Source organism: Pelobates fuscus, chromosome 5 (assembly GCF_036172605.1).
Source record: "Pelobates fuscus isolate aPelFus1 chromosome 5, aPelFus1.pri, whole genome shotgun sequence".
Lineage (NCBI taxonomy): Eukaryota > Metazoa > Chordata > Amphibia > Anura > Pelobatidae > Pelobates > Pelobates fuscus.
Genome location: NC_086321.1, coordinates 142,416,384 through 142,560,562, shown reverse-complemented (window position 1 = coordinate 142,560,562; position 144,179 = coordinate 142,416,384). Strand labels below are relative to the sequence as shown.

General features: G+C 40.1%; 1 protein-coding gene across 3 annotated transcripts; it reads right to left on the bottom strand.

Annotated features, from left to right (window-relative positions):
• Positions 1–45,916: 45,916 nt before the first annotated feature.
• SFSWAP (splicing factor SWAP) lies at positions 45,917–139,491 on the bottom strand. 3 transcript variants are annotated; one of them, XM_063454371.1, is made up of 18 exons: positions 139,222–139,491; positions 133,675–133,844; positions 132,979–133,119; positions 121,550–121,626; positions 118,260–118,482; positions 117,733–117,854; positions 112,504–112,636; positions 106,818–107,046; positions 104,591–104,722; positions 104,339–104,432; positions 88,601–88,760; positions 87,570–87,806; positions 83,493–83,680; positions 66,594–66,850; positions 62,650–62,772; positions 49,993–50,157; positions 49,287–49,359; positions 45,917–46,264 (listed from the first exon to the last, which is right to left on the bottom strand). In XM_063454371.1, exons 1-18 carry the CDS (start codon positions 139,398–139,400, stop codon positions 46,199–46,201), a joined length of 2,769 nt encoding a protein of 922 aa, XP_063310441.1. In that variant the 5' UTR covers positions 139,401–139,491; the 3' UTR covers positions 45,917–46,198. The 3 variants fall into 3 exon arrangements, with proteins under 3 accessions (XP_063310441.1, XP_063310442.1, XP_063310443.1); XM_063454372.1 differs by lacking the exon at positions 139,222–139,491 and adding an exon at positions 134,260–134,621; XM_063454373.1 differs by lacking the exon at positions 139,222–139,491 and having other exon boundaries at positions 133,722–134,621.
• Between the last annotated feature and the right edge of the window lie 4,688 nt (positions 139,492–144,179).

Genomic DNA, 144,179 nt, shown 5'->3' with positions numbered 1-144,179 from the left:
CTCGGGCATAGAAAATCTGACACAGAATGGAAGTATATATATATTGACAAAATCCTAAGACCATTCGTTGAAAGACTTCCTTCTTACCTTCAGGATACGAAACAGACCCTCGCCCTCTTAGCAGATCTTGAGGTACCCCCTTCAGCTAAATTATGTAGCTTAGACATCGAGGCTCTGTACTCATCCATTCCCCACTCAAATGGCATCCGGCACATACGCTACTATCTTGAACAACGAGGCGAGAGCGCCACAACACACACGACGTTCTGTTTGGAGCTTCTTGAGTACATCCTCACTCATAACTACTTTACATTTAGAAACAAATACTATCACCAAATTAGGGGGACTGCGATGGGGACGGCTTGTGCCCCATCGTACGCCAACCTCCATCTAGGGTGGTGGGAGGAGCATTTATCCCAAAATCCAACAATCTCTCGATATCTTCCCCTGATCCACCTTTGGCATCGCTATATTGACGATGTGTTCATAGTATGGCTGGGGAACCTACAAGAGTTTAACGATTTTGTCCGTATCCTGAACATTAACGACGAAAATCTAAGATTCACGGATGAATTTGGAGGCCCAAGCCTGAATTTCCTGGATTTAACAATCTCCATAACAACTGATAACAAAATACATACTACTCTCTACCGCAAGCCCTCGGCAACCAACAACCTTTTGAGATGGGACAGCTTTCACCCGACACCTCTCAAAAAAGGCATCCCTACGGGCCAATACCTTAGGGTCAGACAAAACTGCAGCACCATTGACGAATTCAAGATTAAGGCTAATGAACTAAGAGGTCACTTCAAGGCAAAAGGCTACCCTAACAGGTGCCTCAAACGTGCATACCAGAGAGCACTTGACTCAGACCGAAAAACTTTGCTGAGTGATGATACCCCCAAACCACCCGAGGACCGGAAGAACAATATACGTCTAATTGCTACCTACGATGCAGGCTGGGAAAATATTAAAAGTTCCCTTAGACGCTTCTGGCCACTGCTAACTAGCGACCTGCATCTTCAAGAAGTACTGGCCCCCAATGTTTCCATTACAGCTCGTAGAGGTAAAAATCTACGTGATCTCCTAGCCCCAAGTCATCTCAAAACTGCACCCCCCACCACAACATGGCTCCAGACTCCTCTCACTGGAACATATGGCTGTGGGAGGTGCATTTAATGTAAATTCATGAAAAAAGACTCTAAAATAGTCAAAGACAGTTTAGAGAAGGAGGCCTTTACCATAACCTCTTTCTTCAACTGCAATACATCAGGGGTTGTATATTTACTCACGTGTGAATGTAACAAAAAATATGTGGGAAAAACATTTCGCCCCTTCAAGAAATGCATACAAGAACACATTAGATCTTGTAAATATTCAGCAGAAACCCCCATCTCCAGACACCTCCGTGAAGAACACAACAGTGACCCTAAAGGACTACTCTTCTGTGGCTTAGAGTTGGTCCAAAAAAATCCCAGACGAGGCAACTATGACAAATTCCTCAGACAAAGAGAATGCTTCTGGATTTACCAACTGAAGACGCTAAGTCCTAAGGGTCTTAACGAGGGGTTCTCTTTTTCCCCTTTTTTATAACAATTCTCATATATATCATGCACAACCTCGCCTGTCACCCCGTGTATATACTTCAACCCCTACAGTTACATCAACTATTTGGTACTGTTTTCTCTAATTATTTTTTGACTCCTCTTGATAATACTTTCTGTGCATATGTACCTTCTAATATCTAAAATCTTGATAGATATCTATTGCCATTCCTTTCTGTGAATGATTCTTTACTGTGAATGATATCTGAGACATACACAAGGGTTGCCCTTTAATCTATATACATTGAGACACATAGTATTGATTGAGGGACTAATATCCCTCATATCTTACGGAAGATACATGTGCTTCCCAGCAGATAACGCTGCCGGTCCTTTAATCTACTCTGGGACGCATAGTATTGACTGAGGGACTAATATCCCTCATATCTCACGGAATATACATGTGTTTCCCAGCAGATAACGCTGCCGGCCCGAGCAGCCCTTTACTCCTCCCCCTCCCATGACGCGGCTTCACACGATTGGCCATGACGTCACGGGAGGGGCGGGCACTAATCCCTTTAAAACTTCGGCGGTGAAGGGGACCTCCTTACCGCTCTTGAAAAAGGCGCCACATAGCGCCGAAACGCGCGTCGAGTAAAGACGCTTTAGCCTAGCTAGACACTTTGATACAATCTGATCTTTACGTTTGAATTAGGCTTAGGCTGACTTTTTAATTTTAATTCATTTTCGCTTTCTATTCATTCACTGCAGTGTGGGGTTGGGAATCCGAGGGTGTATGGTCTGTCTGGCGGGGAGACGTCCTTCTCGTCTGGGAAGCAGGGGTAGCTCTCTGTACCTGGATCCACTGATTAGGGAATAGGTTCTCTGTATTTAGCAGCTAGTTTCCTCTCCTCTGTTTTGCTTCCACTACTGCAAGTGTGTATCCCCTCCTGGACTTTCATCACTGGGATACCAGCAGTTTGCAAACAAGAGTTACATTTTTAATTACTACTGCAACTTTGTCTGCCACTCTGTATTTTTTTGCAAGCACTCTACTACTCTAAACTTTGAGGCTGATTACTACTTAGATCAATTGAGTCAGCTGGGTATCCTTATACAAGAGGGTTTTTTGTCATTATGACTTTACCCTTTCACCCCTCTTGTATTATGTCGTGATCCCTATCTGTCTCACTAGCGTAACCAGCACTTTCTCATTGGAGTACTACCTATGCAATTGAATTAGTGCCTGCTACAGACTCCAGGGAAGGACACCCAAGGTATTGGGTATCCCTCCCAGATTATCAGCCCTTGAATATTCCTACAGACACCTTTGGGCCGATAGAAATTCTTTCTGAGCAATTTTGCACTACTCATGCAGACAGCCTATTAATACATGATAACCTGTGAAACTACCTTTCCAGGCGGACTTTATTATATTTACCTTGCTGCCTCCCATACACACAGCCTCCCAGGCCAGTCCCCAATCCTGTACCCCACATTTTTTATTGTCTTCTCTCCAAATACTTCTAGCTGTAGTATTTCTCTAATATTTATTGCTCGGGGTTAGGCCCCTTATGTTTTGCCCACCCAGTCCTTTTTGTTGACTCCAGGACTAGGTGTTTCTAGCTCTGTAGTCATCTATTTTTCCATCTACTGTGCCTACCACAAGGAAAATCCTAAAAAAAAAAAAAAAACAACAACAAAAAAACTGTGCACAATATGCAACGGGAGGATGTCAGGCTAATAAGACTCTACACAAATCCTGCTTGTTGTTGCACTCTGTGCCAATAGATATACGAACATATCTTCCACAAGCATTGTACTGTGAGGCTATAGTCCCCAGCCCATATGTTTTAATTGTGGCCCATGGGTTAAATGCCCAGCTGAAAGCCCATGCCAGCCTGGCTATATGTGATCCATTCCTTTACGCAGATATCTCAATGACCTAGCCTGTGTTCCTGATAATACACCTCTGCTAGAGCAGGGATAGCATGCCCCACACGGCTGTGATTCCCGAGGACATATTTTAAGAATGCTGCTGTCAATTAGAAGGTTAATTCTTAAGCTTTCTATGGCATTTCTGTATCTGTGAAAATGATGGAAGCATTAAATTATACATTTTGTAGAAAAAATTAATACATCATACAAAAAAATATATATTTGACTACAGCTCTCAATGTCTCAACCCTAAGATTTTCAATTATTTTTCCTCAATAGCGTTTGAAGTAAGTTTATCGACCAGTTCAGTCAGGCTGGCTGTGCATTTAGTGAACTCACTGTGACCCCGCAAGTATGCATCCTTTTCTTAAAATGTGATAAGCTGTGCCTATTCAATTTGTTCCATCCCAAAGACTAAATTACATACCATCAGCTCTGAAAAGGCCAGTAACTCTGTGACACAGAGCTCTAAACTGCTTCCCATCCTTTTACGCTTGGCACTGGAACTTTGGCTCAGCGAAATAAGTAATTATAAGATGTATACACAGTGTAAGGTTCAGGCACATCAGATATCTGTTATAATGAGTGTTTGCTAATTTTTAGTTTGTAGACCTGCACCCCATTTTATTCTTTCTTTAATATAAATGAAGACGTGACTGTTAATTGCTTAATGAGTTGGCAGGATATCTGCTAGGTAGCTGTTGTAGTAGCTTTGCTGCTCTATTGGTTACCTGAATACATTGCTGCAGCTTTCCTACTGTGCTGAATCAGCGCCTGCAAAAATCATTAACTAAAACACGGGACTCCAAGAAAGGCTGATTTAGCTCAGTGTGCGGCAATGGCAGATTGACAGCAGACAAGCAAGATGTGCCTCGAATTTACTGTACAATACCCAGCATTGCTGAGTTTCACAGAAGCAGAAATTACCTTTTAAAGTGGTAACTCATAAAGCAAAAATAAAAAATAAAATTCAAATTAAAAGAACTTAAAATGCAGCTGCCATAAGCATCAATCTAGCCTGTTAGTTGTGCCAGTTACAAAATTGTAGATCCTATTGTATTAGAGTTGCAGATCCTATTGTGGTTACAGCTTAACTTGTATACCTCACAGAAAAAAAAGGAAATAATTTAACTAGCAAGTTAAAGGGATTCTATAGTGTTAGGAATACAAATCTGTATTCCTAATGCTTTAACGTCCCTGTCTCTAGTTATTTAGTTCCCTCACTATGTCTCCCATAAAAGTATTAAAACATATATTTGTGCTTACTTTTTTCCAGTGCCGAGGTTACCTGCTTGCCTCTCTGCTTTCAGTGACATCATGGACTCCTCCAGCATGTTCCATTTCAATGCTCCTCAAAGAGGACATTTGGGGACTTGGTTAGCATATTTTTCCCACAGGAAAGCACTGAATCAATGCTTTCCCATGGGGACTTCCACATCTCATGACTATACTGTAATTGGTTATTGTGGCTGAGTTGCCTCCAGTGGCTGTCAGTGTAAAAATGACTTAATTAATATTGGGAATAGCAGAATATTTTAGCAGAATGTATTAATCTAATTGTTAGAGAATTCACATAAGATTTTGTTGATTGGTTTGTATTGTGAATTAAACATTGAGAAGGGTTCATATTAAACTCCTTTTTAATGCTTACAATATTTTCCCAGAATGGTATTAAAAGGGTGCATGACCACCATACGTGTATATATGTGCCCACTTCTTCTAAACATTGCCAACATTTTTCTGAAAAACTTTTTTAAATTTTATGTAAAAGGTGTGGAACCCTATACTACCTAGCCAAAATCTTATATGAGTTATCTTGTATTTTTATAGATAATGTTTTTTCTGCTATTTTATCCCATTGATAATTTGAGAGAGCTATTCCAAAGTCTGTCTCCCACTTCTTAAAATAATAAGGTGTATTAGATATCTAGTTTTCATTTAACATTCTTTATACTTTAGATATCAATTCAGAGGTTCCTGTATACAACATAGTTTTTTTTTTTTTTTTTTTTTTTTTAAAGTAAATGATTTTGATAAAGGGGCTTTTTGTTTTAAAGTTGGTATATAGTGTAAAATTTGAGATTCTATATAGTATCTCTGAAAACGGTAGCCCTTTTGTTTCTTTGGTCTATTGTGTTAATTTTAAAAATGGCCAATATTGGGGTATGATACCTCGGGTCTAAAAATTCTTTCTATGTTTCCTCTCTCTAAACCTGGTGGAAATACTTTATTAAAGATAAGATGAGTCATTAAAGAGTTTTTGGAGATAATATTTTTTTGATTATATCTTTCTTTCAGAATTTTTTAGGTGCACATGATAGTAGGATGGTGTTTATCTTTAAGAGCTGGTTGGGTGTTATATAGCCAAGTGGCCAATTTAATAGGAATATTAAATGCATTTTGTTCTAAATCAAAACTAATCACTAGTTACTTTCAACCTGACTAGAGATGTTGTTTCAGATACATCTAAAGTAAACATTGCTGTTTTCTAGAAATAGCAATGTTTTACATTGTCCTACAAATGGTACAGAGTTCATGCACCAACACGATTTCATTGAGATAGAAGTGATTTTGGTGGTTAGTGTCCATTTAAAAAGCAGCAGACATTTGTCGCTTAGCTTTTTCTCTTTTAAATGTTTTTTGTTATTTGGTAACACACCTTAATTCCTGTAGATGTTGAGAAGTTCAAAATTACAATTTAAACCAAAAAATGGGAACAGTATTCATTTTTTCAAAGCTGTTCTACTGCTTGTTATACTGATTTATTGCCTATTTTACTGTATTATTGTTGTTTAAACCTTTATATACCCTGTGCTGATGAACGTGTTTTCGCATTCCTTTCTTCTCCCTCTCTATATGAACACCCTCAAGCAAGTCACCATTAATCAAGACAGAAATCCCATGCTATTTTTACCTTCCTCAATGTCCTCATACACTTTGGCAAAACTTTGTTTTGATTGGTGATTCAGAATTCCACAAGTGGAAGAGAAGATTGATGGGGAAAAAAGTTGGTTAATGGCTAGGCATTGGCGTACGCAGGAATTTTTCCAGGGGGGTGGGGTGGCATAATTGTAATGACATCCATGCTTGATTCCTTTTTGACAGTGTCATGAAGGGGAAGAGCATAGTCATTATCACATAAAGCCAGGGTGAATAGCGTTTTCACAACTATGGTGTTAGGAATACATGTTAGTATTCCTGACACTATAGTGTTGATTTAAGAAAATTAAAGGAACATTCTGGTCACCATAACAACTTCATCTAAATGAAAATTCTATGATGCCAGGAAGCCCCTGGGTGCTCTCTTTCCTTTAAGGGGTTAAATCGCTCTCAAATGGTTTAACCCCGAAGGCTTCCTCCAGCTCCAGATTTCCAGGTCGCTCAGTGGTATTCGGCTTCTGAAACGGAGTGTCGGGAAGTGCAGATTGACGTCAGGCATGGGTGCTACAGATTGGCTAGAGTGGTCAGTTGACACTCTAAGCCAATCGCTAGTTCCTGGTTCATAAAAATGTTTTACTTTTTTATGAATGGGGAGCTACTGATTGGCTTATAGTGCCAGCTGACCACTGTAGCCAATCAGCTACACCCCTCCCCAGCGGCCCTCTGTGCTTTTTGACACTCAGTAAATAAAAGTGAACACATTAACACTGATATTTTTTTTTTTACCTGGGGAGATGAGAAGGTCCAAAGTTTCCCTGCCTGGCCCAGCTACCGAAGCCTTATGATGTGGTGTCCAGAATAAAGTAGAGGGTTCACTTCACTTGTCCTTCCTGCTCCAATCTCCTTTTCTTCTCCTTCATTTGACACAGTCTTCTTTTTCTTCGGACACTGTCTTCTCTCCTCCTTGGCTCCTTCTGCTCCTTTACCTTTCTGCTTATTGTGCTCCCCGTCTCACCCTTTCTCTATCTGATCCCTTTCTGCTCCTTGCAGACCCATTCTGCTCCTTCTCATACTTTACCTTTGTGCTCCTTCTGATTCTTTCTGCTCCTTTACCTTTGTGCTCCTACTGTCACTTTCTGCTCTTTGCAGACCTTTCCTACTCCTTGCTGCCCCTTGCAGACCCTTCCTGCTCATTTCTGTTCTTTCTCCTACTTTACCTTTCTGGTCCTTGCTGACCCTTCCTCTAGGCTATCTCTGCCCCCCCATGCCTCACTTCCCTGATCTGTAGGCTATCTCTGCCCCCCTCCCCATGCCTCACTTCCCTGATCTGTAGGCTATCTCTGCCCCCCCCCCCATGCCTCACTTCCCTGATCTGTAGGCTATCTCTGCCCCCCCCCCCATGCCTCACTTCCCTGATCTGTAGGCTATCTCTGCCCCCCCCCCCATGCCTCACTTCCCTGATCTGTAGGCTATCTCTGCCCCCCCCCCCATGCCTCACTTCCCTGATCTGTAGGCTATCTCTGCCCCCCCCCCATGCCTCACTTCCCTGATCTGTAGGCTATCTCTGCCCCCCCCCCCCCATGCCTCACTTCCCTGATCTGTAGGCTATCTCTGCCCCCCCCCCCCCCATGCCTCACTTCCCTGATCTGTAGGCTATCTCTGCCCCCCCCCCCCCATGCCTCACTTCCCTGATCTGTAGGCTATCTCTGCCCCCCCCCCCATGCCTCACTTCCCTGATCTGTAGGCTATCTCTGCCCCCCCCCATGCCTCACTTCCCTGATCTGTAGGCTATCTCTGCCCCCCCCCCATGCCTCACTTCCCTGATCTGTAGGCTATCTCTGCCCCCCCCCATGCCTCACTTCCCTGATCTGTAGGCTATCTCTGCCCCCCCCCCATCCCTCACTTCCCTGATCTGTAGGCTATCTCTGCCCCCCCCCCCCATGCCTCACTTCCCTGATCTGTAGGCTATTTCTGCCCCCCCCCCCATGCCTCACTTCCCTGATCTGTAGGCTATCTCTGCCCCCCCCCCATCCCTCACTTCCCTGATCTGTAGGCTATCTCTGCCCCCCCCCCCATCCCTCACTTCCCTGATCTGTAGGCTATCTCTGCCCCCCCCCCCATCCCTCACTTCCCTGATCTGTAGGCTATCTCTGCCCCCCCCCCCCCCCCATGCCTCACTTCCCTGATCTGTAGGCTATCTCTGCCCCCCCCCCCCATGCCTCACTTCCCTGATCTGTAGGCTATCTCTGCCCCCCCCCCCCCCATGCCTCACTTCCCTGATCTGTAGGCTATTTCTGCCCCCCCCCCCATGCCTCACTTCCCTGATCTGTAGGCTATCTCTGCCCCCCCCCCCCCATGCCTCACTTCCCTGATCTGTAGGCTATCTCTGCCCCCCCCCCCCCCATGCCTCACTTCCCTGATCTGTAGGCTATCTCTGCCCCCCCCCCCCCCCCCCATGCCTCACTTCCCTGATCTGTAGGCTATCTCTGCCCCCCCCCCCCCCATGCCTCACTTCCCTGATCTGTAGGCTATCTCTGCCCCCCCCCCCATGCCTCACTTCCCTGATCTGTAGGCTATCTCTGCCCCCCCCCCCCCCCCCCCATGCCTCACTTCCCTGATCTGTAGGCTATCTCTGCCCCCCCCCCCCCCATGCCTCACTTCCCTGATCTGTAGGCTATCTCTGCTGGCTGCATGTGTTGCTCCCCTGCGGATTCAGTCAGAGAGAAGCTAGGATAAGATGCAGCTTCTTATCCCTGTCTCTCTCCATACACAGCCACCTACTGGCCGGCGCCGGTTTTGCACTGTATTTTCAATCTCACATGAAAATGAGCAGAACAAGCTGAAAAATCCAGGAGGGGGGGGCGCGCAAGTGCCCCCCCTTGCCCCCCCCTGTGGAGGCCCATGTGGCTAGGGACAGCCACTTGATATTGACTTTATTCACAGATAAAGTCAGAAGTGACCAGCAGAGGAAAAGGAGGATATCTACAATATAATATAACATATCATATAATTACTAGTATGCTACCATTGTACAACGCTACGGAATTTGCTGGCGCTATATAAATAATAAAATAATAATAATATTTTACAATACACCTATTGAGAAATCTTTGCACCATTTTGGTTTGTCTGATTCGTTTTCCGAATCTGTTTTCTTTATCAAAATTTAGGTAAGCCAAACCATCATATGGCTGAAATTCAACTGCCCTCAAAGTTTTTAACTGAACGTGAATTATATAAATTCAGATTGGACAATTTTTACACATGCCCAGCTGCCTTCAATATGTTTAAGTGAGTCAGTCTGTGTTGTGCTGGAGGAAGGGGAAGGGGAAAGTATAATACAGCAGTACTGTATGGTATATGTTATCAAAAGGAAATAAGCCAGTAAAAATAGTCAATCTTTGTGTAGATTTGTATTAGCATCTTTAACATTTATAACTTGATTCTCATATGCATAACCCTACAGCATCCAAAATAGATAACTTCTTAAAGGGAGGTGACATTACTACTGTCACACCTACACCGAGTGAGTATTTCCGAAGTTCCAATCCGAGCTGCAATTATATCATTGCCCTATCATAAAGCTCCTGATCTGGATGGCTTTAGTTATATTTACTGTAAAAGGTCTGTTGATATTTTGACCCCTCAGTTATGCTCTTTTTAATCTATCTGGTACCATCCCTGCTAACCTTATTGCTCTTCTCAAACCAGGGAAGACTCCCACCATATGTGCAAACGTCTGAGCCATATCACTGCTAATGCAGATCTTAAGCCATATGCCAAAATACTGGTCAGGAGATTATGTCCCTTATTATTCTCTTTAGTTTCCCCTGACCAGGAAGGTTTTGTTCCAAACAGACGCATACTCATTATACTGGAAATTACCCAAAGAGAGATTGCCTAGCGTCCTATAAACCCTTGATGCCGAAAATGCTTTTGTCCGACTTCACTGGATATATATGGCTCATACCATTCATAAATTTAGCCTACCACCCACATTCCATGAGGGCAGTTCTTAAATCGTATACAACACCTCAGGTAGAGTCCTTTCCTCGGGCTTCCTACCCTTTTCCCATCATGAATGAAATGATCCAGGGATGCCCATTATTCCCTATTATAATTATTCTTTCCCTAGAACCGCTGCTTAATAAAATCAAATTATCATATCACCTCTCCTATAGGCTCCAAAATGTTTTCTGTTTGCAGGTGATGTTTTGTTAATGCTGACCTCTCCCTATCTTGATGGATATTCTCCAACAATATGGCCACGTGTGTGTCCTTTTACAGAAACAATGTCAAAGTGACAGTATAGGCACTTAGGCTACTTCATCTCATTTAAGTGGTCTGGGTGAAGTGTCCCTGTTTCTTTTACTATGCAATATAAAACATTTTATAGGAAAAGCTGCAATGTTTACACTGCAGTGTAAAGACTACCTCCAGGGCCGGACTGGCCCACTGGGATACCGGGAATTTTCCTGGTGGGCAGCGGCACCTGGGGGCCGGCAGGAAGCCCTAATGTTTTATTTAAATCATTTTTCCCTCGGAATGTGATAGCTTCTGTCATTCCGAGGGAATTCAGGAGTCAGGTGCTGGGGGCTGGTGCGGCCGCATTAAGGCTGCTGACGGTCAGAGGGAGCACTGAGTCTCCCTTCCTGATTCCCAGCAAAATCTATAGCACTTATGCCCCAGCCCAGCATGGAAGCTCTGCCCCTGTTCGGGAGCCCCACCACCGCACGTAATCTCCACCTCCCGTTTTCAAGCAGCAGATCTTGCTGCAGGGAGAGCCCTGAAAATGGCCTCCCAGAGAAAAATTCATCTCCCACAGCCTCCAGTGCCAGGTAGGGTTTAAATATTGTGTGTGTGTGTGTGTGTGTGTGTCATTGATCTTGTGTGTAGTGAGCATGTGTGTTTCAATGATCTTGTGTGTCAGTGAGCTGAGGGAGGGGTGATAATGGTGTGAAGGGGTTTTGATGGAGTGAGGGAGGGGAGTTTTTGATGGTGTGAAGGAGTGGGTGGTATTGACTGTGTGAGGGAGGGGGGTATTGATGGAGTGAGGGGGGATATTATATATATATATATATATAGATGTAAAAAACAGATAAAATTCTTATCTTGTAATACCTTTTTACGAATTTTATCTGTTTTTTACATCTACATCACTGGACTAATATGGCTACAATCTCTACTTGAACACATATATACATATACATATATATATATATATATATATATATATATATACCGTATATACTCGAGTATAAGCCGACCCGAATATAAGCCGAGGCCCCTCATTTTACCCCAAAAAACTGGGAAAACGTATTGACTCGAGTATAAGACTACGGTGAGAAATGCAGCAGCTACTGGTAAATTTCTAAATAAAATTAGATCCTAAAAAAAATATATTAATTGAATATTTATTTACAGTGTGTGTATAATGAATGCAGTGTGTGTGTATGAATGCAGTGTGTGTGTAGGAATGCAGTGTGAGTGTATGAATGCAGTGTGAGTGTATGAATGCAGTGTGTGTGTATGAGTGCAGCGTGTGTATGAATGCAGCGTGTGTATGAATGCAGTGTGAGTGTATGAATGCAGTGTGAGTGTATGAATGCAGTGTGAGTGTATGAGTGCAGCGTGAGTGTATGAGTGCAGCGTGAGTGTATGAGTGCAGCTTGTGTATGAGTGCAGCGTGTGTATGAGTGCAGCGTGTGTATGAGTGCAGCGTGTGTATGAGTGCAGCGTGTGTATATGAGTGCAGTGTGAGTGTATGAGTGCAGTGTATGAGTGCAGTGTGTGTGTATGAGGTGTGTGTGTGTGTGTGTGTGTGTGTGTTGCAGAGCCTTGGTGGGGGGTGGGCAATTTTTTATTTTAATTTTTTTTATTATTATTTTTTTATTATTATTATTATTTATTATTTAATTATTATTTTTTTATTATTACTAATTATTTTTTTTTCGTCCCCCCTCCCTGCTTGATATATGGCAGGGAGGGGGGCTCTCCTTCCCTGGTGGTCCAGTGGCATTGGCAGTTCAGTGGGGGGGAGAGGGGGCTGGGAAGTAACTTACCTTTCCTGCAGCTCCTGTCAGCTCTCTCCTCCTCTGCGCCGTCCGTTCAGCTCCCCTGTCAGCTCCCAGTGTAAGTCTCGCGAGAGCCACGGGGTCATAGCGCGGCTCTCGCGAGACTTACACTGGGAGCTGACCGAGGTGCTGAACGGACGGCGCGGAGGAGAAGGGAGCTGACAGGAGCTGCAGGAGAGGTAAGTTACAGCTCTGCCAGCCTCCCTCTCCCCCAGTCTGTATTATGGCAATGTAAATTGCCATAATACAGACAATTGACTCGAGTATAAGCCGAGTTGAGGTTTTTTAGCACAAAAAATGTGCTAAAAAACTCGGCTTATACTCGAGTATATACGGTATATATATATATATATATATATATATATATATGCACATTACGTGGCACAAGGACTTATGGGGCTGGCATACATTTTTTTCCAGGGCTGCTTTGAATTCCCAGTCCGGCCCTGACTATGTCTAGTGGCTGTCTACCAGATAGCCACTAGAGGTACTTTCTGCACTTTAAAGGAGTTTGACTCTGTGAAATGACACTGGAAGACCCCATGCTGTGCATGAGGACATCAAGTGTGCTTAACCCCTTAAGGACACATGACATGTGTGACATGTCATGATTCCCTTTTATTCCAGAAGTTTGGTCCTTATGGGGTTACAAACTCCATAGGTAAGCACTGAGTCAATGTTTTCCTATAGGGAAAACGTAATTATTATGTTATGTTATGTTATTATTTCTGTAGCGCCAACAAATTCCGCAGTGCTTTACAGTGGGTGGACGAACAGACATGTAGTTGTAACCAGACAAGTTGGACACACAGGAACAGAGGGGTTGAGGGCCCTGCTCAATGAGCTTACATGCTAGAGGGAGTGGGGTAAAGTGACACAAAAGGTAAGGATAGTATTAGACTAATGACAGTTGCAAGAGAGGAATCGGTAAGGAGCTATTGACAGTGCCGTGAAACATTGGCAGTGGAATCAGAAAAAACATTTAGTTTTAACCTTTTACATCACTGGGGGTAAATGGAGGCAGAGGGTTTCCTATAATGTCAGAAATGCAGCTTGTATAGTGTTCCTTTAACGAGACTCAAGCTCTCCTATACATAGAACCACCTCTACAACAATAGTTCTACACTCATCATACAACTTTTATTGGAAAACATCTGGTTTCTCTCACTTAGGGGTCAAACTGTCAGCTAAAAAAAACCCATCTTAAACTACTCAATATTAAATCCTTATTAAACACGTGGATGAGAATTTCACTTTTGTGGTTGGGATATATTAACACAATTAAAAGCAATACCAATAGTGAATAAGGAGTGTGTTTTGGCCCTATTAAAAAAAGATTAAAATACTCACCTTCCTACGTGTAAGTATTTTGCATTCTCTCAATCTACCTATCCACAAAATTACTATGAAAGTTCCAATCCTTAATACATTCCTATATTTGGGAAAAAATACCTCCAAGGACCTCACACACTACTGTTTAAGTACAACCACTTAAAGGTAGTATGATAATCCCACATGTGATATGTACTTTGCTTCTACTTCAGCTCAGTGTTTGACATCCCACAATCCTACATTTGGTGTTTACCTCTTTCAACATACTATGGATCAAGTTTTGTGGACAGACTCACAGTCATGCCGATGATCCCCAAATACCCTATCAAAACATGCCATGTGAATTTGGAGATTATAGAGCTAAGAACTACTACTGGTGTCTGTTGGAATGTTCTATGCCCCTACATCTTTTCAGTTGCTAACTCATTATCTCCCTATTCATCGATGCATTGGAGTAATAATTACCAGAGCACATCAGTTTTTCTTCAAGGGCTATATTATTCCATTTGTTTCATGTTCATGTTCTGCTGAAACATTTTCCTGTTTACGAATAAAGCACATCCTCCAGAAGCACAAAGTCCAACCTTTGACTTCAACCAAGTTATCTCCCTTCCATAGATGGTGTTTAGGACCACATCCATCCCTACGACCTTTTGTATGTCACTACATACTTCTGGTAGTAGGCCTGCCAGAGAAACCTGCTTATGCTACACAATGGGAAGCTGAAATGCAAAGTACATTTTCTCAATGCTCAATGACAGTTTAGCATGCTGCAAAACAATTAGCAAAGTCTTATTTCACTGGTATCTAGTATCTACTCACTTAGCTCAAATTTACCTGCACTCTTCTAATTGTTGGAGCTGTAATGCTGGACATGTGAACTTATTATACATTTTGTGAGACTGTAACATAATTCAAGCCTATTAGAAGAGTACCACAAGTTGATTTTGGATGTTACGGGACGTAATCTTTCTCAGAATTCCCAGGTTTTTCTCATAGATATGCTCTCTCCAAATATTCAGAAAACCGACTAGTACTTCATTTTACATGTTTTAGTAACACTAACAACAACTTGGCAATTTAAGAAATGGCCTACAAAGTTCTCAAGTATGGGAGGCTTGGGATAAATTTCAGTCAAAACGTATAGTTGACTAAGCCATATACCCCATGGGTCATGCCCCTTACCTGTTCCAATACCTAGCCAACCTGCTCGTCGCTGGAGACTTGTAAGCAAGATACTGCATAGAGCATGACTCTGATTGGCTTGTGGTTCATTTTCTGATGCTTTGCATTGTACCTTATTTGCTCATTTAGCGGTGCAGCCCTCTCTGAACATTTTAAATAAAAATGATATATGGAAAAGAACATTTTAAAAATAACAGAACCAATAGTTTGTAAACTCAATGAACCAGTATAATTTATTCTCAGTTGCGTTTGATATGCATACCTTCAACTATAGTTACAAACAACAACTAAGAGATTAAACCATTTAATGAGGGATTCATGCTTTGTTGAATTGTGCTTTTTTTTTTGCATTCCAGACTACAAATAATATTTGTTTTCAATTTTGAATCCTAATGTGACAATCACTGACAAAATATTTTGTTCTACTATATGATTTTGCAGTACAGTAGAACAACACAAGGAGCGCATCATTTACTCATGAACACAAATGGCAAGTTCTGTGTCTGCAACACAGACATTTTCAAAGAACCAAGTTGTTGACTGCTAGGTATAATTATTGCTGCAAAATGTCTGTACAGGTAAAAAGAAAAACAATTTAAACATAAAAATTATATTTAAAAGAAGTAGCAGCAATTTAAAAGTATTACGTAATCTCTTAACATGTAAATAACCTTGGATTAATATTTAATGTCATTTAATTTTTATACTTTGTCAGGATACTTCCTAGTTTTGTTTTCCTTGAGCATGTTACACTTTGCATTTAATTTATATGCTGTTGTGCAAAATGCCAAAAAATGTTCTAGAGAATTTCTTTAGTACATTCAACTTGGAAGCAATCTAAAGACACTTTTACAACGCATTTGTGTTGATAAATTATATTTCAAACTATTTCTACAAGGATTGGCAGGTGTACAAAATTCACAAGGACTGTGCTTGCTTGCAAACAAATTGTACCTTTATCTTCAAAGTAATGACTTGTAGACAGAGAATGCAGAAATAGGATTGTAAGAAGGTCCTGCGATGTGGAGCTATGTCAGGCACTTGCTCATAGTCCGGCCATATTATTGATAAGTGTGGAAGGAAAGAGGATGAATAACATTTTTAAACGCAATGCATTTTTAGAAGAACAATAAGGAGAGGGAGGCACATTTCTCAGAAGCTCTATTGCTTGTTCTATCAAATGCTATCCATTTATAAACTAAACTCCTTTCTCACACAAAGAGGATAAGAGGTGTATATATGTATTTGTGAATAAACCTCTGAGTTGGGCATTGTGTATGAAAACCTGAACCTAAATGAGACCTGAGGACTGCCATAACCACCAAAGACTTGGAGATTAATTTCAGGGTGAATAGCAATTTTAACAGATTTGGGCCGATTGTGTGATTAGCAGAAATCCCTATTTTCAAGCCACCACGTGCCAGAATCTCAAAGGGTCTAACTCATGCAAGCGCGAACATTTTGTGCTTTAAGTCTTGATTCAAAGTGCAGTTCCTGGTACCAGAAACAAAAAGGGGGTGGAAAGCAGGAGAGGCTGTTCCTTAAGCAGCTAAGTTTCCCATGATGGACAAGAGGTCTACCCATTCTCGTGGGCAGGATCTCCCATCCAATTAAGAGGTAGAAAAAAAAAACATTGGTGGTTGGGGGACAGTCACCATATGATGATTTTTTCCACAGATCAAGTGAAGTATAATGGGGTGTAGAGGGAAGGAGGGGCAATAAAACAACTAAGCTTCCAAGCAGGATTCTTCTGGACCCAGGATATCCAATTGGTAGATCCCCGGATGTTGTAGGACTACAACTCCCATGATGCTTTGCATGTCTGTAGATTGGCAAAGAGAAAACATCACGGAAGCTGTATTTTTTAAACATCTGGGGATCAACCTTTTGGACATCCCTGTTCTAGACACTTTGACTTCAACTTATGAGGGAGGGAGACCAGCAGTGATCCTATGTGTTTACCCTTGCTGTATCTGTGCTGGAGTAGGAGATAGCCTCCTAGTCCTAGGTCATTGATTCTAGTGAGACGAGCTTTAGCTTTCTGATGTATCTAGCTAGCAGCTGCTGATAAAGACACTTGAAACTACTTTTAGTGGGAGATAGGACATTTTTTGTTAACTGTTTGGAGAAAGAAATTACCATTTTATTTTTCTGACTCTGTTCAGGTCAGTGTGTGCTTTTTTTCTCATCAACAAAAAAGGTGCGCTATGAATTTAAACCTTAAAATAGTGAATAGTTCACTCTTATATTATGCGCTAAAAACTTATTTATAAAGTGCCACATGTGCTGTGCACAAGTGCTAATACTCTGTACAATGTGTTATAAATATAAAAGTGCAAAATTTACTTTAGTGTGATATTTGTGTAAAGTGAATCACACTTTACTCACACACACATGGCATCCAATAGTAACACGACCAGTATGAACTGACTTTGTTCAGTTCAGTGAATGGTGTGCAAGTGTGTGACCACTGTTTCTTAACATCAAAAACAATAATAGCAGTAAACCAACCAACAAAAATATTAATGAGTAAAGTTGTATTAGTTAATGCAACATGAACTCATTCATATCCCTAATTTGTGGTGTGGCGGAACCAGCCCCGCCACTTGTGTCTGGAGAGGACTGCTTGCCAGCCTCTTGCCCTGTAATTATGGTCCCTGGGAGGTTTGACCCTTGAAATAGCAGATTTGGGCATAATGGATATTTGTTGTGCTGCTGCTGGCCCTTTAACTCCCAGAGAAAGGGTTTGTACTTTAAAATTGGCACTTCGAATGCCGTCGAAGTGCCGAAGTAGTCGAAGTGGCCGCCATTCGAAAAACGAACACGTGGCGGCGGCCATCTTGGTTCAGTCCATGCGGTCAGCGGTATGTGTAGCCAAATTCATGGAACTGAAATCGGCTACACAGTTCCGCGAACACCGCTGAGCCTTACCTTCTCCCACAATGATTTTTCAGCCGCAGAGACTAAGTCCCGAACGTCATTTTTTCAGCCTGAAATAGACCGACCACACAGCCCAAATCTATGGAACTGTTTTGGGCAGGAAAATGTGCTTGCGGTCGGTCATAAAGGACTTCCATCTAATTTTTTAACCCCTGAACCGATTGCTCTGATTTTTGAGTATGTGTTTATTTCTCGCATGCTGATTATGAAAATGTATGTTTTATGTTTGTGACATGTATATTTTAGAAGTTATAAATATTGTGTAAAAACTGTATTCCTCTGCCTGTGATAATGAGATTACCCATTGTATTCAGTAATCATATCACAGGCAGAGGGGAGGATTTTGTGTGGGAGTGTCTGTGTGTATTGTACGTATTGATTGGTTGTTCTGTAAAACCCTGTGGGCTGTACTATGTGGATTGGGAATAAAAGAGACGGTATGTGCCAGTACAGTCAGATTCTGCTTAACCCTCAAAACGAAGTGTCGTCTCGTTATTGGGGGAATTGGATTGTATGCTGACTGCCAGGAGTGTAAACCTTTCGTATGGTTTTTCTTGTTCAGCTGTTTCCAGGATTCGTGTAGTTCGGGAGATTGGTGCTTATAGTAGCTGCCTGTGCATCTGGAAAGGGGAATATCGCCTAAACGTTTTTTAACCTCTGGTGAGCAAAATGGTCAGTTACATTTGGTGGCAAGCGACGGGATCATCCCCACAGCCCAGAAGGACAGCTACGAGGTAACACATTCCCTGGATTTACAAATTGAGGGCAACGTTAGTACCCGTACAGCGACCCTATCTACAAAAGAAGCAACGTCAGCAGAGCAAGCATGGCACCCAACTACACTCAGGAGGCGTTTGACAGAGAAGTTACTGCACTGCTAGCTTTACACGGACCCAACCCTTCGGAGAGTATGGTGCAGCTCGTGAGGAAAACAGTGGGAGATTACTTGCCGTGGGAATCAGAGCAGGCAAGGGGGTGGGCCGTCAGCAGAGCAAGCATGGCGCCCAACTACACTCAGGAGGTGTTTGACAGAGAAGTTACCGCGCTGCTAGCTTTACCCAACCCCTCGGAGAGTATGGTGCAGCTCGTGAGGAAAACAGTGGGAGAGTACTTGCCGTGGGAATGAGAGCGGGCAAGGGGGTGGGCCATCAGCAGAGCAAGCATGGCGCCCAACTACACTCAGGAGGCATTTGACAGAGAAGTTACCGCGCTGCTAGCTTTACACAGACCCAACCCCTCGGAGAGTATGGTGCAGCTCGTGAGGAAAACAGTGGGAGAGTACTTGCCGTGGGAATCAGAGCGGGCAAGGGGGTGGGCCGTCCGTCCTCCCCAGCGGCAGTGTGTATTACAGGGAGCTGAAGGTGTCGTCCTTCCTCCCCAGAGGTCAATTGAGTTACAGGGAGCCAAAGGTGTCGTCCTTCCTCCCCAGCGGCAGTGTGTGGTACAGGGAGCTGAAAAAGTCCTTCCTCCCCAGCGGCAGTGTGTGGTACAGGGAGCCAAAGGTGTCGTCCTTCCTACCCAGCGGCAGAGTGAGTTACAGGGAGCCAAAGGAGTCGTCCTTCCTCCCCAGCAGCAGTGTGAGTTCCAGGGAGCTGAAGGTGCCGTCCTTCCTCCCCAGCGGCAGTGTGAGTCCCAGGGAGCCAAAGGTCCCGTCCTTCCTCCCCAGCAGCAGTGTGTGTTACAGGGAGCCAAAAGTGTCGTCCTTCCTCCCCAGCGGCAGTGTGAGTCCCAGGAAGCCAAAGGTGCTGTCCTTCCTCCCCAGCGGCAGTGTGTAGTACAGGGAGCTGAAGGTGTTGTCCTTCCTCCCCAGCGGCTGTGTGTGTTACAGGGAGCTGAAGGTGCCGTCCTTCCTCCCCAGCGGCAGTGTGTATTAAATGGAGCTGAAGGTACCATCCTCCCTCCCCAGCAGCAGAGTGTCCTGCAAGGAGCAGAGATCGTCGGTCTCGCACCCCAGCAGCAGAACAAAATATTGAAAGTGAAGACAGTCGGTCCCCCCCCCCCACCAGCAGAGAGAGGATCAGGGAGAGGAACCTGCTACCCCCTCTCCCCAGCGGCTGAAAGTCGGTGACCACCTCTCCCCAGCGGCAGCTTAATTCACATCTCCCAGATGGGGGAGATGAGGCGGTTCATCTCGCCCCACAACAGCAGGACAATATATTGAAAGGGGTGACAGTCGGTCCCCCCCCTCCACCAGCAGAGAGAGAGTCAGGGAGAGGAGCTTGTCACCCCCCTCTCCCCAGCGACAGAAAGTGGGTAAGGGAGAGGAACTTGTTACCTCATCTCCCCAGCGGCAGCCTAGCCCACCAAGGGGAGATGATAAGCCCCACACCAGTGCAGATGGGACCGTGGTCTCTGCATATGCCTCCCAGGGGCAAGGGATGGTCGGCCCTGTACCCCGACAGCAGGGAGGTTCATCCAAAGGGGAGACGGCCTGTCATGCCCTCCAGCAACAGTACCGAGTTCAAAGTGGGGAGCCTACTACGCCATTCCCTCAACTGGGCTCCAACCAGGCTACTCCCATGGTAGCGCTGGCAGCAGGGCAGAGTACCGCTGGTCTCTGCCCACTCAGCAACCCACCGATCCGGAGCACTAGTACCCCCCAGAGCCGAGATGGAACTTCTGGACATGGACAAGCTACCCACTACCCCAGGGGTAGTAACTTTTTCTTGTGGGTGGGTTATACTGCGGATTCTGTTTTGTGGGTGGGTTGCTGGACTAGCCAGGGCACTGACCGGCAGGAGGTCCGATACCCTGTTAGTCTGGTGGGTAAAGGGGAGAAATGTGGCCTTAGTGTGCGGGCCCCGGTGCAGCCGCAATACTAGCACAGCGGGCCCATTAGGTAGGGAAATATTTTTTACAACATTTTTAAATGCAGGCGGTGGGGCCCACGGGGATACTCGTATACCTCTCTACTTAGTTCACTTGTATCCACGGAGTATCATCTAGGACTACTTTAGCTAGCTTTTTGATATCAAAGCCAGCCGTTTACCTGGCCTTCTAGTTTTTCTAGTATAGGCAGGTATCTACATTGCAGTATATTGATACTTGTAATACCTCTTTACTTAATATATTTTTATCCACGGAGTATCTGGCATTAAAGCTACTCTGTTGTTCCTATTTTTAATCCATACCACAATTCTTTTCATACTTTCCTTGCAGTGTAGTAATTAGAGTGACTTACATTTCTATTTTTTGTGTCCGGCCGGACTAACCAACTCACTAAGTCTCTCTCTACTAGCAAGGTTGTGTTTCAATCGTGCTTATTATTGGGGTGGTTACTGAGGATAACTATCGGGGGTATTGTCATTACCTACTCATCTAACCTTTCGACCTCGTATTACCCCCACAGCTTTGCCATCTATCTCCTAGCATGAGCGACTGTGGAGTTCCCTAATTATGTACAACGTAGATACTTGCTGGGGTTATCCTCTCTAGACTAATTTTATACGCGTATTTATATACACAATTATTTAAGCAAGTTACATTTTACCTCTTGCTTTTTCGTTTTTGTTTCATTTATACCTCATTGTCTATACTGCTGGTCCATAGATAATTTGTAATATAGAAGCTGTTGACATATAGTTATCTTTAACTACTGCATATATCACATATTAGCAGATGTACCTATGTTAGATCTTTTACACTTTTTATTTTTTCACTATAAATTATGCACCTTTCATTTTGGTTACACCTTATTGTTCCCCTAAGTGGGGTTATTAAAAATGTATTTTTTTTTTAGTTCTTTTCTCGCTCTATGATCAAGCATATTTGCTGCTTTACATTGGTAGAGCTTATCTTAGCAAGGGTATAGAGACTGTCCTTTGGGGGCACTTCGTTTAGTTAACCCTTTCCAGTCTCTTCTCTTTCTATAATTATCTTTGGGTTATGCCCAATACCCTGCAACCAATACACCCTGAGTGATTGATTGATTTCTCTGATCGATCACTCTGGCTGTATTTTTCTTATGTAACTGAGGGTAAGTAAGGAAGAGGCCCTGTTCCCCAATTCACCATCAGCAGTAAAGCCATGGCTTCTGAGAGTTGGAACAGCTCTTCCTTGGCCATAAGGACTGATGACACCATGACAGCAAGTACTGTATTTAGCGCAAGGCTGACAAGGCAATTGCCTTGGGCGGCACGTTCGGGGGGGCGGCAAATTGGGGCCTCCCGAGGCTGGCATTTGCACACATTGGAGGAGGGTGGCGAGGGAGCACTTTCCTCTGAGCTCTCCCTCCTCCGCGTGCACCGCCGTGATGCCGGAACTGGAATATGACGTCACTCTGGCCCGGCATCACTGAGAGGCATGCAAGGTAGCTGAGCGGGGAGATCACAGCTCCCTCGACACCCACATTGACTGCCTGTCTAACCGGCAGTTAAAGGATCCCCACTGGACCCCAGGGAAATAGATAATTCACTCCAGCACTCCAGCAAAGGTATGGAAGCTGGGTGGATTGAAATAAAAAAAATAACAAAATTGTTAATGTGTTAGTAAGGGTGTGTGTTTCTGTTAGTGAGTGTGTATGTATGTCTGTCAAAGAGTGTGTGTCAGTGAGAGTGTATATGTTTGTCAGTAAGAGTGTATGTCTGTTAGTATGTGTGTGTCACTGAGAGTGTGTGTCTGCCAGTGAGTGTGTATGTGTCAGTGAATGCGTATCCGTTAGTGAATGCGTGTCTGCCAGTTAGTGTGTATGTGTATCTGTCAGTGAGTGTGCATGTGTGTCTTGTCAGTGAGTGTGTATGTGTATGTCACTAAATGCGTGTCTGTCGGTGAATGTGTACTGTGAAGGGTACTGTTTTTAAGGATGGTCATTTCTTTTTCTAAAGAAAAAGTGAGTGGACACAGGCAGTTGACAACCCACTTGCCCTTTTACTCTGAGAAGACAAAGCTTTTGCATACATCCAGTCTATACCGAGATTAACCATCTTTCAGAGTGAGGAAAAAACAGTGCCCCATTATCAGCTTCTACCAACTTTGTCAGCAGAGGTAGCATGCATCGCAAGACTCAAACAAGTGGGTGAAACCACTGCACTGAAATGCATTTGTAAAAAGCAGGAACATTCATCAAGAGTTAAAGGGACACTATAGGAATCTAAACAAAAATGAAGCCGTTTTTATGTATAGGTCATTCCCTTGCAGTCTCAGTCTGTGACTCAGACTGCAGGACATTTCTTTTTAATCAATCAAATATTAACTTGCTTTACAAGTTATCTCCTGCTCTGTAAATTTAATTTTAATCACACACAGGAAGCACTTGCAGGGTCTAGAAGGCTACTATCAGAGCAGGAGGTGATACATTCTAAATTAAACAGAATTTGCAATAAATGAAGTTTAAACATTATATCTCACTTTACATGACGTGTTTAGGAAGGCGGTGCAAGTCACATGTAGGTAGGTGTGATTAGGGCTTTAAAAACAGTCATTTTTTGTTAATCTGTTTTTTTATTGAGGTATATAGGTGGAGTATAGTACAAGCATATACATAAATATATAACAATAGTTTACATGAGCTTAAAAGCTTGTCACATACGTATACGTAAAAGTAATGAATATCTTATTTGAAAGTAAATATAATAAAATAATAGAAAATACAGTACCAGAAATAAAGTTTAGACCAGGGGTTTCCGACCTGTGATACACATACCCCCAGGGGTACAATCCAGTCCCACAGGGGTACAATCCAGTCCCCCTGGGGGTATGCGAAAAACTATTGGTAATGGCATTTCTGGTGCTGGTCCAGCCGCACCGCACAGGTTGGGATCTGCACAGTAGGGGCTGTGCATTTAGGGCCCCTCAATAGACATGTGCCCACAGCCGTCCAGGAGTGGTGCTGCGAGCCTTGAAGGGAGTGGCCTGGGAGAGGAGAATGCCTCTCGCTCCCCACAGCCCCAGCCATGGAAGCCACCTTCCAAAAAGTAGGAAACTGGAGGGTGGCTAAAATTTTACTTGAATAAGTGTTTTTGTGTGTGTGTGTGTGTGTGTGTGTGTATGTATCTGGGTCAGTGTGTGTATCTGTATGTGTGTCAGTGTTAGTATCTGTGTATCTTCCTGGGTCAGTGGGTGTGTGTCAGTGCTTGCATGTATGTGCCTGAGCAACTGTACGTGTGTCAGTGTTTGTATCTATGTGTTCTATGTGTTTATATCTATGTGTCTGTGTATCGACAGATTTGTGAGTATGTCAATGTATAAGTTTGTGTATCTGTGTATCTTCATGTGTGTAAGTATTTGTGTCTGTGTCAGTTTTTGTATCTGTATCTGATTTTATGTGTGCCTGTATGTATGTCAGTGTGTGTCTGGACATCCACATTTGTGTCAGTGTGTGTATCTGTGTGTCTGTTTATCTGCATGTGTTTCAGTGTGTGTATGTGCACTGTATATAATATATATATATATATATATATATATATATATATATATATATATATATATATGTATATGCCTGGAGCAGAGAAGAAGCAGGTAGGCCTGGGGCAGAGAAAAATATATCAATTTGAAATAAAAGCACCTATATTATTTACAAACATTTTGCTTAAAGGAGGGGCACAATTTATGAAAATGGGCTGCCAAAACGTACACAAGTGAAAAAAATATTGGGAACCTCTGTTTTAGACTATCTGGTAGCAGATTAGCAACTAATCATTGTATCAGACATGTTAAAGGTAATTGTATGCAATGTAATAAACAAAAATTAGCAAGCACAATAGCATGTAGCGTTATATAAGATACTGCTTTTGTGTTGCATCCTAAAGTAAGTGTCAACATTACCAGGAGCTTACCTTACCACATTGACATGGAGGTGGGAAGGACTGACTTAAGTTACACAACTGACACAGGAAGCCTCAGGGTGTGTGTGTAATGTAGTTGTTGGGGGTTAAGTGTTAGTGTGCTCTCCTGTCTTGCTAATGCTTGCAATCAACTAGGTGGATTTGGCTTGGGAGCCTGTACAGTGACACCTGATGGTTGCAAAGATCTAGCAATAGCTATATGCACTATCTGAATAGCTTGCTAATTTGCATATTCAGGTAGATTTGCCTATTTTGCAAATTCTGCAGGCTGGAGAGATATTTTGTGTTGCTAATGTATTCCCTACCCCTTTATAATTATAAGTTCCTGTATGTTTTCAGAGATGTTTTGGTTATTTGTATTTTATTGAGTTTGTCACAGCAAGGTTGATGTAATGAACATATGGGCTTTTACCAAGTAAAAAGTATTCTATGTTAGTTCCTTTTGAAACGTGTGTCCAGTGGGAATTTGTAGGGCTCTTAGTAATAGAGTCTTCTGAACTGTTGGCTGGCTGCACAATCCCAGTAGCCCTGCGATAAATTGAGAGCAAAGTTTAATTGATATGCTTTCCTAAATAAGTAAGTTTTCATAGATTTTTTTGAAGGAGTGAGATTGGGTGAAAGTCTAACAGAGAGGGGATGGGCGTTCCATAGGAATGGTGCAGCCCTTGAGAAGTCTTTAAGGTGAGCGTCAGAGGTAGGAGTACGAACAGAGGTTAGACGTAGGTCTCCGGCAGAGCGTAGGGGCCTAGATGAGACATATTTGTGTAATAGTGAGTATAAGTAGGTCAGAGCAGCATTGTGTAGAGATTTATAGGCAAGTATCAGGATCTTAAATTGAGTCCTATATCTTAGGGGAAGCCAATGTAGTGACTGTCAAAGGGGAGAGGCGTGGGTGGACAGGAAGATGAGCCTCATCGCCGCATTCATTATACACTGTAACGGGGCAAGTTTGGAACACGTAAGAACACTGAGAAATGTATTACAATAGTCAAGGCGAGAGAGGACAGCGGCATGGACAAGCACCTTTGCTGTATCAGGCGTTAAATAGGGTTGGATGCACGCAATATTTTTTAGATGGAAGCAACAGGATTTGGCAATTGATTGGACATGAGCGGTGAAGGAGAGGTTGGAGTCAAAGAGAAAACCAAGGCAGCGAGCCTTAGAGATAGAGCGGATGGTAGCACCATTGACTTGGAGAGATACAGACACTTGAGGGAGGAAAAAACTGAATTTCTGTTTTGGACAGGTTCAGTTTAAAGAAATGAGCAGCCATCCAGTTGGAAATAGCAGAGAGGCAGTCAGAGACACGAGTTAAGAGGGGTGGTGAGAAATCAGGCAAGGACAGATACATTTGCATGTCATCCGCTTAGAAATGATACTAGAAGTCGAAAGGAGCTGATGAGTTTACCAAGGGAGGCAGTGTAGATTAAGAACAATAGGGGACCAAGAACTGACCCTTGGGGAACAGCAACAGAGAGAGATTGGGAAGTAGAGGCAGAGCCCGAGAAAGAAACATTGAATGAGCGCTGGGAGAGGTAGGAAAAGCACCAGGAGAGAGCGGTATCTCGTAGACCGAGATTACGGAGGATGAGAAGAAACTGTTGATGATCAACAGTGTGAAAAGCAGCAGAAAGGTCGAGGAGAATTAGGAGAGAGTAGTGGCCATAGGATTTTGTAGTGATAAGATCATTGGATATTTTGGTCACAGATGTTTCAACATTATAATTTCATAATGAGAAATTATACCAAATAAACTATTTATGGCTCTGATACGTATCCACCAGTGATTGAAGCTAGTACTAGGTAAAAAAATTCTAAAACTATATATCAATAGTAGATGGAGAGTTGCCAATGTAATATAGTTACAAGCATCTGACAGGAAGTTTTAGTTAACTGATGCCTAACCAGGGCAATAGAGAAGGGCAGTTCTGGCCCAAACCAACATGATATGCATATCTGCATCCTCCGTCCCACACTCCCTGTCCATGGCCTGATTTTGAAGTGTCCGATTGCCCCTCCATGCCCTGTGTGCAAGGCAAAGTATTTTTTTCCCAGATCTTCATGAGAATATGGACTATGTGTAGGAATATTCCTCCTTTTGGCCTCCAATCTAGGAGAGGAGCAGTACCACAGTGTCAGGATCGGGACAGGGATCCAACACGCAGAGTACAAACAGTAGCCAGATACGTATACCGGACCTTAGAATGGCCGGACTAACGTAAGTAGTACAGTATAGAATGGTCAAAGACAAGCCGAGGTCGAGGGTAACAGAAGACAGGTAAGCGAGAGACAAGCCGAATCAAGGGTAACAGAGATAAGCAGAGTAAGGTAAACAAGCCGGGTCAAAACCAAAAGGGATAATAGAATACACAAGCACTGAGTGACTAGAACAAGCTAGAACCACGACAGGGCAATGAGCTAATGAAAGAAGCTCTGTTAAATACCCTGTTCAGAGCAGTAACCACACCTCCAAGGCGTCCTGATTGGTCCTGCAGCCATTGACTGACAGGTTGTTCCGGAGGAGTGTCCTGATGACTACTTCCTGCCTAGATGCTGTAAAAGGCAGTCACTCCCTCGCGGCCGGCCTAGCATGACCGGATAGACCGCGGGGAAGGGAGCCATCAGACCGTCTGGATGGAGGAACAGCTAAGACTCTACCTCTTTCGGAGGTAGAGACCACAGGTACCCTGACACACAGGCAAAGAGGGTTGATGAACCTTCTCTTCCAATCTGCCCCAGAATCAACTGAACATGGCAGTAAAAGCCTCTTCCAACCACAGCTGCTTTGCCTCCGATAAGGGCTCTGTCAGAAGATTGTCAGCGGCCATATTAGGTTTGTCAATATGGTTAAAGCATGGAGTCTGCTTAAGGCTCAGTAGCCAGGTTAAATTAGCCATTCTGGTGTAGAGGGGGAGGGAAACCGGGCACCATCAAGAAGCCTCAGAGGCATCAGCTGTTCCAGACCGGAATATTGGCCATATCTTTCGCCTCCAGGGCTTGCACAGCCCACATCCAGAACTCCATGTTGTGGGTTACCGAGAAAACCTCAGACCAGTAGTGAGGGATCCCCTCTTCTTGCTAGATCAGTTCAGTAGTTGCTAGGATTTAATATTGAGGCTAATAAGCACCTCTGCTCGGACTAACAGCCAGGCCCTGCCTCTAAACAAAGTGATTTAAGTCCTAAATGGTAGAGTATTGAACAGTAAGACTGCAGGGGCATGCTCTATACACCAGAACCTGTTTCATTAAAGGGACACTATAGTCACCAGAACAACTACAGCTTATTGAATTTGTTCTGGTGAGTAGAATCATTACCTTCAGGCTTTTTGCTGTAAACACTGTCTTTTCAGAGAAAATGCAGTTAGAACGAAATAAAACACATCTATATATTTTTTTTATATTTTATTTTTAATTATTTTTTAATTTTATTTTTTTACGTATTTACATATTTATTTTTTTATATTATATATAAATATATATAACAATAATTATATGTATATTTAATCAGTATCAGTCTACGTGTAATTTGATATTAATATATATATATATATATAATTATATATATATTAATATTAAAATACACCTAGACAGTGTATGTGTGTGTGTGTGTGTGTGTGTATATATGTATATATATATATATATATATACTTAGATCATATATATATATATATAATATATATATGATCTAAGTATATATATATATTTTTTTACACTTATTTTAACTTATTTTAATTTGATTTCCAGCCAGCAGGGGGACTAACTGTCATTACAGTTAGTCCCCCTGCTGGCATTGCTGCAGCCAGCTATCCCGGCCATGTGATTGTAAGGTCCTCGCAAGGAATCTCACTCTCACATGGCCGGGGGGGCTGAAGAGGACGGAGGTGCCGCGGGGGGCTCCCTGGGAGTCCCCCCAACCGCGATCGCCAGTGTGGGAACGCCGGCGACCGGGTAAGTAACAAAAAAACGGAGGGCGTACAATTATGCCCTGCGCCGTTTAGAGCCGCTTTTAAAAAGGACGTAATTGTACGCCCTCCGGTCTTAAGGGGTTAAGCTAAACTTGTTTTGGTGACTATAGTGTCCCTTTAATTTTAAAACATGATTTAAAAAAAAAAAAAATGAAAAGAAAAGAAAGGAAAAATGTGAGTGGGCAATTGATGGCCCACGCACCTGTTCCATCTTTGAAAAAGGGATTTAAAAAAAAAATCTAATTAAATGACCCCTGATGCCTTTCAATATATATTAAAAAAAAATTACATTTTTTTTTTCTTCAATCTAAAGGACGGTCATGATGCTTAAGACCATATGTGTGAGAAAGTTTTGTTCTGGTCATGGTGGAAGGATTGAGTGGATCGTCAATTGACCACTGACTTCTTCCTGTAAATTTTGGATAAATCCTCTTTTTTTCAACTTAAATTACTCCTACTCCACTTTTTCATGTCCAAATAAAAAGATTAGAATCTCTATAAAATGAAGTTCTCCATTCCTGTTTACTAACTAAAAAAAAAAAAAAAAACAATGCAGGGTGTGGAAAAGGAGTATATGGTTAAAGATTATCAACCTCAGAAAGACTACCAGGACCTAACTATTTGCTAAATACATCCTAAGAGTTAAATAAAACAACTTTTATTGGTATAGATAAAAACTAAATAAATATACACAAGCCAAAAAAAACTAAAATTATGTACATTCAGAACCAATTACATAATGTAAAAAATCTCCTTGATGTTGCTACAATGTGATTTGCACTGCCTGTATACTTGAATAGTAAACAAAGTAGCAATGAAAAGAAACAGAGCAGTGATAAGGTGAAGGAAAGTTTCACTTCATTAATTAGCAAGAGTAGCAACAAGGTAGTATACACGATAGAGACTGGAGCTCACAGTCTGGCCTTACACTTTGACAGCTGCAAACCAATGATCTAGGTCAGGAGTAGGCAACCGTCGGCACTCCAGATGTTGTGGACTACATCTGCCATAATGCTCTTACACCCATAACCGAGGGCACCCTCAGTCTATACTCCTACCCTCCTGAAATAACAAAGTGGGCAGTGATCTAAGAAGGTACCTAGCAGCTGTGTAGAGAAACTACCTGAATCGGGAGAAACATGAACAAAAGTATAATACCAAACAATCAACTTCCCAATCTATCAGATCAAAGAAACAGACTGGATAGCTGGTCTGATGACCATTGAAGCTACACCAGCTTTGGGAACATAGTTAGAGCCCCTAACGTACGTTTCGCCAGTGGTGGCTCTTTAGAGGGAAACCAACCGTTGGTCCACCCGATTTCAATAGGAGAAATTGTCATCCGATTGGCTTGAAGAGAAGTGTGCTATAATTGGTGAGGTACATTTGATTGACACATGGAACAACCAATCCTACATTTCCCAAGTAACCCATGCTCATCCTTATTGGGATATATCATGCAAGTATAGTAAAGAAAAAAAAAGAAAAGAAAAAAAAAAGATATATATATATATATATATACATTTAAAAAAAAAAATTGTAAGGATGGGCCTATAGCTGTGCGAGGGGTTTGGGTCCCCTTTAAATCCAATCCTCTCTCACACATCATTATTCGTCTGGTGAGTTGTCTGCATTGATGAGGGTCACTTCTGGGTCAGGTTGGCGGGAGGTGCTTCACAGAGGTCCTGCTGTCTTGGGGTACCGTCCCCCTGTGCTGAGCGTCCACTCTGCCTGAGTGCCTGTACATCTGCCTGTTCCCTCGTCCACAGGTTTTCGTGTCCCGCCAGCCTAGTCCATGAGTCCACACAGGCGGGTGCTACTTGTCACACCGTCTGTGCCAAACTACAAGCTAGGCACCATGTGACTTATCCGAGGTTCGGGAACCCACAGACTAAACAGGTTCCACGGCACCGCGATGTGGTAGGTCGAGACCCCCACGGACAACACGCTGGGTTCGCCACGTGCGCGTTTAATTTCCTTCTTAAAATTGCTGCGTGTCGAGTTTTATGTATCCGAATGAGTGGTTTGGGAATTTAACCCTAACCATATGTGCGGGCAACCTTTGCTTTCATACAAACCTCCTATTTTCGTGCCGCGTTCGGCACTTTCAGGTTTCATTAGCATTCCTATTAAGTCAGGGGTCTAGGCTTTTGGTTATAGTCACCACTTTTTGGCTGGTTCCAACCCCTTTTCGTATAAATTCATATCATTATCGTGGCCACATTAATCCGTGTTAAAATTACTAGGCATTAAGGTTAAAGGATCACTATATGGTCAGGAGCACAAACATGTATTCCTGACCCCTATAGTGTTAAAACCACCATCTAGTCCCCCTGGGCCCCTCATGCCTCCATAAATATAGCAAAATCTTACTGTATTCAAACCTGGAGCTGTAGCTCTGCATGCTGTTTGCCTCAATAAAACAAGCAGTCTGCTGACATCATCAGAAGTGGTAGCCTGATCCAATCACAATGCTTCCCTATAGGATTGGCTGAGACTAACAAGGAGGCAGATCAGGGGCAGAGCCAGCATGATTCAAACACATCCCTGGCCAATCAGCATCTCCTCATAGAGATGAATTGAATCAATGAATCTCTATGAGGAAAGTTCAGTGTCTGCATGCAGAGGGAGGAGATACTGAATGTTTGGATGCATTTTAGGCAGCCATGACCCAGGAAGGATCTCGAACAGCTATCTGAGGAGTGGCCAGTGAAGTTATCACTAGGCTGTAATGTAAACACTGCATTTTCTCTGAAAAGACAGTGTTTACAGCAAAAAGCCTGAAGGTAATGATTCTACTCACCAGAACAAATTCAATAAGCTGTAGTTGTTCTGGTGACTATAGTGTCCCTTTAATGAAACAGGTTCTGGTGTATAGAGCATGCCCCTGCAGTCTTACTGTTCAATTCTCTACCATTTAGGACTTAAATCAATTTGTTTAGAGGCAGGGCCTGGCTGTTAGTCCGAGCAGAGGTGCTTGATCCAATCACAATGCTTCCCCGTAGGATTGGCTGAGACTGACAAAGAGGCAGATCAGGGGCAGAGCCAGCATGATTCAAACACAATCAGCATCTCCTCATAATCAGCATCTCCTCATAAAGATGAATTGAATCAATGAATCTCTATGAGGAAAGTTCACTGTCTGCATGCAGAGGGTGGAGACACTGAATGTTTGGATGCATTTTAAGCAGCCATGACCCAGGAAGGATCTCTAACAGCCATCTGAGGAGTGGCCAGTGAAGTTATCTAGTCACTAGGCTGTAATGTAAACACTGCATTTTCTCTGAAAAGACAGTGTCTACAGCAAAAAGCCTGAAGGTAATGATTCTACTAACCAGAACAAATTCAATAAACTGTAGTTGTTCTGGTGACTATAGTGTCCCTTTAAGGACAATATTGGATTTTGCTTTTGTAATTTTGTAGATAAGCAGGGAAGTTTGTTTTAGGACAGTGATGGCTAACCTTGACACCATAAATTGTTTCTGGACTACATTTCCTGTGATGCTCAGGTAGCTCTCAGAGTGTAAAAGCTAGCTGTGCATCATGGGAAATGTAGTCCAGAAACAATTTATGGTGTCAAAGTTAGCCATCATTGTTTTAGGATTTACTTAAATCTGATATTTTGTTAACATCTGTAACGGATCGCCTGGCACCCTGACTGGGTACCTCCGTTAAAGGATGCTCCTAGCGTTTCCTGAGGACTCCAAGCACTCTGGCAGACTTCACAATCACCGAATCTGAGAAGCATATGAATCCTCTCAAGCCTCTGAATGCTGTAGACAGTTAAATAGGAACCATACGAATAGGTTTACACTTCTAGCAGTCAAACTGGAACAGCATACAATAAATCCTCCCCCAAGAATGAGACGACACTTCACTTTGAGGGTTAAAACAGGAACTCCCTGTACTGGCCCATACAGCCTCTTTTATTCCCAATCCCCAAACACATTACAGCCCACAGGGTTTTGCAGAACAACCAATAAACACATTACAACTCATACAATGCAAGTACAGCGGCCAAACAGACACAATGGGACAATAGAAACACACCCAGCATATTCCTCCCCTCTGCTTAGGAGATAATTGAGTTAATTACTGTATCTACCCAATTATCTCCAAGCTGAAAAGTTACACTTTTTATACATTTTAATAACTCCCTGATCTTACATCACATACGGATAAAACTTATATTTCTGTGATCAGCATAACTTGGGGAGCAACATATGTAAAAAATCACATGAATCCGTGCAGGGGTTAAAAAGTTAGGTGAGGTCCCTTTATTATCCCTTGCCAGCATGGCTTTACCTGGTCTGGCAGTGTCCCTGGGACAACGCCCTGCTGGAGAACAATGGAGCTGGGGGAGGGGAAGAGCCTCACCTTCCCAGGGATTCAAAGGGGAAGAAAAAGTGTCCAAAAAGTTTCCATGTGTCCGTACACTGTTTTTTAAAAGGGCCAGCACTGTACAATAAAAGTCCATAAGCCCAAATGCAGTTCCTAAAGGGTCAGCACAGTATAATAGTAGTCCATGAGTCCCAACTCAGTCCCTTAACCCCTTAAGGACACATGACATGTGTGACATGTCATGATTCCCTTTTATTCCAGAAGTTTGGTCCTTAAGGGGTTAAAGGGCAATATCTCCCAGGGGCCATAGTCGCAGGGCAGGAGGCTAGCAACCACGCTTCTCCAGTTCACAGTAGCGAGGTTGGTTCCGCCACATTACATCTATAAGTATTGTTTTGTTCTACCGCTGTTTCGGTTCAGAAATGTTAGTCAGGGGAATTGTACCTGTTTTACAGACATCACGATTGTTATTTCTAGATGGATACATTTGGTTTTACATTGTTTTAGCTACAGCCTCATCACTCCTAGTTATTTGCAGTAATAGCCAATATTCTTTAGGTGACATATTGGGCAACCTATTGCAAGTCACAAGGTGTTCATCAATTTGTGGCAAGCATTTGCCAAATTTGCACTTGGTGTCTAGCGATTGGGACAGGTTACTATTTATTATTGGGATCGACGATCTTACCTACATGTTTTACCACATCCTCAGATTCTATTTAAGGTTGCAGTACGTCATTACTCCAACACTCCTTACTCTCTGCCTACAAGCGATTCACCATTTCAGATTCTCACTGACAACGTTTACATTTACTGAGATCATAATCCTTATTAACAGCGAGTACTGGCTTTCAGGGATCCAGGTGTCCAACTAGTTTTGTTTTCCGGCCTCTATGCCATAGGCTAGTGGTCCCGTGAGGCCAAAACCCATCCTCGCACTCAGAGGTATACGCCCATTGATCCAATGCATAGATATTCGCCTTGCATGGTGGCATAGAGAGGGCATCACCTGTCACTTCCATACTATTTTCTGCTTTAATTGTCACCGAGATGCCGACACCCTACCACAACGTTCGGTGGCCACAAATCCCCTCGGCCAACGCATAGTTAGAACCTCTCAAGCCACTGGTCAACTAGCAGGGCCTCACCTGTCACCCCTCTTTTAGTGGAATTTTTCGCCACTTGGCAAATAGCTAGCCTGCCAATACTAGCTGGGTTTACACTAATGGTAATTATATATTTCAAATATATCTTAGGCTCCCGAATGTAGGGATGTGTATTGCTTTGTGTTTACTGGCTATTAGAAATCCAATGTCAATAGTGTATATTTTCCGACCTCTATGCCATAGGCTAGTGGTCCCGCGAGGTCAACACCCATCCTCATAGTCGGAGGGATATGCTTATAGGTCCAAGCATAGTTATCCGCCTCCCACGGTTGCATAGAGAGGGCCTAACCTGTCCCTCCCATACTATCTTCTGCTTTAATTGTCACCAAGAGGCCGACACAATGCCACAATGTTCAATGGCCTCAAAAATCCCCTGGGGCCAACGCTTAGTTAGAGCCTCTCAAGCCACTTGGCAACTAGCAGGGCCTCACCGGTCACCCCTCTTAGTGGAATTTTTTTGCCGCTTGGCAATAGCTAGTCTGCCAGTACCAGCAGTTTGGTCTTATATATATATATATGTTAAAGGGACACTCCAGGCACCCAGGCCACTTCTGCCCATTGGAGTGGTCTGGGTGCCAACTCCCACTACCTGTAAACATGCAGCTGTAATTATTGCAGTTTTCATAAACTGCAATAAATACATTGCAGAGTTAACTCCTCCTCTAGTGGCTGTCTATGTGAGGACCTCCAGCGTCGCTCAATTCCCAATAGGAAAGCATTTTCAATGCTTTCCTATGGAGAGGTCTAATGCGCGTACAGAGGAGCATGGGCGGACCCGAAACCACCACCGAGGGACATCGGCGGGGGTCACAGGTAAGTCACTGAAGGGATTTTCACCCCTTCAGCAAGATGGGATGGGTGGTGGGAGGGAGAGGGGACCTGCAGTGCCAGGAAAACTGTTTTCCTGGCACTGGAGTGTCCCTTTAATTATATTTTGGTAGGCCTATTTCCAAATATAGGGATGGGTATTGCTGTCTAGCCATAGAATTGTGAGGAACTAGAGGTGTATATGCACAGGCCGGGGTTCTGGGGCACAAGTATGTTAGTACAACTTTCTATGATTACCACCATTCATTTTCAGCAGAAGTGGCTGCAGCTCTGACTCAATTTAACTTCAGTGTGGATTGGATTGGAGTAGACTAGATACTGAGTAAATCTGCAGACACTTTGCAGGCATCAGGATTCCGACTTGTGCAGTTATTGGAATGTTCACGTCACGCTCGACAAATTTGTGCCATAACACGGCACAAGTCTCTCGGGGCCACTTAGTTCCTTACACGCCGCCAAATCTGATAGGGTTGTTAAGGTTTAGCCATTTGCAAGTCCCAAACGTGCAATAATTTCAAGGCAGGTAGGTGTGGCTTCGGTGCTTACAGGTTCTTTTGTTTGTTTCTTCTGCTTCCAGACTTGCGCCTCACTCATCAACCAATTCGTTTTACGACCGGGATAATAATGAAATGAAAAAGATCAGCCGTACTAGAATTCCCACTTATAAAAACTAAATTATTTATTGTGCATGAATGTTTCTTAAAATAAAACTTAATTGTATCCAATAAAAGCAACACTGAATCTGGATATAGTTAAAAATCCTGGCCACAAGTAAAGAGCTAGTGCATACACTCCCCCAAGAAAGATTGCCACAGTATCGATAAGATAAGAAGCAGCATATGGCAATCCAACCAAGGAAAGTATATGTAGCCTAAAAGTATCACTCCTAGAGGACAAAAAACGTTGAAGCACCACACAAGTGGTCAGTAACTAACACGTAAGCTCTGAATACCACTATCCAGCCTGTCAAACCACAGAAAATAGAGATGCACAGAAGTTCTAAAAAAAGTTAGTAAATAAAGTGCTTAGCACAAAAAACTGATGTCCTAACAGGAAAATATCCCCAGAAAGTACCTGGCCATGGAGGGAGAGCTGGAAAATAGAGGAGAGAGGAAGGGAAGTGGGGCAGGGGAGAGAGCTGGGTCCTGATCGAGGGTAGAGGTGGATGGTGCCTGGCACCAGGAAGGTGCAGCCGTATAGATCCTCAGGTACTCCTCCTATCACTGTCAACAAGCTCTGACTACTCGTGGGGGGATACACGTGGGGGGATATGGTGAGTATGCCACAGCTGGTATCTTCAAAAGAGGCCACGATTTATCGGAAGGGCATGAAACACAGGAACACTTCCATCCGACTGATCCAGGGAACGTCAGGGAAGGAAAGTGATAGGAGGAGTTCTATTTTAAGATAGATACAGGAGCGCACATATATTCCTTAGTTTTTGATATGTTTACATAACTTGCATCGGCCACACTGGTAGATGCCTTTGGTATTTGATAATCGCGTAGATTATTATTGTTTTAGGTGGTTCTATATGGCTATGCACTAGGTGGTCTCTTAAGTTCTTAGATCTACGTGCGGTGATGCTTGGGAATTCCGTAAGGTTTTCTGTAATGTCCTTGTCGTACTTGATAATGGGCCACTCGTGTGAGAGCTTATGCACTGGTTCCCAAAGCATGTCAAAGGTACCCACGCAGCATAGTGTTGGTTTTGAGGACTTGGGCCTTGATGTTTTTAGACTTGTTGCCCAGTCCTTATTCTCCACTTTCTTAAATGCTCTTTTGAGCACACTGTTGGTGTATCCCTTTTGTTTGAACCTAACTCTGAGCTCATTTGCTTAGCAGGAGAAAATGTCATTATTGGAACAGTTGCGTCTAGCCCTCAAATATTGGCCATACGGAATTCCAGCCTTTAGTTTGTACGGATGATGACTGTCCCAAAGGAGCAGACTGTTAGTAGAGGTGGGTCTGAAGAGCTCAGTTTCAATAGTCCCATTCAATAGAATCTTAATAGTTATGTCCAGAAATTCTAATTTCTCTGGATCTGACATAAGCCAATTTAAGGCGAATTTCATTATTATTGAGGTACCATTTCCTTAAACGTAGTATCCAGGTCCAACCAGAACAAAAGTACATCATCGATTTATCTGAACAAACCCCGATAAGATTTTTATATTTTAATTCAAGGTTTTGTAGATGGTCTCCTATTACCTACCCAGGTACAGGTTGGCATTGCTAGGGACACCTGTCCTCTCCTGATCTCTCCCCGTCTTGACTAGTGTCTCTGACTGCCTTTCTGCTATTTGGATGGTTGCCCACTTCCTTAAACTCAACTTGACCAAAACTGAAATTCTGGTCTTTCCTCCCTCAAGTGTTGCTACTCCTGTGTCTGTCTCCCTCCAAGTCAACGGTGCTACCATCAGCTCCACCACGCACGCACGCTCGCTGCCTAGGTGTTTTCTTTGACTCTGACCTCTCCTTCACGCCTCATGTTCAGTCTATCGCCAAATCCTGTCGCTTCCATTTAAAAACATTGCGTGCATCCGACCCTACTTAACGCCAGATGCGACTAAGGTGCTGGTCCATTCCACTGTCCTTTCTTGCCTTGACTACTTTAATCCGCTTCTCAGTGATCTTACGTGCTCCCAACTTGTGCCGTTACAGTCCATAATGAATGCGGCTGTGAGGCGAGTGTAGCATTGTGACGGATCACCCTGTCCCTGGGTTGTGACCCCCTTTACTTCATTATAGAATGTGACGGCAGATAAGAACCATTCGGCCCATCTAGTCTGCCCAGTTTTCTAAATACTTTCATTAGTCCCTGGCCTTATCTTATAGTTAGGATAGCCTTATGCCTATCCCACGCATGCTTAAACTCCTTTACTGTGTTAACCTCTACCACTTCAGCTGGAAGGCTATTCAATGCATCCACTACCCTCTCAGTAAAGTAATACTTCCTGATATTATTTTTAATCCTTTGTCCCTCTAATTTAAGACTTTGTCCTCTTGTTGTGGTAGTTTTTCTTCTTTTAAATATAGTCTCCTCCTTTACTGTGTTGATTCCCTTTATGTATTTAAATGTTTCTATCATATCCCCCCTGTCTCGTCTTTCCTCCAAGCTATACATGTTAAGATCCTTTAACCTTTCCTGGTAAGTTTTATCCTGCAATACATGAACCAGTTTAGTAGCCCTTCTTTGAACTCTCTCTAAGGTATCAATATCCTTCTGAAGATAGGGTCTCCAGTACTGTGTACAGTACTCCAAGTGAGGTCTCACCAGTGTTCTGTACAATGGCATGAGCACTTCCCTCTTTCTACTGCTAATACCTCTCCCTATACAACCAAGCATTCTGCTAGCATTTCCTGCTGCTCTATTACATTGTCTGCCTACCTTTAAGTCATCAGAAATAATCACCCCTAAATCCCTTTCCTCAGATGTTGAGGTTAGGACTCTATCAAATATTCTGTACTCTGCCCTTGGGTTTTTACGTCCAAGATGCATTATCTTGCACTTATCCACATTAAATGTCAGTTGCCACAACTCTGACCATTTTTCTAGTTTACCTAAATCATTTTCCATTTGGCTTATCCCTCCTGGAACATCAACCCTGTTACATATCTTAGTATCATCCGCAAAAAGACACACCTTACCATCAAGACCTTCTGCAATATCACTAATAAAAATATTAAAGAGAATGGGTCCAAGTACAGATCCCTGAGGTACCCCACTGGTGACAAGCCCAAGCTTCGAATATACTCCATTGACTACAACCCTCTGTTGCCTGTCACTCAGCCACTGCCTTACCCATTCAACAATATTGGAATCCAAACTCAAAGATTGTAGTTTATTGATAAGCCTTCTATGTGCAACAGTGTCAAAAGCCTTACTGAAATCTAGGTAAGCAATGTCTACTGCACCACCCTGATCTATAATTTTAGTTACCCAATCAAAAAAATCAATAAGATTAGTTTGGCATGATCTCCCTGAAGTAAACCCATGTTGTCTCTGGTCTTGAAATCCATGTGTTTTTAGATGTTCAACAATCCTATCCTTTAACATGGTTTCCATCACTTTTCCCACTACTGAAGTAAGGCTTACTGGCCTATAGTTGCCCGACTCCTCCCTATTACCTTTCTTGTGAATGGGTACAACATTCGCTAACTTCCAATCTTCTGGGACTACTCCTGTTATCAATGATTGGTTAAATAAATCTGTTAATGGTTTTGCTAGTACACCACTAAGCTCTTTTAATAGCTTTGGGTGTATTCCATCAGGTCCCATTGACTTATTTGTCTTTACTTTTGACAGTTGAAATAGAACCTCTTCCTCTGTAAACTCACGTGTAATAAATGACTCATTTATCCTTTTTCTTAACTGAGGTCCCTTTCCTTCATTTTCATCTGTAAATACCGAACAAAAATATTCATTGAGGCAGTCAGCTAGACCTTTATCCTCATCTACATCTTTATCCTCATCTACATACCTTCCTTCTTTTGTTTCTAATCTAACTAATCCTTGTTTTACTTTTCTTTTCTCATTTATGTATCTAAAAAAAGTTTTGTCCCCCTTTTTTACTGACTGTGCTATTTTCTCTTCTGTGTGGGATTTGGAAGCTCTTATAACTTGCTTAGCCTCTTTCTGCCTAATCTTATAGGTCATTCTGTCTTCCTCACTCTGGGTTTTTTTTTATAATTACTAAATGCTAACTTTTTGTTTTTTACTATTTTGGCCACATCTGCGGAGTACCACAGTGGTTTCTTGAATTTTTTGCTTTTACTGACAAGCCTAATGCAATTTTCTGTTGCCTTCAGTAGTGCAACTTTTAAATAATCCCATTTCTTTTGGACTCTTTTTGGATATAAATTGCTCCAGTCTGATAATGACTCCTTTACACATATTCTAATTTTAGAAAAGTCTGTTTTTCTAAAGTCTAAAACTTTTGTTTTTGTGTGGTGTGACTCAGTCACTGTTCTTATATTAAACCACACTGACTGATGATCACTGGATCCTAAACTTTCACCTACAGTAATATCTGATACCAAATCTCCATTTGTTAACACTAAATCTAGTATGGCCTCTTTACGAGTTGGCTCCTCGACGACTTGTTTTAGAGACAATCCCAGTAGGGAGTTTAGAATATGTGTGCTCCTGGCACAAGTAGCTATTTTTGCTTTCCAATTCACATCAGGAAGATTAAAGTCACCCATGATGATAACTTCCCCCTTCATTGTCATTTTAGCTATTTCTTCAACTAGTAGATTATCTAACTCTTCAATTTGTCCTGGGGGCCTATAAATCACACCTACACGAGTTACTGTGTGATTACCAAATTCTAACGTAACCCAAACGGACTCTATGTTCGTCTCACAACCTTTATTAGGCTAGATTTTATGCTATCCTTTACATACAGGGCCACCCCTCCCCCTTTCTTGCCTTCCCTGTCTTTTCTATATAAAGAGTATGGGTTTGCGACATTGCTTTCTCCTTCGTTTAATTGTTAATTCATTCTCCTACCGAACGACCAGACCATCCGTATGTGGAGTGTGCCACTCGTTAACATCTATCACTTCTAAAACCACAAGTGTTCTAAGCAGTCAGCTGGGTGGTTGTCATTCAGTATATGAACACGTGGCGGCGGCCATTTTTAGCCGCAAACACATACAGCGGTGTTTGGTCATCGAGGGCACGGAACTATCATCGGACACTCAACGGCACGAACACCACTAGGACTTCCATATCTACCTATGTTCGGCTGGATTCATATGGGAAGTGCGGCGTTCGTTTGGAACAAGTTCCAGAACAAGAAACATAGACCTAGTAAACACACGAACACCTATGTTCAGTATTTTCACTGTATTATGTATTCCCGAAATAGACCGACCGGACAGCCTGATTTCATGAAACTCTTTTGGGCAGGAGCCTCGTGTGTGGTCGGTCAAAATGTGACTTCCATGGAAATCTCGAACCCATGAACCGATCTGAGTGATCTTTGGATATGTTGGTCCCACAGATTGGGGCTATCAGGGGATGAAACTTTTGTGGGGTTTCCATGGGTTTTGATGGTAGTTTCGGGGTACTGCTAAAACATATGTTCTCTGGGTCTGGAGATAATTGAGTTAATACAGTTAATGACTCAATTATCTCCCAGACACAGGGGAGAGATTATCTTATTCTGTATGGGAGTGTCCTGGACATGTAACTTTGTAATTGTTTCTACTGTAGTCTACTCTCAGGTCCAGAGAGATTCACATAAAAGGTTGTGTGGCTCCATTAAAACCAGTTATCTCACAGCATAAAGCCTTGCCTCATGTTTGTGGGAGAAATCTACAACAGCTGTCTCTCTTCTGCTTGGAGTGCTAAATCACTAGCTCTTGTAAAAGGATGTTCCTGCTCTGCATCACAAGGGGTAAAGAACATCTCTGGCGGCGAAACCCCTTTTCCAAACGGGGTGGCCGCCACAAGCATATTTCAATGAGACATTGTACTGGGACTTTGACGCTGAGAATATGGCCCCAATGCAATGAATGCGTAGCTGAGAACTGTGTAGTAGTACTAGTAATATTTGCACGCTTGATAACATTTGCTGTGGTAAGTGGACTCATATGTAGTGGAAACAATAGCCTGGTGTGTTTTAGACTGCAAATACACCTGTTGAGTTTATCAAATACTAATACTGCAAATATTTTCAGTGGAAAAACGGTACCTTACCCAGTTTGCTGGGTTTTATAGCATGTCAAAAGGTTATAATTGTTTTGTTTATTGGTTAAACCAATTAATATATTGGCTTTTCAGTGGCCTTTGTAAATTCCACAGGGTGCAAGAAGCCATATATACGCATGTAAGATGCAGTTTAGTCACCAAAAATGTATGAAAATAGAGTGTGTTTGGAGACCATCTTCACCAGACTCCTAAATATGTCACTATTAATTTGATGTCAACTTGCAGATTGTACTAGACTAGATTTCTGTTTACCTTTTACATTTGCAATATAGTAGAAAGGAAGGATGTCACATCTACTAACCATGTTAATACAAATAATAAAATTATATTGACAAGAGCAAATAGTCCATAATATTCCAGCAGGCAATCTCCACAAATATAGCTTGGACTCATGGACGCTTACTCACATCCTTCCTCTGATCAAGGTGATTTAAAATAGTTTCACATTTGTTTCCAGATTCTGATCATTTACTTACTTGTTTACTTGTCAAAATTGCTAAGTGAGCTGAAAACAGATGCCGTTTCTGGAAATTTAAGGGTTATATAAGACCAATGGAATCATTAATCAATGTATTAGCTTCTTTCATTAGAGCAGTAAGGACAGAAAATGACTGAAATTAGTGTAACTAGAACACCCCTTGCCTATCAAGAAGATATTTTTTCCTGTCCTGCGAAGCAGTTAGAAATAAGCCTACTTGTTTCCTGGGTGCTCCCTTTTAGTAGTCTTTGAGGAAATGTTGATGCACAAGACCAAGCATGTTGGTGAAATCTATTAGTAGATGTAAGATAGCTTCCATGTTTGTTCTATAGAGAAAAACTACTAAGATTTTTGTGATCAGGTACTAGAGTACTCCGTTCTGTAAATAAATATCCAATTTTCTAGAGACTTTGTGGTGTAACATGTATATACACATCTATACTAACCATGACTTAAGATAAGTTAAAAGATTGTATAAATAAAGTAGTAAATGATATGCATGTGCATCTTACAATCAGATTTCCTTTAGGCATTGCCAGCTTTTACTGCAGTTCACTGAAAAGTTTTGAAAATGCTGCAGAAAACTGGGCACAAGGTTTGCAATGACAGATTTAAAACTGATGATGCACTAATTGTCTATTTCCTAGACTCAGGATGCTCTCTATTATCAGATAAATGGGCTAAAGCATGAGTGTCCATTAGGCTGTGATTAAATCAGTTCTTTAATCAAATTAGATTCCCATGGTGTAAAGGTTTTTACATTGCCAAAATTCACAGGTGTCTAAAGCCAAGTCCAGTGACACAGCTTAATTGTTGTTTTTTTTTTTTTTGCAAGCAAGTTGTTCTCCTAAATACATTTTCCCAATGTTATTTCCCAAAAAAACTACAGAAAAAAGAAAAGAAATGACAACTAAATAAAAGTAGAAAAAAAAAAATGTAATACAAGTACTTATTACCCGGCCAAAAACCAACCACTTTACATTATGATGTGAATCATCCTAGGGCAGCTGCCATGGAAATAACAGAACTCTGGCATATTTATAGGCCAAATTAAAAAGTTAACAATTTTCCTCAAGGACTCACACTATGTAACAAATCAACAGATACATCACTTTTTGCCTTTGGACTTAAAAACAGGATACACATTGTCTCTAGACTATACTAGTCAAGAGGATTCATCCCCAAGAAGAAAAACAAACAAAACCATGCAGTTTTATTTATACTTCCTAAGAGTTCCTTACGAAAGTGTATTTTAAGCACAAAAACTGATTTTGCTTAAAGGGACTCTGTACTCACTATAACCAATTAATCTCATTTAATTTTTATAGCACTTGAAGTCGCCGTGGCATGGTCCCTCAATTCAGTGTTAAACCATTTGCAAGACATTTAAACTGAATGGGGGTCCCTGCCTTCCCCATAGCTCTGCCTCCACTGGTGATCTATCTAAGGCAGTAATTATACACTTTCTTTTAGCCATATCCATTTATACTTAAATGGGTGACTGTAATTGTCTTATAGTATCAGCTGACCACTTTCATATTATCACAGATGCCCATTGTTACTCAGGCGAATGCTTTCATATTAGCTTGAGCAGCAAAGAGGAATGGGCTGCTGGGAACTCTCATATACCATTTGAATGTAAAGGAAAAAAATGGTATAAGGTAAGTATCCCAAATGTTGGTGCTTGTCCTGCAGTACCATGTTCTTGCCCAGTAGAACCCACTTATAAAGCATTCAATCAAAATAATTCTCAGCAATATTATCTCATGCATAATGTACTTTAAACTATGGTTGGAGAAAGACAGATCAAGTGTCAAAACATTGTGTTTTCCTTGTTTGGTGGCAGAATAATTAAGGTATTATAGAAGTGGTTACATATACAGCCAATCAAATAAATGTGTCCACAGCACTTGTTGAGGGTAATTAGTGAATAACAATTAGGTATGCTAATCCCCTTTAGTATTTAAATGAAATCAAGTATGATTCCCTAACACACATAATTTATAATACAGTGTATTCAAACATGTTGCACTCATTTGTGCAATTGATACTCATATTTTATCATGTTATAATTTATTTGTGTAACTATATCAACATATTCCCCTTAAAGCAGTGTTTTTACGCAAGAACAGGAATCGCAAACTTTCTGTTGTTCAGATTCTTTGGTGTGTGTGTGTGTGTATATATTATATTTAAAGAATTATGGGAGTTGCAGATTTTGAGATCCTTGCTTTGGAAGATCTAATCCTAGGATCGATTAGTTGGACTTTAATCACATAGTACCACAGACTGTGTCAAACAAATGAATGACAAGAAAAGTAGAATATACCCTCCCACAGGTGGTCTGATACTCTCCAAGCATAACAACCACAGCTAATGCTGCTATCCCTCCTCCACTAAACTTTACAGTTGGCACAATGTAGTCAGACAGGTAACGTTATACTGGCATCTGCCAAACTCGCCCATCAGACTGCTAAACAGAGAAGCATGATTTGTCACTCCACAGAACATACCTTTCAGAGTCCAGTGGTGCTGTGCTTTACACCACTCGATCCAACGCTTGACATTGTAGTTGGTGGGTGATGTGAGGCTTGCATGCATCTGCTCGATCAGAGAAACTCAATTCCATGAAGCTCCGGCTGCACAGTTTTTGTGCTGATATTAATACCAGTGGAAATTGGTGACTTTCACACACCATGCGCCTAGGCACTCAGTGACCCTGCTCTGTGACTTTACATGATCTACCGATACACGGCTGGGTTGCTGCTGTTACTAAATGCTTCCACTTTCCAACAACAACACTTACAGTTGATGGTGGAATATCTAGCAGGGATGAAATTTCACGAACTGACTTATTGCAGAAGTGCGACTTTATCACAGTACCAAATGTTCTTAAATGCAGACTGCATGGCTAACTACTTGATTTCATACACCTAAATCTGATTGAAGCACCTGAATTCAATAATTAAAGGACCACTATAGTGCCAGGAAAACACTCGTTTTCCTGGCACTATAGTGCCCTGAGGGTGCCCCCACCCTCAGGGCCCCCCTCACACCGGGCTATAGGGTGAGGAAGGGGTTAACTTTACCTCTTTCTCCAGCGCCGGGCGGGGGACTCTCCTCCTCGGCTGAATGTGCATGCGCGGCATGGGCCGCGCGCGCATTCAGCCAGTCCATAGGAAAGCATTCACAATGCTTTCCTATGGACGCTGGCGTCTTCTCACTGTGATTTTCACAGTGAGAAGCGCGGAAGTGCCTCTAGCGGCGGTCAATGAGACAGACACTAGAGGCTGGAGTAACCCTATTATAAACATAGCAGTTTCCCTGAAACTGCTATGTTTATAGAAAAAAGGGTTAAACCTAGCTGGACCTGGCACCCAGACCATTTCATTAAGCTGAAGTGGTCTGGGTGCCTATAGTGGTCCTTTAAGAGGTGTGTCCCAATACTTTTGTACTTTGTACTTCCTTTAAGAGGTGTGTCCCAATACTTTTGTCCATAGTGTAATAATTAAATGTATCACACTGTACTAAGAGTTTTTGTGTTAAACACATTAGGTGAGTTAGTGTTCCCTATTCTGAGATTACAACTAAACAGATAAAAAAAACAACCCCCCCCCCCCAAAAAAAACCAAACCCAATCTAAAGAAATGCTAGTAAAACTGCTTTGTTAAACTATTCAGCTTAAGTATCTGTGTATTCTATACAAAACATACATACATACATACTACTTTCAAACCGACAACTTTTTACAGTTTGCCCACCAAATTTTATTTTGTAGCACAGAAACATAATATGTACAAATATACAGAGGGGCTGTTCACTGTATATAGCAAATGGAAAAGAGTCAATCAAAAATTGACCAATGGCAGATCTGACTTCTCTGTGGAAATCAAATGGAATTACTACAATAATTTTATAAAAAGCAGAAAAACAAAAACAAAAAAGGGGACAGATTCTTGGACTTCCATCTGTAATGGTGTATCCCCATTTTAAATAGATTTAGGCTGGTATAATTTTATACAGTATCAGGAAGCATTGCTACGCATATTCTTGGAGGCAGCAAGCATTGCCCTTACTTTCGTCATGAGATCCTGAAAAACAACAAAAAGGAAAACATGATTTACAACAAAAAGAGAAAAACACACTCAAACATGAATTGAAAACAATTAGTCACATACTCAGGATTTTAATCAGTGGCTCTTTTCGTGGGAACCATGGACAGACGAGCAGTTAACATATTCTAGCTTAAAATCTGCACACACTTCACTTATACAGAAAGTACTAAAATAATTTGCTATTTAAGGTGTGAGCAACGTTGCACAGCAATCAAATAGTTACATACAGTAGTATAACAAACGTCAAATGAGCCAGTAACTTATTTTACATTGCACTGTATTGTTATATGGGCTGTTTTTATTACACCTGCCAGTGGTTCTTTATGTATTAGTAGTGTCAGTGCCTCTAAGGAACTGCGAAACAAAGCCTGGCCTCTGCATCAAAGCAAGCGAACCCTTAGTGCAAGACACTCTGGCACTGAAGCAAAATCAAAGATTAACACACGCAGATTAAGTTATGACATCGGTTAATTGACTTCATCTTTTAATACGTCGTTTTTAACCACAGGAGTTACTAGCTGACATAAAGGACTTAAATAAATTTAATTGCATGGTTAAGCTAATTTATTCAAGGACATATCCTCGGTGACACATTACACATATATCTTAGCCATCCTTTTCCAATCTTTCAAGTACATAACTCTAAAACAGATTATGTAGCATTAAGGACAAATGCAAACAACTACCTTAACTCTTGAAGTAAATATGACATTTCAATTTAAATATCCTTTTAGGAGTCGAATGTGAAGCAAAGACAGCAGACTTCAACAATATTCAAATTCTAGAATCAAAAGGTGGCAAAAAGTTCTATACGCTTCAGAAATTATGTTTATAGGTAATTACTCCAGTAATACCGAATTGGAAATGTAGCCACACATATACCGATTAGGTTATATCTACACTATAGGCACCCAGGTCACTTCACCTCAATAAAGTGGTCTGAGTGTAGTGGGGCCCTATACATGTAATCGTGCAATGTAAAACACTGCAATTATGCAGAAACCGCCAATGTTTACATACTAGGGTTAAAACGCCTCGAGTGGTTGTCACTCTGGTAGCCACTAGAGACACTTCCATTTAGATGGTCTAAACTCTAAAGAGACATTAGTATAGGTTAAAACTATGGCATTAGGAATAAGTTTGAATTTTGAACACTATTGTTACTTTAAGAAGCAGACTTCCTTATACTAAATGTTGTCCATACCACTCTCCATGATTCAGATGGAGGTTGCACTATTTAGTCGTATCTATTTTCAGTCAAAATTTTGATCTATCGTATTTATTTCTTGAAATAGAAGCAGGACATTTCATACTGTCATATAGGCTATGGGTTGAGATTGAGATTTTTTTTTGTTCATAAAGAGTTAAATGACCTCCATTACATACTCTTTATTTAATTTTTTTTTAGTTTAAAAAAAAAATTAAAAAAAATAGATTAGGAGATAAGAAAGAGGCAGAATGTTTACATAGTTTTTAGATTTTATCTCTGAGATTATCAAGGTTGCAGGAAATTGCAGAGAAAGGTCTTGCCCGCAGAGTGACCTTACACTCAAAGTAATCAATGCATACATTCTTGCCAATGTCAAGTTTGAAGACTACACATAGTGGAGTTAAAACGCTTCCACAACTGGTTACATCAGACAAGAATATGGTAACGGAAAGGACAAGGCAACAAAGACATATTATACCCTGAAGTTACTCAATACTACAGGTCAGCACAACCATTCCTTGTAAGTAAAATATGGAAAATGTCCATGGAGTATACTACCTTTCAGATCCATTTTCAAATACAGATACATTAAAGAAAGTAACCTATCAATAGGTTTAGTTTTTAATTGTATTAGCCTCTGCAAATATGACAGTATTAAACCAATGTGGATGCTGAACAGAAGATGTTGGCCATGTATGTACAATTCTATACCTGAATCAAAATTAAACTGAATATATTAAACTATGTTGCTTTCTACATACAAGCAACATGGTCAGCACCTACAGCTGATTAGTATGTGTTAAAGTCTCCAGTTACAAACCAGTACATTTTTTCTGTCTCCGTGTTTAAATCATAATCACTGCAATGCTACCTCTTGTTCTATTGTCATGCATTTCCAAGACTTCAATATGCCCCATCCTTTCAAAGAATGTGAACACAACTGTTAAACTTCCCTGCGTTTAATTACTTTATTCGTTTAACCTATAGCCTCTCCTGACTCTACCAATTAGGGTTCGAATTGTGCTACTGATTTAATGATCAGAAAGTGGTACTTTTGATCTACATAATTAAAGCTATTTCACGCAGCAATTACCTTAATATAGACATGAGTCAGAGGTGATCTGGTGGGATTAAAACTGTAAATGCCAGGCATGTATGGTGAGAGACATTGTATTGCTGACTACAAAGATGCATTATTTTACTGCAACCTTTGTGAATAATCAAGTCGCAACAATACTCATTCTCTCTTATTTTAGTTAACCCCTAGGTGATTTTTTAATGGTCACAAAAAGGTGTGATCGGATTTACAGATCTTAAAAGGATGAAAGTAAGCATAAACATACACTGGGATTTATACAATCAGTAATATACTCAAAGGTTTACATACCACCAGGAAATAAATATATATATATATATATATATATATATATATATATATATATATTTTTACTTCAGTCTGCATTAATACTTTGTCTATTTCAGTGTGTATCTTTGTCAGATGATAAAACACAGCTTGCCTTGGATTTTAATACCTTTGCTGGTCTTCTCACAAACATTCCCTAATATAAATGATCAAGATATGATTTAAATGACACTTTTCATTTACCAAATAATGATATGCAATTCTCTGTTGGATGCTCTAACTGAGCTGAATATTTCAAACCAAGCAGACATATCAATTTCTTTTTTTTTTAAGCTACCTGTAGCGTACAAAGCAGCAAACGCTGGATGAAGGCAATGTTAAATAAGGGAGATCACAAAATGTTCTAATAAAAAATACAATTTTACCTGAGTTATTTTGGACTGCACCGAAGAGACTATTTCTGACGCAATATGGCCATCTTTGTCCTGAGAGGTTCCCCTGTAAGAAAGATTATGAAAGACATTAAAATATAATTTGTGTGCAAATATTCAAATTAAGAAAAAAAAAAGGCTCAAATGCAGAACATGGATATTTGATCTGTTAATAACCTCATTGCATTCCAGGAAATAACTGATTTAGAGTTTTTACCATCCTCTATGATGGAATCATCCTGCACCTATCTGTCAATTCCCAAAGTATGGAAGTCCCAGAAAGCTCACAATGGGTTTAAGCTGCGTGATCTCCATAACAATCTAATCACAGTGATCACTTCCATCCATATGACACTTGTTTGTAAATAAATGTTTGCAAACATTGGCTATATTTGTTACTCAGCCCCCCTCCCTCTTTACTCCACAGACAAGAGAGGCACATCACCACAAGGCATCATCAGACTCTATAATTCACAATAAAAGAGTCTATAAAGTACATCAGGCATAAGTAACTGTAAGGAGATACTCAAACTATATCTATACTGGAGAGTCATGCTTCGCACCCAGTCATCAGAATAATGATACATTTATTTGCAAAGCAGTACATGTAAGTGAATGGAATACGATCTCCCATCTTTTACAATATTCGTAGAAAAGACAGGAAAGATTTTAAATCATACCATTTTTTTTTTTTTTTTACCTGTAGCGTTCTTGACTGGAGCCTCTGCTCTCCACGGGAGAGATACTTGTTGAATGCACAGGGCTACTATAAGCCCCCTGTTTGTTGGGCGAGTTGGATCGAGATCTTGGTTTAGATTTTGTTTGTGATCTGGAGTGTCTTTTCTTTTTATTGTCATGTGGGCTGCTGCAGAAGACATAAGAGAGGATGTTATTTACATCAGGGGAAAAAATCCAAAGGCCTTATTATCACATCAACTGCTGACATATCTAGCTTTCCATCTGCAGCATCATATAGATCATACGGCACCAAACGAAAACGGTAAAATCCAATTTTAACTTCACTGGCATCAGCTGATTTGACATGAAGATCTGGAGAAAGCAATGCTTTAAACCAAGGGTAGGCAAGCTATGGCACGTGTGCCACGCACAGCACTCGAGGTTTGCACGACACTCGAGGCTGCTAGAGTCAAACAGGATCTGGCCTATCAGGAGTCCCAGTGAAACTTCAGATATCTGCTAATACGGACAATCCTCAATTTACACATTGCAGCACATAGAGGAAGTGATTTCAGATCACTTCCTCCCAGCACTTGTGAATGGGAATCCACACTGTAATAGAGCAGCCCACAGTTTCTGTTGCAGCTCCTGTCCTTGACCTGTACCTGGCTAACCTAGTCCCTACTGGAACCCAGGGAAGCAACCCACACTGCCAGTATACACAGAGCTGCAGAATAACCCTCCACTCTTACAAATAATATGAGCAGCTCACACACAAACACCACCACTGACAATCCACATATGTGCAGCCTCTCACATGCAATACTCCAAACAGGCCCACACATACACGCTACCAAACACACAATGTGACATTTCCAGCCACACAAACAATTCCACAAGCAGCCTCCATACACAGCCCACATTCATTTGAATCATACACGATACCAGAAACTACTCATGAACATATACAATATAGTAGCACATATACACACAAATACAAGTGTAGTATAAATAACACAAGCAGAGTACGGCAACATGCACACCTCAATTAAACAAATAAGACTTCTTATTTCGGCACAGTGCTGCTAAAAGGTTGCCTACCCCTGCTTTAAACGCTAGTTCAGAAACTGTTAAGAAGAGCTTTCAATATGCAGAATAAAATCTCAACAACAAAAAATGTACTTCTGTTAACAGTTTGTCCAGAGGGATAGAAACTATATGGTTTGGCCATCAATAAATATGCTAAAAAGTAAAAAGCATAACAGGTCTTTTAAACACAGTCTGTATCTTTAGTAGCTTATATAAAACTGAAAAGAACTATTAGGTTATAAACGGGATGCAGAGCATAGAAAGCAACTAACCCCGCTTCTAAAAGCTACTCACACTGTGTGTTTAATAGTGCACTGCTGGCTAGTCTAGTCAGAAGCTGTTTAACATTGGGAGATGTGGCTCACAAGGGAGATTTCATTTACTGTGTGTCTTTGAGAGAAAAATATTAAAAGCAATTTTACATCCAGGATTTTATGCAGTGTTTGTAAGAAATTATTTATTGAGAGTTTTATATGAGGAAAACAAACAAACTGTTTTTGGATCATATTAAATAAGTAGATTACATGCTGGAGTGGAAAAAAACAAAATAAATTAACATCTTTTGGGCACAGCTGCCTGTAAATAATGAATTGAAAACATAAAAAGCAGGCTATTCTCTTTCATTAAGAAGACAAGTACAAAAAAAAAAAAAAAAATAACACCCCATCTGATTAAAACAAAACCTAAAACCTTGAACTTTCAGAGGATGAGATCAAGCCCGAGGAAGGCAAGCTAATGGCGTCATTTATTATATGTGGAAACTTGGAGAGTTGAGAAGGGAGAGGCAAATTGTAGGCAAAGAGTTGAGGTGGACAAGTTTTGGCTATTTTAGCTACAATATAGAATTCACCTTTTATGTTCTCTACAGACCCTAATTTAGTAATAATTAGTGTTGAAAAAAGCTGCCTGCTTGTAATAATCGAAAGAATTTCAATAAATAGCATACCTGTATCAGTTGGAGCATATATTGTATAAAGTTTACATAAAATACACACGGGATACATTTTAAACACACAGAGCTAGTCACAGATATTTTCATAAACATATGCAAAAATAATATTGCCTTTATTGCATAAACTGAGCACATTACATCGTAGTAACCAAAGTTTCACTTCAGGCTACTCTGTGATTATCATGTATCTCTTGGCTATGTATCCAATGTTACAAATAAATGCTAATATTTTTCATGATAACTGTATAGCGGAGATGCGGATAAAGCCTGAAATTCATTAATTGTTTTGCTGATATTATTGCGGTTTTAGTGATGGCGCATGAAGTAAATTTTCCTATAGAGTTTCAAATAGATTCTTGTAAAAGGCTTTGAGAAATATACGGAGATCTTGAATAGGAACTAGGATATATTTGCAGAATTGCTTTAATAAAAAAAAAAAAAAAATCTTAAACCTGAACCAAGAATATCACCTAAAGGACAAACTTTTTTTTCTAAATTCCCAGTTGCAGAAACATCTTATTTGTGGGAACTATCCTTCTGTTAAGCATCATGTGTGGGGTTTACTCCAAACTCTGTAAACTACACGAGATGTTGAAGCTCTGGTTTAAGCAGAATGTTAAGGAGTTCCTCTTCAAACCACATTGTTAAGCAAATAGTTTTCAGCGCCATATTGGACACTTTTGCTTATGTACAGTTTATTCTGATATTAGTAGCTTGTAATTGTGCTATGTGCCTTATGACTGAAACTCCTCCTTAGTCCAAATGGGATTATAGCACTAACTCTGGAGTCTCGGTGCAACAGCTAGTGGAGTAAAATCATATGCTAGGTGAAATTGCCATGAATATATGCATCCTTTAAGTGGAATGCAGTCATGTAACTTTATGCTGCGCTCCTATATGATCGAAACATTTAAATACATAAATGGAATCAACACAGCAAACAGTAAAGGAGGAGGCTATATTTAAAAGAAGAACAACTACCACAGCAACAGGACAGTCTTAAATTAGAGGGGCAAAAGTTAAAAAATAATATCAGGAAGCATTACCTCACTGAGAGGGTAGTGGATGCATGGAAAAGCCTTCCAGCTGAAGTGGTAAAGGTTAACACAGTGAAAGAGTTTAAGCATGTGTGGGATAGGCATAAGGCTATACTAACTATAAGATAAGGCCAGGGACTAATGAAAGTACTTAGAAAATTGGGCTGAATGGCTCTTATCCGCCGTCATATTCTAGGTTTCTAAAACCTTTGTTTCTTGATGAATTAGTTTTGTTTTAAATTGAGGACTGGTTGAAACCATATCTCTGGCTTTTCTACCAGAAAGAGAGTACACACTTTTTACTGCTTTTTTCTCCTTTTTTAATAGATTTATGCATTTCTGAAAATTTATTTTGTGTACCCTCTGAGCCGAAAAAGTTACTTTTTTTATTTTAGGTAGGATCGGAGCATGATTAACCATAAGGCAACGGTGGGGGCTCAGAGACATGAATTTGGGCCTCCCCCTTCCATTATTCCTAAGTGAATAATGATGGAGGGCTAGGCCCAAAATGGTAACCTGCCATGGCCTCCTCTCTAGATAGCATTTCATGTCTCTAAGACCTAAGTATTTTTGAGTAGCACTTTTCCAAGTTTGATATACATTTTTAAGCCATTCTTCTACTTTACTTATATTATCAGAATATTTGTCAATTATCCCATTTAGATATCCGACAACTGTCTGTAGGTCCCAAGATTTTGTTCTTGGGGAAGAGTGCTTATTTTGTCACTCTAACACCTATTTTAGTAAGTCATCCAACAGTGTACTAAGTAGTACGTCTTTTTCAAAAGGGAGCATGCGCAATAAGTTTTTGATACCCATTCTGTAGACAAAGCTTAGCCAAACTGTGCATCTAGATACAGATGGTGGAACCATATTTCTTGCTGAAAACGATCTTGCTCCTATGATACTGCTATCTGAAATACTCTACAAGAAACCCCCCTCCCAACATTTTTTTCTCTCTAAGACTTGCAGCTTCACTAAAGGGGATCACAGATTTGATTTAAAAAAAAAAAAAAAGAAAGCCTAATGGAGTATGTCTCAATCTTTTGAATAAATAAAGTCTGAATAGCAATAATACATTAGAGGGTTTTTTCCACTCTCCATTAGGTTGAAAAACTTAGGGTACAAAAGGAAAAAAATTTTTTAGGCGTCTGTTCTCCTTCCATATTCCATATAATTGCTTCTCTGATGAATTTATGAATTTCTTCCTACAGAAAACACATCTGAACTCTTTGAATCCTCTAAATCGTTTTCCATGGAGGATGATTGACAAGCACTAAAGAATATTTCCCAGGTGACAGCTCGTCCTGATGAAGGTCTCTCCCATCTCCTAAGCATAGCGTTTTCTGCCACGGCCACCATAACCTACTAGAAGGATGCCGACCGAAATTCAAAAAAGGTTTACTGCATATTATTCTAAACCAATTCAGAAATGAATACATCTCCTGCTGTTTAGATTTTTCCCAATTTCTCCTGAGAACATGGATGGAAATATTTCTACTTACAACCATCAGGAAGGTGAAAGAGGTTTACATGTAAAAGCTGCCTTGGGCAGGAAAAGCTGGGTTTCACATCTGCAAAAAACACTATAAAAACACTATATATATATATCTCTTCTATAGTGTTTTTATAGTGTTTTTTGCAGATGTGAAACCCAGCAATATATATATATATATATATATATATATATATATATATATATATATATATTAGTTCAACAGACAAGATTCCAAAATAACTACTGCAGTTATCTATTTTTGGACTAAGATAATACTTAAAGGGAAACTATAGTGCCAAGAACAGAAACTCATTATCATGGCACTATAGCTTACCACTCTGTCAAACCCCTTCCTTCCGTCCCCCCTCTTCACTCACTTACCTGGGTCCAGCGCTGATGTCCAGGCTCAGCTCCGCCCACGCTCCTCCCTCATCAACGGGGAGACCCAATGCGCATGCGTGGCAATGGCTGCACTTGCATAAGGATTTCCCCATAGGAAAGCATTATTCAATGCTTTCCTACGAGGATTCTGGTGACGCTGGAAGTCCTCATGCATAGAGGACGTCCAGTGTCATTTAGCTCAGTGTTCCCCAACCCCCGGGCCGCGGATCAAACGGTACCGGGCCGCCCAGGGGTGTGCGAGCCTGCTGGCTCATGCAGGGCTGGCATTGCCCAAGTGCCAGCCCTGCAATGTGCCAGCCCTGCAATGTGCCTGCGGACCGGATGGGAGATCAGAGATCTCCCTCCCCGGTCCGCAGGCACTGTGCTGACAGCCGGCAGGGGAGGGAGTGAGAGAGGACCCGGGAGCTCTTACCTGCAGCTCCTCCGGGTCCTCCTCTCGCGAGATTTGGAGCGTTGCCGCGGTAACCACGGCAACGCTCCAAATCTCGCGAGAGTGAACTCTAGCCCTGTAACTCGCGAGAGTTCATCTCACCACCGCTGGGACCACCAGGGATTCCCCACCGGACCACCAGGGACTCCCCACCGGACCACCAGGGACTAAGAAATGTCCCCCCTCCTCCCAGTAAAGGTAAGAAGGGAGGGGGGACATGAATATATTAATTTTAATTAAATAGATAAAAAAAAAGCCTCCCTACCCTCCTTACCCCCCATACACACACTGCCCCCATGCACACACTACACACACTGCCCCACAAACACTGCCCCATACACACACTACACACACTGCCCCACACACACACTGCCCGACAAACACTGCCCCATACACACACTGCCCGACAAACACTGCCCGACAAACACTGCCCCCATACACACACTGCCCGACAAACACTGCTCCCATACACACACTGCCCGACAAACACTGCCCCCATACACACACTGCCCGACAAACACTGCCCCCATACACACACTGCCCGACAAACACTGCCCCCATACACACACTGCCCGACAAACACTGCCCCCATACACACACTGCCCGACAAACACTGCCTCCATACACACACTGCCCGACAAACACTGCCCCCATACACACACTGCCCGACAAACACTGCCCCCATACACACACTGCCCGACAAACACTGCCCCCATACACACACTGCCCGACAAACACTGCCCCCATACACACACTGCCCGACAAACACTGCCTCCATACACACACTGCCCGACAAACACTGCCCCCATACACACACTGCCCGACAAACACTGCCCCCATACACACACTGCCCACACTACACACACTGCCCCCATGCACATACTACACACACTGCCCCCATGCACACACTACACACACACTGCTCCCATACACACTGCCCCCATGCACACACTACACACACACTGCTCCCATACACACACTGCCCCCATACACACACTACAAACACTGCCCCCATACACACACTGCCCATACACACACTACACACACTGCCCCATACACACACTACCCCACACACACACTGCCCCACAAACACTGCCCCATACACACATTGCCCCACAAACACTGCCCCATACACACACTGCCCCACAAACACTGCCCCATACACACTGCCCCATACACACTGCCCCATACACACACTACACACACTGCCCCACAAACACTGCCCCCATACACACACTACACACACTGCCCCACAAACACTGCCCCCATGCACACACTACACACACTGCCCCACAAAAACTGCCCCATACACACACTACACACACTGCCCCATACACACACTACACACACAGCCCCACAAACACTGCCCCCATACACACACTACACACACAGCCCCACAAACACTGCCCCCATACACACTACACACATTGCCCCATACAAACACTGCCCCCATACACACACTACACACACTGCCCCGCAAACACTGCCTCACAAACACTGCCCCATACACACACTACACACACTGCCCCACAAACACTGCCCCCATACACACACCGCCACCCTCACACACACCGCCACCCTCACACACACTGCCACCCTCACATACACACTGCATCGCTCACACACACACACACAATTTTGAGTCTATGTCTTTATGTGACTGTGTGTGATTTTCTGACTATGTATGTGTCTGCGTGTTTTTTTTAATATATGTGACTTTTTTTTTGTCTTATTAAATCAAAACAAGCGGCCACGGAAAAATTATCAAACGTTTACCGGTCCGCGGCGATAAAAAGGTTGGGGAGCACTGATTTAGCTGACCAAAAGTCCCTTGGAAGTCCCTCTAGTGGCTGTCTGGTACATAGGTTTTACAGGCAGGTTAATACCCTCCGGTCAAACCATTCCAAGTATTACATACAAAATTAAAATAAATTTGCATTCAACTTTTCAGACAGTCTACCCCACACCCTTTGTTGACCCAAAGCTGCATATACAGGCACATGTACAACAGTCCCAAAAATGGCACTGCAAGCTTCTGGCCCACGCCAAACAAATTACACCATCCATCACATATCTCCCCCCATAGAAATAGACAGCAGGGCACATAGGGTCATGGCACTCAGTGACGGCGCTCCGTCACAGGTGGAATGTGCCATGGGACTCCAGCAACCATAACCACATCAATCAGATGAAGTAGTGATAATGCCTAAAGTATCCCTTTAATGTTAAACCTTTATCTGTGTTCCTTTGATCTAGCACTGTTTTTTTCTTTTTTAGGATATGGTCTGTCTTAATGCACAAAACCCTTCTTTGCTAGGTTGAAGGTGTAAATTGATTTAAATATCAGTTTTCAGGGTTTTTTTGTTTTTTTTTCCAATGAGACATGCTTTTTTTGGGGGTACTCAAAGCCTTTTCAGAACTGGAGATATAAAAAAACAAAACAAAACAAAACAAAAAACTACAAGTAAAAGAGTGGTTATGAGATTAGTGCCTTAGACATTCCCTGGTTTAACTGGAGTATGTTGGAGATGTGTTTTAATAAACTGCCTTATGAAATCTCTCACCTAATCACTATATTACTCTTCCATATTATAGCACAACAGATTGAGGTATGTGTATATAGGTTAACCAAAAAATATTGTTAAATTAAAAAAATCTATCCCACCAAGCATTCCGCGACATTTAGATGCATAGTATGATTGCAATTCAGTTTGTGTGGATCACAAGCTTCCCTATGTTTAGATTTCAACATAGCTTTTAATGGAAAATAAACCACAAATAATTCCAAGTACGTGTAATCAGTGCAGCAGTGAATTAATGTTTTTCGAATGAACAGATTAGCAAATCTGCAGTTTTCCCATGCCTGATATACAAGTAGCAAATGCAAGTGAGTGTCAGTAGAGAAACAGGGCAGACAGCTACGCTTGCTATCTTAATTCAGATAAATGACCTTGTTGGAGCCTACAGACAGTAGCAGTCTTGTAGTGGTTCATTTTGCCAATTTCCTCAAGTCTACAGAATTTGTACAAAAGGGCTGCGTGAATTAAATGAAAGAATAACATTTTTATTTCTTGAAATGAATATGACACAAACAGACATCCTCTTAAAAAAAAAAAATAAGGCAACAGTACACATAGAAAAAAAAAAACACATTTAGGTAGAAAGCACACCTCGGACACCTTGCCTGGAAATGTGACATAACAAGCACAAAGACAACTAACAAAACTACTCCATTAACCCGAACCTCTGGTATAAATGAAACTCATTTGTTTCAGTTAAACCCATTACATGGTCTACCAGTAAATCACTAAAACCATAAAGGAATATTTCAGTATAATTTAATTTTTCACTGTGTTTCATACATTGCGCTTGAAAAAGAAAAAAATATGCATGTTTTATACAGATCATTAGATGAACAACGCAGTTTGTGTAACTGAATGCTGCATAATTCAGCATCAGTTTACAGCTTTGCCAAGAATTTTGTATTGTTTTGGAGAAAAAAAAACCCTGTTAACATCTCTCTGTAACTATTCATTTTGTTTATCTACCTAGTTATCTAGATAGCAAGTGATTAGGGCCAGATTTTCTGCCATAAGTAAAGCAGCAGTCAAGTAAGGAAAACCAGGAATCTGGACAACACTCAAGTACTGGGAAAAACCAATGCTCACGTGTCAAGAAACAGATAGTGGAAGAACACAAAGCCGTTCTCTCAGACACAGTGCGAGACTGATCTTCTCTGGCTTAGCAGCTGTGGAAAAGTACTACAAAGCACAGCGAGATCACCAGGTTTGGAAACAATATTCATTAGAACATATGTGACTGATGCTTGGGGAATACGGATTCAATACATGTAGAATAGGGATATACTATTAAAAAAACTGAAATGTGGCGTTAAAAGAACACTACCACCCCCTCAATAACATCTTCATCTCAAAGATGCTGTGGAGCAAGTTTCTATGGTGGCAGGAGTGGTTTACCCTCATGGGTTAAACTGTTTTTCAGTAGTTTAAACCCAAAGCTGGTGCCACGGGACAAAAACCCACTGTCTCCTCTCTTCATTCCACACAGCCTCTGCAATGACAACGAAGGTTTGCCAGACGGCCAGTGGCAGGCTAAAACTAGTTATCTGAAACTTTTAGCCAAACAGGCTGCCCATTGAGAGAAATAACATATACAGACACTCAAAGCCTACACACAGTCATCTCTCAACCCTTCATGATCACTGCAGTGGCCAAGAAGCAGGAAGAGAGGAGTCAGATATCTGCAGCCATGTTTCTGCCCAGACACTCTTGTCCCGAAACAACTTAAGTGAGATTCAGTTGCTGCGGTTGGGCTGTCCCTTTAACCCCTTAAGGACACATGACATGTCATGATTCCCTTTTATTCCAGACGTTTGGTCCTTAAGGGGTTAAAGGGACACTCCACTGCCCCCCCCCCCCCCCAAAAGCACTGTTTAGTAGATATACCACAAATTGAAATGCCCATACATTTAATTTTGCATTTTTACATTGGGGTATATCTAAAAACAACTAAATTAATATTTAAATAACCCTGTCAAGACTTTCTGTGGCTGTCCAATCACCGACTTCCTAGTGCAGCTCAATTAGTTTTTGTAAGGCAGGTGCTATGGGCAATATCTGCCTCTTGAGTTTAGATCCACTTCACTAACCAAACCAGGAAGTAACAGGACCAGTTGTCCAATTGACAGTCATGAGTGTGTGACTAGGTTAATTTATAATAAAGTGACAATTTCTATTGAAATCAGCACTTTTGCAAAATGCTTTTAGGGGTCTGGAGTGTCCCTTTAAGTAAAACAATCAAAGTGTAATTAAAGATGCAATCTTGAAATAACCATACATGTACTATAGATACAAATAGGATTATAATCACAAGTAATATAATAAAAAAACAAAAAAACACATTTATTTTAATGGAAATATCAAATCAAAGATCTGATTTATTTAAACAAAGCTATATTTTGATAAATATATATATATATATATATATATATATATATTTCACCCAGAACTTTCTACATATACAGCCCTAATGAGAAAACCAGGCTGCATGCAGTGATTAGAACGCTGATGAACATGCAAGTGATTGGCAAGAGATCCTTCCTACTGTGACCCACACTATCAGTTCGGAGTGAGTGTGTGCGCAAGTGTGCGCGAGTGTGTATAGCAGTTTAAACCACTTAGAAATGAATGGGTTTAGGGTATTCTCTGCATCATACACTTTGAGCACAATAACAGCTTTGCATAAAGCTTTAATGTTATTTTATTAATTTAAAACTTCTCATTTGAATGCTATACTTCCTTGACACATGTTTTGATGTAATGCTATTACAGTTGGAGAGCCTCAAACTCTGAGCTAAAGACTGCTACACTTCCAAACAGATTTACTGTTCATACAATATGACAATAGTTCAGGTTTAATTTATTTAGTGGTTGTCTTTTATTCTAACAAATTTAATAGCATTAGATAATTTACAATCCAATGATATCAATTGTACATTTTTATGTTGTACTTTGTTTTGCAAAAAAAAAACAAAAAAAAAAAACATAACTACAAGTTATTAAACAAATATATAAAAAAAATAAACAAAACACTTCTGCAGAATGCTGGTTGTTTATGCAGAGATCATTTCTTCTTTCTTTACCAGGACATATAGTTCTTTAATGCCAAGACGCTTAATGAGATATACACACATATACACATCCCCTTTTAATAACTGCAAAGCATAGAGCCATATGTTGATGTTATAATTAATAACAATAAGACACCATTTACTAATAACCCAATTAATAATTTAAGTTCCCATAAAAAGATACTCCAAGCACCATGATTTAAAGTGGTCATGCCTTGGAGGCTATATGTGCAGTATTACCCTTTGAAACACTGCACATACAGTGCAATATTGTGCAAAATTGGCATCTAATGCCAGCATAAAGAGTCCCTGCCCTCCCTCCCCAGTCTGTGAGGGGCAGTGATGTCAACAAAGAGGGTTGGGCTTCGGGTAAACTTGGACACCGCAAAGTGATGGAGGTAAGTTTGTGTTTTTTTTTTTTTTTTTAACGAAGGAAAAATACACAATAGGCACCTAGACCACTTCAACTCATTGAAGTGGTCTGGGCGTAGTGTCCCCGTCGCACTTAGTGCTGTTTTTGAGAAACCACAATTTTTGCATTACAGCACTAAGACAGCCTCTAGAGGCGCTTCTAGGATTTTACCAGACTTTTGGTCGTCTAACTTAAGCTGGATGTCCTCACAGTTTGCAGGGGGAAGGGCCGCAGATGGCTCTATAATGTTAGAAATACATATTTGTATTCCTAACACTATAGAATCCCTTTAAGACAAAGGAGTCCCTACATTGTTTCATGGTTTTCACGTTTTGAGTCAACACACATATTCCAACAAAGTCAATGTAAGTATTTCATAAATTTTATCTTTATGGGGTAACAGAGCTGCTTTAAGTGTTTTTTTCTGGCACATGCTAATGAATATTCAAATGTGCAGGTGTTTGAAAAAATGATTTGTACAAAAAAGTGCACTAGAAAGGAAATACAACATATTCCTGTTCTGCCCGGCTCCAATTGTTTCATTGCAAGAATGCCACGGTTGAGGGCTAAAGTTGATTATGAACAATAAAGAGGCATTTTTTTGTTTGCAAGTATGCTACAAATGTTACAATTACCACTATATAAACTTTACATGTGTATTATATAATAGAAGTCCAACAAGTGAACATTCATATAATATATTTGTAGAAGATTTAAGACTGATGTCTACATTGTCTACATTAACATGCTTTTAGTGACTGTCTTCCTGACAGCTATCATCACTAGAAGCGCTTCTACCTTGATAGTCAAGTTAAACTTGGATATTCAATCAGATGGTCTCAGAGACCATACGATTGGCGCAGGATTTTGCTGTGGGGAAACAGATTGGCTGAGATACTCAACAATGATGATGATTTTCAGCCAAAGAGGCAGAGCAACATCATAGAGACCGGTGCTGCGAGAGCTGAAAGGTAAGTAAATTTTTACTTTTTAACCTTTACACCATTAGAATAGGTGTAAAACTATAGCGGCAGGAATATCTGTATTATATTCCTTTAAGGACAATATGATGCATAATGTTTCGATCTGAAACTTTTTTCCTGGCAAGAATGATACGTGGTACAACATTAATAAATTACAACTGTGAAGCGGAAATCGTTAAAAAAAAGCTAAGAGTATGACCACAGGTGCTTCTCACAATCTATTTACCGTGATCTTGCACGTTTCTTGCTGTTGCCAGGGTTGTGCCCAACTCGATAGGCACTTGAATATCCTTTTTCTTCCTCTCTTCTCCTGTCGGAGGACTGAGAAGGTTTTTTTGGTGATCTTGACCTGAAAAATAAAAAGCAAGTAGCTTAGTAATTGCATTTTTAAAAGGTATTTGCAATGTCACTACATTAGAAATTCTCTCCATAATGTGCCATAAGACAGTTGTCTGGCATATATAACAGATGAGAAAACATACAATAAGGACAGGATTTAAGAGGGTCCCCAAATCAACAGTAATTCCAATTATCAAAAGGTCATGGGAACCATTTTGATTTTGGTCATTACAGTATAAGCAAAGAAAATGGTTTCACAATTATCATGTATTACTTAAATATTTGTTTAGGGCTTGGTTACCAATACTTTAATTGCATTTTCTTTATCCATAACACTCCACAACCTCAGTAGATCTAAACAATTGCATTCTAATCTGAATATCATAGTCCATACAAAGAACCAAAGTAATTTTAAACATTTTTTTTTTTTTAATATATATAAGATGCTGGGGGAAAAGCAAAACATTTTTTTCAGGGCAGACTATTCTAATACTATTAAAATCATTGCTTAAACCACTTACAGCACAGACACACAAAAAAACAAACCTAGCTTAAGGAGCTAATTTCTTATGGTAGAACTGCCATTTTGTTGACACACAAAATTCTAAATTCTGTTTGTGTAGTGCCTAGACAGCAAAGACATTTAAGCTTGTTATTATGAATGCTTTAGTGACTGAAATGTTTCACAGTTTCCGTTTGTTACAGCGCATGTAAGCGTTTTGGACTTACAATCCTAACGGACTGATTAATGGCCCCATTGCACATCTAGGGCAGAACATAAAATCCCAACAGAATAACTAGTATCATAGCATATTATGTGCAAAATAGATTTCAAACACAGATTCCATTTCGTGGTGACTTTCACTGACCTGGAAATCATGGGTTCAAATCAGCTAAGAAAGTTATTGATTACTTTTATTTCTACATTAATTTGTAAAATTAACATGCCGGTTAATCCCATTTTTTTGTGGGACAGACATCTGCATACAAGTATTTTTCTAAATACTTTTATTGATTGATCGTTCTCACTTTGTTTTGTTTATGGATATAGTATTTTAATACTATATCACAGTATCAAAATAGTATAATAGGATTATTTTAACTATATATACACAGTACTTGCAACAAAACTATGAAAAGGTCCTCAATATGAAAATAAAAAATGCAGTGACTGGAGGAGGAATAAACTTAACAGTGCTTCATAGAGTATTACGCAAACATCTATAAAAGATTTAATTTGTAAGTTGCCACACCGCAATAAAAATACATCAAGCGATACAAATTATGCAGGATACCAAAGTAAGTAGCAAACAAACAAACATAATCTGACTATGTAATTTTGGTTCCTTTTCATAGCCTGGAAAAAAACACTCTTGAAACGTGGGTGATGGTGTTTATTTAGGATTACTAGTGACATACTCTGTTCCAGTTTATTCATAGTTGTAAATGGAAAATACAAGTCAGCCTCTAAACAAGCGATTATTATTCTTTCTCCAAACTACAAAAAAGACAATACTTAAACAACCCATATAATTCCAGAAGTGAGTGGGGGTTTGTGAACAAACATCGGCATGGTATCCCCAGTCTTATAGGTTACCATGTTAAAAAAAAAAAAAAAAAAAAATCAGTTCATATCATGTTCATTCATATATAGCTCTATAGTGAATTCACAGCATGCACTGCAGATACAACTGTAAGAAAGCTGAATAGATTAACTAATAGTAGGGCCTTGGGTCCTTTCATATAAAAATATTTAATAAAAAATTAATTAGGAGCACAACCAATAAAAACTAAAACTTTATTGAATAAATGCAAACACATATATAACACCCATATAAAGATCACAGCATAATATCAAATTGGATGCCATAAGCAGTAACAGTGTATACACAGGTCACATAACCTAAACAAAATAGGCAAAGAAAAAAAAATAAAAATACTAGGAAAAAAAAAAGCAGACATGCAACCATCCATGGTAATATTTTGCATGCATACATAAAAATGCCAAAATGCGCAAAAGAACCAGGATTTTTTTTTCCCCCTGAGAAGATGATACAAAATTAGGTCACCCCCTTCCTATTTCAGTCGAAAGTCTTTGTCAAGGGAGAATACAAACCGCAACTACAACAAATAATTAGCATGAACTTACTTTGTAGAAATCTTTGTTTTTGTACAGACATGAATGGCTGTTTGGGGGGTAGGATGTGCATTGATGGCCTAATCCCTACTAGTACTGAAAGGGGTTGTGCAAAATAGGTCTACTATTTTTCTTGGTCACTACATTACAGAAGGGTGAGTTACATTTTACATTAGTATAACACTCAGGATCCCACAAGATTTGAAGCAACAATGGACATGAGGCACATGTATGCTTACAATTCGTTATTAACATGTTACTTCATTAGCAACTAAACGTTTAGATGACAGGTTTACCCATTGAGCGCCTGCTTTGTAATATGAGTGGTCTCCATAGTGGGCTTGAAATGTTACCTTTTGTACTTTGCAGGGCTTTCATTTCCTCCCTGTATCTTCACCCCAGCAATCTCTCATAATTCAAATAGTACTATAATCGAAGTGCTTACAAAACTATCTACACGAGCTCTGACATCAAGCTGACAGGTTCTGAGGACGATCCTCTTTAGTGTTTGGATAGATGCACTTTAATTGTACAAGCATTAAATTAGTCCCTTACCGACTTTATCCAATATCTCAAGTTAGCAACAGCGCTGCTTACACTGTATGCATTGCTGGTTACCAAGGTAACACTCAGCAGTAAGTGTGCTGCTGTTGGCTACAGAGAATAGCAGTTTTATCTGAGAGATCACTAGCTGCTACTGTGATAATACGCCCGGATCTCAATATATTACTGGATCAAACAGCAGTGAGATTTAAGTGATCACTAGCTGTTACGGCGAATGTACACTGGCTGTTCATTGTACGTGTACAATGTTCATAGACAGGCACATAAACATAGCACTCCCCAATATCTATGACAACTAAGGAAACTCCAAAATATATATTTAAAATAATTAAAGGACTACTTTATCATTGAGCTGTACCAGTGGTCTGGGTGCTATGTTTTCATTGAGGGGTAATCCAGCCTCTAGTGGCTGTCTACCTGACAGCCACTTGAGGCTGCTTCCGCGATTCTCAGTGTGAAAACACATTGAGATGACGCTAACGTCCATAGGAAAGCATTGAATAATGTTTGAATGCACGTGCCTTTGGCGCTGACTTCAGCAGAGGGAGGAGAGGTCACCAGGGAGTCCGGTGCTGGAACAAAGTAAGTGGTTGAATGGGGGTTTTAACACCTACAGCCCAGCGGGAGGGGAGCCATGAGGGTGGAGGAGACCTAATAACCCTATAGTGCACTATAGTGGTCCTTTAACCCCTTAAGGACACATGACATGTCCTGATTCCCTTTTATTCCAGAAGTTTGGTCCTTAAGGGGTTAAGTTCATGCTCACTGTAGTCTAGATTGATCAAATTGATTAGCACAGAAGTACCAATTTGTGTTAGACATCAGTCATAAATGACAATATATTTGCTGAAATGTCCTCTGTCAGTTATCCTAATAGTGCAAAGACACTATGTTAAAACCTACATTTGTTGGGCTATTTTTCAGGGGGCGCAGCTAAATAAAACTTTCGAAAATATCCACGCTTTGACAACCCATTTAAAAAACAAAACAAAAAAAAAAACGGCAAACACTCTACTCAAAACCATACAAATTACGATACATCAGGTGAAAGAAATAGAGTTGCAGGATATAATTTCAAACTAATAAAAACTGAGGAGATACTCCTAGCAGGGCATTATGTTGAGGCTCACCTAGAACGCCTGACTGTTCTGTAGGCTGTGGGAAGAGAATGCTTAACTTTAGAATGTGACCTGGACTTTGATTTGGACTCATAGTGTTCTTTTGGGGAGCGAGATCTTGAACGGGAGCGTTTTTTCCGTTTCTTCTTCTTTTTTTCCTTTTCTTCCCGTGGAAAAGCTCTGCTTGGGGATCTTTCTGACACAGGATACTCTGTGGTTGGCAGAATTATATCTTCAGGTAAAACATCACATCCTACACCGCCAATAACCTGAAGACAGACAAGAAACATTAGGACAGAAATATATTTCAATGTGTTCAGAAGTGGTCTTTTGAATCATTCTAAAAGCTAAATTTGTCTATTTTTAAGTTATTGATAAATTATAAACTTCTTTACTTTATGGTCTATTTTACGAAGGAGGTTAAGCCCTCTTTTTCTCACGTCTCACTGAAGACTGATATGTAACTAGACTTCTGGCTGACTTAAGCCAAGGGAAAACAAACAAAATATTTGGAAGAAGCTAACCAGAAGAAAAGTAGTACTCCTTCCTGACATTAAGGTGTGCTATACAGTCCTACGAAAGGAGGATGCCATCATGGGGGTAATTCTCATTCCTGGGCTACCATAAGGTCTCAAAGGCAACGTAACCAATCTGGCAAATTTCAATGTGAAAAAAATAAAAAATGTAACGTGCTATATTTGACCATGTAACTTCCCACAACACCATAAAACCTGTACATAGGGGGTACTGTTTTACACGTGAGACATTGCTGAATACAAATACGTGTATTTTATTGCAGTAAAAGCAAACAGTATTATGACATTCACAGTTGGAATGTCATGTAGAACTAATTTTTTTTTTTATTCTTATTTTCTTCCACTTTTTAATATTTTATTCATATTAAATTAGGTTTTATACCAAAATATTTTATGTTAAATGAAAGCCCCGTTTCCCCTGAATAAAATTATATATAATAAGTGTGGGTGCACATTATACGAAAGAGGCGAATTACACCTGAACAGACATATAGCGCAAATTCAAGTTTTTATTTACATTTTGTTTTGATCACAATGTGTACATTTGGCTCAGTCCTTAAGGGGTTAAGCTAAAGTTTGTTTTATGTTTAAAGTATCCAAGAAACAAAAAATACTAAAATCTATAGTGGTTATGGCACTATTAACATAACATGTTGACATAATTAGGAATTTCATTCTCAATATTCACAGACTGTAAGCAGGGCCTTCTTCACCTTTTCTCTGGTACATTCCGTATGTAAATTACTTGTTTTCCCCAATGTTATAATTGTAAAGCGCTGCAGAATATGTTGGTGTTGGGGTATATATAAGTGCTAATAAATAATAATCATCACTTGACCACATATTTTGAGTGCGATAATAGGCGGTGTGTATTTGTGACTATAGCAGGATTTACCTATGCTGAATCGCTGCAGGTCTGCCAATGCTGGTGGACTGATAAGAGTTGCAGAGATGTTATCAGCACTCATGCTATCCAAATGTTTGGACAGATAGTTAGGAATGGAAATTAAATTTCTCTTGCCATGTCCACAGACAAGGGAGGTGGTTTGGAATTCTGCGGAATCCTAGGTTTTTGTCAAAACCGCTTGACAGATAAAGACTATCAATAGTCTAATGGCATCAGAACAACTACAATAAACTGCAGTGGTCAATGGTGCTTAGATTATCTCTTTAAGAACTACACACATGGCTCATTCGCCTTTGACAGAAATCATTCCATGACTAATCTTCTGAAAAAATAAAAGCATACCACCATTTAAGAATGGCAGATAAATAGCCAAGAATAAATGAAGCAGAATGGCTAAAATTTTGTCAGTAGATGGACAAGAGGGAACAACATAAACAGACAAACAAACAAAAAGACAATAGGTTAAGTAAAAATAAAGTGCACAATGCGTGAAAATGCTAAAACAAGATTAGTGCCTTTTTAACAAACCAGTTTCCTTGGCACTAGAGAATCCTGGACTGCCCCCTCCCTCCCGTCTCCCCATCCCATGTTAAAACCCCTTCAGCTACTTACCTGAATCCATTGCCGATGTCCCTCGGCGCTGGGTCAGGCTCTGTGCCCCCGTTCCTCCTTCAACCGGCAGGGGAGACCTAATGCGCATGCGCGGCAATGGCCGCACATGCGCATTAGACCTCCCCATAGGAAAGCATTTAATCTGACGCACGAGGTCTGTGAGGACGTCCAGCGTCAGATAACCGACCAAAGGTCGGTTTGGATTCCTGAAGCCATCTAGTGGCGCTCTGTTAGACAGCCACAAAGAGCAGACTTAAAGCTGCAATGGAAACATTGCAGTTCTCTGGAACTGCAATGTTTTACATTGCAGCACTAAGTGCAAAAATGTTACAGCACCCAGACCACTTCAATTAGCTGAAGTGGTCTGGGTGCCTGGAGTGTCCCTTTAAGAATGTCTTCATATAATATATATAATGGCAAACAAACTTTTAAAATATCCAGAAACACAACTACAGTCAGCATTGTGTTATAAGATATGATTGACATCAATTAATGCTTTATTAACTGCATTCAAAATACAACACAAAGACAAGAAACAGTTGAATACCTACAGAAAGCTATTACCTAAGCTTCTGAATCCAAGAGACTCCAATTAAAAACTACAAATCCCAAGTCTTTTTATTTTGTAAGTGATCAATTTCTTTTTTCATGCCCAGGAGACTGTTTGAGCCTAATTTGTTTCAAGAAAGTACTAGCTTTCCCCTAATTGGAAGGGATGCTATTCAATGAGCTGAGGTTTAAATCAAAATCTAAATGTTTTAGAAAATGTGTGTACTTTTTTGTAGATCATTCTACAGTGTACCAGGAAATAGAGTGTACTACATATTGTTATAATGGTATGTGATTAAACTTTTTTTTTTTTTTTTTAAAGCTGCATTTGGATAACTTTATCATGGGACATAGTTTACAAATATATTTGCACCACTGGTGCATCATACTTTCTATCTTCAATGCAATATCTATATCATGTTGGAGGGTTTAATCCAAAACATAAGATCATACAAGCAAACAATTATAGTCAATGAGACCATATAGAAAGGATATGGGCACACACATTTTTCAAGGTGCAGACTTGAACATCCGTGACAGCGTTTAGGCCACACAACATGGCCTTTGTCAAGTCATAATACATGTATTAAAGTGGTCTGTATTTTGAAGCTTTTGTGTGCCTGGATTATATTCTATATGGTTTCAGTATGCATTAGGTGTGCTGAAACACCAAAAAAAAAGGAATGCAGTTCTATGGTTTAGCACAAGAGCAGTCCCTAGCTTTTGTGAACTAAAAATAATTACACTAAAAATGCAAAATTCATTCTCCAATGTGGCTAGTCAGGTGTAAAAGTGTTACCACGCAAATCCTCTAATGTGAGAATGGACAGGGCAACAACCAGCTAAGTGACCCTGCCACCAAACTATTCTTGTGAATCTAATTGCTAGCATGTTTATGTAGGCTAGTATTTGCATGCTGCCGTCTATGAACTGCACATATGTCACTATGCCAATTGCAAAGCAGCATAATGCTAAGGAGAATTAAAGCAAACCCCCAAACACATACAACAGAATATTGTTATCCAATTCCAAACAATTCTGCTTGCATATTTTATAGATAAAACCAATTGTAGTACATCATTTAAAAGCTGTGAGGCCACTGTTACAATACGCTGCTGTTTTTGTACAATAATGAAGTGAGGGTTCAATAAAGATGTACTAAGGGCCTGTAATCGTCAGGGCTGATTTTCTACTTCCCAATGGCAAGTCAGTGACTAGAAATATTCAGCTTCATTCAAGTTTAAGGAAAAAGTGGGGGTGGAAAAGAAAGTGTAACAGAATAGAAGATCCATAACAGAATAAAGTGAATTATAGTGCCAAGGGGTGGTGGTTTTCAATACATTTGCTAAGCTACTCTATAGCTACACTTTGCTTATAGAGCTCGACAAATACCAGGTGCCAGGAATTATGTCCTGGCACCTTGGTGCTTGTCAGCCCATTCAGCTCCGGCCACCTTTGAGTCCCCCCCAAGGCAAACGCCTGTGCAGAATCGAGGAGGTGGCAAGGGTGTTGTAATCTGCCTGCTTTTCTTGCTCTGCTACTTGGGTGAAATGATGGGATGCAGGGATATGATGTTGCTTTGGCCATTTCATCTTCATTTAACAGCACACGGGGGAGCAGAGCAAGAAGATGTTCATGATTAGATAACAGCAGCTCCACTGGATTCCCTTTAAAAGGATCCACTGCAGCAGTCCCAAAGGTAGGTTAATTAAAACAAATAATTTGTAAGTGTGTGAGAGAATGTGTGGTGCCTATGTGGATGACCAGACCCCCCCCCCCCCCTCCAATCACATGGGAAAGGTGTTTTTTCTCATGCTGTACCAGTCTTGCCACACCTTCATGGCTGAGAATTATTCTTTAGGATATCAGCCAATCCAAAGTTTTTCCCATAGGAAAGCATTCAGAGGCTATTGCACACGTGCCCAGCAAAATGCTGGGACAATTAACATCTTCTCATAGAGATGCATTGAATCAATGCATCACTTTTAGGGAATGTTCAGCGCCTCCATGTATAGTGTGGAGACAATGAATGCCAGTGTGGCACAGGAAGCACCTCTACTGGCCATGTGAGTGACTGCCACTAGAAGGCAGCAATGTAAACACTGCCTTTTCTCTGACAGGATAAAGACACCAAAAGCACTACACATTAAGACACTAGTGCCACTACATTAAGCTCTAGTGGTATAGGTGACTACATACTTCCTTTAAGAATTGTTTGTTGTTGAAACTAAAGCTTTCTTAGATAAAATAAAAATAAATAATAAAAAAAAAAAAAACACTGGCTCCTAACTTTTTTCTCTGGCTCCTAGATTCAAGCAAATGTGTCATGCCCTTGCTTATACACATGGCAAAAAAGCAAGTCTGCTATTCAAAGGACGTCCAAAAAATTAATAAAACCAAATTGTTAAAATGTCAAAATTCAGTTTGAATGAAGGAAGGAGAGAAAGTCAATTAAATATGTATGCATAGCTGAGCATTGGTTTGTACTAATCATTTTGTAGCACAAGCATACACAACAGATTATAATGAAATAGGCTGCTAAAAAGAAATCTTCCACAAAATGTAGGTCAGAAATAAGAAAATGGTGGTAGTGCTGTATATGTTCTGTTGTATATTTATCACATCCTGGGAAAACTATGAATGGAAAAAACATTACAACTGTTGTGTCTGGTCATTTTTTTAAATTTTATTTTAAACAACCGATAATACGTATATGATGCACTAAAAATGCACAAACAAATGGCCAGGAATATTGGGAGTGGCAGCTGTCACCATTAAAATGGCAGTATTTGCTGTTCAGTGGTGCAACTCCCACTACTCTTGGGAAGACCAGGATGTGACAAACTCCCCTTCCCACGTGAGTTTGCCATGAGCTCCTGGAGGAGCCTGCTTGCCAGCCTCCTGCCCACAGACTATGGGCCCTGCAGGGAAACCTGTAAAAGACTACCGAACTTGACAGACCATTAGCACTGATTTCATGGAACCGTTTTGGGCATAGGACCGTGGGCACGGTCGGTCAAAATTATGACATCCATGAAAATTCCGAACCCCTGAACCGATCTGGGATGTTTTTGCATATGTTGGTCACCCAGATCGGAGCTATTAGGGGATGTAACTTTTGTGGGGTTTTTTATGCGTTTTACTTTGGGGTTTTGTAATATTGTTTTTCTGGGCCTGGAGATAATTTAGTTAGTTCAGTTCCTGACTATTATATCTCAGGCACAGAGGAGGAGTTTGTAACTTGTAACTAGACCCCTCTCATGTCCAGGAGAGGGATTATCCTGTTTGTGTGGGAGTGTCGGGGCGTGCTTAACCGTGTATGAAATTGTATAAAAGCAGGCCATCTGGCCAGATTAAAGCATTTCAGCTTGTACTCCCAGAACTGTGATTAGCCCTTTCATCTCCCAGTAACCAGACGACACACTGTTCCAGCGTGGAGGATTCAGCGTGGAAAGTCCTTGTAAGGACTAGAACTCCCAAGACTGAGTGTCGTCTAGTCCCTGGGAGTGGATAGAGCTAGTCCCCTATTTGGCTCTAGGACGGAGAGGTTCCAGGACCCAAGTCAAGCCACGGTGACTGGGGGAAGAAGCACTGAGGCTTTTCCCCTGTTCCAGCTAGGAAGCAGTCCTTTGGCAGGGGTACAGGGAGATCAGTTACACAGGATATGTATGTTCCAGTTCTCCCTGAGATAAACTGCACAGAGAAGATGCGTGAATTAGTATAAGGGGAAAAGCTTACAGTATATTTGTCTGTATATACATACGGTGTCCTAAAATAAAAATAATGTGTACTGAAACACTGAGACGATCATGTAAAGTATATATGTATACATCTATCATTTACAAGTGTGGACATTATAAAAACCATGAATCTAAAATTGACTTTTCTATTGGTCTTTAAATATCAGTTTTCCCTGAAGCTTTGAACATGCAGACAGATCAATAAAAGTTAAGTCTGTATTAAAGCATTGCTGAAGAAGCTCCTAATTGCTTTGAGCATCGACTATTCTGAAGTGGCAAGTAAGGACACATGCTTTTGTAAACTTGCGCATCCCACAAATTCGCCTCTACCTTTCTGCATAACAAAGGACTTCATTACAAAAAGGTTTGATGTTATGTACAATCCTGAGATGCTTTTAAAGAGCAAATAATTGACACGTTAAATGCACTGCATCTACCACATCATGATGCCAGCAGCACAATGGAAAGCATGAGAATACAAATGTTCAGTAAAATAATTCAATATGTGCAATCCTAGAGTGAAATAATAAAATGATAATAAAATGATTATCACCTGCTGTCAAATTACATTTTACCCGATTTAAAAGATATATTTCAATATAAATCAAGTATGACCTACAATATTGTTTTACAGTTTTTGAAGCAAGACTTTTAAAGACAATTAATGTGCACATTTAAAAAAGAGAGCGATTCTATGAAATTATATATCCTAGGATTCCATCTCCAAAAATAATCTGCCTTATTGGACTAAATAGGTTTCTTCATATAAATTAAAGAGACAAAATAGACCACTAAATAACAGAAACAAAACATAAAAGTCCATTTTAACAAACATTACAAGTTCAGACCACTTGTCATGTACAGAAAGTGTTTCCTTTTAAAACATATTATCAAACAAAAATAAAACACAAAAGCAACCCACAAAACAAGGCAAAAATTGCAAAATATAAAGATAAAACAAATGTGTCATTATATTTTCAAAGTACTTTATTCTTGCCAAACTACTTTTTGATGAACGAACAGCACAATATAACCAGCATGAAGCTTCAACTCTGCTCAATACTCGCACAGTTGCATTCAACAGCTATGACTTCTTCCAAAAAGCTACAGTAATTAGGAAAAAAGGATCACCAACATTGCTTGGGTGTACCTGAAGATGACAGGAAAATACTTTGAAAATAACAAGCACAAGTAGGCCTGCCTCCATGAAAGACTTTACAAGCAAACAAAGCACAGGAGACCACTGCTACTTTTAAAAAGATTTTAAGCTATTAAATGAATACTTGTATAACTGTTACTGCATGTATTAAATGGTGTAAACAAAAGTAAAAATACAAAAATGTGACCTAATTAATGGATGTATCTGACCATATAAAGAAGCCAAGGCTCTTCAGATAACAATGAGTCTTTCTAAAATTCAATGATAATGACATAGCCACGTTAGTATGAAGAAAGAGGGTTTTACTTGTTCCTTTCAGAATCTTGGCAGCTTAAAAAAAAAAGAAAAAAAAAAAAAAGGCTTTAGTCTGTCTAGGTTATCAACTTGTTAAAAAAAGATCCCTTAAGATAGGCAGTTTTCAGAACAATGAATACTTTCAAGGAAGCAGTTGGACCACCAACATTTCTTTACAGCTCTGTCTAGTGTGTTCAAAAGCTCAAAGCAGGCACACAACTAAGGTCTTTATCGGTAAGAATAATAACGTGTTTGCATATATTTTCTATGGTCAGAATCTCAACAACATGTGTTTTTATAATATTACTGACACAGTATTGAAAAACCCTTTTTAAGCCAGACTAATGTCTGACAAATGTTGGTAAAAGTGCTGCTCTTTACATCTTGTTTCAGTTGACTTTATTTGGCCTATCATTTACCTGTTTTACTTTATTTTTTTTTTCAGAATATGTAAATATGTTAGGAGTTATATAAATGATAAGACAAAGCAAATTTATAGAGAGTGTGTGAACAGTGCATTGTGGTTGCACATGCAAAGCAAAAATATATATACATATACATAGAAACATAGAATGTGACGGCAGATAAGAACCATGTCGGCCCATCTAGTCTGCCCAGGCTATTCCATGCATCCACTACCCTCTCAGTAAAGTAATATGTCCTGATATTTTTAAACACACATGATGTACAGATACAGGGTTATTCACTAAACACTTGATAACAACTGAATACCAACCACATTTTCAATTCTTATATTTTTTTTAAAGCAAAGTGCTGATAGGATTCAGCTGGTCCGATTGACCCTGTAACATTGGTTTGGAAAACCAGTGATTTTCACTTCCAAAGCAATATAGAGCACTGGTATCAGGGATTTATCAACGACCGCATCGCAGCCGATTTATACATCAAATGCATCCAGTAGGATGCTTGTTGCAAATTATCATTCACTTGCTATTTGCAAGTGAACTGATAATTTGAAGAACTATTTGCCTGCTGTGGCTAAGAGTCCACAATCGAGCAAATTGTTTAAAATTAAATTCCCCAAGCCTGGTTATGCAAAATTCGGCCCGGATTTCATCCATTCGCCCACCTGAAATCCAGACCAAATTCAAGCCCTGTTTGGAGCCTCAATTATGTTCGGATTTTGCTTTCCAAACGGCACAGTATGAAGGTTTTGTCTATTCAGTTCAGGGCCATTCGCACTTTAGTGAATAACTCTGATCTAGAAACATTTGCTAAAAATATTTGTTCATCTGCACACTTGACTAGCTCACTGTGCATACAAAAATCTTATCATTGCCACATCTTAAAGATGATAAGCCTAGCAAATACAATGCCTCTACTCAAAAGTCCACAGCACTCCTAAGTAATCACCTAACTATGTCTGCGTAAAATACAGAGAAAATAAAATCTAGCATTGAAATCTCAAAGCAACCATTTGGTTTTGGTTTTATTATAAGGTTAACAAGCTTAATAAACAAAATTGGCCACCTGCTTGATCAACGGAAGAGCAAATTAATGAAAGATTTGGCGGCTGCTGCTCATAATAAAGAAAATGAACAGATGCTAGTACATTATACAAGTTACATGACTGTAGTAATTTTTAATATTTAGATGAATCGTTAATATAATCACTGGTCTGCAAACATTGTGCTTTTACAATTAGTAGGGGTCAAATTAAAAATGGGAAAGTTTGCTCTTAGCATTGAATTTAAAAGTGAAATTGAACTGATACTGAGGACTATTACCACGAACTATTGTAGTAATGCTTTTATGCTTTCTAGTCAATCACATTATTTTGTGTTTTGTAAAAATGTATATTTGTTAATGTACATTCTTGACAGCTAGTCTCGTAGCAAAGCTGTTCAAGCCTACCTTTGGCACAGCAAGATGCAATACGAAGTGCATGACAATCTAACTGCTCAATAAAACACTGCATAGAAAGCATCAGTCATGTTCTATTACTCGGGTAACATTTTTCTTCAACAGAAAACAATTCGGATCTGAAATGCAGGTGCGTACCATTACTACTCTTAACCAACATGACACTCAAAGCAACAAAGCAGGACAGCTACTAAAATTGGAGGCCTTCACTTAAACTGTAACATAACATATGTTGTGGTTAATACACAATGTTAATATAAAATGATTTGCAGTGAAAGTTATCTCTTACAAGGACGGACTTTAACTGTATGAATTAAGCAGAGCATCTCAATGTCATGCAAAGTACAAAAAAAACAAAACCAAAACATTAAAACAAATGGCAAGTTTACAATACTTCCTCACATTATCAATGTTCATGTGTTCTCAATAAGCTGGATGAGAATCAAAGGGGTGAAAGCAGCAGATCTTTTAATGCGTAATTTCAAAGGGGGAGGGGTGAAGAGAGAAAATCACTTTAAAAAAAACAAAAAACAAAGCATGTAATATTTGCTCTAGAATGACTTCCTTTATTTGGACAAGAAACATGCCCACCACAGTAGCAAATGTTCTGAAAACCTAGTCACAACTCATTTTGCTGCAAATAAGAAACCAATTTAATGACTATTACTTTGTATCAGAAGCAATTAAATTGTATCATTATGCCCCTTCAAACTGTTATTTCTAGAGGCATTCAGCTGCATCTTTGATCAGGGCTAATAAAATCAGGGACATTATTAGCACAGAATAATTAACTGGAATGAGCATAAACCCTAATTTCCATATATGTGTATATTTTTAATCTATTTATGGCATATGCTTGACATTTTAAAAACAACCAGTGTAAACCATATTAAACCGAAAGGCTTTTGTAACATACTTTAAGAAATGTTCAATGGAGAGCACTGAGAATCAACTGTAGCTGACAGTTCCATCAATCAAAAATTAATGGCAAAACATCTGGGTATTTGGCAAGGAACATTATAAAGGCAAATGATTTCAAGAGATTAGATGAAAGCATCAGGGATAAAAGAAAAAAGCATAAGGTCAGATAGTGCAAGAAAGAGGGATACTTGCATACAGCAGAATAAAGGCATCAATACAGAAACATGCAGACTGTCCCTGGGCAGCACTATTGAAAAACAATCACCTCTATTTGATGTTTTTATTAAACAAATTGAAATGCAGATGCTTAAAAGGGAGGACAGATCTTTGGGGATCAGCAAAGAATTTAGTACTGTGCTGGAATATTTAAATGTAGCTCAATCCTCTTGTAAAAGGGAAAGCCTGTCAAACATAGTGGCAGCATACAGAAATTGTTATTTATTTAGCATTTAAGTTATCTGACTCTGTGTGTTTCCAAATCCAAGACAAGCAAATCTACAAGCACCAATGACAGGGAACACTAAAGCTTTTAGCCGAAAATAAAACCGGTCTTATAAAAATTTTTGCTCAAATAAACCCCACTAGGGATTATTTTGGGGGGATGGTTTTGGGGAAAAACAGTAGCAAGTATGCAGGAAAGCAAGCCTACATTTGGGGGAATTCCCCTGAACATAGACCAGTTCACTAGGGCATGGAATCCCGCAAAACATCCCCGAACATAGATAAGGAAATTAGCAACAATCTGAACGAGTGCTTATTTTATGAGCACCTTCCGAAAATAGGCTAGGACTTATTTTCAGGGAAAAACTGTACCTACAACTTTAAAAAAAAAAATAATAAAAAAAAAATTTAAATACATCAGGTACTTTAACCCCGTAAAGACCAAACTTCTGGAATAAAAGGGAATCACAACATGTCACACACGTCATGTGTCCTTAAGGGTTAAACTAGGCAAGGTTTTTTCTTACATGTTTAATGTATACAGTTGCAACACAATAAGAGGCAAATAAAGACAATTATTTAATTAAAATAAAGTCACATACTCACTAGTAATAAATCTTCACTCACTAATGGGTAGGGGAAATTTTGAGCTCCGTGTTAGGCACATTGTTTATAACTTGTCAAGAGAAAGTGGTTTGCAAAAGACATGTATAAATACAATAACAATTACTGATCATGATACATAAATAAAAATCAAAACTGACAAAATGATGAATTATTAATTGATGCATGTGATACTATTTATACCAAACTGTAATAGATTAGGGCCTACCAGACATTGCGTTGCACGCATACACCCATAATTTTCATTAAACCCCAATTTTAAGACAGTTTGCATGTAGGTTTGATTAAGTGGGGTATCTTAAAAAGTATCGGATACAAACCTGGCAAAGATTTCTGTTCCTTTAAATATGTAGGTATTGTTTTGGACAGATTTCCTACACTATGAGCTTGGCTAACCTACAGCAGTTCTAGAGTACCCTCCATGTACTTACAGTTTGGCTTGCTTGACTAACAGACTATTACACAGCCCAAATATAGTCCATTCTACAGAGCATACTACTAGCTGCTTTGGCTCAAAGATTAAAGGAACACTCAAAGCACCAGTGTGCTGTAGTGGTTATTGTGCAGTAGAGCCCTGGCGCACCCCCTGTGGTGAGGTAGTAATAGTTTGACTTTTCACCATGTGCCGCTCCCTGCTGTCAGGAAAGTCTGTCAAGGGCTTGGGTCAGGGGAGGCAATTGCTTCTAAGCGATAAATCAAATAGTTACCAAAAGATTTGACTATTTAAAGTAAATAAACCACCACCCCAAAGAAAAAAAAAAAAAAAAAACCACACCACCCAAAACTATTAACTGTGCTGTGAAATAAAGTCTGTAATTCTTTAAGTATTGCAGTTCATTTGACGTGCTTACAATTTTACCTTGCCAGCTAATTTTCTTTTATAAAGAGGATGATGCCAACTAAGAAAATGCTAAAGTTATACAAGAACGATCTAACAATCACAGAAGATTGGTCTATTGATTTGTCTTGTGGAAAATCCCCAACTTAATAGCAGAGAAACATAGTAAAGAGAAAGAACTTTACTTTCCAATACATTTTCTGAGAACATTTATGTAAGCAGATCATCTAAAAAATTCCTTGTAACAGTACTCAAAGGAATGATAAATACAGGAGACAATGATTTTTAATGTTAATATTGGTGTCTATCCACTATTCCACATCACAGTGTACAGACCTACTGGTTAAGTTCACGTGTCATTATAAAATATGGACAGCAAATATCCCTGGTACTTTAACACCTTTGTATTTTTATTCTCCCCCTGTATTGATAAGAACGGGAAAGAAATAAAACCATAACCACTTCTGCTCTTAGAAACGGTCATGGATGAAGGAAACTGTATGTGCAGCGTTTGGGCTTGAAACAATGCACAATTAAAGATATTTGCACTTTTTGCACCTCAGCATATGTGACTCAGGCAACTCTGTTCTGGGCTGTTGGATTAACTCTTTAAATACACTTACCTTTGTAGCTCACACAAAGTCTTTAACAGTGAGGACTATGTGGCTTACGCGGATGAATGACTCATGTAAGTGAAGGTGTGTTTAGAGGCATTCACGTTTGCCATGGTAAAATAAGGAAAACTCCAGGGTAATAAATAAATGTATACATTTTAAAGCAGGAGTGTTGAGGAGTCAGGTAATGGTTACAGGTAAGTTTAACTTACCTGTAACCCAGTGGTGAGAAAGTCCCTTTTCACAGCTCTGCCCCTCCCAGTGATCATTAGATTCAGCCCAATGCTTCTCACAGAGTGCATGCAATACTTCTTACAGAGATGCATGCAATTTATAGGAGGGTGCAACCATGTCACTTACTGGAAGTGCCAATTCCGCTAAAGTACTTCAGGAGTTTTGGGTATTCTATTAATGGAAATTTGATTCAACTCAATCAAAATTTGGAAGAAGAAAAAAACAAAACCATGCTGGAGGATTGCAAGTCACACAAATAAATAATTTGTTACATTCTAAGCTTGCAGAATGCTTGGAACGTATTTGCCTTGTAAACATTCTATTTGTAGACCACTTTGAGCCTTTAACCCTGACCTTAAAATGGGACACCAAAACTACTTTAGCTTAATGAAGCAGTTTGTGTATAGATGCTGCTGAAGTCTCACTGATAGGTTATGACCTCGTTATCTCAATATGTAGTAATTTTTGAATCAAGTCTTTAGAGTTTTTGCACATAAAAATAAATGTTTTGCAGAATGCTGCACCGTAAGTCTGACTCTTTAGGTATGCTCCTTCACTACAGAAAGAGTTTGCCTTATGAAAGGTATGCGTGTAGTCTCAGCCACAGACAGTATTGAATTATCAGAACTAAAAAACAATCTGCATTACAAGAAGGGGACATCCAAGGAGACAAATAGTAAGGATATCACTACTTGTTTATAGTTTCTCTGTCTGCAGGCAGCTGTGAAATAAAAGCAGCTCACTTTGTGCTGTTTGGCTGAAACTGTGTGTATACTTTTGATAAGGAAGTCATGGGGGGGGGGGGGGAGAGGGAATCTCTGGCCATTGCCCCTGGACCGGGATCGCCGGTCCAGGTAAGTACCCGGGTCATTTTAGCTGCGGACGTGCAGGGTATGTCCGGGGTCAATAACTGCTGTTTTTTTGTCAGACGTACCCTGCACGTCCGAGGTCGGGAAGGGGTTAATCATGTAACATCTTTTAACCAGCTAATGCCAGTTGTGTTTCAAGTTCTTTGAATATGCATTTCACTGGACAGGACTATATATGGAAAATCTAATGTATTGTGTGAAGACAACCCCTTTTTGGATATGTACAGAATTGGATAAGATCTGTGTTTTCTCCCATTAAAACAGGAGCAACATTCTGCCATACATTTGTGTGGACGAGTACTGCTCTCCGAGCTCTTATTTCTGTGTTCATTCCTTGTCTTCATACCAGGGAGAAAACATTACTGTCTGCTGAACTAAAACCACAACAATATGGTGGTAGAAGTGGGATACGAACCCACGCCTCCAAACCACAACAGAAGATATTTAAATTTATAACAAAATAGTGTTCGTTCCCCTAGTTATTTGTTTATATTGCCCTAGCCACACCATCCATGTCTGTGACTCATATAGCCTTGTACAATCTTCCTCAAAAAGAAGTCTGTTTAAATTTCCATTATAGAACAGCATATTTAATGTATCTAATCCTTATCTCTACCTCTAGAGCCAGCAGAAGCCGTGTCATGTCTAAAACAGATGCTCATTAGATTGAGCGTAAGATTATATATGGAATGGAGGGAAAGTGAGTAAATCTCCATATTTTACACTGAATATGCCATGTATCTTTTTCCCATGAGGGCTGTGTGAGGCACAGCCAAAGAAGATGTGTAAAGTGTTTCATAAAGTGAAAACACTCCTAAATATACTAGAAAACACTGTGTGCCAATAATAAAAATGTATAAGTAATAGCTACAGTATTCCTGAGATTTCTCCAGTCTTAAAGCGGCACTGTCATGGCCGAATCCTGTTTTGATTTTTTAACCCCCATCCCGACTCCACAACATCTAACTGACCCCCTAGTCACCCCCAAATGCCCCCAAGCTCCCCACATTACCTATTTTTTTATATTTATTTTCTGCCCCCACTAGATAGCGCTGTGAGATTCCCGCACATGCCCAATTAAACACTTGGGCACGCGAATGGGAATTTCATCTATTCCTTTTGTCAGAAAGACGAATTAATGAATAGAAATGTCAGACGAACAAACAAACACCGAATATCAGTGTTCGTTTGTTCAGTTTATTACAAGGAGGGAGCTACCGGCGCGCAGCTCCCTCCTTGTAATATGTAAAGAGAGAAGCGGCGGCTCCCCACCGCTTCCTAAGCCCCCCCATGTCCCCCCTCACTCTATGGTAGTCAATATGACCCCCATAATAGCATAAGGGAGATTAAAATGTCTACTAAACAGCAGCCTGTAGCTGCTCACTGTTTAAAAAAAAACAAAAAACACCTAACCTATTGTCGTCTTTCCCACTGCCCCCCTGCAGCCCCCACCCCTGAGCGGGGGCCATAAAAGACGGGGGGGGGACGGACGGACGGACCTATTGTCCTCCCTCAAGCCATCCAACCAGAATGTTCTGAGACTAATTGCAGGTTGGGGTAAGGCTTTATAAGCCTTTTCATGCCCTGCGGTGCTCAGTCTGCACCGTGCCTTCGCCGGATGCAGATGGATTCATTTTTTTAGCGTCGGGTTTTTATATTTTACAAGTTCGACGGGTATTATGGTTTTTATTTGGTCTTTTTTGGAGCTGAAAAATGAAGATTTTAGAAAAAAAAAAAAGAAGACATCAAATGGTAAGTTTTATTTTTTTTCCAGGTACCGTATATACTCGAGTATAAGTCGAGTTTTTCAGCACATTAATTGTGCTGAAAAACCCCCACTCGACTTATACTCGAGTCAATGTCTGTATTATGGCAACTTACATTGCCAAAATACAGACCAGGACCGCCGGGCTCATTACAAGCCCGGAGGTTCTGTTGGGGGCTGGCAGCGAGCTGTAACTTACCTTTCCTGCAGCTCCTGTCAGCTCCCTTCTCCTGCGTTCCGGTCAGGTCCCCTGTAAGTCCCGCGAGAGCCGAGGGGTCAGAGCGTTGCCACGGGCTCCGCGCGGCAGTCACACCGCCAGACTTACAGGGGAGCTGACCGGAACGCAGGAGAATGGAGCAGACAGGAGCTGCTGTAAAGGTAAGTTACAGCTTGCTGCCAGCCCCCATCCTACACAGCCCACCCACTGGACCACCAGGGAATGAGAGCGACGAGAATAAATAAAATAACAATTTTAATAATAAAGAAAATTAATTTAAAAAAAAAAAAATGCCCACCCCCCACCAAGGCTCTACATCACATACACACACACTGCATTCATTATATACACACACTGTATATAAATATTCATTTAATATAATTGTATACTCGAGTCAATAAGTTTTCCCCAGTTTTTTTTGGTAAAATTAGGGGTCTCGACTTATATTCGGGTCGACTTATACTCGAGTATATATGGTTAGTTATTTTATTCCACCCTCACTATTTGTAGAGTGAGGGGGATAGGTAGGGGGTTCTTTTTTTATTTGGGTGGGGGGGGCTGGGTGACTAGGGGCTAGGTGACTACCATTAAAGAATGGTAAGTTCGGCATTACAGTGCCGTTTTAATTTCACACAGGAAAATGCAACCTATATGTCAGAAATATGCAGATCTGTGAATGGCTGGAAGATATATGCACTGTAACTAACCTCTGGGCTAGAGGTACTCTCTTCTATCCTTCCCAGTTCTACTTCCAGTGGATTCCTTAAGGTTTGCAGGAACAATGCAGCTTTCCTTTTGCGTTCTGCCTGCAGTTGCTTTTCCTTTGATTCCTTGGCAGCCTGTGCAAGTTTCTCTCTGGCTGCTGCCGCGAGTCTATCTTCCAGCTTTTGCTTTGCTGGTTAAAAAGAAATAAAAGGAAATATGAATACATATATTTAAGATCACCTTATCCCGCCCCGAAGAACTCTTCTGGCAACAAATGCAAAATTGTATTGCCATGTTTACAGTTGTAGGAGCCTGTTTTTCAAACCAGATTGAAAATAAAGAAAAAAAACAAACAAACATGGAAAGCCTAAATAAATAGTGTTTTTAACACTTCATGGTCAGGAATACATGTTTGTGTTCATGACCCAATAGTGTTCCTTTAAATTTATTTTTTTTAAATGATAATTTGTGAATGTGTGTGTGTGTGTGTGTGTGTGTGTGTGTGTGTGTGTGTTTTTAGGTGATCAGCCTCTCTCTGATTGCATGGGAAAGGTGTTTTTACGCACGTCATGCTGGTCTCGCCTCGCTTGTCTTGATATTGCAATCTTAATGATCAGAGCCAATCCAATATTTTCCCATAGGAATGTAGGGGGAGGCTATTGTGCATGCGTAGCTAAATGCTGTGCTGCGCCAATCAGCACCTCATACACAAGCATTGAATCAATGCTACTCTATGATGAAAGTCCAGCATCTCCTTGCAGTGTGTTGAGACTTTGTAACACTGAACTAGGAAGCATCTTTAGTGGAGTCTGAGTTATTGCCACTATAAGTGTTACTAGACAGCAATGTAAAAACTGCCCATTTCTCTTACATTAAGCTGTAGTGGTTCTGGTGACTATAGTGTCCCTTTAAGAAGTTTATTTTTGTTGTTAAAAATAAAGGTTTGTCAGTTTAAAAAAAATAAATAAGAAAATTGGCTCTAAAAACGATCTGACTCCTAAATTCAAAGCAAATTTGTCAAGCCCTGCAATAAGTACTTTTCTAGCAGTCCACAATTAGTGTCAGCAGTTTAGATTCTTCAAAATACATGTTGCAGTTATGTATCATGGGTAACCATATATCAAATCATAAAATAGAGGTATGCAGATATAGGTGACCGATACTCTGCAAAAAATAAATTGGTAAAACTGTATAAAGAGTAACGAGCAAACCAAAGGGAACTTGAGAGTGCATTTCATTCATTAGATCCCTTAATGAAGCAAAACACTTTAGCCTTTGTGCATAATGCTATATTAGTGGAGCATATTGATAAAAAAAAGTTCACATGAACTGGAAACACAAATGATTAGCCGTCACAGTTACAAAATAAAGTATGAAGCATATCAGATGTGTTTAATTTAGTTATAGATTTCCAGTAAACTATTCAATTGATAGGCTTTGCAGGGAACATGAACATTAATTTATATTCTAACTTCATTCAAGACACCTTCTCTGCATAGTTTCAATTGAGAGGGGGGTCTGTATCAATTGAATTTTAATAATCTAACTGAAGTCACACAGAAATTTTCATCAGAACTACGTGAAGAAAATATGTATCAAGATTTATCTTTTTAAGAAAAAAAAAAAAAAGAATAATAATTTACATACATATTAATCTTCCAAAACATTTGGAAACTCAAGTCCTAACATGTTAATTCAAAATAGCTACATTTCTATCAATGTGAATTGTCATTTTTGATAAGGGTTAGCAAAGGCAGAGCAAGGGCAAACATTACACTGCACAGACACAAATGTTTCCAAGTAATAAACAAAGTATGCATTTCTAAAACCTTCAATATCCAAGACCCCACCCCTCTCAAATATTAACCAGATTACGAATATATACATATGTTTTCCTAGCAACGAGTAATTTTTATATTTTACATGAGCCCCAATCCAGCACTTTTTAATTAAATAAATGAAATGTGAAAGTGTGTTAGACTGTATGTCACAGTCAGGGAGCCGAGAAACAAAGCTACACTTCACATAACTCTTAACCCCTTAAGAATCAAACTTCTAGAATAAAAGGGAATCATGACATGTCACACATGTCATGTGTCCTTAAGGGGTTAAAATAGGTAAATCCAGGATCTAGCAGTCTACTCTATACCATTTGACAACTAGACAGCATTACACCATTTTGAGTGCAATCTTCCCACACAAAAACTTGTGCATGCGGAGTTCAAATTTTTGACTTGTACTGCATAAACACATATACATAGTGACTTTTCTGGTTATTTTATAATTAATTTTTATTTTTTTTATCCGAAATGTAGAGCTTTCCAAATTCTCAACAAAAGCAATGAATATATAATTGAATAGATATACACTATATATTTTATTGTATTGGGGGATGTTAAAATACTTCTACCTCCTCATCACTGCCATCATGCACGATCTGTAGGTGTTACACTAGAGCAAGCAAGGCAACCTTCGGCACTCCCGATGTTTTGGACTACACCTCCCATGAGGCTTTGCCAGCATTATGGGTGTAAGAGCAATGTGGGGGATGTAGTCCACAACATCTGGAGTGTCAAAGGTTGCCTATCCCTGCACTAGAGTAACACCCCTTGCCCTCAATGCATGTATTCAGGTTTTCGGCTGCCCTCACATAAAACTAGCCATTCACCTAGCAACACAATCATACGTGACAGATACACAAAACTTTCAACTGGACCAACCTTCTCTTCCCTGTGTGGCTTACTTCTTTGTCTAAGTGACAAGTGCACTTTTAATGGCATGCTGGAAAAACTTGCAAAAACTATTTTGAAGGCTACTTCCACCATAGGCAATGTGTATGTTGATTTAGTTACCACTGCCTAACAGTAAACGAACTGAAGACATAAGCAAGCAAAACATGAAACTCTTTGTAAAACTGGCGGCTTCCATAGTCATAATGTCTCCCTTTAATACAAGTATGTCATAAAGGTCTTGGGTAAAAAATACACAAAGATACCATTATAAACAGCTTACTTATTACAGACAGTATCACATTTCAAGTAAACCATGTTCCACCAAAAGTTCAACTAAAAAGTTCGGTTTGCCTAAATGGACTTCATCCATAATCAAATGAAGTAACTGGTTTCCAGTGAGGACTGAGGAGAATATGAAATGAGCACATCAGGGATCAGTGACACAAACAAAAGCTGCAGATAACCATGTCCCATACATATTCTCACACGCACACAATCACATATTGTGCCGTATTGTTCAATTATATATAAAAGTAATGCACACTATTTAAGTGTATGTTTTACCCACCTACACAAAAAATGTACTTTATTACAATACATACCAAGCTATACAGTGCTGCACATGTGATTTAAAGGAACATTCCAGTGCCCAAGTTCAAAACAAATAAAGCACTGTTTAATAGATATACCCCAAATTAAATCTACATGTATTTAATAATGCTTTTTTTATTGGGGGTGAATCTAAAACCTACGATCTCTTGTCTCCAGCCTTTGCGAACCCTTTCCTTTTTACTCTGCTTAGAACACTCTTCACCAAAAGCTTTTAAGCAAGCTTTAGGGTTCTGGCGTGTCCCTTTAACTTGCGGAGTCCCAGAATCTGCTCAAATTGCACAGTCCACTACCTACAGCATCATCTTCTCATCCTTTTACCTAGAAGCTGAATTATTGCTGGTAATAGGTGGTCATTTGCCTACTGTGTTAGTTTTGATGAGGGGAGAAGGAATACAAAGGGGGGGGGGGGGGGGGGAGGTGACAAGTACACATTGATTATTCCACCACTTGCCTCTTGCATTAATGCATCAAAACGACCAGTGGCAGTTGAGCAAGAGTGGGGGAGGGTAATTAATTATCCACATACTCAAAGTATAATGTATTGCAAAAGCACTTATCCATTTTAACACTAGGGTAGCTTATGATGTTCTTTACAAGGCTGTATAAGGAAAATGTGCACTTTTAATGGCCAGCCAAAAACTTAAAACTATTATGCAGCCATTGGCAAACTGTTAAAGACATTTAAAGGTTATCCCAACCTCTTACAAGCACCCAAGAGACAATTGCAGTGCATACCTTGTTTGGCTTCAAGCTCTTCGGGAGTCAGCTGAGGTTTTTTATCCTCCACCACAGAAGCTGTTGTATTCATTGACTGGCTGCTGGTAGGGTGGCTGGTCTTACTTTGTGATCCATCCTTGCCATTTCCTTCTTCTTCATCCTCGCTGTCATCATCTAACTTAACTCTGTTTTTTTCCAGGGGTAGGAGGTCAGTTTCCTTCACTCTGATGGCAAAGCTTATGGGAGCAAATGATGCTGAAATGATAATAAATATATTCAATATCATGGCAAAACTTTTAACAATTTAATATTTGAAAGGACACCTCAAAAAAAACATTTGGATTCACTCTTTAACCCCCTTAAGGACACATGACATGTGTGAAATGCCATGATTCCCTTTTATTCCAGAAGTTTGGTCCTTAAGGGGTTAAAAAACATTTATAGCAGCTACACTTCATTAATTCATGCAGTATCACTGGAGAACAATTATTACTAATAAACCTAGATTTTATTTTTTACTGGAACACACACAGTGTTGCCTTGTGCTAACTGTATTTTGCTATTAGGCTTATAAACATACATAATGTGATACCGAATCTGCATTTTTACTGTTCACATTATACCAGTTGAAATGAACACGTAAACTACATACAGTGTTTAACCCTAGAGACAATTTTGCTACTGATGTAAAGTGCTGTAGGTTGAGCTAATCAACATCTAGCAAATTGATTTAAAACTTTGTTAAAAATCCCTTAGATCCACCAGCTGTGGTATCTGTTCAAACATCAGAGCTGCAGAGCTGGACCAATGCAGCCTATCAACCTTTAAATTTTGAAGAAAAAACAAAACACAAACATAAAATTCACCGGTATAATAATAGCATCACTAACCCAGATGAAGCTTGGGGAAAAAATAAAATAAATTAAATTATATATCTTATATACTGATCTTATACATTGAGGATTAGGCTCATTAGCATTTAAAGAATCATGCTAGTTGTATGACATTTAGCACCTTACATTATGCTCTCAGGAACACAGAGATCATACCTTTCATTTTACCATCATTGTGGGCCTTACTGCTAGCGGCATCATTTTTAGAATCAAAGGCTCCTCTGTCAAATCGGTCTTCCGTTGCAGGATCAGACAGTAGCAAAGAGTTGCTTGCTATTTCTGCAGAATTGTTACTTCCATCCAAGTTAGCGGCAGTCTAAACATAAAAAAGGAACCTTAATAATGGCACTGAAGTATCTAAAAGATGAAAATTAAAGTGACTCATAACTTTTGGACTATTTTGTATATTATAAAGACCCATGCTTGCCTACTTGGCATAACAGGCTGGGGGAGTATCAACAGGATATTTACCTGAACTTTTCCCACGTGGCCGCCTCCATCTTATAACAGGATTAAAAAAAATAAAAAAAATTCTACCAACTTCTGCACTTGTTGGTGTGCTCTACCACACGCAGGACTGAAATTTAAGGATGCTCCTGCAGGATACTCCATAAAACTATTTGAGAAATAAGATACTTTTGCTCAAAGCCAGTTTTATCCATTCTATCTGCTTTTGTTAATCTGAGGCTGTCACATAAATCAGAGTAGTCGGGATCAGTCTCGCCCACCGGCCGACGGAAGCACAGGGAGGAGCGTCGCGGAGGAGGAGACAGCGGCGAGGGACATCGCCGCTGCCTCAGGTAAGTCACTGAAGGGGTTTTCACCCCTTCAGTAACTGGGGATTGGTGGGTGGGAGGGAGAGGGTCCCTCCAGTGCCAGGATGGCACTGGAGTTTCCCTTTAATCCTGACTAAAGAAAGATGGTGGGGCGGGAATCGAGAGACATAATTAAAAATGAACTACAGTGAACTTAAATATGCAACAGGTTATACAACAATATTTGTAGACTGAAGCAAGGATTCAAATAAATCAATCAAAAAGAAAACGAAATAAACCTAAAGACAACAAGAGATAAGAAAACTGTAGAGTGAACCTTAAGTTAGCAGTCCTATAATATTGAATAGAAAGTCCTGAAATATCCAAAAGGGCTGAATACTCAGTCTTTACCCTGGGTGCACAACTTTTAAAAACAGAACACTTTAATAAATATTACTCACGGTCTACAAACAATATACCACACCAAGGTTTTTAGATCAGCCCACAATTACATATTTCAACAAATTCCAGAACTAAAAAAAATCAAGCTTTTAACAAGAGGAAAACAATATGACCATACATAAAATTTTCTTTCTCAAAGCAGTTCAAACCATTTTATTACTTTGGTTTAATATCTGAAACTAAGCATAGCATAAAATTAGCTTCTCCTTGACCAGGTTCAGGATAAGGACTCAGCAGTATAATACAACATCAGAGGAGTGAACGTACGCACACATTCAAAACCTAGTGTACTGTAAAAGTTAATATGTCCCAAGAGTGTCTGAAGCAGGTTGGATGAAAGCACAGCAAAAGTTAATCGAGGTGTAAACAGTTTTTCAGTTGCAACGTACTGAACATCATTTTGTTATGCAAAATATAAAGCTTAAATTAATCTCCAGTGAACATGTATTCCGCAAGTATAATCCTATACCAAAAAATGAGTCAAACACTGTGCACACAAGTAAAAAAGCAAAACAAAAAAAAACACAAAGTTCCAGAAGAACAAACTTTCAAATGACAAGAGTAACAACATTATGCAGTTGCAATGCCACAGAATATTTTTACAGACAAAAAAAAACCCACACAAAACAAACATGAAGCTAGCAGCTATGCTACAACCTTAAGAAGAATTGGATCACTCTAGATACATCCTACAAATATACAGGCAGTAGAACGGGAAACCGGAAATGCATCTATATAGTAACTATTGAGATCTGTGCTCCAAGGATATCAGATATGTGTATCTTGATTTTGTCAGTCTTGACTGTGCATGAGAAAATTGTCTCATATGTGCTTTAGGTTTTATGGAGATGTTGTACTAGTGACATACATCTGACAATGTGTGCAACATCTGGTTCCTAAATGTTTAAGCTAGTTTTTAGGACAACACCAAGTCTGTGAACATCTGAAAAGGGCCACTTTGTTGGGCATGGGTACTGTTTTACAGACTACCTTCTAGCTTGTTCTTGGAAAATATAGATACAAAGAAATCAAGGTGTATTGGCGCTACCAATTATCTCAAATGTAAAATTGCACTGAAGACTCCAGCTGGAGTTGAAACGCGTTTGCTGCTAGACCAAAGTATTGTATCTGGGACCTTTTCTTATTTACTCGGTGGTGTTTTATTTAGGCTTTGTGCCTAATATATTTTACTTTTTATACACTGCTTATTGTCCCTGTTTTAATTGTTTATTTGTTTAATAAATTTTGGATTCTGCACTTTGTATCCTGTGCTGCTCTCCTTAAGGATATCATTTTAGCCTTTTTAGGCACCCTCCTGCATATTATATAGATCTAAATCCTGTGAGTTTTACTCTACATAAGGGGTTTATCAAAAAAAAAAAATATATATATATATATATATATATATATATATATATATATATATTGCAATTTGTGTTTTTAAATCAATTTTAAAGACTTACACCAAGCACCATGACCACTTCATATACCTTGAGTCTATAAGTGTAGTCTTTCCCTACAGAACACTGTGCATACACAATTTACCCCCCTTTCAAACTGCACCTCTAGCAGCACCAATCAACCGAGAACAAGAGTTCAGGATGGCTGTTAATTTTGTGCATATTGGACATCTGGCATCAGCATGTACAGCACTCAATGGTGACTTGCCCCCAACCCCCCACATCCAGAAGGGGGTGTTATATCAGTGCAGAAGGATAGAGATGCCCATAGACCTCAGCCTAAGCAGTGGAATAGAGTTAAGTTGTAGCTTTATTTTATTTATATATTTATTTTAATTTGGGGGTTGGGGAACCAGCACAGCAAGGGTTACTCAAACAGACAGCAATATTTTATGAACGCACTTTTTGGTTAGAGCAACCCCTTTGAGAAGGTAATAGTCATAATGTAGATGAAGCTAATCTGGCTTACACAATTTAATGATTAAAAATGCCAGATACTTCCCAGAACTCTTGATTAATTCCAATAAAAAATGTAATTATTTGGAAGAACGCTTAAACAGCTCAAACACCTCTATGAAAAAGAAGATGGATATGAAAGATGTTTTTGTCCTAATTAACACAAATAAGGTACTTGACATACCAAGCCCTTCAGGAAATTAGAAATAGACTATGGATCATACTAATTTTAGTCTACCAGAGTTGCAATTATCGATCAGAACCTACACTGCTTACTGGAAATCTGAAAATAAATTGAAGTGATATAAACAACTGTAGACAGTTCCTTAGCACAAGTAAAATTGACAGCAAGTGGATGCAATATTTTATTTAGCTCTGCTCTATGCATACACTATTGGAAATGAAATAATCTTAATTATCTTTGCAATAAGTTCACTAAACACAATACATGCTTGGCTTCAAAATATAAATGCAAAAGGGATAAAAGACAAAATGAGATGAAACGCAAATGGAGTATAGAAATTAAGGTAAGCTAGGTTCAGAGGAAAACATTTTGTTTTTTTTAATCCTTTTTAATTTCTGTTTCCCTTAATGGGAGACGTGTAACTGTATTCAAGTGTAAAACTAAACTAATTTCAAAAATATTTAGGTTTAAAACGGTAAATAACTCCGTGAAATATTTAGCCTGTAACTGGAAATACATCATATATCCGAGATTCCATTCAATATTCAGGACTTTTTCTTTATTATACAATACTGTGGAAAAGTAATTTTAAAATGTTTCAAAAGAAGGTCCTGTCTGCCCTTTAAAAATATATATAAATAACCAGATTTATATGGGTGTGCCTATTAAAAGCAGGGAAAAAAATCACGGAATGAGCACATTGAAAGTCAGATATTCTGTCATTTAAATGAGAGATTTTGTACAAGACAACATTCACATCTGAAAAAGGCAAACCGTACAAATGACAGTGAACAACAGAAATATTGGTGAGATTTATCTCTGTTCTCAAAAAAGTGTTCATTTTTAGTCTTAGTAATTAAAATTGAAAAAAAAACGATCACAAAAATATAGTGGCTGGGGAAAAAAATAAAGAAAGAGAAACAGAACACTTTTGTGTCTACAAAAGCAAAATACAGATTGAGTGATTCATTGCATCACTCAAATAAGAGTATGAATGTGCACATTTATTGTTTTTTTAATCTGAAAGATTTTTCATATTGCATTTAGGCTCCTCTTGAGTTGAGATGGGTGAGGCTGAAAAGTTAGGTGAGTGAGCTCTCAAGAACAAAAGATGAGGTGTTTATCTGATAGATAAAATGCAATGTTACAGATATTAGAGACTGCATGCATCTGAAAAAAATAAGAGGGCTTTGCCACTTACAGGAATTGAAGAACTTGACAATGAAAGCTCTGCCTTTTGACAAGTTTTGACAACCTCACCATTGCCCACAAGGACACCCTAACGTATGACATATTTGACTGAACATCATTGAAATTCCAGTACAGTCAACATAAGTACGGTATTTTATAAAGACATGGAGGAGACTTAACTAGACAAATACGTCACTATTCTGGGAACCACCGTAGAAAAGACAAATATATCAACCTTTTAAACCCAAAATGCCACTTTTTTGTCTTGCTAAATTAATCCCCTTTATTAAATTACTCAAAATGTTTACAGGTGGCAGAACCGCTTTAAGGTTTCAAAACAAAGGATTTCAAGAGTGGTTCTGTATTTGTTAAGAAGGCTGTTTGATATGCAAGTCAGTTTAATTACTTATTCATTGGTCCAGTCATAAAATACAAAGATCTAATACAACACAAAGCATTTAACTAGTAGATTTCAAATCCAATTACATTCTCTTCATTAAGCAGACTTTTAGACAAAACAAACCACAAAATAACCGTTTACAAGACAACTGTCTATATGATTAACAGAGTGCACAAACTACAACTGACAATTTTTAAGGGGCTGCAAACATTCTCTGGCAATAGATCATTAATGCTAGCATGAAATAAACATAAGCAAGGGTAATGGAAACATTTTTAAACTAGCTCCAGCTTACAATATATTTACATTTCTTTTAAAGAATAGCTATAATACGAAATGATCTGTGCATTTGAAAGTGTTTAAATACATAAATTATTTGAAAGTAAACGTACCATCCATACAACTTATGGGTGGAAAGTCTACTTTAAATCCCCAAATCTTGACAATTTGTAAACATAAATTGAAAAAAAATTGAAAAAAACATCAGGGTTATTCACTAATGTGAGAATTCAAAGTAAATTTAAAAGGATTCTTTGGTGCCAGGAAAACAAACCCGTTTTCATGGCACTAGAGAATCCTGGAGTGCCCCCCTCCCTCCCACACCGCTGAAGGGGTTAAAACACCTTCTGGCACTGAGTCAGGCTCCGCCCACAGGCAGGGGAGAGCTTATGCGCATACGCGGCAATGGCCGCACACGCATTAGACTTACCCATTGGAAAGCAGTATTCAATGCTTTCCTATAGGGATTCCAGCGACGCTGGAGGTACTCATGCATAGCGTGAGGACATCCAGTGTCGCTTAGACTACCAAAAGACGTCTAAGAAGCCAGAAGTCCCTCTAGTGGCTGTCATATACATGCATCTTTGGTTAGACTGTGTTTGAAAACCGACAGTGTCTGTGGTCTATCCTGCTCAGAAGAAGGGAAGACTATGGACACTGCTGGTTTTCAACACACTGACTGACTAAAGGTGCATGTATATGGCAGAATGAGAGTGTCATACACTAAAGGCAGAAATAATGGTACTCATTTTTAATTACACTTAATAAAAGTAAATCCATTGATGAAAGCATTATTATATTAATTATAGTTTTGAGATGACAGTTGTCCTTTAAGAGAATGTTTCCAGATCAGCTATTTTGACCTGAAAGGGACACTGTAGGCACCCAGACTTCATTCCCAGATGCCATATCCCTGCAATAGTAATTATTGCAGTTATTGACAAACTGCAATAATTACTATCCAGCGTTAAATCCAGTGACTTCTGGGTCCTTAAGCAACTTTTGGTCGCCTAATTGACGCTTGATGTCCTCACGCAATGCATGAGTATGTCCAGCATCACCAGAAACCCCATAGGAAAGCATTGTATAATGCTTTCCTAGGGGGAAGTCAAAATGCAAGTGCAACCATTGCCGCACACACGCACTAGATCTCCCCCCCCATCGGCGGATGAGGAGCAGAGGCAAGCAGGCGCCGATGTCATAAGGAAAGTGACAGAAAGGGGTTTTAAACCCCCTCTGCACCACAAGTAGGGAGAGAGGGAGGGGCCATAATTAAAAAAAAAAACAGTTTTCCTGGCACTATAGTTTCTCTTTATGGGACACTACTGCTCAAATACAAAATAAAATCACTGTTTAGTACATATACCCAAAATGAATATTTACATGCATTTAATTATGCAATTTTTCATTGAGGATATATATATATATACCGTATATACTCGAGTATAAGCCGACCCGAATATAAGCCGAGGCCCCTAATTTTACCCCAAAAAACTGGGAAAACGTATTGACTCGAGTATAAGACTAGGGTGGGAAATGCAGCAGCTACTGGTAAATTTCTAAATAAAATTAGATCCTAAAAAAAAATATATTAACTGAATATTTATTTGCAGTGTGTGTGTGTGTGTACGAGTGCAGCGCGCGTGTGTGTGTGTACGAGTGCAGCGCGCGTGTGTGTGTGTACGAGTGCAGCGCGCGTGTGTGTGTGTACGAGTGCAGCGCGCGTGTGTGTGTGTACGAGTGCAGCGCGCGTGTGTGTGTGTACGAGTGCAGCGCGCGTGTGTGTGTGTACGAGTGCAGCGCGCGTGTGTGTGTGTACGAGTGCAGCGCGCGTGTGTACGAGTGCAGCGCGCGTGTGTACGAGTGCAGCGCGCGTGTGTACGAGTGCAGCGCGCGTGTGTACGAGTGCAGCGCGCGTGTGTACGAGTGCAGCGCGCGTGTGTACGAGTGCAGCGCGCGTGTGTACGAGTGCAGCGCGCGTGTGTACGAGTGCAGCGCGCGTGTGTACGAGTGCAGCGCGCGTGTGTACGAGTGCAGCGCGCGTGTGTACGAGTGCAGCGCGCGTGTGTACGAGTGCAGCGCGCGTGTGTACGAGTGCAGCGCGCGTGTGTACGAGTGCAGCGCGCGTGTGTACGAGTGCAGCGCGCGTGTGTACGAGTGCAGCGCGCGTGTGTACGAGTGCAGCGCGCGTGTGTACGAGTGCAGCGCGCGTGTGTACGAGTGCAGCGCGCGTGTGTACGAGTGCAGCGCGCGTGTGTACGAGTGCAGCGCGCGTGTGTACGAGTGCAGCGCGCGTGTGTACGAGTGCAGCGCGCGTGTGTACGAGTGCAGCGCGCGTGTGTACGAGTGCAGCGCGCGTGTGTACGAGTGCAGCGCGCGTGTGTACGAGTGCAGCGCGCGTGTGTACGAGTGCAGCGCGCGTGTGTACGAGTGCAGCGCGCGTGTGTACGAGTGCAGCGCGCGTGTGTACGAGTGCAGCGCGCGTGTGTACGAGTGCAGCGCGCGTGTGTACGAGTGCAGCGCGCGTGTGTACGAGTGCAGCGCGCGTGTGTACGAGTGCAGCGCGCGTGTGTACGAGTGCAGCGCGCGTGTGTACGAGTGCAGCGCGCGTGTGTACGAGTGCAGCGCGCGTGTGTACGAGTGCAGCGCGCGTGTGTACGAGTGCAGCGCGCGTGTGTACGAGTGCAGCGCGCGTGTGTACGAGTGCAGCGCGCGTGTGTACGAGTGCAGCGCGCGTGTGTACGAGTGCAGCGCGCGTGTGTACGAGTGCAGCGCGCGTGTGTACGAGTGCAGCGCGCGTGTGTACGAGTGCAGCGCGCGTGTGTACGAGTGCAGCGCGCGTGTGTACGAGTGCAGCGCGCGTGTGTACGAGTGCAGCGCGCGTGTGTACGAGTGCAGCGCGCGTGTGTACGAGTGCAGCGCGCGTGTGTACGAGTGCAGCGCGCGTGTGTACGAGTGCAGCGCGCGTGTGTACGAGTGCAGCGCGCGTGTGTACGAGTGCAGCGCGCGTGTGTACGAGTGCAGCGCGCGTGTGTACGAGTGCAGCGCGCGTGTGTACGAGTGCAGCGCGCGTGTGTACGAGTGCAGCGCGCGTGTGTACGAGTGCAGCGCGCGTGTGTACGAGTGCAGCGCGCGTGTGTACGAGTGCAGCGCGCGTGTGTACGAGTGCAGCGCGCGTGTGTACGAGTGCAGCGCGCGTGTGTACGAGTGCAGCGCGCGTGTGTACGAGTGCAGCGCGCGTGTGTACGAGTGCAGCGCGCGTGTGTACGAGTGCAGCGCGCGTGTGTACGAGTGCAGCGCGCGTGTGTACGAGTGCAGCGCGCGTGTGTACGAGTGCAGCGCGCGTGTGTACGAGTGCAGCGCGCGTGTGTACGAGTGCAGCGCGCGTGTGTACGAGTGCAGCGCGCGTGTGTACGAGTGCAGCGCGCGTGTGTACGAGTGCAGCGCGCGTGTGTACGAGTGCAGCGCGCGTGTGTACGAGTGCAGCGCGCGTGTGTACGAGTGCAGCGCGCGTGTGTACGAGTGCAGCGCGCGTGTGTACGAGTGCAGCGCGCGTGTGTACGAGTGCAGCGCGCGTGTGTACGAGTGCAGCGCGCGTGTGTACGAGTGCAGCGCGCGTGTGTACGAGTGCAGCGCGCGTGTGTACGAGTGCAGCGCGCGTGTGTACGAGTGCAGCGCGCGTGTGTACGAGTGCAGCGCGCGTGTGTACGAGTGCAGCGCGCGTGTGTACGAGTGCAGCGCGCGTGTGTACGAGTGCAGCGCGCGTGTGTACGAGTGCAGCGCGCGTGTGTACGAGTGCAGCGCGCGTGTGTACGAGTGCAGCGCGCGTGTGTACGAGTGCAGCGCGCGTGTGTACGAGTGCAGCGCGCGTGTGTACGAGTGCAGCGCGCGTGTGTACGAGTGCAGCGCGCGTGTGTACGAGTGCAGCGCGCGTGTGTACGAGTGCAGCGCGCGTGTGTACGAGTGCAGCGCGCGTGTGTACGAGTGCAGCGCGCGTGTGTACGAGTGCAGCGCGCGTGTGTACGAGTGCAGCGCGCGTGTGTACGAGTGCAGCGCGCGTGTGTACGAGTGCAGCGCGCGTGTGTACGAGTGCAGCGCGCGTGTGTACGAGTGCAGCGCGCGTGTGTACGAGTGCAGCGCGCGTGTGTACGAGTGCAGCGCGCGTGTGTACGAGTGCAGCGCGCGTGTGTACGAGTGCAGCGCGCGTGTGTACGAGTGCAGCGCGCGTGTGTACGAGTGCAGCGCGCGTGTGTACGAGTGCAGCGCGCGTGTGTACGAGTGCAGCGCGCGTGTGTACGAGTGCAGCGCGCGTGTGTACGAGTGCAGCGCGCGTGTGTACGAGTGCAGCGCGCGTGTGTACGAGTGCAGCGCGCGTGTGTACGAGTGCAGCGCGCGTGTGTACGAGTGCAGCGCGCGTGTGTACGAGTGCAGCGCGCGTGTGTACGAGTGCAGCGCGCGTGTGTGTGTATGAGTGCAGCGCGCGTGTGTGTGTACGAGTGCAGCGCGCGTGTGTGTGTATGAGTGCAGCGCGCGTGTGTGTGTATGAGTGCAGCGCGCGTGTGTGTATGAGTGCAGCGCGCGTGTGTGTGTATGAGTGCAGCGCGCGTGTGTGTGTATGAGTGCAGCGCGCGTGTGTGTATGAGTGCAGCGCGCGCGTGTGTGTATGAGTGCAGCGCGCGTGTGTGTGTGTGTGAGTGCAGCGCGCGTGTGTGAGTGCAGCGCGCGTGTGTGAGTGCAGCGCGCGTGTGTGAGTGCAGCGCGCGTGTGTGTGAGTGCAGCGCGCGTGTGTGTGAGTGCAGCGCGTGTGTGTGAGTAGCGTGTGTGTGTGTGCGAGTGCAGCGTGTGCGAGTGCAGCGAGTGTGTGAGTGCAGCGCGTGTGTGTGTGAGTGCAGCGCGTGTGTGTGTGTGAGTGCAGCGCGTGTGTGTGTGAGTGCAGCGCGTGTGTGTGTGAGTGCAGCGCGTGTGTGTGAGTGCAGCGCGTGTGTGTGTGAGTGCAGCGCGTGTGTGTGAGTGCAGCGCGCGTGTGTGTGAGTGCAGCGCGCGTGTGTGTGAGTGCAGCGCGCGTGTGTGTGAGTGCAGCGCGTGTATGTATGAGTGCAGTGTGTGTGTATGTATGAGTGCAGTGTGTGTGTATGTATGAGTGCAGTGTGTGTGTATGAATGCAGTGTGTGTGTATGTATGAATGCATTGTGTGTGTGTATGAATGCAGTGTGTGTGAGTGCAGTGTGTGTGTGAGTGCAGTGTGTGTGTGAGTGCAGTGTGTGTGTGAGTGCAGTGTGTGTGTGAGTGCAGTGTGTGTGTGAGTGCAGTGTGTGTGTGAGTGCAGTGTGTGTGTGAGTGCAGTGTGTGTGTGAGTGCAGTGTGTGTGTGAGTGCAGTGTGTGTATGTGTGCTGCAGTGGTGGGGGGGTGGGCAATTTTATTATTATTTTTATTTATTTATTATTTTTTTATAATTATTTTAATTTATTATTTTAATTATTATTCATCTTATTTTTTATTTTATTATTTTTTTTTTTCGTCCCCCCTCCCTGCTTGATATATGGCTGGGAGGGGGGCTCTTACTCCCTGGTGGTCCAGCATTGGTAGTTCAGTGGGGGCTGTGGGGGCTGCAGAGAGCGTTACTTACCTGTCCTGCAGCTCCTGTCAGCTCTCTCCTCCTCCGCGCCGCTCCCTCTGTCAGCTCCCAGTGTCTCGCGAGAGCTGGGAGCTGACCGAGGTGCTGAACGGACGGCGCAGAGGAGGAGAGAGCTGACAGGAGCTGCAGGACAGGTAAGTAACGCTCTCTGCAGCCCCCACAGCCCCAGTCTGTATTATGGCAATGCAAATTGCCATAATACAGACTATTGACTCGAGTATAAGCTGAGTTGGGGTTTTTCAGCACAAAAAATGTGCTGAAAAACTCGGCTTATACTCGAGTATATACGGTATATATAAATATAAAACCAGCGTGATAAAACCTGCAGTTTTCTTGTTTTCTGATACCTTTGCAAGCCCTGCCCAGTTATTCTGTGGCTGTCCAATAACAGACTTCCCAATGCAGCTCAATGAGAAGTCTTTGCAAGACAGGTGCTTTGTGCAATTGCTGCCTCTTGAGTTTAGCTCCACTGAGCTGACCAAACCAGGAAGTAACAGAACCAGCTGTCTGCTTGAAAGCCAAGGGGGTTGTAACCAGGTTACTTTAGAACAGTGTCAATTTCTATTGAAATCTGCACATATTGCAAAATGAAAAGAAAAAACCAGAAGAGAACACTTCACACAAAGCTTTTTAGCAAGCTTAAGTGGTTTAGGGGTCTGGGGTGTCCCTTTAACTTGAAACTGAGCCCCTGTAATCTTGATTTTGACTGCAACACTTTGTAAAATAGAAACTACTTTGGCCAGCTTTAACAAAATAACTATATAATGTAAAAGGATATAGAGAGAACTGATAGGAAAGCAGCATGAATTTTATACAACCTTGTTTCAATCTGCAACATCTTTTTTACAACTCATTACTAATGTTTCATCTTGCACATTATGGGATAATTCTGCACAAATTAAAAAATAAAAAAAGTGTTCAGTGTGTTCATAACAGTCTCAAACTGCATGTGTTTAGTAACTGGCAGGCTTCCAATCGGTTACCCTGGCAAAAGATTTAAATTTGAAGAAATTAGTTGGTTTCCTGCAGCTTGCATATCGCTATGTTGTGGCCTGAGATTTCCAGATTAAATGGGTGTCCTTACAGTGGTGTATGTGATACATGTTCATGCCTGCGTGTGCACTGAGAAACAGGCTTGGAAGTATGGCATTACAACAAAATAGATATATAGAAAGACACATACATAAACAGACACACAAAAAAAAAAAAAGTTTTTCAACTCCTTACTTTATGTCCGGTGCAAAACTTGCTTACACAGCTAATGCTTAGCTGCAACCTTTTCTGCCCAGCAAAAACTTCCTTGTGCTTGGGACTTTCAAAATAAATGATTCTCACAGCAATGCTGAACTGTATCTCAGTTATTCACTAAAGGATAGAATCCCCAAACTGAATTTACTTTTGTTGCTTTTATAGAAATGTTTTTGCATAAATTTAGAAATTTCTGCAATTCTTGCTGTAGCGATTAACTGTGTGTGCGCATCAGCAAAGCCTACTAATTTTTAAATACATACTTAGAGCATACAGCAGCATGCCACATGGACATTAGTGCACTACAATGCCTGCACAGTTCACATATCTCAATCATAAAGAACTTTGGGAAGGGGTGGAACAGGAGAGTGAAGGTATGAGTAATATCTGAGAAAAAGTATAGTGTAAGAATCTTTCCAAAATCTTGTTGCACCTACACACTAGAAGACAGTATGCCCAACATTTGTTTATACATACATACGCCGTTTTTTTTTTTTTTTTTTTTTAAGCAAAACATTCATACCTGTCATTACATCAAAATACACACTTTAGCAGCTCTAACTGGATATACATGTTTATGTTGCAGAAGTACTTAAAGGGACACTATAGTCACCTGAACAACGTTAGCTTAATGAAGCAGTTTTGGTGTATAGAACATGCCCCTGCAGCCTCACTGCTCAATCCTCTGCCATTTAGGAGTTAAATCCCTTTGTTTATGAACCCTAGTCACACCTCCCTGCATGTGACTTGCACAGCCTTCCATAAACACTTCCTGTAAAGAGAGCCCTATTTAGGCTTTTATTGCAAGTTCTGTTTAATTAAGATTTTCTTATCCCCTGCTATGTTAATAGCTTGCTAGACCCTGCAAGAGCCTCCTGTATGTGATTAAAGTTCAATTTAGAGATTGAGATACAATTATTTAAGGTAAATTACATCTGTTTGAAAGGGAAACCAGTTATTTTTTTCATGCAGGCTCTGTCAATCATAGCCAGTGGAGGTATGGCTAGGGCTGCATAAACAGAAACAAAGTGATTTAACTCCTAAATGACAGTGAATTGAGCAGTGAAATTGCAGGGGAATGATCTATACACTAAAACTGCTTTATTTAGCTAAAGTAATTTAGGTGACTATAGTGTTCCTTTAAAAGAAGAGCTTGTCATATGTGAAACTGCATGCAGCCTAAATTACCTACAATGTATTTTATATGTCCAAAAGTCATGGAGTGCAGTCTCAATACCGGGCCACACAGGACAAAGAAATACTATCGCTGGAAACGCATTAACCATACATGTCAGATGATATACAGCTATACCATATATATATATTTATCTCTCTCATGATAGATAGATGATACACACACGCGAGCCTGGAGTTTTGAAAGGAGCTAGTCCAGCTTTATCATGGCTCCCCTCCTCTTTCCAGCCGCTGTGCTCTGTTCAATGTGATAAACATCAACCCTTACTCCTCTCCCCTTATTATTTAGCCTACAAACCAACCACATTATATATTATATTTGTTCTGGTGATTAAACATTCCCGTAATGCTTTTTGCAGTTTTTAACACTATAGGGTCAGGAATACATTTTTTGTGTACCTGACCCTATAATGTTCCTTTAAGGTAAGCCCTCCTATTTAAGGCTTACACATACGTTTCAACACCACAACCAACTTGCATTTTATTACTACGGCTTTTATTCCCGATCACAAATGTTATATCTATATATTATACACACACACTTATGTATAGACAGACATAAAATATATAGAATCTACTTAAATATGACATTTCTCAAGTAAGAATTGGATGGGGTGAAAAAAGGTCTCTCGCTAGATAGCCAATTTAAATAAATATCAATTCTGGTAATTAAACTAAATGATGTGTTGCATAAAATTACTTCAAGCATAGCCAATACGCAAACGAAAGATGCTGATTTCACATAACTTCAATGAAGGCAATTTCATCTATCAAATTGCATTGTATAGTGATTATTAATTCAAAAACTAGGGAAAGCAGTGCGACTTTCATATGAAGGGCAAGGTAAAAGCAAAACAAAGAATGAAAACGAAAAAAGTTACTGAAATAATAGATATATCAGGAAATATATTTGTTAATAAAACAAAAGAGCAAATGGATATTCATATTACACAGACAACAGTAAATTCTTAAATTCAGAAGAGGAGATCAACACCTACAAATTTGAAAGCAATTAAATCCTGAAGTATGAGATTGAGAGACAAAGCATCTTGAGATGCCTAGAATGCATTTCACATACTTAAAAATGTAAGATGCAGTACATCATTGATACACATGCACACAAAAATACACAATCACCACTTATGCATATGCGTGCATACACACGTACATATAACTACACATACATAGTGACATATCACAGGGCAATGTTTTTGATGGCATCTATATTTCACCAAATGTACTGCAATGTAAACTGTGGTTTAATAGTCTGAGTGAGAATTTTTTGATCAGTAATATAATATAGGTCCATGGGATTCTTTCAATTGGAGAAGTGAGGGCCAGTGCTTCACTCCATCACAGTCTACAAGCTGAACAGGTGAGAAATCCAGTTCAGGAGTTCTGATCACCCAGGTAGTTCCTCACTAAATTTCCCTGTCAGAGATTCAGGGAAAGAGGACACAAGTAGTGAGTGAGACTGCACTTCTCTCCAAAAGAGTCTTTTGAAAGAAAATGTATTCTTAAAGTGCCACTATAGTCACCAGAACAACTACAGCTTAATGATGTTGTTCTGGTGAGTATAGTCAGTCCGTGCAGGCTATTTGCGGTAAACACAGTCAAAAGTAGTGTTTACATTACAGCCTAAGGATACGTCCACTAACCACTCCTCAGGTGGCTACTAGAGATACTTCCTGGGGGCAGTGCTGCATATGGTGCAGCACTGACATTAAGTGTCTCCGTCCTCTGCATGGAGACACTGAACTTTACTCAGAGATGCATTGGCCAGTGCTTGGTCTTCCCCTGATCTGCATCCTATACAATCTACGCCAATCCAATGCTTTCCTCAGGGGCAGAGCCAGCACACTGGAATAAAGATTATGTTTAGGGGGGGCTAGATAGTGTTTTTAACACTATAGGGTCAGGAATATGTTTGTGTTCTTGACCCTATAGTGTTCCTTTAGGGGAGTTGGAAAAACATATGTGCTTCATTTTGTACATTTTGTTCTGCTGGCAACGGGTAAGCCGCCCAACTATAGTTTGCTGCAAATGTTAGTTAGTGCTCAAAAGTGCAAGGCCTTTCTTTTTGTTTGCTTTAATTTTTATTTTTTTTGCCAGACCTATAAATAGAAGGATTATGATGTGTTTCAGAAATTAAGACTGTGTGGTTATATGGTCCCAGGACCCATATCCATCTTTATATCTATACACACAAAATTTCTATCAACAGATCTCAATATACATATTAATCTCTATATCACACACACAGGTGAATAGAGCATTTGGAGCACCCACTGACACTTTAGGGGCAATTTTTTTTTTAATGTACCAAACACTTCAATAACAGTGAATGCAAAGGGAGGGAATATTTGAGTATGACTGCATTAGGTGGAACTACACATTTATTGTTGGGCCTGCATTTGTAATAAGATTGTAAAGATAAAACCATTATATATATATATATATATACATACACACATACATATATATATATACATACACACACACACACACACACACACACACACACACACGAATTCAAGATTTGACCCAACTGTAATATTTAATTGTACATTATGTGAGTAGGTTGATCCTCCATTATTCACAATCATCCCAATCCTGTAAAAATATATACCTGTACATTCAGGATTCCTTCTTTTTGCATGAAAAAGTGTTTCTTGAACTCATAATATGGATTATATTGATGCCATGGCTGTAGGAACTCAAACCTAAAAGAAAGATTAATAAATTCATAATACAATTGCAGAACCCAATGTGTTACAGTTACTAAGACAATTAAAATACATACTACCAAAAGACATCTCACATATTTAGTACACAGCTTTGAATGTAACAAAAGCTAAAACAGCAGAACAATAAGTCTAACCTTGAATCATTCTTTGCTCGAACGCTGGTTTCAAACTTAACTCCATTTCGAGCCACATACTGTGCAAGTTTGTCGATGACAGGTTGAATATCAGGAGGTGGAGGAATAATAGCAACCACTGGTGTGAGTGTGCTAGGGAGTAAAATGGAGGGAAAATGTTAAATTGGACAAACTTTAAAAAGTTTTCATAAAACAAATGTTAATTCTTGAGCTTTAAACTTCCATATGAACTAATTCTATCAGGAAACAAAATAAGAAAAATGAAAACAAAGGGCAATAATAAAAAGAGCACATCTAAAAACAATAAATAAATTAAATCCAGGGTATAGGGCAGTTGGCATTATATTGAAAGTGTAATACATTTCCTAACACTAAAGGATTTAGTAATCATAATGTTGTAAAAAAATTAGACAGTCACAAATGTTCATAGTGGTGAATTAAACTACAATAGAATGAACTTAGTGGAAGTGTTCATGGTGGTAAATTGCAGCAGGTGTAGGGCAGTTCAGCAACAATCATAAAAAAATATTTGAGGCGGTTTTTATTCAGTAGTTTCAAATAGTTTCAAATATAACGTTTTTGCAGATTTTTGATGTGGTGTATCACAAAGACACTTATAAATGTGGCCTTCACCCAAGAAACAGATTTAGCTCAAGTGCATCACTGTGAGAAAGTAAAGATGCATTATTTTAAAATTGCAAACCCTCAACACTTAGAATCAACATTCACTACTAACAATGTTGGAAGAACACCATAGAAAATCACCGTAGAGTGAGAAGTGTTCATTCGCCAAGCAATTATACAAAGATTAACAAAAACATTGTACAATACAAATAACAGGTCAGGGTTTCTTCGCCAGGAAGAAAAAATGTCTAAGAACCTGAGACTAGTTTGCTTCTCAACTGTACCTTGAACAGCATTGTCCTTGAACATATAAAATGTTAATTTAAGACACCAAGAAACAGCTCAAAAACCATATCTACTATAGTACTCTGTAGTGCTTACTATTCCCGTGTAAATAGTCATTCTGCTTTCTATTTGACTTTCTACATGGTGTCTGCAGGCGTCACTCCATTCTGGTCTGAGAGCCTGAAACTTTTGCTTGGAACTTCTTTTCCATTTCCTTTCCTAAGCCAAGCTCTGCAGTGCCTACTCCATGGCTAAGAACATCAACTGACTGTTCTCAGCAGAGCCAAGTTCTGTACTGCCTGGCTCTCAGAGAGAATGGTAGTGGCGCCCAATGGACAAGTTAGAAAACCGTTTTACTACTTACAATGTGGGGCAAGCTGTAGTGCAGTTTTTTGTGTATAGATTATGCCTCTGAAATCTCACTGCTCAATTCCCTGCCATTTAGGAGTTAAATCACTTTTATTTTTGTTTATTTGGCTCTATCCACACCTCTCTTCGCAGTGACTGACACAGCCTGCAGGAAAAAGTTCAATTTCAGTCAGATGTAACTTTCCTTTTTTTTTTAATCTCCTGCTCCATAAATTAAACTTTAAATCACACACAGGAGGCTCCTGTCGGGTCCAGCAAGCTTGAGAAAATAAATCTAAAATGACAGAATTTGCAATGACGGAAGTGTAAACATTAGGTGGCATTTACAGTAAATGTTAGGAGGATGTGTAACTCACATGCAAGGAGGTGCGACTAGGGTTGCATATACAAAGTAATTTACGGCAACTCCTACATGGGAGATAATTGAGCAGTCAGACTGCAGGGGCATGATCTGGACACCAAAACTGCTTCAATAAGCCAACAGGTTTGTGTCCCTTTAATGTTGCTACTTCATATCAAACAGGTTCTCATATAATACACATAAATCAGGTTTTAATCGCATTTTATTCATTGTGTTGGTCAAATGGTTAGCTAAGATATAGCATGGTATATACACTATTAGACAAGAAACATCTCTTGGAAGTGAAAATCAGTTATCCCTTTGACTGCTATTGAAAAAATGGTATTCAGTTACAACAAATAAGTTTAGCTCATCTACCAAAATCTATTCCAGAGTCTAAAGCAAACAACAAAATGTATTTACCCCCTCATTTTGGTTCCAGAATGGCTATAGAGAACCATATAGAATATAATAGTACAATGTCCATGCCAACATCCTTCGTTATCTGTACAGACAACAAGGCATTCTTCGGAATTGCCCCTGTTCGGGTTATTTATTTATTTTGTTATTACATTGACCACCAAGTTTACAATGCATTTTGTACCTTACCTTACTGGAACAGTGTCTTGGGTCACCTTAGTGTTAGCATCACTTATTAATGATGGAGGAGGTGTACTGGACTGTGTAGTTGTCATTAATTCGCCTGTAGTTTGTGCATTTTCTTCAGCTGATGAAGGATTGTAGCTACTGTTAACCTCCACACCTGCAGATGGAGGAGCGAGGCAATATGTCCCATCTGGCAACATATAGTAATTGTAATAGGTGGAAGTCACATTAGCTAGGAAATAAAAAAAACAGAAAAAATTATTTTAACGAATAACCTAGCTTATGAAAGCGCATATATTATATATAGTAACATCAAATTGCTTGATATTTTTTGCCACGTTAACAGAAGTGATGAAAATGGTCTTGCATTAAACACTCATGAACATTTTTAAAATAGATAAATATGGTGCAACAACTATAAAGATCGGACGGCGGAACTTGACCATCAACCTGAACAGACGCCATTCTTGCATGCTCCTCTGCAAAACCTACTCTGCAAGACAAATCTCATTACCCCAAGCCAATCCAGCTCCAAAGAGTTGCCAGCAACTCTTCCTGCGGCGATAGATGCCATTCTGCGCGGCCTCCACCCAGTAAAAGCGGAAAATCAGGGCCTACCCCATGCTGACACTTCCAGGCCTGGAGGCAATATTCAGTGGTAACGCGGAGATACTAAAGGGGGACAGTGCCTCCACAGCAAGGTCAGGCCGGACTGCTCATATGCCAGCCATAGGCCGCTGCTCACAGCGACCACAACCAGCAGCATACAGCAAGGATATCAGGGCCATGCTCCAACGACATACACAGCCTAAAACTGCTCCTGTGGAAACCCCGCGCTGCAACCCACACTCACCATCCAGAGCAACCGGAGCCTGAGACTTACCTGGACACTCAATTAGAGCGTCAATCCCTGTCTGGACCTCCAGCAGACATGACTCAATCAAACCATGACCTGAAAATACTACTGTCGGACTTCCACAAAATCTTGGCGGCAGAACTCACTCCCATCAAGGAGGAGATGAAAACTATCACAGACACTGTGCAAGCATCCGAAAAAAACAAAAACAAAAAAAAAAACACATCACAGACCTGCAGTCTCACCTAGCCGGGCTTCAACACTCAGTGCAGCAAGTCTGGACATAGCAAAGAGCGGTCCATGATAAGATACAGATCATGTCCGCTCTAAAAGGTAAAACACCTCTGGCCTTTGAGGGCTCTACCTTTACTTTTTTCCAAGACCTCATGAAAGCCGACCTCATGTGGCATAAAACATTCAGCTCTCTCACCAGCAGGCTTCACTTATAGATGGGAGACAAATGGATCCATGGTGGTGCACTGGAACGGATAGGTTGTGTGGCCCCCTTATAATTTAGAGTTTTAGTAAATTTGGATGAAAGACCAATTTAGGTCTTCCTGCCTTTTGGTAGATAGCTCGATGATACCGTGGAAATTAGGGAGTTATCTACTAAGCGGCTGCAAGATGCAGCCGCAACACAAATAGGATCGGGTTTTATTCATTCTAATGAAATACCGATAAGAACAAAGTCCCGAATTGCGTCCTAACACGAATGGAGAAAAATAAGTAGTTTGACTGGCGGAGAGAAGAGGAATCGATTGGGGAAAGGTAAGTTCGGCATGACAGTGCAGCTTTAAGTATGCTTTTATTTTGTTCACAAAAGACACATTCACATTTAAATTTAGTATCAGGATATGAATGTAACATTCCTAATTCTTTACTTCTTCTCAATGTATTCACTCTGCAATAGCAATTTGAGTCAAAACAAATATTGCATTTAGTGTAGATAGGGCTGTGTCAGCTTCAGTTAGTGCAGTAAGAGAACTAGATACCCCACTGATGAGCAACTATTGTGGAGTGTTTTCTTTCCCTTACAGTTGTCTGGTCATCTGACATTTCAACTGAATGCATAAAAGTAAAAATCATACTTGGCTTCCAGCTGTAACATTTTAGGAGCCATGAATTCCGGTCTTAGGATTTGTCACATTATACAAAAAGACTAATCTGAAATGTAATTTTGTAAGGCAACCAAGAAACTGAAAATAAATTAAATGTTCTCTAAGATTCAAAATGTTCTTAATAAATAAATAAATCATGGGATATGTGTCATTCAGTAGATCATTATTTTTCCACAGCTCAAGGAGGAACTAGAGCTACATTTTAAATGCATTAAATTTCACAGTGCTACATCACATTATACCAAACTCCATTTTTAGAAAACGAGCAAAAGGTCACTGGCACAGCTATTACAACAGAAGCTTCTTAGATGTAAATTACATTGTTTGTTCACTATATGATCCAGTGACAGATGGGGCCGCTTTGAGAAAGTCTGACACATTAAATCATACATGCAAGTTTTATCAACTTAAGTGAAAGATGACTGTAAAGGTTTATATCCGGTAAATGTTATATTAAAATTAAAGTCCTTTTTCTTTGGTAGCCCGACTAATAAGCCATGAAAGAGGCTTAATAGTTTGATTCCTATGAGTTTTTAGTATGTTGCCTCAAAGTTCATTAGTCCCTTATATATTTTAGATTAGAGATCTCTTCATTGTTTGAAGGGTGAAAGCAGAGTAATGGCTTTAGTCCATTAGCTATTTTAGGAATCTTAGTGTTGTGCATTGGAATACCGTATGGTTGGTGACTGGAAATGGGTTTATTCATTCTCACAATTGCCTCGTGTGCTAGAGATGGAAAATGGTCTCTAAAAGTAAAAGAAGACACCCCAAAAAATTATAACGTATGTGGAAAACAAGTATAAGCAATATAGTTGTCCGCTGTAGTCCATGAGGTGACTACTAGTTTATGTGCAAAATATTAACATGTCAGTGACAGAGTCCTGATCATTGCTTATTCAGTGGTAGTGAAAGGGTTTCAGGTTTTCACATGGCAGTTTAAATGATCGTGATGTTTCCCCAGCAGCAAGGGTAGTTGCCAAGGGAACAGCTAATGCCAGAGAGCATCTCCTGATACAGGTATGTTTTTCTATTACAGGAAACCTTTTTACTGTGCTTGAAGTCCAGACCAAAAAAAAAGTAACCTTGTCAAGTCTTCTGCTTCTACATACCAAAATTATGAGTAACAAGATCAACCAATGAGAAATCCTTGACATAAAGCAAGATGATACTGGGAATGGGTTGGGAACCAAACCCAAGTGATTTTCCTACGCATCTAACAAGGGTTGCAGTAAAATATAACACTAATAGTGCTTTAAAGTGTATCTTGCAGTTAAAAAGGCAACTACAACCTAACAACTAATAAAAAACCAAAAAAAAAAAAAAAACACATTCCAAGCATTATAACCACATCAACTTGCTGTAGTGTTATTGTACCAGGAGTGCCCTGGTGAGATGTCAGGCTGTGCTTAAACGTTTTGACAATGTATCTGGGTGCTGTCTGGCGCTGATGCTGCATTAACTGTATCCAGTCTTCTTCAGCAGGAGAAGTCAGATTTTATTAAAGACACGAAGGATCATATTAGATTGTGCTGCACGCTTTCTTCATTTTCCCCTCAACAGCAAATAGTTTATTAACACAATGTAAAAAATATAATGTCCTAGTAACAAGGTCAGCCAATCAGCAACTCTTCTGTAGTATAATGGACAAAGAGAGGCCAAACAAACTACTTCCTCTTTCTTTGCTGCTCCCTCAGTTAGTAGAACCTGGATTGAATGGTTCTCATACTGTTGGACATACATAATATATATATATAAATATATATATATATATATAAAAATATATTATATATTATATAGGTCAGATGATGTAAATTTTTTTGAATAAATATCAACTTTTTTTGGTAAAGACCTGAGCGTGCATCTCTTATTTCTTCATATATTCCATAACGTGGGATTGCATCAAGGCATCAAAACATCTAACTAATTGGAGATAGGGTGAGTGCCAATACACACACATATACATAGATAGATATATATGAGAAAGGAAAAATCAGCACTCCCAAGTTTTCACAAAACGATAGTAGACTTGAAAAAAGTGTCAGAAAATTGCCAACTTTTAATTTCCACATGGGAACTTTCCTTTAGGACAAACACCTGAGGAAAAACCTGTTTTTGTCCTGAGTAAAGTTCCCATGTGGAACTGAAACGTTGGCAGTATTTTGACACCTTTTCAAATAAACTATCGTTCTGTGAAAACCTGGGAGTGCTGATTTTTCCTTTCCAGTATACAATTTAGTGCGATCAAGCACCGGTGACAAGACTGTGAGAAAGAGTGCAATGTCTTTTTTTGTGTGTATATGTAAAATATTAATATAGGACAGTACATTTTTAGTGTACATTACAGAAGAAATGTTCCCCATTTGTTTTATTCTGCTTTCTCTAGAGAACAAAGCAGGACCATGAGCACAGGCTGTATGCCCTCGTAGCAAACAAGCATGGTCTTGCAACAGCTATGCCTTAACTCTACAGTGAGATCCAGTTTATCCTGCTAGAGAAGACCAGATGAGGTGTGAGTGCCCAATTGGAACCCAGGTAAGTTATCACACTGTGCTTAAACCGTAATTTTCTGCACCAAAACGCAGTTCAAAAGGTGCATAAACCAGTGGATATATAAAATATACAAATGCATACACACATACACAAAACCTAGCCAGGGCCGTTATTTGACAAATGCATCAAATCAGATCAATGAAGGAAATACAATACTGCAATATTACACAAAAGTAAGGGATACCATTATTCAATACAATATTGTTAAAATAATTTAAAAAAAATGTTTTGACTGGCATTGCCCACATTACTAAATATTTCACAGCAGGTGGCACACACACCAATAACTTCATCTAGGCAATAAGTTGAGCATAAAGACAAATGAATTGACACTCATGTAATGGTCAAAATAGCCTTTGAATTTAATAAGAAATTGAATAAATCAAGCACATATCTAAAAGCTCAATGTCAAATCTGCAACTAGTTCCATGTCTTCTTTAGCAGTCCCAGAAGGAAACAATTTTATTGGAAGATCTACACATTTCACAAGGAAGAGAAACAAAAACTACAAACTAAGGCTTTGATTTAGTATTATTGCATAAGCTTTACAAGTCTTATTTAAAAAAAAAAAAAAAAAATTTTTGGATAAACATTTAATTTTGTGTGTGTGTTGATATAAATATATTAAAAAACAAAACAAAATGTAAATATTTTTCATTGTATTAAATAATTTGTAAAGTCAACCCAAAATTATTAAATTATTTAAAGCTTATCCAACAATATTAAAATTGAGGCCTAAATTAAAAATATGTAAAGCTTAAATACTTCATCTACTATCAAGATGCAACTAGCAAGGCAACCATTAGTAAGAAAATGAAAAAAAACAAAAAACAAACAAAAAAAACTGTATTCCTAACACTATAGTGCCCCCCTCCCCCTGTGGGTCTTGTTTACACACATATACATAAACGCACTTCTAAATAAGCCTTTTGGACATTGCATACAAAAACCCTGGGCTTTAAATGGAGTACCAAACAACTTTAGCTGAACCCAAGAGAGTTCATCATTGCGTAAGATCAATATGCTAAAATGCAATACTACAGTAGCGAAAAGAACACAAACATTTAAAACAAGGGTATTTTATCTGAAACAAAGTAAGGATCAAAAAGGAAATTGGTGCTACATTCATAATAATGAATGTTTGAAAATATATAATTTAACTTACATTCAGTGGTGCTTTCCGTTTCAGCAACCTGAGCAGGTACATTATTTGCCGCTAACTGAGAAGCCAACCTTTCACTTTGAGCTTTCCTGACCAGAGCTGCAAGGGGGTGATCTGGATCAATCACTTTTAAAGGCTGCAAAGTACAAAATAAACATTTAGAACAAAAACAGATTTTAACAAATCATATTTTAAAACTTACAAAAGCAGAAACAAATTAAAAGAAGAATGGTTAAATGGTCACACTTGCTGTTGCGCAACAGTATTGCTGCTCTCTAACAACATTAAAATGATATAACTTCAAGAAAGACACACTTGGTGCTAGTGACAAACTGAGTTCACAAGTGAGAACCAGTTTATTTTCATAGCATCCTTGAGCCACACAAATGCTTGCCCAAAACAGTTGAGTGTGCTCAGAGATGCTCTAAAAAAATAAAATAATAATAAAATAAATAAACTCACTTGTGAACTCTGTTTCTCTTGAAAATAAAAATGGTATAGATTCTACAACCACTGGGTACTACAAGGAATATACACAACATCTACTAGTTTTCTTGACTTCACAAGGTTCTGAATTCCATTCAATGCATTATTATTAATGCCAATGAGACAAGCTGCCTGGTAGGTGCAACATTAATAGAAGATAATATTTCCAGAATAGAACCCGAAGTGAAAAAATTTAATATCAATGAATGGGACGCAATGTATACACTGAATTTCAATTTAAGTAATACTATAATGGCTACAATATTAATAAACATCTGCATGTGTTGACCTAATACATGTAGCCGGTGAAATAAACTTGCATGTTGTGCATATGTCCAATTATAGTCATGCATTCTAAGTTGAATGCTTGCATTTGCAATCTCTTAAAAGGGCTATATTTATGTGAATATATTATCATATATCGGAGTGAAAGTGTTGGGATGTTTACATGAGCTTGATTAAATCAGACCTTTTCCATGTGTTTATACACAGATATAAATAGGACTGTTTCCATGTTGTAAAGACAAGGTTGCAGATAGAAACATTAGAATAAAACAAAATGATGCAGAGATTAGAGCAAGGGGATCACAATGTAAACAGTAAGACTTGTGATGGTTGCGAAAAAAAATAAAAATACATTTAAACAGTACACCCTCCTTTATAATAAGTGTGGCAATTCTCCTTCCGCGTCAATTAAATTAAGTAGGCAGAATGAATGGTAAACCAGGGGGAGCCAACTGCCACCAGACCTGGTAAGCCTTAATATTGGGCCGGACTCACCTCAGCCATGTTCCACGCCGTCAAGCTCCTCAGGGTCCAGGCGGACACATATCAGGGATATGCTCACAGCACTTCCATCCAAACAAGATCTGGCCTTCATGCTGAACAAACTAGAGGCCGCATTTCAAACTAAGCTAGATGCTATTGGGGCAGACTTTCAACACACCAAAGAGAGAGTCTCCTCCTTAGAAGATGACAGGGACGCCATGCAGGCGCAGATCAGAATGCTCCAGGAAACTATGACAGCACACAACAACCAGTTCTCAATAATGCAGCAGTCCCTGGACGATCTGGACAATAGGGGAAGGCGCAACAACCGGAGAGTGAAAGGCCTCCCTGAAAAGGACCGTGAATACTTTCCCGGCATACTTCAAGAACTTTTCAACCTAATTTAAGGCCGACACACGGATACTCCAGTGGCCTTAAATAGGGCTCACAGGGCCCTGCGTCCGCATGGCACCCCTGCTGAAGTGCCTCGTGATGTGGTCTGCAGACTTCACTACTTTGAATGTAAAAACAAAGTGCTGGAAGAACTGCAACACTTAACAGCCGCTACTTTACCAAAATGCCCCTTTTGCAATATATCCAGATTTGTCATGGCTAATTGAAACCCATTACTGATCAACTCCGATCCAGGAACCTGCGCTATTGATGGGGCTTCCCTCTCTCACTAACCGCCACCTACAAGGGAGTCCCACACACCATCACAACAATCCAAGATGTACCAGTGTTCCTGCGTGAGATGGACTTACCTGACCTCCAGATTCCAGACTGGTATGGCCCAGTGCCGACACCAAATGCACAGAGACTGCCAACAACGAAACAGATGGCAACCGACCCCAGAGAAGAGGAGAACAGACCCGGTGTATGCAGCGTATGGAGATCCAGCTCGAGCCCCTGTGCACCACTAACGATCCAGAGATTACCCCGTTATACACGGACGCCTGTGGGCTGCCATGAGATCCAACAATCCCTTCAGGTCGCCAACACCAGCCAGCACTAAGCCAAGATGCCTACAGAGATACCCGCTGGCACCCATGCAGCCGTACCAGCAGGCAGCAGTACCAGAGCAAACCTAGGGGCACCGTGACACCTCCAGAGATGACCTCTTCCTCCCGGTCACGCATGTAGCATTACATCCAGTGACTGCTTGGGACTCCCTGGGTGACCCCCGAAATTCTCCTTACTTCCCCCCCCATTCCCCTACCATGCCCCCATGCAGATAGGGATCGCACGGCCCACATTCACACTCAGGAATCAAACGAACTATCCCCATGAGCCTCCTGCCGATATTGGATGCCCCAATATTCTCTGACGAAGTCCACTCGGTCATACAACATCTCCAACTGGGGAAAAATGCCCAGGGCCGGATGGCTACACAGCAAAATACTATAAGACATTCATGACTTTCCTTCCTGCTGGTCTTGAACCCTAGCATGGACTGAATCCCTCCCCAAGGCATCCTTAGAAGCACATTTAGCACTTATTCCCAAACCCGGCAAGGACTTGACCAACTGTGGTAGCTACGGCCAGATATCTCTTAAATCTTGATCTGAAAATACTTACGAATATCTTGGCCAATCGTCTGAGACTCTTGCTTCAAACCCTGGTTAACTCCGATCAAGCGGGTTTCGTCCCTGATAGAGAAGCTAAACACAATACCACTAAACTTCTGAATTTGATTTACATAGCAAAACGCCTTCTGGCTGATAGCCTCCTCCTCTCGGTCGACGCAGAAAAAGGAGTTCGACAACGTGGAACAGAAGCTCCTGTTAGCAACAATGCGGAAACTCTGTTTTGGTCCCTACTGGTTGCGTTGGCTGCAGGTCGTTTACTCAACCTCAACTGCGTGGATTCGGATTAATGGGCAACTCATGCCACCAGTACACATAAGAAATGGAAGGAGGAAGGGTGGTGTCTATTCCCCCCTCCTTTTTATTCTTATCTTAGAAACCTTCCTGAACGGAATCAGAGATAACCCCATCAAAGGTATACAAATGCAACACACATAGTATAAAATCTCAAAGTTCGCAGATAACCTGGCGCACAAACAACCGAGAATCCCGAATGAGGTCCTGACCAGACAAGTCTGGTGGCGGCCTGGGTCTACCCCACATGGAAAGATACTATAAAGGCCATTATGTTATCTTGAATATACGAATGTACCATCTTCCCACCGGCTCGCCAGTGGACGATGCTGGAAAGCTCCATGTTCCAAGTCCCTCTCCACACAACCCCTTGGCAAAGAGAAACTCCTTCGGTATTGCTCTCCTATCGCACTTCGGATGTGGGCAAAAATACGTGAGGCCAAGAACATTTCCCCCCACCCATCCCCCTTATACCCTATCACACACAACCCACTTTTCACACTGGGGCTACAAGCCATAACCTACCAACGACTCCAACGCAAGCCCGACCGGCCATACATGACACTGTGCTCCATACTAGAAGGCCATTCCGTACGATCCCTCCCCAGTCCAACAGGACCTAATGCCCCAACTATGATGCAAAAACTCCACTTTGCACAGGTGACCCACTTCCTCCAGGCCAATCCCACTCTACTGAAGTGTTCTCGCACTCTGTGAAACCCACAATGTTAAAACAAGACAGCTCTCGACGTTCTACAAACTCCTCCAGGCTGACCATATCCCACCCTTACTGCCATTCACGGACTCTTGGGCCACAGACCTAAACGTTCTGCACACAACACCTCAATGGAAGATTGTTTTCACACAAATACACAAGAACTCAATCTGCACCAACATTCATAAAAGTGGTTAGAAGAGAATATCCAGGTGGCATTACGCTCCCTCTAAAATACATAGTTTATTCCCAAACACTTTGGATGTGTGCTGGAAGTGCTCTCAACCTGGAGTGTCCCTTGCACATATCTGATGGCACTGCCCGCTAACCCAAAGGTTTTGGATCACTATTGTGACAATGACTAAGATAGTGACAGGAATACAACTGCCTCACATACCACATTCACTAGTGTTCTTAATCCTACCTTGCCCTCTCCCCAAGGCACTGACAATTCTCATAACCCACCTCCTTACAGCAGCCAACCTCCTCATTCCAGTCAAATGGAAAACTCCTGATGCCCCAACGGTAAGGGAATGGATTGCTAAGATAGACACGCTCAAAACCATTGAGGAGATTCAGATTCATTACTCCATCTCCCATAAATACACACTTTACCGGGAGGTCTGGGAACCATGGATAAGGTTTACAGCAGAATATTGAGCCTGCTCTCCTAACATATTCCTACTCACCCGGTCCACTCCCGTGACAAAACAGGGATTGGGTAATTGTGTGGTATTCCCCTCTGCCCCCACCCCCCTTAACCTCCTCACCTTTAATCCCCTAATCCCACGATACAATAGCCAGATCTTCTTCCCAAGCCTTCTGCTTTGATATAACCCTGGTTTCACCATTCCCTGCCCATATATATAGTACACACCCCGGGTTGACAGCCCATACTACATTGCCCCGCAATCAAACACATAGTCTTCACGAAGCTGTGGGCCGAGGTCACCAACAAATTTTCACATCCACTCGTTACTCTCAATTTATCCTTGGGCACGGAAAAACTCAAAAGCTCTCTAAGGTATAAGGTGATCCCACATACAACAATCATATACGTGAACATCAAAGGTTCCTGAGAATATGTAGCTTGTACAGGCACAAATTGGTTTACGCGGGTGTACTGTATTGCCATATAGTGTTCCTAGATCACCAGGTATGATATGACACTATCAGCATTTTTATACTACCTGAACTTTTAGTACTACTAATGCAGTATATTGCACATCCTGATTTTATTATCAATGCATATTGCTGTATGCTTCCTTATAATCCTCGCCTTTTTACTTGTATTGTCTAATTTACAAAAATAAAAACTTACAAAAATAAGATAAATAAAGTACATAGTTAATAAAAGTCCCTGCATGTGTTTTTAACTCATACCTTTGTAAGCTCTTCAAGTCTGCTGCACCTTTTAGAGGCAAAAAGACTTGGATGTAGGTAATCACTTCCTTCATCGTCATCATCCTCTTCATCATCATCATCTGCTGTATTTAATAATGAACCTGCAAGGGAAATTGTATTTTTTAGAAAGAGTGCAGTGTGCTGTAGTAGCTATGGTGCTAGAAGTCTGTGGTTCTGCTCCAGAGCAAACTGTCAAACACTTTATGCACTATCTTGCAGTCATTCTACTTGGAATAGATATGCTAAAATAAGTTACTTCTACATACTTCCACATTAGCTACTACAAACTGTGGACATTAGAAAGGGCTATAAGACCAACAAAGCCAGTTTGTAAACTGTCTGAAAGTTTAATTTGGGAATAAGCCAACCAATATATTCTATTACGAACTACAAAGGGAGTATCAACAAAGCAGGGCAGAAAGGTGTTTTCTGAAATCAAGATCGGATGTAGACATGTTAGAGGAGCATGACAGTTTTCACACAGAAGTTAAGGCTGCAAAACTTACTTTTCTTCTCATTTTGTTTATCAGATTGTGAAGTGTATCGTCCTTCCTTCATAGCTTTTTGAATGTGCTTGTAGTATGGATTGAGGTAGTGATCAAAACGTAAGAAGTCAAATTGCGAATTGCGAGCTTGCTTAGCTTTTAGCATAATCTCAAACTGAGCACCTTGCTTGCAGACAAAGCTGGCTGTGCGTTCAATGATTGCATGCATTTTTGCTGTCGGTGGCTGAAAAATTAACAAGTCAGAATTCTCATTAGTTCCCCATGTATGGAAATTTTAACATAATATTTATTACTGGTATTTATAAAGTGCAAACATATTCCGCAGCACTATACAATTGGGGAAAAAGACAATACAATAAGAACAGACCGATACAACAGGTAGAGGGCCCTGCCCGTGAGCTTACAATCTAAGGGTTAAACTGGGGAGAGGAGACAAAAGGTAGCAGAGGAATTTATGATGGCAGAGAGCTAATGGTATAACTGCAGCAGCTGATAGCATGTGAAGGTAATAAGGAGGCGATTGGCTGTGGTTCCAAACAGCTGGAAGAGCATACTATATAGGTACAAGGAACCATGGTGGGAGGGTTGAGCCGAGTAAACTAAATGGGCTTGTTGAAGGGGTGGATGTAAAACTGGCCCTAAAGAGTAGAGGTGGTGGGTGAGCAGACTGGCCATATGTCTAATACAATTACAATATTTACCAACCAAAACACTATCAGCCAGATTATTAATAATTACATGTAACTGCAAGTACAAAATTATACCGTAGTTAACTACAGGTACAAATAGTAACAGTTATAGTAAATTAATGTAGTAACCAAGATGAAGGAAATCCGGTAAAATAGCTTCTGATTCTCAGTCTGTACCTTTAAGCTGCAGTCTTCAAAATAAATGGGCTTGTTGCAAGGGTGGATGTAAAACTGTCCCTTTAAGCAGCAGTCTTCAAATTAAATGGGCTTGCTGATGGGGTACACGTAAAACTGGCCATTTAAGCTGCAGGCTTCAAATTAAATGGGCTTGTTGCAGAGGATACTGGTAAAGTAGACATGTAGTGAACTTGCAAAGGTTCAGTATATAAAATACACTCTATACAAGGCAGACTGCAAATCTAGTTTTAAATATGTCCTCACTTGTGATTCCAATACACCCATTTTTGAATCCCAGTCAGATCACCTTATCAGTAAGTGATCTTAGAGACAATAATAAATATATATATCCATAACTCAAACCCGATTAGTTTGTAAGCTTGTTTGAGCAGGGCTTTCTTTACCCTAAAAATCCCTGTTCTAAATCACTGTTGAATATATTTGTATTCTAGAAATGCTAATTATATATAAATACAATGGCGAACTCAGCATATGTGATATTTAAACACAAAGATACAGCAGCAGTAGCTTAGTATCCAACAGCTTAAAATACATAGTAAAAACAAAGAACGTTAAACTTTGCTGGTATCAGACAAAGTTTAAACATCTCTAATGAGACATGAAGGGGTGTTTTATAAACCCCTACATACTTTACCCTAAATAGGGCTATAACATATACAAATCACCTTCCTGTCTCAGAGAAATTTGCCTTTTGGCTGATACCAGCAAGGTGATTAGAGGTCACTAGAGGTTCCTCTCTAAGGTCATTAGAGACGTTTAAACTTTGTCTGATACCAGCAAAGTTTATTGAATGTGTAGAAGCCCTATAAAGGGTTAAATGTTAAAGGGTTTATAAAATACCCCTTCCTGTCTCACTGGACATTCTTGGCTGATATCAGCATATCTAATGGCTAGTGTAGGAACTCACCTGTTGAGGCTTGCCTTGACGTGGCTGGTGAGCTTATATATTCAAATGGCCATTGGAATAAGACTAAAGAGCCTCCATATGTAATATTTGCCTGGTCCCAAGGTCTAGCTTCTAGTTGCATTTTAGGCTTTGTGGGATGCCTTACTTAGGATGATAGAATGATATAGGTGTGTCATATTCTAAAGCTGTGGCATCATTAGTTTTACTGCTGACTTTATACATGAGCTAGATATGTAATTATGAGGTTATATGTAAAAGTATTCGCTCTATAGAGGTAAAATGCAAATCACACATACAACTGGCACCTTAGTTGGACAACATACTTAAGGATGCATGGGCACAATTAATTTTTCTAATAAACTTATGAGTACATTGTGATAGTAATTACAAAAGAACAATATAGATTGAACATTTTAAAGTAAGTGGATAATGTCTCTAAAGTAGGTGGATAAACATCTACAGGGTGGGTCAAAATTCAAAGTAGGGTTTAAGGATCAAATTTTTTTCTTCCAATGGTAAAACATGCAATGAATGCTTGACAGATGGAGGTTTGTTTGACTAGATACGAAAGAAGACTTGTTTTTAAAGGAGCTACATTTTCCACAACGCAAAGTCAGGCTTTTCATTGCATTGTTCAGAACATTAGTTAATATTTAAGGCTCTAGTGCTTGAATTTCTGCACAGATATTCTCCTTGAGCTACTCAAGTTTGCGTGGTTTGTTCACGTACATCCTCTCCTTCAAATATACCCAGATGAAGTAATTGGGAGCTGAAAGGTCAGGAGAACATGGCAGCCTATTAATCTGTGAATTTCTTGAAATGATATTTTCTGTTTTGAAAATACAACTTCACTACTTTTACTCATTCCTATATGAAATTACCGACGAGGAATCTCCCAAGACTCCTTTATATGTACATGCCAAAAAAAAAAAAAATTTTAAACTACTAACAAATATGTTATTTACCTGTCGAACAATACTCTGAATTTTGGCAAACCCTATAGCTGCACTTGCATCCTCTCATGTGCTAGAAGCAAAACAGTACCCACAGGGACAGGCAGTGGAATCGCATATATTTGCAAGGGACTCTGTCTTCCCCAAATATGTAAAAGACAGATTTAGCTTTGCATAGGCACACACTATTTAAATATCTGCATGTAAAACGGTCCTCTTAATCACCCCAGTAAATGCCAGCTATGCATTTGATAACAGGAGGTCTGAACTGAATTCATGTAGAAACTACATTATCTGTTGTAGTTCCAAAGTTGCCACTTTTCAGAGATATTCTGCATTTGCAGCAGTAACCATTTCACACAATTCTATGTAAACAAAGTTGTTTACAAAAAATGCACGGGAAATTTTCAGACATTTATTTTTGTACTGGAAATTGTTTTCCCCCCCTTTATATATTAGTACATGCCAGAAGTAGCAGTTCACACAGTATTGACTGCAATAAATAAATAAATAATAATATAGTTTACTAGGTACGCAACATACCAGTTCAACATCGGACGGAACATTTAACCCATCTGGTGCAATAAATGGCTCCTCATTGTCTTCTGCATCACTTGATTCTAGAATAATAATAATAAAAATTAAAAAAAAAAAAAAAAAGACCACCACAAATGTATACAATTCAAGCAACAAGAAATCAAATTACATCAAGTTCTACTTACAGGATTATGCAATAGAGCTACGTTATCAGCTTATGTTGAGTGGGCCGCTGGTTCATAGTTTCCCAATTCAGGAAAATTTACTTGCACAGTAATACAGATCTCTTATCCACTGCTTGACGTTTTTGATATTTCATAAAGTTAAAAGGGTCAAATTATGACTCCACCATAGATTCAGAGGCTGCATAGCTCACTTATTGCAGTAACTGTAGAACCTTTACAAATCTCAGGTTTACATGTTTTAGTCACACAGCAAAGGCAATCCATATTCTTCAGGGACTTAATAGAATTTGTTATTGGTTAAATGAAACAGTAATCAGCTTGATACATGGTTGAAATCACTCTCCAGCCTTTACCGACCCATAATTGTAATAAATTAACGGGTATATATATATATTCCAGTCAATGAGGCTGCACAGCCAGCCAAGAGGTTCTCATTGTATCCAATGAAGTCTGAATGTATTCCATAAATACCAGCCCAGAGGATTAAAGGGACACTATAGTCACTTGAACAACTTCAGCTTAATGAAGCAGTTTTGGTGTATAGAACATGCCCCATGCAGCCTCACTGCTCAATCCTCTGCCATTCAGGAGTTAAATGCCTTTGTTTATGAACCCTAGTCACACCTCCCTGCATGTGACTTGCACAGCCTTCCATAAACACTTCCTGTAAAGAGAGCCCTATTTAGGCTGTCCTTATTGCAAGTTCTGTTTAATTAAAATTTTCTTATCCCCTGCTATGTTAATAGCTTGCTAGACCCTGCAAGAGCCTCCTGTATGTGACTAAAGTTCAATTTAGAGATTGAGATACAATTATTTAAGGCAAATTACATCTGTTTGAAAGGGAAACCAGTTTTTTTTTCATGCAAGCTCTGTCAATCATAGCCAGGGGAGGTGTGTCTAGGGCTGCATAAACAGAAACAAAGTGATTTAACTCCTAAATGACAGTGAATTAAGCAGTGAAATTGCAGGGGAGTGATCTATACACTAAAACTGCTTTATTTAGCTAAAGTAATTTAGGTGACTATAGTGTTCCTTTAAGGGATATGCAGCCAATAACTCATTCCCAGTGAACTTGTCAGAGAAGGTGGGGTTTTGCAAGCCATGCCATACAAATGAATGCTGAAGATACAGACTGACTGTCAGACTGTTTTTTTTTTGGAGAGACTGGGTGCATTATGTACACATAGCAAAAACTGAGAATTCAGAAGATCACAAAAAAAAAAAAAAATGCTAAAACTTTCAGGCATGGATTACTCTTTATATTCCGGGAGATCCTAAAATTATGTTATGTGCAAGAAACTGTGTTTAGCAGATCTGAGACTTGAGCAACACCTGTTTGCCTATAGGGTAGCCTCAAATTCACTAATATCAGAACAAACCAAACAACCTTTTTATCCAACCAATGGGTAGCAGTCTTGCTGGTAAGATAAGTTGGCGTTCATAGTCACGCCCAGTGCACCATGTACAGAAAACCGGTCTGATTCAATACTGCACATATGAGTAAAATGGTATAAGATCCCTCTGTAATGGCACATTAGAGATCTCCTAAGTGCAAAATAACCAAAGGCATTTATAAAGAATTTATCTGTTCACAGAGATAGTTTCTTACATTTGAATAGGGAGTTTATTTTAAACATTGTGAGGACTTGTTAAATTAGTACAAGGGTTAACTAAGGAGATCTGGAGATGGGATTCTGAAGTATCCATAAGGGACAGTCTATTTATGCAATTTTGGGTTTGTAGTTTTGCACAATAGTTATATTTCATCAAAGGTTGTAGCAGTGACCAGGAAGATTACACTAATTTTTCCTTTTATTTTGTGCATTCTCTCTTTATGGTATAAATACTTCTTGAGCAAGCATACTTTGAGGCTAGTTATTAGTACAACAGAGTGCATGGGTCCATATATATTTGGAATTTAGTATGGAAAGATGACAATTACAATGTGCTTATGTATTGTGAAATAGTATTAGTACACAGACATCACAGCTACTTGTGTTAAGTGTGGAGTTAAAGGACCACTATAGGCACCCAGACCACTATAGGCACCCAGACCACTTCAGCTCAATGAAGTGGTCTGGGTGCCAGGTCCCCGTAGTTTTAAGCCCTTAAGGCTTACCTTTTGCTGATATTAAAACCAAATTACAACTACCAAATAAATATCTTTTTTCATATCTGAGAATTAAGAACTTTTTAAATCAAGCTCCATTAGGAAATTGATCTAAATCTGAATCATTAATTTGATCAATTTTCAATTATACTAGAGGTAAAAAAAAATAACTTCCAAAGCAGCCAATTTAATAACTCGCAAAAAACGCTATATATTGTTGATAAGTGGAAAAATGACTTAGATATAGATATAACTGACTATGAATGGTGTTATATTCTTCAGAACATACAAAAGCACATTCATTGTCTGAATTTGATAAAGTGTCAATACAAAATAATGTATAAATGGTATTTAACTCCGTATAGGCTCTCAAAAATGTATCCTGACCAAAATCCACACATTGTTGGAGATGCGGAGGTTTAGATGGTTCTTTTCTACATATATGGTGGTATTGTAAACTAGAAAACCCACTATGGTCTTGGGCTTACATCCTATTTAGAATTCAATTTAAAATAAACTTTAAAAAAGAACCTGGGGATGCCGGATTACATTTAAATAGGACCATCCCTTCTTTATCGTTAAAATGCCTCGCTACAGATTGCTTTTTAGCAGCTAAAATAATAATAATAGCTAGACAATGGAAATCAAGTTTACCCTTCCAGCACTTAATAAACCAACTATCTTATCAATTGCGCAAGGAAAGAGATCTGTATGGATCTATCCTACATTCTGCAATTAAACAAGAAAACTATAATGAATGGTTGGAAACTTTACAACTAACCACTAATTAAAGCCGATTTGACCTGAAACCTGTGAACCGACCAATGAGTTAACCCAGGATTTATACCTATATGTTTTGTATTGTAATGTCTTCATCTTTAACGTCAGTATTTTTGGGCAATTTTGCTAAATGAAAATTGAGACATTTCCTTTGATGGAGTTTGTACATGTCTGTAAACTGTAAATTGAGTTTTTACATATTTATAATTATTCCTTTTTCTAATTTTGCTGTACGTTATATGATGTCTATATGTCTATGTACAAGATACAATCTTAAAAAAAACTTTCAATAAATATATTTTAAAAAATTGAGAAATTGTTATTTTTTTTAGTTCTGCATGACATTTTTTTTTTTATAATTCTTTATTTTTGTAGTGCGTAGGCAAAAGACAGTTGCTTGTGAGGTACCCCAGAGGCAGTCCTCTAGCACAATACGAACAGTTGAACATAGGGGTATAAGGTAGAACAAGCACATTTTTTTATATATAACGATAGAAATGGTATAGCTTTACTTTGTTTAGGCATTCGGTAACATAACAGAGTGATATCGCTTAACTTTCTAGGCATATGATTATTTTGCAGTGGCGTTAGAGTAAGGGTGAGTGATTCAGGCTTAGGTTTCACGCTTAGATGGGTGGGCAACATGCATAGACATTTGACTACAGGATCAATAGCTGCGCACACTTAGAGAGTATGTGAGTTGAAATATTTTATATCTTAAAATAACATGTCTTACTGGCTTTGTGCAGGCTATGTGGAGTGTGTGTGGCAAAATTAAACTGCAGGCTAGCTGTGATGCAAGTAAGTAGGCTGCTGTAACTCGCCGGACGCTTAACATAGCTTTTAAATGATCAGTTATGCCAGGCTAAACATTTCTAGGTGACGTATATTCCCATTAGGGGATAGCAGAGTGGGACAGCTTTACATCGTGTAGGTATTTGGAAGACAGTTGGCACATACATACACAGTCCCCGTGAGTAAGTCCCTTTTAGCCTATGCCCACAGTTGGCAGGATGCAGTCCTCTAGGGAAGCGAAGCACCGTCTGCTGAGGCACCAGAATGCAGTAGGTGTAAAGATGGGCAATTCTGGTAGCCCCCCTGATTCATCCTGAGGGCTTCTCCCCATCTTCATCCACTTGGTGGTCCTGGGACACATCTCCGGGCAGGGCCCATTTGCAGCCCACCTTGATTTTTGCTGCCGCCAACGGCGTCCCTGTTGCTGGGCGGGGACCCCGTGTCTGGTCCGAGGGCGTCGGGAGATCCGCTCTTGTGGTCGGGCAGAATGGGCTTGTGGCCGCAAGCGGAGTAAGAAGTGAGCCTGCTGTGCTTTATAAGGTGGGTCCCCCCGCCGTGCCGGTCTCCTGTGCCTTCCCCTGGGGTGCTTCTCTCGAGTGCCACGTGGGGGGTGCATCTGGTCTCGGGGTCGAGCGTCAGGACGGCTCTGAGGTGCCACTTCTTCATCAATAGTGGAGGTAAGTCTCGTTACACTTAGTTTTGCCCAGAATAGGTCACAGACGCGGTCAAACGCTGCTACCAACGGTTCCCCAAGTGCAGGTGATATCATGGACGTGCCCATGCGTTCTGGCTTTAGTGAGGCGGCCATGTCGAGCTCTAAGTCTCCATGTTCTTGCTGGTGTTGTTTGGTTTGCCCGTGTGGACCGGGATAACCCCCACCGGTCCAGGGGGGGGGGGAGGGCAGCCAAACCCCATTCGGAGACCTGGGAGAGCGGCCGTCTCGTCCCAGCTCAAGCCCGGTAGGCCTCAAACCTCGATCGGGTTACTCCGGTACCGTGCTGGGTCGATGCTGGTACCTTCGTGCTCCCCTGTAGCTTGTGGGTAGTTTGGGCACCTTTGTGGGTCAGTGGGTGCTGGTGGTACGGAGTTGGCTCCGAAAGTTTAGTCCAGGCGCTGGAGCTCAGACCAAAAGCGTCTGATCCGTTGGGTGGCTGGCCCAACCCCCATCGTTCTGCATGACATTTTAACGGTCATAATCTTGCTCAGGTCAGATAGGAGGCTTAAGAGGCTTTATTGGTAGGTTTCGATATATCAGCAGGTTAACTTATAGAATGAAATAATAGGGAGAAGTGAAGTGAGATAAATAAATGTTAAGGCAATATGTCCTATAAAGATAAACAGGCTTGCAAATAATAAGAAAGCTAGAGATAACAGTATAGGAAGAATAAGAAGCAGGTACTGGATTTAACCCCTTAAGGACCGGACTGTTTTTGCGATGTACATTTGCGACCAGGCATCTTTTTACACTTTTGTGGTGTTTGTGTTTAGCTGTAATTTTCCGCTCTCTCATTTACTGTTCCCATACAGATTATATATTGTTTTTTTCAGGACAAAAGGGGCTTTCTTTACATACCATTATTTATATAATCTCATGTAATTTAATTTTTAAAAAATGAAAAAATGTGATGAAAAATTGAAAAAATACATGTTTTTTTACTTTTATGTGAAAAATACTTTACTCATCTACAAAAGCGAATGAAAAAAAACTGCTAAATAGATTCAAAATTTTGTCCTGAGTTTAAAAATACCCAGTGTTTACATGCTTTTTGCTATTTTTTTTGCATGTTATAGGGCTATAAGTACAAGTAGGATATTGCGGTTTCAAAACATAAATTTTTAAAATGTATCAATAGTGACATTGTAACACTATTATCTGTCATAAATCTCTGAATAACACCCCACATGTACATATTTTTTTTTAAAGTAGACAACCCAGGGTATTCAATATGGGGTATGTCCAGACTTTTTTAGTAGCCACTTAGTCGCAAACACTGGCCAAAGTTAGTGTTTGTTTGTGTGTGAAAAAAGTAAAAAACTAAATTGAACGCTAATTTTGGCCAGTGTTTGTGACTAAGTGGTTACTAAAAAAGACTGGACATACCCCATTTGCAATACCTTGGGTTGTCTTCTTTTGCAAATGGTATGCCATCATGGGGGTAATTCTCATTCCTGGGCTACCATACGCTCTGAAAGGCAACGTAACCAACCTGGCCATTTTCAATGTAAAAATATTTGACCCATATATGTGACCCTGTAACTTTCAAAAACGCTATAAAACCTGTACATGGGGGCTACTGTTATACTCAGGAGACTTTGCTGAACACAAATATTAGTGTTTCAAAACTGGAAAAATGTATCACAACAATTATATCATCAGTAAAAGTGCGGTTTGTGTGTGAAAAATGCAAAAAAAAAAAGTCACTTTCACTGACAATATCATCGCTGTGATATGTTTTACTGTTTTGAATCACTAATATTTGTGTTCAGCAAAGTCTCCCGAGTAAAACCGTACCCCCCATGTACAGGTTTTAGGGTGTCGTAGAACGTTACAGGGTAAAATACAGTGATAGCAAATTAAATTCTCTGGACTTTTGACCTTTGTTGGCAGGCAGGTCCCTTAAATTGCAATCAATAAAATAACTTAATTATGTAAAAATATTACATAAATACGCACGTAGAATTTAAATATATATGCATATTTATATATTTGAAGTCTACGTGTATATTTATATAATTATTTATGCAATTTTGTATATGGACATATGAATAGTTCGTATTCTTTTTATTTATTTATATATACATAGATATATATACAATTTCATTCTAAGTGTATTTTGATATATATATTAATATCAAAATACAGTTAGAATAAAATTTCGTATAGATATAATTTTTTTTTCAATTTTTACATGTTTAATTTAATTTAAATTACTTATTATTTGTATTTTATAATTATATATATATATATATATATATATTATACACACACACACACACAATATGTATAGTTATTATATATATTATAATTAAATTACACACGTATATATATATACACCGTATACACTCGAGTATAAGCAGAGTTTTTCAGCACATTTTTTGTGTTGAAAAACCCCAACTCGGCTTATACTCGAGTCACTGTCTGTATTATGGCAATTTACATTGCCATAATACAGACAGGGGCTGTGGGGACTGGCAGAGCTGTAACTTACCTGTCCTGCAGCTCCTGTCAGCTCTCTCCTCCTCCGCGCCGTCCGTTCAGCACCTCGGTCAGCTCCCAGTGTAAATCTCGCAAGAGCCGCGGCTCTCGCGAGACTTACACTGGGAGCTGCACAGACCGCGCGGAGGAGGAGAGAGCTGACAGGAGCTGCAGGAAAGGTAAGAAACAGCTCTGCCAGCCCCCCTCTCCCCCCCACTGAACTACCAATGACACTGGACCACCAGGGAAGGAGCCCCCCTCCCTGCTATGTATCAAGCAGGGAGGGGGGACGAAAAAAAAAAAATTATAATAAAATAAATAATTAAATTAAATAAATAATAATAAGAAGAAATAATAATAAAAAAATATTTAAAAAATAATAACATTGCCCACCCCCCCACCAAAGCTCTGCAACACACACACACACACACACACACTGCACTCGTTATACACACACTGTAAATAAATATTCAATTAATATATTTTTTTTAGGATCTAATTTTATTTAGAAATTTACCAGTAGCTGCTGCATTTCCCACCCTAGTCTTATACTCGAGTCAATAAGTTTTCCCAGTTTTTTGGGGTAAAATTAGGGGCCTCGGCTTATATTCGGGTCGGCTTATACGCGAGTATACGGTAAGTGTATTTTTATATTAATATATGTACATATTAATATAAAAATACACTTAGCATGACATTATATATATGATATATAGACGTATATTATATAGGTATAATATATGTCTATATATCATATATATATATACACACACACACATATATAATAATATTTTTTTTTTATTCACTTTAACTTAATTTTTTTTTAATGAGTTTACAGCAGCAGGGAGACTGCCTGTCAGCACAGACAGTCCCCCTGCAGGCAGACACATGGACACCTGTTGGGCGATCACATGGCCACAGGGGTCCTAATCTGCCATGGGGAGACTGTCTGGGCTGCAGGCAGTCTCCCCACAACGGGAGCACCGCCGATAGCCGCCGGGGGAACGACGGCGATCGGGTAAGTACATCTTAAATTTAGGACGGTTCAGGACCGTCGTCGGTCGGCAATGGAAAAATGCCGATGACGGTCCTGAACCGTCCAGCGTCCTTAAGGGGTTAAAGGAACAGAAATGAATGAAGATAAAACATAGTTGTCAGGATAGGTTCCGGACAGATGGCTTTCACTGCAATAAAATACACATTTGTATTCAGCGATGTCTCGGGGAGGAGAGGTCACCAGCGCGGAGTGAGCCCGGCGCTGGATTAAGGTGGCTGAAGGGGTTTTAACCCCGTCAGTGGCGAGGGAGGGGGGGTACTGTTTTGTTTTTCTGGCACTATAGGAAACTAAGTAAACTTTAACAGCCATAGATACTGAAGAGGAGGAGAGGGAGAAATAAAAAAAACTTAGAGCACAAAGTTATTGTTTTGTTTACAAACCTGTTTAAATGTCAGGATAAAATTGGAAAACTGTTTAATGACAATGTATACAGTTCACAATAGTAATGAGACTGGTTACTCATTCATCCTTATAAAAATTGGCTTTACTTTTACCTCCCTGTATCCATTATTACGCAGAAACAGTTCATCAGATTTGCTTACAATATTTGGCAAACTTGCAAAATCAAATCTATGCAAAAATATTAGTACCGCTCCACATGAAAATGTGTATTTACTCAGGGTCAATACAAAAATTGCTCCCAATGAATACTAATAAGGCTAGATGAAAGAAATCTTTCAGCCTATTTATAAAGTCTTACTCAGCCAAGGAACATCAATTATTTTGATGGCATTAGTTAGAAAATGCTCAATTTCTTAAGTTAATCTTAATGTCCAATTTGACAAAGAATCAATGCTTCAATTCTACAGTACACTACATCGACATTAAAGAAAAGTTATGCGCGGAAGCTGCGTAGATGTGTTGGATGAATGTAGAGGTCAGATGAGAATACAATGCTTCTGATTACAGTTGGAATTAATTTAAATCACCTGTGGCCTTCCAATCTTAGGTTTACGATCACAGTGTTAGAACTGGGGGCGAGGAAGAAGTGAGAGATTTCAATTCAATCTTCTGGTGACTCCACCTGCCATTAATCTTCATCTTCAAAGCACACAGACATGTACACACAATGCAAAATGGGGATCTAAAAAAGATCCCACAGGGCCAACAATAGATCATAGTGCACATGCAGTGGGATGTCACAGCTAAGCAAGGGGTTATGGCAGACAGAAGCTACTTGAAAATGATGTGCCCCTTGCAACCTTTTGCTAAAAATCCTTAGTCCTCCTTAGTTTCATGCAGATCGGATTGCTTTGGAGTTTCAATAATTACCAATAGGACCTTCACAAGTTTTACATTAAAATGAAAATACGACTACTTAACAGTTGAACAACACGTACAGCAACATTAATGTAGAATGCAACAAAAAAAAGGGGGGGGGGGGAGAAGAGAGATGGTGTGGTTAGGGGAGGGAGGGGGAGCAGGATATGTCTTGATGGTCACACCAAAATATAGTATGTATCTATTAAACTTAAAGGACCACTCTAGGCACCAAGACCACTTCAGCTTAATGAAGTGGTCTGGGTGCCAGGTCCCTCTAGGATTAACCCCCCCCCTTTTTTTTTTATAAACATAGCAGTTTCAGAGAAACTGCTATATTTATAATAGGGTTAATCCAGCCTCCAAATCCTCTAGTGGCTGTCTCACTGACAGCCGCTAGAGGCGCTTGCGTGATTCTCACTGTAAAAATCACAGTGAGAGCACGCAAGCGTCCATAGGAAAGCATTGTAAATGCTTTCCTAGGAGACCGGCTGAATGCGTGCGCAGCTCTTGCCGCGCATGCGCATTCACCCGAAAGGGAGGATCGGAGGCGGAGAGGAGGAGGAGAGTTCGCCGCCCGGCGCTGGAATAAAGGTAAGTTTTAACCCTTTACTCTCCCCAGAGCCCGGCAGGGTATGTTTTCGAGTATGTTTTCCTGGCACTATAGTGGTCCTTTAAATGAGTTATTTTAATGTAGGAATCACAACAAATGCTTTATATCAACCAATCCAGGGCTCACAATAAATAAATCATGACATCCACACACAGCTATGCCCAATATAATTGTACATGTAACGTACAAGTCACTTTAGAACCACTCTCTGGATTGGCCAGTATGCTTGCCTCCCTGAGCAGGACACTGGTTTAGCTGATTAGCAGGAGCAGTGTGTGTAACCCTGCACATATTCCTCTCCCTGCTCCTTTGTGTGTCAGTGTAAGTGATAAGATATTTGAGCACATACACATAATACATCAGTCTGCACTCATACAGAGCTGCAAAAAAGCCAGGAGAGTGGTATATGCAATGGCAAAACCACTGACACTACTTTTGCTTAAAAACATTTCAAAACCAATTCACACATTGTTAATAGAGAACTAGATATTTTGATGCCTGAGTCTGTTTTATATTACAAAAAACTAGGTAATCCTAGATCATGAACCTGGCCTCTTTCTGGTGTGTTTCTCAATCTGATATTATTTGTATAAAATCAATGTTGGAGATATTCAATGTGCCAAATGCAAATAAATACTTTTGAAAAGGAATAGATACTTAGTACTCCTACCTTTTTTTTTTTTTTAAATGATATAAAAATGCTCTATTGACTATGTAATTTTAATAGGGAATATATCCACTTAAAAGATAAACTCTCACTTCTCTGAAAGTCATCTTTCCCTTGCTTTGTTGTTATTGAAGTGTTTTCTATGGAGAAGAGTGCAGAAGAGCCAAGTATATATAAATCCCTTTTATGTCTTTATGTGGCTGCCATCATGTAATCTTAATTTTCCTGGCCTGTACACATACAGACTAGAACAACTATGCTTTAACATTACATCAAATATGTCATGTGTGCAAGACCAGGTTGATTAATCAGATTTACATATCTGTGCCCCAACAAGCAGTTGACAGATGAAGCATAGTTTCACCTTCACATACAATTAACAAGCAGTGACTGATGAAGCATAGTTTCACCTTCACATACCTCCACTTTGTAACAAAGACGATAAAGTACAAAGAGTAATTCTGGGGCAAAGTTCTCAAAATGAAGTAGTCACCATGAAAACCAATAAAATGTCTTTGTAAGACTGAATGGAAACACACAGTGACAGTTCTGCACTACTACTTAACTGCACAAATCAGACAGATGAGTCTTAACATCCAGTCTCTGCAGTGTTCTCAGCGAAAGGAAGAGGAAAAAAAAAAAAAAAACATTTAAAGTGGCAATGGTGGGGAGAATAATCACTGCTAACCCCCTCCCCCCAAAAAAACTACTGTACTGCTTTTAAATCAACTGCGAAAAGAGAAAAGTAATGTTAATAAATTTACTTGCATACCTCTGTCATCTTTGTCCTTCTGTGGTTCTTCCTCTTCTGTGGGCTGTGAAGGATCATAATAATCACTCTTATAGCGGTAGCCCATAGCATTATAAGTCCCATCTTCTGCTAGAGCTTCACTCAATCGCTTATATTCTTCCTCTTGAAGAGAAACCGCATATATTAGACAGATTAAACTTAAATTATACTTTTTTTTTTTTTTTTTTTAAATGTATCTTTAGGCAATTAATAATAATGATAATGGAAAAAAAGCAAACAAAAAAACAGAAATAGGTCATCACACTGTGGCATTTGTTACTTTTTTAAATAAAAGAACAGGAAAAAAGGCAAATTACATATCCTGACAAGAAATTGGTGCATTGCTATGCATGACAATGTTTGATTTTACTACACAAGTTTATAGTATTAAGAAATAATTTAGTTTATTTTGGATGGCATGGGCAAGGAGGAAGGTGGGGAAGATAGGCAAATATTCCACTGCCCTGACATGTTGGACAATTTCAGAAGTCTCTAATAATAAACTATCTTGTGGTCCACATTCAGACAGCTGTTTTCCACTCCATTGGGTACTGTCAAACAGATAATATCAGAAAGAGTGAGTAAAATAAACATGAATTAATTTCCATTCAATATTTACATGTTTTAGCTATTGCAAGGCATGAACAATTCTTTATTTGTGTATTATTGTTGATGTACCTTGCCTTGCTTCCTCTTCAAGCAAGTCCGTATGCAACGCTAAATACCTCTCTTCATCACAGAGAGCCTCTATGCGAGCCTCCTCTTCAGACAAATTGTAATTTCTGTTCCATGAATTGTGCTCTGCATCGTAATCAGAGAGGTCATGTAGATGACCACGTCCATCATACCTGAAATATGAATGAAAGTATTAGTGCAATGTTCTTTTAACTATATTACTTTCTGATAGCCACTTACCTGCCTACACCTAACTTACAGAAAAACAACAACCTCAAAACAGAATACCGAATAACGATATCATAGTTGTTCGGCATATAGGGGTTTCTTAGTTTTATCAGCTCTGTCTAGGTATGAATTTTACAATTTACACGGTTTAAATTGATAAAATGCGCTAGATAAATATTGGCTGGTCTGTTTCCTTAAGTTTCATTTCAATTTAGAAGGTAATTAAAATGCCAAAATGTACCTCTTGGCAATTAGTGCTTACCGTATGTGTTTCAACCACATATTGAATTTGTATTGTATCTGTCTTTTAGGTTTGGAAATGCATAGTTTACATTCACACGAACCCGAACACATAAATACCTATCCGCAAGAACCAAACGATGGAAATTTTCTCGCTTCTTTCTGCTAATCCTCATCTCTCAGCAGAGATCTTCGCCGCAGAAACTTGAGTCTCTTGGTGGTAAAATCATGGCTAGACTCGACCGTTAGCCAAATGGCTGAAGAAATAAGTTCTGGTTATGTAGTAGAGAAACACACATACATGGCAACAGCAACATATTGTGCAGTTTAAGGAGGTTTCAAGCAGATGGGAGGGAGATATATTTTGTAATAAGTCAGCTATTTTGTCTTTTGAAACTCATCTGTAATTATAGAGGATTAAAAGTTACAATAATAAAAAATAGTGTTCTTATTTTAAGGCTCATATAAATAAGATATTGTAGACTTGCCAGATTTGCAATATATATATATATATATATATATATATATATATATATATATATATATATATATATATTAATAAGTGGTTATCAAGCAGTTGAGTGATGAAGCACAGTTTCACCTTCACATACCTCCACTTTGTAACAAAGACGATAAAGTACAAAGAGTAATTCTGGGGCAAAGTACTCAAAATGAAGTAGTCACCATGAAAACCAATAGAATGTTTTTGCAGATTGTTCCACTATTAGAACTCTGCACTAGAATTGGTCTTTATACATAATCTGCAATTCACGGATCAACATTGCATCATGTTCAGATGCCTCATAATAAATGAAAAATTCATGAAAATTACTCATGGTACTTGCAAGTATCATGAAAGCATATTACATTTATACCGAACGGTGTACATTTTTGTTGATTGTCTCTTTAATAGCGCCTGAAAATGCAGCTCCTATGAATCTGCAACAGGTAACTGCATGCATACATACACACACACACAGCATTGCTTTGTATAACCAGCAACAAACAATCAATAGTGTGAAACAAATCGTCCTTTTAGAATTATTTCTATGAACAACCACAGCAGGAATGCAAATCACTAGGATATAAATGTGACTGCCACTGACTAAAATAAAAATTATATGCAGTTTCTAGCAAATGCTTCAAACAATAAATATTCTGTGAATGACACTCAACCTCAAGATTATTAAAATGTGTATACTTATACACACACATTTTGATAATCTTATGGTAGAGTGTCATTCACAGAATGATATTGATTGCATGTATAAATAATGTTGAGATTATGGTTGTATTACAACATGGAATGCATCCAGATGCACAAAACCTCCTTAAACATACACAATGAAGCATTATCATCAAATGGAAGGTTTGCTCTATAATCTACACACAACAACAAAAAACACTGTTTTCCATTACACTGCTTATATAGTAAGCTTATAAGATAAACATTAAAAATAAAAGAGCAAATGTTCCAAAAAAGTAAATCTTCTCCATATGAAAAACCACTGCAAATTAACCAGTTGTCCAGGCAAGCATAAAGATGACCAGTTTTCAGGAAGTCAAAACTAGGTGCATTCATGGAGTATTGGTGTTAAAAATCATTTAAAAAAAAAAAAAAAGTAGTGACTACCTGTCCGGCCTATTATAGTAAAATATTGTGTTTTACGCTTTGTACAGAGGTTTTTATATGAAGAAGATTCCATGACCACACCCTCCTACCCAGACAGAATAAAAAACAATCATATAAAAGCATAGAATTTCCAGGTCCACCGATGAAAACTTCTCCCTAAACATCATCAAGAGAAACAAAAGCAGTACAGAGCAGGTCATTATGCTTTAAAACAATAAAGTTCTGTCTTAAGAGATCAAATGATCATCACTCTTTTTTGTCCTTAATGTCTTGGAAACATACATGGCAAAACAATATGTTTTAGACAAAGGATCAGCCTAAAAGTTGGGCAAAAGTTGGTTTTGTGGACTCTTCCTTCTATCCATGTTAAATATTCTGTCAAGATCAACATCCAAAGTATATGAAATTGAACTTCTACATGAAATATGATTTCCTCTGTGTAGCAGTCAAAATTGACATTTACACTGACTTTAAAGGGACACTATAGTCACCTGAACAACTTTAGCTTAATGAAGCAGTTTTGGTGTAAAGAACATGCCCCTGCAGCCTCACTGCTCAATCCTCTGCCATTTAGGAGTTAAATCCCTTTGTTTATGAACCCTAGTTACACCTCCCTGCATGTGACTTGCACAGCCTTCCATAAACACTTCCTGTAAAGAGAGCCCTATTTAGGCTTTCTTTATTTCAAGTTCTGTTTAATTAAGATTTTCTTATCCCCTGCTATGTTAATAGCTTGCTAGACCCTGCAAGGGCCTCCTGTATGTGATTAAAGTTCAATTTAGAGATTGAGATACAATTATTTAAGGTACATTACATCTGTTTGACAGTGAAACCAGTTTTTTTTTCATGCAGGCTCTGTCAATCATAGCCAGGGGAGGTGTAGCTATGGCTGCATAAACAGAAACAAAGTTATTTAACTCCTAAATGACAGTGAATTGACCAGTGAAAATGCAGGGGAATGATCTATACACTAAAACTGCTTTATTTAGCTAAAGTAATTTAGGTCACTATAGTGTTCCTTTAATGTAACAACCCCTCCCTGCAATTAGAATTACACTATCACTATACTATGGCCTTCCATCTGGCTACTTTCCACATATTGCATTGCAGGATTGATGATATTAACTTACACAACATTACATCAAAATAAAGAACCTCAAAAGAAATGTTAATGAAATAACCTCATAAAAGTAACAATGGTTTGAAGAAATAAAATAAAAAAAATACTCTTTTGCAAAGCTCCAGAATTTATGTTAAATTTATGTTAAAACTACATAAAAAGAAAATTGCACAGGAAGTATTCAAAAGAGGAAACATTTTAAATTTAGGACTCTTCCAGAGAAGCTTTTTCCAACTTTGTCCAAGTGAGTTATAAAAACAAATAATAGTAATAAATAGCAGATGAGTTTCAAAACCAATATAATCCTATCAAAGTGAAAGCACCAACATCAAAACTGATAATTTGCAATAAATAGCTCCACCATGAAAAGAGAGAATTACTTGATCACCCTGTAGAATTTATCTAAAAACTTTTTTTCCATTCCACAATTACCAATTTATAAAAACATCCAAGGTTGTGTTTCAAAAGCAAATAAAAAAAACAAAAAACACACACACAAACAAATATCTACAATAAATACTGATCTTAAAACGGGGAAGCCAGTACGCCTGTTTGCGCGCAACAAACTAGGAATTTTTTTTTTTTTTAAAAAAGGCGCTGTTTTTAAAAAAAAAGTATTAGTAGAATATGATATAAAAGTAAATTTGTCAATACTTTCTATAGTAAAATAACATCAATAACTGTGACAAGACTTGAGAATAGACAATTCCTACACAACTCAGAATAGATCAGGTGAGCCTATTTTGTAATACTTGTTGTGCTCCTTTATACTGATCTCTATGGACATGTTTATTCTGATGCCAAAATAGACCAGGCTTGATCCAAAAAAATGTATATACCTGTATAAGCATATTTTGTCAAATAAATAGTTATTTATTTCTGCAGTAAGTGTACATAATGAGGAGTGCAAGGATATGAGGTGTAATAGTTGCAAAAATAATTTTATTAAAATGTGCCATTTTGGAAACTCCAAAACACACTCAAGTGCTGCAATAATGTGAGTAAATATTAATAAACAAATACAGTTCAGTCTGATGATTGGACAGACCTCCATCCAATGTTAAAGCTGGCGAACTTTGATAAAGTCCACTTTCTGAACAAAAGATGTCAGATATTTGTAACGACATGTGATGTTAGCTGTAGAAACCCTGGGATGCTAGTCTTGACCTTTGAATTCAAAATTTCATCTCAAGATTCTACAAAATTGAAAGATTATCTCTCTGGTTGTGACACAACCATGTCTGGATAGACTATCCAGCCATCTTCATTACTGGATTGATTCTGCTCTAACTTTAAAGAAATACTCCAGAGACCATAACAATGACGGTGTGAACAGCTGACACTTTTGGCCAATGATCTGGCGCTGTACGAGAGCAGGACCTTCTGCGGTTTCTCTGTGAAATAACACCAAACATCCTCATACTTTGCATGAAGACGTCCAGCATATTCAGATCAATGCTTTCCTATATGTACGCATAACGCATGTGCCTCACACCTCTCATGCGCATTAAGATTCTCTGATCAGCTGTTGTTGGCGGAGCCCAAGACAGCACCGAGGGACCTTGGTTTTTGAATGAAGTGTTTAAGTGGTATTAAAACTGTTTATATCACCCAAAAGTATGTCTGTGTGTGGGTGCAGAATGTTCCTATAGTGTTAGGAATACAGAGATGTATTCCTAACACTAAAGAGTTTAAGATGTCTGGCAAATGAATCTCTTCTCTGCTACACTGGAGACACAAAGTACCAACTCAAATACCATTTCCAAAGCAACAAGAAGCATATTTTCATTTTCAAATAATGGGCATACATTTTAAATAAAAATAAAGCCCTGAATAAGGAAAAACCTCGTTGTCAAAAAACCTGCAACCCCCCCCCCCCCCCCCCCCCACACACACTTATTTTTTTTTATAATAATAGACACTTGTCTGTACCAAGTGCCAAATGAATTCTCACAGCGATCTACTAAGGGTGCCATCTAATAGTATGGGAGACCTAACAGTAGGGCTAATAAAACAATCTTTATCCAATGAGAGAAAACACTGAACAGGTCACATACACCCCCTATGTAATGCATACTGCATGTATACAGGCATACACGCAATATACACACATACATACAGATATATAAATAATCATATGGTGTGTACATGCCTAGAGGTATCACAGTATAGCACTCAGCACTTGCAATCACACAATCGTTGTCCCTTGTGTGTGTCAGGCCCTTCTAGCAAGGGGAGGAGTCACACCAGCCACTGAAACATGAATAATCAGATTTTATTGTTATTATTACAATGGGTTAGGATTTGTTTCCATGAGAGTCCAACCGACCTATCGATCATGATCTGGGGCTCTCCCATCCACGGGATGAGGTGTCTCCCCTGCTCGTGGAACACGGCCTTCTCATCGTCCCGGAACAGCTTGCACGCATAGCCGAAAACCAGCAGCTCCGCCACCGCCGCCTTCCCGCTGCTCCCCCGGCTTTTCTTCCGCGTCTTCCCGCTGTACATCCCGCCAAGGCCGCCTGATTGAGCGATCACCGACAAAACAGAGCGGGCAGGCCTGCGACACTTCGCACAGCCTCACACAAAATGGCGTCACGGGCACTTCCGGCCGGAACCTCGTAACCGCAGATTCGACACACTAAAAATAAACTAATACTCCCTCTAGGCAGCCTCCTCAATCATCACGTAGACTCACGTAAAAAATACCGCGAGAGATAAACAGGATAAACATTCTGAATAAAACACGAAACCATACGGAGGTATAAATGGTTTCTATTTTTTTTTTTTTATTTATTTATTTAAAAGGCGAAAGTGTTCCAGTGTAAAGTAAGGTCGCTTTAGCTCAGAGTGCCATGTGATCGCCCACAGTAGCTGCGGGTGGTTGTTGGATGGGGCAATGCAGAGTTGGCATTAGCTGAAGCAAGTTATGGAGACACATTTAAGCGTCGTTTTGTCACTTTATTGCAGTCAAGCTGGCAGGATCTGTGTCCCAGAGAAACCGTCAGTTTTCTGGAAATTATTCCAATGAATATAACTATGAATGCAGCTAAATCACATGTAACTTGTCTTAAATGGACACTATAGTCACCAGACCCACTATACCATAAAGGGAATCCATACACACCCCGGCCAATTAATGGGATACTATAATCACATCCTTTCAAGCTCGCTGTCTTGGTGTCACTTTTGATCCTGGCCTCTCTTTTGTGCCTCATGTCGAGTCTGTTGCTAAAACCTGTCCATTCCAACATAAAAACATTGCCCACATATACGCCCCTTTCTTACGCAAGTTGCTGCCAAGGAGTTTGTTCATACTCTAGTAATCTCTTGCATCGATTACTGTAATTCTCTCCTAATTGGTCTCCCCAGAAGCCGTACTGCCCCCCTACAATCTGTGATGAATGCTGCTGCTAGGCTGATCTTTCTCTCCTTTCGCTCCTCTCACACCTCACCCCTCTGTCGATCCTTGCACTTGCTCCCTGTCCCCTACAGGTGTCAATTTAAAATACTAACCCTTACCTATAAAGCTCTAACCAACTCTAGCCCCTCTTACATTTCTTCACTAATTTATAGGTATGCCCCCTCTCAGTCTCTCCGCTCTACTGATGATCTTCTCCTGTCTACTGCTCGCACTCTTACCGCAAATTCACACCTGCAAGACTTCTCATGAACGGCTCCTTTGCTTTGGAGCAGCCTGTCTACCCCTGTCAGACTCTCCCCTAGTCTTAAATTCTTTAACCCCTTAAGGACCAAACTTCTGAAATAAAAGGGAATCATGACGTGTCACACACGTCATGTGTCCTTAAGGGGTTAAGAAGTCCCTCAAAACCCATCTTTTCAGGAATGCTTATTGCCTCCAAGAGTAACTTCTACCTCTCAAACCTTCCTCTCACTCTCTCCTATAGGGCAACTCCACTCTCACATGCAGTTCTGCTTCTTTCCCACCATGTCTATTTGCTGTCTCTCTCAATACCCTTCCTATTGTGTTTTTATACCCCCACCTCCTCTAGACTGTTTAAGCAGGGTCCTCAACTACCTATTGTTATTGTTACATTTTGTTAACCCCTTAAGGACCGGACTGTTTTTGCAATGTACATTTGCGACCAGGCCTCTTTTTACACTTTTGTGGTGTTTGTGTTTAGCTGTAATTTTCTGCTCTCTCATTTACTGTTCCCATACAAATTATATATTGTTTTTTTTCAGGACAAAAAGGGCTTTCTTCACATACAATTTTTTATATAATCTCATGTAATTTAAATTAAAAAAATTAAACAAATGATAAAAATTAAAAAAAAACATGTTTTTTGCTTATCTACAAAAGCGAATGAAAAAAAACTGGTAAATAGATTCAAAATGTTGTCCTGAGTTTAGAAATACTCAGTGTTTACATGCTTTTTTGCTTTTTTTTTGCAAGTTATAGGGCTATAAGTACAAATAGGATATTGCGGTTTCAAAACATACATTTTTAAAATTTATCAATAGTGACATTGTAACACTATTATCTGTCATAAATCTCTGAATAACACCCCACATGTACATATTTTTTTTTAAAGTAGACAACCCAGGGTACTCAATATGGGGTATGTCCAGTCATTTTTAGTAGCCACTTAGTCACAAACACTGGCCAAAGTTAGAGTTCATATTTGTTTGTGTGTGAAAAAAGTAAAAAACTAAATTGAACGCTAATTTTGGCCAGTGTTTGTGACTAAGTGGCTACGAAAAAAGATTGGACATACCCCATTTGCAATACCTTGGATTGTCTTCTTTTGCAAATGGTATGCCATCATGGGGTAATTCTTATTCCTGGACTACCATACGCTCTCAAAGGCAACGTAACCAACCTGGCCATTTTCAATGTAAAAATATTTGACCCATATATTTGACCCTGTAACTTTCAAAAACGCTCTAAAACCTGTACGTCCCCCATACTGTTATACACGGGAGACTTTGCTGAACACAAATATTAGTGTTTCAAAACAGGAAAACGTATCACAACAATTATATCATCAGTAAATGTGCTGTTTGTGTGTGAAAAATGCAAAAAAGTCACTTTCACTGACAATATCATCGATGTGAGATATGTTTACTGTTTTGAATCACTAATATTTGTGTTCAGCGAAGTCTCCCGAGTAAAACAGTACCCCCCATGTACAGGTTTTAGGGTGTCATAGAAAGTTACAGGGTAAGATACAGTGCTAGCAAATGAAATTCTCTGGACTTTTGGCCTAGGTTGGCAGGCAGGTCTCTCAAATTGCAATCAATAAAATTACTTAATTATGTAAAAATATTACATAAATACGCACATAGAATTTAAATATATATGCATATTTATATATTTGAAGTCTACGTGTATATTTATATAATTATTTATGTAATTTTGTATATGGACATATACTATATTTCGTATTATTTTTATTTATATATACATAGATATATATATACAATTTTATTCTAAGTGTAATTTGATATACAGTTAGAATAACATTTCATATATATATATATATATAATTTTTAAAATTTTTATTATTTTTAATTTTTTTAATTTAATTTAAATTACTTATTATTTGTATTTTATAATAATATGTATATACAATATATATAGTTCTAGATATTATATATACGTGTGTAATTTAATTATACGTTTATTTTTATATTAATATATGTACATATTAATAAAAAAAACACACTTAGTATGACATTATATATATGATATATAGACATATATTATATTGATATAATATATGTCTATATATCATATATATATATATATATATTGTGACAGATCCATCTGTATAGACTTATATTGCTGGTTCGTCTGTTTCCCTTCATTTCGCTGGATTTCCTGTCCGTATGCCCCTGTTCGTGTGTTTCCTCAAGTACCGATTGAAACTACCGAACGGACGGCCACCCAGGAGAGGAGTGTGCTGCTAGTTAACCTATTGGCCTCAATTAGAACGTTGCGGTTAACCGCAGACACCTCTCCATTCCATTCGTATGGGTGGTCGTCGTTCGTATGCCGACCACGAGGCGGCGGCCATTTTGGGACACGAGGAGAATCAGCGGTGTTCGGTGCAAATCCTATGGACCTAAAAACTGATACTTTATCTGCCGAACACCGCTGGAAGTCGCCGCCCGCCTTCTATTTCGTCGAGGCGTACGAACACCGGTCAGTTCGAGAGTTTATATCATTCGTATGGACTTTACCCAGATAGCCGTCCCATGGAGTCATTCGTATACCTAAGGACTTGTGAAAGGCTTTGACTCCATGGCGATTGAACTAGGTACATCGGATCTGAGCGCTATTCAGTAGAAATATGCACTCAGATCCAGGCTATCTGGGGATACGTTACACGAACCATATGCATTCGGTATTTCTCAAGTTATGTATTTTATTGTATTTTTCCTACTGTATTTTAAAATGGCGATTGTCTCTATCCTGGGAGATAATTAGGTTTCTTCCTAATTATCTCCGGGATAGAGAAGAAGGATTTATGGGTAAGATGGGAAGGGCTTATGTTGAAGCCACAGCGATTGGCTACTGTCCAATATATTGTACAGTCTTCCACAAGGTCCCCTAGGGGGAGTGTCCACCTTGTGGAGACCCGCATAAATACCGGGCAGGTAGCCCCCATTAAACACATTCCTGTTTGACCTTCAAGACGGAGCTTGGTCTCGTTTGTGGAGGGATTTATTATTGGGACAGTACTTTTCGGTATTTCTAGCTGTGGAAGGAATTCGACTGAATTGCTGATCGGGAGTTGCCGCGTTCGTATGCTCCGTTCGGGAGTTTGACGATCGGCTGGATTAAAACTGCATTTCTGGAGAAAGGGGATTATTCACTAAACGGCAGCTTCATCTCCCTGGCGGTGAGTGTCGTAACATATATATATATATATATATATATATATATACATACACATATATAATTATTATTTTTTTTATTAACATGTACCTTTAATTTTTTATTTTATTTTACACTAGCAGGGAGACTGCCTGTCAGCACAGGCAGTCCCCCTGCAGGCAGACACATGGACACCTATTTTGACCATGTGATTGCTCTGTTAAGTGATCACATAGTCCCAGGGGTCCTAATCTGCCGCAGGGAGACTGTCTGGGCTGCAGGCAGTCTCCCCACACCTGGAGCACCGCCGATCGCCGCCGGGGGAACGACGGCGATCGGGTAAGTACATAAGACTTTTGTGATGGTTCAGGACCGTCAGCGGTCGGCAACGCTAAAATGCAGATGACGGTCCTGAACCGACCTCGGTCGTTATGGGGTTAATG

What these genes read in the sequence shown, in the direction of transcription:
- SFSWAP (XM_063454371.1), bottom strand. Translation starts at nt 139,400, where the DNA reads ATGTACAGCGGGAAGACGCGGAAGAAAAGCCGGGGGAGCAGCGGGAAG. An exon ending in CCCCAGATCATGATCGATAG is followed by an intron (nt 133,845 to 139,221) that starts GTCGGTTGGACT and finishes TTCATATTTCAG; the next exon opens with GTATGATGGACGTGGTCATC. An exon ending in AGAGTACCTCTAGCCCAGAG is followed by an intron (nt 66,851 to 83,492) that starts GTTAGTTACAGT and finishes GTCTGTCTTCAG; the next exon opens with GTTATTGGCGGTGTAGGATG.